This window comes from Gracilinanus agilis, chromosome 4 (assembly GCF_016433145.1).
Source record: "Gracilinanus agilis isolate LMUSP501 chromosome 4, AgileGrace, whole genome shotgun sequence".
NCBI classification, from domain to species: Eukaryota; Metazoa; Chordata; class Mammalia; order Didelphimorphia; family Didelphidae; genus Gracilinanus; species Gracilinanus agilis.
Genome location: NC_058133.1, coordinates 205,886,777 through 206,014,906, shown reverse-complemented (window position 1 = coordinate 206,014,906; position 128,130 = coordinate 205,886,777). Strand labels below are relative to the sequence as shown.

Genomic DNA, 128,130 nt, shown 5'->3' with positions numbered 1-128,130 from the left:
CCGCTTTCCGTGCAGGGACATGGCGGCGGCAGCGGGGCCGCCCTCCGGGCCGGGAAAGCCGGAGCGGAGGACAGAGGCCGGGCCGGACCCAGCCGAGGGACTCGAGGGGGAGGTCTGGGGTGGGGGGCGGGGCGGGAATGGGGGTCGGGAGGTGGGACGGGAGGGAGGAGGGTGGGGTCAGCAGGGACCGGTGGCGGGGGGAGGGGGAGAGCCCCGCAGCGACAGACAACGGCTCTGGTGCCCGACCCCCAGTTTCAAACCTGAGGCACTGACAACAACCACCTTCCGTTTGGGACGCTCCCCCGCCCTCAAGGAGCGGAAACCACGCGACCCTGTAACAGCACTAGCCGTTGGCGGCCTCACACGTCGTTTAGAACGGCCCTTTCCTTCCATTGGCTGTTATTCCTATCGTTTCCGAAGTCCTTCTTCCCATTGGCTATGCTCTTTGTCATTCCACGGACTCTCCCTCCGCCTCCTTGGAGGAGGGGAAACAGAACTTTCATAACCCTGAAAATCCGTTGGCTGGTCGGGATGTCAATCAAAGAAATCCTTGAGTGTTCTAGGCTGGACTGGAGGTGGGGAGGGAGTCGGAGGTTAAGGGACAAGCTTTCCCGAGACCTGCTGGTGCTAGTGCCGTTTAGATCTCGAGGCTCTAGGGTTCTTAGGGAACTCTTCTCAGAGACTGGTTCTAATTGACTTTGCATTAATCTTCCTCCCTCCCCACAGCCTTTCTCTCTACCAGTAGACTTAAGGTTCTGCTAGTCACCTACAGTTATACCACGTGGAACCCACACCGCTACTACTTTTGTCTCAGTCATCCCACCTCCACCTATTTTAAGGCACGTCACCTCCCACCCCCAGGCACATCCCCTCCCTCTTTGCATTGCAGTCCTCAGCCCTCGGAGACATCCTATTTACATGAGCATGACAGGCCAGTTCAGTCTGATCTAGAAATGGTTGGAGAAGCTTTTAGTTTAACCACATGCATCATCTGAAAAATAAGGGTTTGATTAAATAAATAGTATTGGAACTCCGCCCATCAAATAGTCTTTACACGCTGTCAAAATAATTTAAAAGTCTCAGGGAACTTAGGACCAGAGAGGTTAATTAAAGTAGACTCCAGGCCTCAGCTTCTTCAATTGTAAAGCAGGGAAGGTGAGAAAGGAAGGGAAATAAGCATTTATATAACATCCCCTATGTGTGTCGGGCACTGTGCTAAGCTAAATATGTCATTTCATCGATACAACAACCCTTTGAGGTAGGTGTTATACCCATTTTACAGTTGAGGAAACTGAGGCAAACCAAAGTAAGTTACTTGCCTAGTTTCATACAGGAATTATCTGAAAACAAATTCGAACTCAGGTCTTCCTAACTTCCAGCCCAATCCACTTTACCACCTAGCTGCTCCAGGAAGGGAAGGAGCCAGGGAGAAGGGGGAGAGGTTGGACTAAATCAAGGTTTCTTAACCTGGGGTCTGTGAACTTTTTTTTTTGATGGAAGTATTTAAATATCATTGGTTTACTTTATAATCTTTCTCTTTATTTTATGCATGTAAGAGCATTTTCTGTGAGAAGAAATCCATAAGCTTAAATTAAGGTTGCCAAAAGTGAAAAACAAAAAAACATTAATAACTCCAGGAGTTTGTCTCCAAAGGCCTTTCTAGCTCTAACTTTTGTGACCTTATGACTTTTGGTTTTACCAAATGATTCATGGTTGAATTCCCTTGAAAAAGAACACCCTTTGTCCTGAATCTTTTTATTTGACTAAGACTTGGGGTGGGTTAAGATGAAAATTAACTGAGTGTGAGAAGCCATTGGCAATAGAAAACCAGTTAAAAGAAAAGATTAGGTACCTTTGAAAGGATGTGCTTAATAGCACTTAAATGTGAGATGTTGGCAAATGATTTACCCCTCCTTAAACCTGAGGTAATTTTTCTGAGACTATAAATTATAGAGAGCTTGTAACTGCCATTAATGGGAGGAGTTCCCATTACAATGAATTCACAGGTTTTCATCTAGTAATCCTTTCTGTATAAAGAGAAGACCTGTGCAACAACAGATTAGAATTGTATGTGCTTTCTTAATTTTAGTTGAAATAGAATGATACAGAAATATCTTTTCTCTTTTATTTTAAAACGGAATTTTCATTATGAACTTGTTAGCCATCAAACATGAACATTTTGATTTACACATGACAAAAAAAGGATCGCATATTTCATCAAATCTACCATGTAAAGCTTGCCATTTTTAAAGTATATATCAGCTTTTGTATGGTAGTATCAAAGTTGCCCTTCTTGTTGGGGTCCTCCTTTGACTTTCCTTCTGTGTACTTTTTATGTATTGTTTTCCTTTCATTCATCCTTTTTTTCTTGGCTCAACATACCCCAAATCCCTCTCCCACCACAAAAAAGCTACATTTTAAAAATAAATTAGTACAGCCAATCAAAATGAATGAGTTGTATTGATCTTGTCTGAAAATATCTCATTTTGTACATATAGTCCAATATCTGTCTACCAGGAAGCAGGATACATTTCATTACCAGTTTTCTGGGGCCATGATTGGTCATTGCATCATCAGAGTTCTTAAATCTTTTAAAACTGTTGTCCTTTACACTATTATAATTTTTCAGTTATTAGGCTTATAAGAGCATAATTGCTGATCTAGGGTTTTACTTTAAACTCGAGTTTGTTTCTTCACTTAATCTCAGCAAATGCACAGCAAGATAATAGGCAACTATATAAAGTGTGACTGACCTTTTCCATCCTACCTATGCCTCTTTTCCCATAAGAAGTTACTCATCTCTTCATATATCAAAAACCTTAGTCTCTTAAGTTTACATCAAAGTTACTAAGTACACAAATTATTAACAGAATGACAAATAACATGGACATACATATAGCAGCTGGTCAGCTCTAACAACTCTTTTGGCCAAAGATCTTGCTTCATATCTTGTGAATAAACTTGGGGCCATTCTTCCTATTTTTCTGCTTTACCCCTTGACACCATATTCGCTTTATCTCTTCCCTTATGCCAGTCTCTGATGAGGCAGACCTTCCCTTCACTGATGCCAACCTTGACTTTATTCCTTCTGGTCTTCTCTAGCAGTTGATCCCATTTTCATCCCTTCCTCTTTAACCTTTCATTTCTCCCAGTGATAATTTGTTACTTCCTTGCTATTTATATTACTCTAGCATCTTCATTCTTGAACAAGCTTCACTAGATACTACCAGTCATTCCCTTAAACTACCGTCATCTACTATCTCTCCTTCCTTCTTCATCCAAACTCTGAAAAAGTTGTGTATGTACTTTGTCTCCATTTTCTCTCCTCTCATACATACACTGTTTAGCCCTTGGCAGAATAATTTCCCATTTAATCACTCAACTGAAATTATTCATTCCAAAGTTACAAGTGACCTTGATTGCCAAATGCAATAGCTGCTTCTCCATCCTTATTCTTTGGACTCTTTCTTCAGCATTTGACGCTGTAGGACCACCCTTTCCTCCTAGACATTCCCTCCTCTCTGGTTTCTGTGGTACCAGTTTTATTTGGTTCTCTTATCTGCCTGTTCTGAAAGGGTCCTTTTCAACAGCCTCTGCTAGAATATGATTTGTGTCATGTTCCCTAACTTTGGTGGTAACTCCTATACCTATCCTTTACCCTCTTTCCTTTTTTTACTACACTCTCTTACTTGGTGATCTCATCTACTCCAATGGATTTAATGTGTTAAAATTGCCTTTTACTGATATCTTTAACATAATCTACATTTCCTATTATATCCCTTCACTCCCTACATCCTCAACAGCTGGTCTGTGAGAGCCATTTCCTCTAATAAAGAAGAAAAAAATTCACCAAAAAAAAGTTTGACATTATAAAATGTTATACACTTTGTCATAGGTCAACTCTAGTCTAGTTTCTCTCCTGAACGACAGTTCTGCATCACTAACTGCCTGGTGACCATTTTAAAATGACTGTCCTCAGATCATCTTAAATTCAACATGTCCATAACTGAACTCATTTTCTTTTCTCTCTAAACCCACCTGTTTTTGAGCTTCCCCATTTCTGTTAAGGGCACAACCATATCTACAGTCTGTTAATTTATCAACCATGGTGTCATTAAAAAAAAAAACAAAACATACCTTCCACCTTAGAATCAATACTGTGTATTGGTTCCAAGACAGAAGAATGGTAAGGGCTAGGCCATGGAGGTTAAGTGACTTGCCCAGGGTCACACAGCTAGGAAGTGTCTTGGGCCAGATTTGAACTCAGGACCTCCCATCTCTAGGCCTGGCTCTCAATCCACTGAGCTACCCAGCTTACCCCCTTGGTGTCATTCTTGACTGTTCTCACTCATTCCATTTATTAAGTTGCCAAATTTTGTCATCTCTACCTCTACAATATGTCTTGCATCACCACGTACTCTAAAACCTCATCAAACTGTCTTTCTTATGGCTACATGGATATCATTTCCTTTTTCCATGTCTTTTCACTTGCTATTCCCAATGCCTAGAATGTACTACCTCCCTATCTCAGCATGTTGAAATTCCTAGATTTCCTTTAAGTCTTCTCATATTTAGGGCAGTTGGGTGGCTAAGTGGATTGAGAGCCAGGCCTAGAGACGGGAGGTCCTGACTTCAAATCTGGCCCAAGACAATTCCTAGCTGTGTGACCCTGGGCAAGTCACTTAACCCCCATTGCCTAGCCCTTACCACTCTTCTGCCTTGGAACCAATACCTAGTATTGATTCTAAGATGGAAGGTAAGGGTTTAAAAAAAAAAAAGACTTCTCATATTGCATCTTCTGTGTGAAGCTCTTCTTAGACATCTTAATTCCTAGTTCCTTCACCCATAAGGCTACTTCTTACTAGATCTGCATAGCTTATAAATTTGTGGGTTATCCCCCTACCATTAGAATATAAGCCTCTTTAATAAAAGGGACTATTATTCCGTTGTTTTTGCATCTCCAGCATCTACTACAATGCCTGGCACATAATAGGCAATTAATAAATCTTTATTCATTGATTGATTGTCTGCTTCTCTCTATATATTGAAGGAAACTTGATGTGTGATAATTATCTGTGATAATTAGATTAAATCTACACTGCCCATCTTTAGATTTAATCACCAAAGGTGAGAACACCTCTAATTATGGGAGGTCCTAACCCATGTGTGCTAGAGTGTGTGACGAATCAGAATCGACTGACCCGCCCCCTAGGCTGTTCTATGAGAATCATCTATTGTGATTGGACATGCAGGCTAGGGGAAGTGATGCATAAGTGACCCCTTTAAAAAGAAGGAGTTGAGTGAGTGAGATTCTTCTGGTTTTGTGAAGGGGACCTGAGGGAGCTTTGCTGGTTCATGACCGAGACTGTTCCACGTGGTGAGTTTAAAGACTGAATCTTCCTGAACTTCTATTAAGAAACTTCTTTTTATAGACTCTGTGAATGAAGTTTGCTCCATTCACCTCTGGGCCTCAGGCCCAAACCTCGGCTGAGGGTTAAGACCTACCTGGATTAATTAGTGGAATAGATTCTTATTTCCTTATTCTCTCTCTCTTTTCTCAATTGTAAATAAACTTCCATAAAAGTCAATTTTGACTTGAGATTATTCTTAATTGATCATTGATAATAGTTCAATCCTTTGGCGACCATATTTTAATATATTGAACCCATAAAACCCCTTTTTCACCCTTACACATGGAGGGTGAAGTGGGGAAATCCTGCAAGAATCCTCATTCCTATACAAAATTCAGATTCTCCTAATCCACTTGCCTGTGGATTATGAGTTAAATTTTTTTGTATCTTAATTTTATTACCTTAGGAATAAAGCTCTAGCTGCTCCCACCCTAATTACAGCTCTGTCATTTATACACTTCCATTCCCAGGACCCTATGATGTGACTGCCCAGAATATGAATCTACTACTTACCTATCTAAGCTTATCCTTCCCTCCACATTCCATACACACAGATTTTTAAAGGTGATCACAACTGATGTGATCGTGAGGCTGAGTAGGTATATCATACATACAATCCAATCTGAGTTTTGATGGATTTATTAGCTGGGTGAATGCTACAATTTCTCCAAAGGAGCCCAAGTAGCAGTGCAGATCTATTGGAAAAGTTACTTAGGACAAACATCAGAGCAGAGGTTGTGTCGTTGTAAATGGGCTAGAAGCTATGCTTTTCCCAGGAAAGTATTAATCACAGTGACTTTTCTAGCCAGAGTCAGATTTTTTCATAGTGGAAGTTACTCAGAACAGGTCTAGTTGTGGGAGAGAATGGTGACCTTGTCCTTCTCTCTAGATTTAGGATTTCTGTCAATAGGGACCAGAGATTTTTCTCTTCATCCCACTTATCCTCAAAAGCCTAGCCTTGAACAACTAGATGGTTTTATCTTGTGCCATATGGTAACATTCTTTCTTCTCCCATATTTCAGGAACATTCCTTTTCCATTACAGCAGGTTTATGAAGATGGCCCTAAAGAATCTGGGAAAGGTGTTGAATGTCTGTCTTACTGTTATGAGACAAAGTTTTTTTCAAGGTGATATGTGTCTTCTATCATAACATGAGCAATATGGAAATATGTATTATATGAATATACTGGCATAATCTATATCAGACTATTTACTGCCTCAGGGAGGAGCAGGGAGGAAGGAGAGGAGAAAAGCTGGATCCTAAAATGCCAGGAAATAATTGTCAAAAACTGTTTTTAGATGTCACTGAAAAAAAATTTTTTTAGATTTGTTTTGGGGTCATCTTAGATTATACTTGGAAACTGTTATTCTAGGGAAAATGTTTTTAGAGACCATGCTTTGGAGGGGTTGAGGGATCCTCTCCCAAGTCTAGGTGGTATCTTCCTACTCTTATTACATATATACACAAATACCCAGTCCTATTAGCAAGGTTTCAATTGTTATGGGAATCGGTGACTCAAATTCCTTGATGGCCCAGTCATGTTGCTGAGCTAAATCTGAGGGATGAGTCTGAAAATTCAGCTGTGTGGAGGAAGGTTAAAGGTATTAAAGGAGTGAAGGAAGGTGGGAACAACACCTGAATTCCTATACCCAATGCAATCTTAGAGGGGGTGCCTGAGAGGACAGAAATTGTTCAGGCTGCATCTGCTCATAAGAGAGGATCAGGGTATCGTTTCATGCCACCAGAAGATACATGTCACTGGGTGAAGAATCTCTTTATTTCTGAATATATTTTTCCAGGTCACTGTAGCTTGGAGTCTGGAAAGGGAGAGAAAGAAAGTGTGAATGATAGGTATCCTTGGTCTCCTCACTTTTAAAAGGACCTCTTGTTAGTCCTTGAAGATGTCTCTCAAAGATCTACCTCTCTCTCCACTGCCAACCTAAATTACTGGTTCGAAGTGTTGGCAGAGATGTCAAGAGATGCTCTAGTTAAAACCCTTTGTCTTTATTTTTAAAATTAATCTTTTTCAATAAAAAATAGCTTTTTATTTCCACTCCCCTCTATTGATTAAAAAAAAAGAAAGAAAAGCAAAACCTTTAACAATTATGCATAGTCAAGTGAAACAAATTTAGCTTTGACCATATCTAAAAAATGTCTCACTGTACCCTGAGGTTATCACAGCTCTTTCAAGAGATGGGTAGCACGTTTCTTCACTGGGGAAATCCTCTATCATTAGGCTAGGGCAGTGATGGCAAACCTTTGGCATGGGTGCCAAAAATGGCACACAGATTGTTCTCTGTGGGCACACAGCCATTCCCCTCCACCCAGAGTTCATTACTAGAAAGGCAGAGGGGCTCAAGAAAAGCTGCCCCCCTCCCCCTCTCCACTGTGCTTGATGACATTTTTTCCCATCCCCTGTCCCTTTGCCCAGAAGCCAATGGGAACACACTGGGGGTAAGGTGGGCAGCTCACAGGTGGCAGAGCTGGAGGGGAGCAGAGCATCAGGGCCACTCCCCTCCCCCTCTCTACACTCACCGAGGACATTCCTCTCCCCTCCCCACCCCCCTCTGCCCAGCAGCCCAATGGGAGTGCTTTCTCCCTCCCCTGTGTGGGGTAAAGGGGGAAGCAGGGCACATCTGGCGCTCGTGGCGGGGGAGAGGGGGGGGAAGGAGCACAGCACCAGGTCTGGGGAGGGCAGGGCAGCACTCCAACTGGGAAGTGGGGTGGGGGTGGGACCCAGCACTCGAAGCTCTAAATGGTTCGCTGTTACTGGACTAGGGAATGTTAAATTAAGAATTTTTAACCCCAATTTTGTAACATTTCAGGATTTTTCTAATTATCTCAAGGAGCATCATAAAATTCCTCCTTCCCCCATGGGTAATGTGAACTTTCATTTAAAAATAAACATGCACAACACTCTGCTTATCTTATTGATCTTTAAATCTTTTGCTGCATTAGGAAGTTAGAAGGAATATATAAATGTATAAATCAAGGACTCAGTCTTTGTTGACCTCAAAACCCCAACTCATCCCAGAGCATGTCCAGACCCTCAGTCACTGGGCTCACAAGACATTCGGAGTGTCCTCTGCTTTCTCCCCAACCCGAATCCTACATTTAAAGGACAAGAGAAATACACTAATAGATATAAAAAGGAAGATACCTAGGACCTTTTCCTATGAGATCTTTTTTATTCCCTCTATCTCCCAGAATTAAAGGCTCAGTTAATTCGGTATTAGAAAGGCTAATTTCCAAATAACAGAAGCAGTTGTGGAGGTCCTACCTCTTTCCTAGTAACATAGACTGGCTCTAGGCAGCTTCTGCATGAGTAGGAGGCTGGGTATCCCTCAGCAGTTCCCTTCTACCCACCCTCCAGCTGCTCTGTTCTTGCTTTTCTAACAATAGGACTTTGACAGGAGAAAGAATATGCTATAAAAGCAAATCCACAAGCTGGAATAGAGGTGCAGAACAAAACATTTTCAGCCATGATCAATGTGTTAATGTGGTTTGCTTAACTATATTTAATTATTATGTTTTGCCTGATTATAAATGTACAACCTAGATTGAGTTGCTTGTAGACTCCGGGAGGGAGGACGAAAGAAGGGAGGGAGATGACATGAATCATATAACTTTGAAAACATGTGGAAATTTATTATTAAAATAAAGATAAAACATTTTTTAAAAACTATTTAATTGTTATGAGGACTTCTATGTGGGGAGCAAATTTGTGGGCAATGGAAAAAATGAAATAAAGTAGTATCAATAAAATATTTAAAGTAATCTCAAGAAAAACAAAATAATGAGACAAGCAAAATAAGTTCGGTGCCACCTTGTTAAAAAAAAAAACAAAAATTGTAACAATCATTATAAGTTAATGGTTTCATATACAATTAAAAAAATACAAGACTGCTCTTCTTGAGAGCAGGGACTATCTTTTGCTTTTCTTTGTCATCCCAGAATTTAGCACAGTGCTGGGCACATTAGTAGGAGTAGTATAGATGTTAATTGACTATTGAAATATTTTTTGTTGATGACTGTTCAGTTCATAATTGAAAAAGGCAAGAGAGAGAAAGGAATCCAACTAAAGCTAGGGAAACATTGATCTATTCTAAACTATAACTATCCCTTCTGGATTGCTACTTTCCCCATTGCAATTTCATTATATCATGGGTGGGCATAAGAAATTGAATAGATTTTTTTCGGAGTTTTGCAGAAGTCACAGATAACACATGAAGGCCAGCAGATGGCATATAAAAAGTTTAGAAACCCAGAAATGCATAAAATATATGTATAATGTTGTACATTATCAACATATTATCTTTAATACCATAAATATGCACAATTTATTTTTTAAAAAATAAGTTAGTTTCCAAAAAACACGAAAGCCAGCAGACATCACACAAAGGCTAGAAATGTAGAGATATCTTAACACATAGCCTATGACCAAATATTTAACCCAAAATTCACAATAAGGTATTGTAGTCCCATAAAAGAAAAAGAAAACATTCAGACTTCTTCTGTGGTACAAAGAAAGAGCCAAAAATTTTTACTCAGATTTTCCAAGTTACTGGGGCACCCTGCCCATAACCTCTACAATGTGGAAGGGATTCCTGTATTTGCTTCCTGAAAATATTCAGGTTTGGAGCTCTCTCACTAAAGTACATCCTAGAAGTATTCAAAATTTCTGGAATCTTTGTCTCCTGTTAGATATTTTGCTAACACCCCAAACTACCTCTCTTCTGGCCTCTTTTTAACACTCTCCATCTTGAAGAGATGCTGATATGCTGATAGGTCACTTACTCTATGGGGGAAGGCAAAAAAAGAAGCAAAGGGGAGGTTAACCTTAGAGTAGGAGGGAGAAGGAATCTAATAAACTTCATTGCCTTTGGAGATAAGGACTGATCAGTAGTTTTCCCAACAATCTGTATTAGGGACTGATGTTTTGAAAGGCAGAATTTGAGGCAAGCAAAATGCTAAAAGGCTGCTGAACTTGATAATTCCTACAATTTGATCTGCTCTAACATAATCTGTAACTTCCCACCTGGATCAGAATTTTGCCTTGAGCTGCCCTCAACTATGTGAAAAGTCTCACTCACCTATGATAGGCACCTCTCTTTCAAAGGCATTGGCTCATGTTGGGAGTATTTCTAAACCCAGGGTCTCAGGGGTTTCCCCCTTGTCTTCTGACTTTAGCTTAAAAACTCTTGTTTCTTGGATAGTCTATCTGAAATTTATACTTATTCCTTCTCTTTTACCCCGTCTCCACCATGGAATACAACTGGTTTCTCATTGGCAAGTCCTACACCAGGTCTCAGTTGGGGTTTCCATATTTGTTAATGGGAAGGAGTAAGAAGTTCTGAGTCCCTCTGCTCTACCTCTAGCTATCAGAATCCAAGCTCTGGGACCCTGAACTAGTTAAGAGCTGTTCTTTGCAATCTCTTCTGAGTGATGCTTGAGCTCCCCTGTTCCTGCCCTAGTTATATTAGTAGAATCTAGGACAACAAAAAGCAAGAATGGATGTTTGAGTCCTAGTTGCTCTGGGTTGCATCCACTTTAATGCCATTGGAAATGGATCCTGACAGTGAGAGAACAGGGACCACTCAGCAGAGGTTACTGAGGAAAGGAAATGATCTCCTCTGCTCACCTGTCCAGGGGCTGTAGGGTCTTCTCTAGACAAAGAACTCTGCAGTTTCATGGGCCCAGGATCCTGAGCACCAGCAGCAGTGGCAGCAGCAAGAGGAGGAGGAGGAAACAAGCTCCCAGACTCTGAGGCTGGAGAGACAGGGTCATAGGCAGAAGGTCCTTGGGACAAATGTTGGTGCAGGAGTTTCAGAATAATGCTGAGATCCGAAGACATCTGAGACTCCAGCCTGCCAGAAAGATCCTGGAAGTCAGGGTTGGATGGAGAGACCAGGGAGCAAGGTAGATTGGGATAGGTAATTTCTCCTCTCAGCTTTGAAGGCTATTCATAACAGAATTTTCCCTCTTAGTCCTCATACCAGCCACTATTGGGCTATAGTTCTTATTACTCTACTCTGATTTTAGCAGAACCCTGACACCAACAAGCTGTTCCTGCTTCTACCCCATCAAGTACCGTGCGGCTGGCCATTTCCCTGGCCTCCTTTGGGGCCCCAATGAGTGAAATCAATTAGCTAATTATGTTTTAAGATGTTTGGGATAGGAGATTTATAGGTAAAGGAAAAGTGTATGCATTCACACCATTATCTCTTCTTCCCGCCCGAGAATGGGACTCTGGAGCCACACTGGGCTTTGCTGGGCTGAGATATTTCTAGTCAAACCCTTCCATGTCCCCCACAACTGCTCTCCACCTTCCCTATTCCTCTGATTATCCTGTCATCCCCAGCCACTGCTAAGGGCAGAACTGTCTTGCTAATTTTTATATCCCTAGCACACAGCAGCCCTTGATAAACCCTGCTGCTACCTCCCTGCTTCAGTACACAGGTATGCATGTATGTATGTATCTATTGACATTTCTATCTAATCCAAGGGTTTTTCACCACAGATCCCTTGGATTTCAGGAGATTGGGGAACTTGAATGGGAGAAAATATCACATCTTTATTTTTAATAACTTTCAGTTTTCTGTGCAAACCTATGTATTTTATTTTTATTTTAAGATACTAATTTAATTTTACTTTATTTATTTATTTAAGAGCATTCTGGATAGGGTCCCTGGGCTTTACCAGATTGACAAAGAGATCCATGACACACAAAAAAGATAAATCTCATGATTTAATCTATCTCTGTGCCAATGTTACATTTAGAAAATGTAATCGGAATAGCATATAAAAGATTCCTGCCCTGGGAGGGCCTGGATACCTTATAAAGTCCATTTTCAAATTTAAGATTCTATACTTTTATCAGTAAAAAGTGATAATTTATAATCCATGTGAGCCTCACCATGTGCCTGGTTGATCAGCAGGAGGCGCTCATGCAGCACCAATTCCAAGGCCTGCTTGGTTTCCTCGGCTCCCCAATCAAAATGTCCTGGAGGTCAGCAACTCACCTGTTCAGCTGGGACTTGAGACACTCCAACCTGGAGCCCAGATCCCTTGGCCAGCCATCTTGGCCTCCATCCTGGGGGCTGTGCACCAGGGGTATGTGCTGGGAGGGCATCTGATGGGATGCTGCAGGATGTTCAGCCCAGAATTCAAGCACGTTCGAGGTGCCTGGCAGTCTGGCTCTGGCTGCAAGTGAGAAGGGGAAGTCAGGGGAGGGAAGGAGGCAGGGTCTGGCTTGATCTGACTGCTCAACATCAGTTCCTGACTACCTAAACATCTTCCAGTTCCCTTCCACTTTCTCTGCCATGCTAGAGCTGGTCTGGGAAAGGGGGGATGATCTACTCACCTGAGTACCTCCTGGCATTGCTGCCTTCCTGAGCTAGGAAATCAGCTTTGGGACTGATGAGGTTGAGGCTGGTAAGGGAGAACTCTTCCTGGGTGTGAGGGTGGCCCCTGGGTCTGGAGGAGGTGGAAGGGCTGGGAGGTCTGGTCTCAGTCTCACTGCTCAGGGAACTGGTCAAGGAGCTGCTACAGAACTCATCCCAGGGGATCTTGCCAGGGGACGCCTGCAGACGGGTCCGTGGTGACTTTCTAGATGCTTTTACACCATCCAGTCCTGGAGAGATACCTGGAGAGGCAGGAATTAGGAGAGAGGACCATGGAGGTCCAAAGGAACTGGAGGGTTTGGAAATTTAAAAAAAAAAAACAAAAAACAAAAAACAGAGGGAAAAGGTTTCCACACTTTACCCCAGGAGTTGTTATTAATGAAAAATAAGAATCAGGGATTGTGGGCCCAGGCTTTTAGAGGGCAACTCTTACCTTCAGTATCGGGAGCCTCACTTACTAACCTGGGGAGACTGATCCCCAGTGAGTGTAACCCTCCCCCAAAAGAGAACATGTGGTTGAAAAACTTCTGGGAGGGGGAAAGGACTGGGGAACAATACTGAGAGAGGTTGGGGTTGGGGGTGGAGGGAGGAACTGGCTCTGCTTACCAAGCTTGCAACATTTTAGAACAGATTGGGGAGGCTTGGCCCAGTGGTAGGGGACCTCCTGGTCATGGCTGGGTGGTGATCGAGAAATCCTGTCTACCTTGGGGGGACAAGAATTTTATGTGAAGTTTTGTTACTCTTCCCTACCCCTAACTTCCAATACAATGTACTCAAAAGACAGAGATTATCTATTTTTTGTCTTTATACTCCCAACTGATTATAATGCCATCTATGTAGTAGGTATTCAATAAATGTTTTGATTATGCACATTCCCCTCCTGAACCCTTCAAGATTCTCATGGAAAACTGACTCTAAGCAGAAGGTATGGCCAGAGTTTATAAAGCAAGAGTAATTATCTCCAAAGTGGAGGATCAGAACATGAACTCAGAAGCCTACATGATAAACCAACTAGAAAGTGGGAAAATAGATTTTTTTTCTTCCCCTCCCCTCAATAGCCAATTAAAGTTCTTTCTAACACAGGCACAGATGATTCTGTCCCCTCTATACATCAGGGTGAACTTTAAGTGTCATAATTAGGAGTGTCCTGGTAAATATTTAACAACCAGGTCTCCTTAAAAAGTGTATGGCATGACATACTTAAATTTAAAAAAACAACTAAAATCTTTATATTACATCTTGGAATCAATACTGTGTATTGTCTCCAAGGCAAGAAAGTGATAAGGACTATACACAATGGGAGTTAAGTGACTAGTCTGGGAGTCACAAAGCTAGGAAGTGTCTGAGGTCACATTTGAACCCAGGTCTCCCTGAACTCTAGGTCTGGCTCTCAATCCACTAAGCCACCCAGCTGCCCCCCTGGCATGATACAGTTTTAAAATTTAATCTGCATTATTGAGGGAAGGGAAAGAGAATAAGCACCCACTATATACCAGGCACATTAAATAAAATAAAACCCTTACCTTCCACCTTAGAATCAATACTATGTATTAATATTATGTATTAATCTGGCCCCAGAGACTTCCTAGCTTTTTGACTCTGGACAAGTCACTTAACCCTGATTGCCTAGCCCTTACTGCTCTTCTGCCTTAGAAAAATGGACATTTAGACAGAAGATAAGGTTTTTTTTTTTTTTAATTCTTTAATGATAAAGGTGTAGAATCAAAAAAAGTTTGGAGACTACTTGCCTAGAAGATTAAAGGCAAGGACTGCCCAGGGGAGTTGGCTTTTTTTCTCCAAACCCTTTCCTGCCATAGTAGTTATATTTAACTAGAACTTCCCCAGGGTCAAATCCCATAGTCTCCCCACTTTCAGTATTCCCAAGGAAACCTCATCTGTTAAATGAGGAGGTTAGACTAGTTGACCTTTAAAGGTCTCTTTTAGTTCTAATATTCAAGGAGCTAATCTAAGATAACATCTCTGACCTCCCTAGCTGCAGGAATTGTCTCAGCCTTAGCTGAGGGGCAGCTAGGTGGCACCATGTATAAAGCACTAGATGAGTTCAAATCTGGCTTCAGATTCTTCCTAGCTGTGTGACCCTGGGCAAGTCACTTAACACCATTTGCCTCAGTTCCTCATCTGTCAAATGAACTGGAGAAGGAAATGGCAAACCACTCTAGTAGCTTTGCTAAGAAAACCCCAAATGGGATCAAAAGAATTGGACATGACTGAAAAAGGACTGAACAGTTGATGGATCTGACAAGAGTCCAGATATTTAGCCAAACCTAAAGATCACACGCCTAGTCTGTTCTTATGTAGCCTAGGACTGTGGTGGTGAACCTATGGCGTGCATCCAGAGGGGGTACTCAGAGCCCTCTCTGTGGGCACACACACTGTCACCCTAGCACAGAGTCTGCCAGAGTTCGATGTTAGAAAGCCAGAGGGACATAGGGCTGAACTGCTCCCCTCCTCCTCTCCACAGGTGCCTAAGGACATTTCTCACATCGCCCACCCCTCTAAAAGGTTCTCCATCACTGGCCTAGGAAAAGGTTCAGAGCCAAGCATGTATGAATGGGAGTCAGAAGAGGGATTGAGAAGCATTCTTCTTCTTGGCCAAATCTCTTTTGGAGATCTCTGTGATATATTTCATGGGATCCTGGGTCTCTCATCTCTATCCAGTGATTTATTGAGAAATACAGATCCTTTTCCAGACAGGCAACTCTGTTGGACTCAGGGCTTTTAAGGGCCTTAGAGAGGAACTCTGGTCCCAGCTGCCACCCCTTCTCTGATCCTCTCAGACCTAGTAGCATGAGACCTTGGGGATGGTGGCTGGTGGGACACTGGTTCCCATAGTAAGGGATAGGGAAGCCAAATTCCTATAGCAAGGACAATGTCAGTCAGGTCTGGTCATGTTTGGTCAAGTGAGAGGGCTGAAGAGGCCCTAGAATCAAAATCCCACCCTAGCATGTCTGGGTGCCCATTATCCCAGGGCAGACCACTCTCCCTGACAGCTTGGTCCAGAGGTGTGATTCTTACCAAGTGTCTCTGGATACCCATATGTGTGTGTGTGTGTGTGTACATATATATCTCCTATCTTTATATATATGTAGATATGTGTATCTACATAAATATATATCTATATGTGTATATATAAAAATCTACCTTTATATATATATTTCCTCTCTTTAGATATATAAAAATCTCTCTATATCTATATCTATAAATATGTATATATACAATCTTTCTATATCTCCTACCTTTCTCTCTATATAAATATATGAAATATATATATAATCTATATATTTATATATATGCACATATAAAATCTACCTTTATATATCTCCTATCTTTATATATAAATATTTCTATATCTATATAAATATATCTCTCTATATGTATATATATAAAATCTACACCCATTTCCTATATATATATATAAATATATATCTCTATAAAATATGTATATATAAAATCTGCCTTTATATACATATCTCCTATCTTCATATATATAAATCTTTCTCTATATAAGTATATATCTCAGTATATAGGCATATATAAAAATATATATCTATGTAAATATATCTGTATATAAATACATATATATAAAATCTATTTTTATATATCTCCTATCTTTATATATAAATCTATATATCTAGATATCTTTATATAAATATATATAACATATACCTTTATATACATAAATCTTTCTATAACTAGATAAATATACATATAAAAATATGTATATATAAAATCTATCTTTATATATCTCCTATATATATATACATCTCTCTATATATAAATATGTATATATAAAATCTACCTATATATCTCCTATCTTTATATATGTGTGTGTGTGTGTATATATATATATGTGTGTGTGCATGCGTGCGTGCACATCTTTGTCTTTTAATGTGGTGATGGATCTGGATCTTTTGTCACCAGATATGGAGAAAGGAAGCCAAGAACTTCGACACAGGGGTGAGGAATGGCAGCAAAGTGGAGAATGATCCACCCTCGGAAGAGGTGGACTCAGAAAGAAGGCCTTGTCTCCTTTGCAGTGACAAGGGGCCAGTCCAGGGGTACTTGAGCCAAATTCAACCATCTCTTTGTTTCTGAAAGCTTTGGAAGTGTGTGTTTGAGGAAGGGCAACAGAGAGAACAGGAGGGAACTGAATCTCTTAGAAGCAGTGTTACTATCCCTCAATCACACAAGCCAGAACTGAACTCAGGGGTCCCAGTTCCATCTCTACATTGCTAATCTGCCAAATAGCCAGCTCATTAGTTTCACCATAGGTGAAGGGATCATGGGCTTACGGGAATTTAGAGTAAAGACTTTAGATAGCTGGTAGAAACCTTGGAGATTGTCTAATCCAGGGGGTTCAACCTTTTTGTGACTCAAATCTCTTTGATAACTCTTTCAGAATAAGTTTTTAAATGTATGAAATAAGATACATTTGGTTAAAGGGAAACAGACTCTATTGAAATAGTTATCAAAGTAGCTAAAAAAAAAAACAAGGTCTGGACTCCATGTTTAGAAAGCTCCCTCATTTCACAGAAAAGGTCCAGGATGGGAGTCAGCACAGTAAAATGCTCTGAATTTGGTCTTAGAGACCTGACAGTGGTTCAAAATCTCTGCATATACAGAAGGCCTTGCATTTTGGGATCCTTTTTATACTATTTTAAATTTGCCCTCATTTGCACAATAAAACTCATGTGAATTTCTTCTTGGCCAATTCATAACATATGAACATTCCAACCCATTGTTAACTCTGTGGCAAATCTCTAAATCTTTGGGCTTGTTTCCTCTTCTCTAAAATGAAGGGGCTGTACTAATAAGACCTCTAAGGACCCTATCAGCTCAAGATGTATGACTATAAGAAGTGATGATAGTCTCAGGTCACCTAAGAACTAAGGAACAAAACCAAGATTTGAATCCTGGCCAAATTCAATGTTGTTGTTGTTGTTGTTGTTTTCCATTCTACTTCATGACTTTCAGACTGGGCTGAATTTTCTTTTCCTCAAGGACCCAAGGGTCACTAACTTTTCTGAAACCCCAAACTGGGAGCTGTTGGTATACAGTAACATCATTAGTGGGCAGTAAAGTGCTGTGTGGATAGAGTGCTATGCCCGAAGTCAGGAAGACTCATTTTTATTTTTTAGTTCAAATCTAGCCTCAGATACTTACTAGTTGTGTGACCCTGGGCAAGTCATTTAATTCTGTTTGCCTCAGTTCCTCAACTATAAAAAGAGTTGGAGAAGGAAATGGCACACCAATCTAGTATCTTTGCCAAGAAAACCCCAAAGGGGGTCATGAAGAGTCAGAAATTACTGAAACGACTCAACAAAATAAAAAATTTGTGTCCATGTGAACCATACCAGCACAAATACTAGAAGGCTGGAAGACCCAAACAAAACCAGTTGGAGAAATTCAGTCTTCCTGATATTATTATCTGTCTCTTTAAAACCCCAGTTTGGCAGGGTAGATTGTCATCAACAAAGATCTTCTGAGATGAGTGCTCTAGGCCCCTTTCAAAGGTGATAGAGGGCCAATGCGGGGGGTGGTAAATGGGTACAGCCTCATGCAGCACCCATAATCAGGGTGAGGATATCAGAGTTTTGGCACAGCATTAATTTAGGGACTACTGACAGCATTTGTACTCCTTAAACAGGCAGAAACAACTGAGTTTACTTAGCACCTAGGTAGCAAGAATTATAAGTTAACAGAGAAGGCTACCAGGGGGGGGGGGTACCTCAGTCCTACTTCCTCCCTTAGTAGAGGTTTCCCTTGAAATGACTTCACCTTGTCCCAGGGTCTCTGTGTCTCTTGCCCCTGGAACTCCCTCAGTGGAAGAATATTGCAAGAATCTCTATTTGCCTTGGATTGTTGGGTCTTTGAGATCTTTCCCCTTCCCATGCTCAACTGGATTTGTCTTAAAAAGTTGACTCGAATATGATTTCATATTTCTTATCCCTGGATATTTTTTGTAGTGTTTGCCCTCAGGGTCCAAATTATTAGTTATGGCACTGACCTGAAGGGCTGCCACATTGACCCACTCTCCCAGTGCCTCTGAACTCACATCATGAAGGTTGAAGGTGATCTCAAGTTTGCTCCAAAAACTCTCAGAGAAGGCAGGGTACATGTCCAGGACCTCCAGCAGGTCTTCCCGTTGGATCTTGTGCAAGTCACAGTAGGTCAGTGCCCTCACATCTGCATTGGACTTGCCTGGCTGGGTGTGGAGGCTGATGGGCTCCCCAAAGATGTCATTCTTCCCTGCTGGCCCAAGGTAAAAACAAGTGGTTATAGGGAGGGACCTGACATAGTTCCTTTTGCTCCCAAGATGCTGCCCCACTTAATTGAACTGATATCTGTCCTAAGGGACCTCAGAGGTAGATGTTCTACCAGGTTACAAGCACTTCTTCCAAGATTTCCCTCCCAGATTCTCACTTCTAACCGACTTTCCTCTAGGATTGCTCTTAGACAGGGGATTTGGCATTGCTCCTTTGGAGGGAATTCTGAGTAAGAAGCTGGCTGATAATTGAGAAGATACCCCCAGGCCCTCACAAATCACAGAATCCTGAACACTTAGGGACAGAGTCAGCATCCCTTCTATTTTCTCACCATTTTTATACATACAAACCCAGTGCCAAGTGTCATCATGTTGTCCCCTGGCTGCCCACAGTCCCTCAGTGAGGTTGCCTGGACAACGCCCGATATGTAATTCAAATTCCATCCCTTAAACCTCATCAGAACCTACTCTTCTGTGTTCTTAGGGGTTTACTCTCTGGGAAAATGGGTTGCAATAAGCATTTTTTAAACCTTTACTTTTGATTTAGAATCAATACTAAGTATCAGTTTTAAGGAAGAAGAGTGGTAAAGACTAGGCAATTGAGGTTAACTTGCCCAGGGCTATATAGCTAGGAAGTGTCTGAGGCCAGATTTGAAGCCAGGACCTCCTTTCTCCAGATCTGTCTCTCTCTCTCTCTATTCACTGAGCCACCTTGCTACCCCTGTTATAGACTCTTTACCCTAAAGGACTAGGTGATCAACAGTGAAAATTCTAGGTCCTGGGTAGGGCCAATGGAGGAGGTATTTGGGGGTGAGGGGACAGGGAGGCCTTAAGAATATCTTGACTATTCTCTGCTTGCATAGGTCTGATAATTAGAAACACCTCTTATATCATATCAAAGTTGCTTTTGGTTTCAAAATAGAATTCTAGAATGATAGATGTAGAGCCAGTAGGAATCCAGGAGGTCATCCAGTTCAACCTAGATGAGAAAGTGGAAATCCCAAAGGGAGAGAAGCAACTTGATAAAAATCCACTGTGAATTATTGTCTCTCAACTGAGAATGTGTGAACATTTAAATACTGCCTTACCCCTCAGCCCCTGCCTCTTTCCCATCCCAAGCCCCAGCTTGCCATATCCTTCAAGTTCTTTTTTCTCTGACTCTAGTGTTTGGAACAACCAACTGGTTCCAGCTCAGAACTGGTGGTGGTAGGTGAGTGGAAAATATCAGTGGTGGTAAGGGACCTGCTTTTTCATTTTAAAAAAGTCTGTGCATTTTTTGTTGTTGTTCAGTTGTTTTTCTTGGCAAAGATAATGGAGTAGTTTGACATTTCTTTCTCTGGCTCATTTTACACTTGAGGAAACTGAGGCAAGCAGTGTTAAGTGACTTTCCCAGATCACACACTAGAAAGTATGCATTTACTCCTCTTGAAAGAAGGTAGGGGTTCTAGGTTCATTGGTGAGATGACTCCATTGAGGGTAAGATTCTGGCCTCATTAATGCCCCTTCCTTTCTGTATCTATAGGGAATTTTGACAGGATCCCTGCACTGAGCTGTCTTAGGTCCTTTCTAACTTGGAAGAGCCTAAATAATTTATTTTAAGGTATTATTTTAGGGCATTAAAATAAATGCTTTAGTTCAAATTGCATCATATTTCATTTTTGGACACATCATAGTTAGCATGTACATAAAACACTTAAAGGTTTGCTGCACTTTACATATATTATCTCATTTGATCCTCACAACAACCCTTGGATGTAGGTGCTACTATTATGCTTGTTTTACAGATGGGAAAATTGAGGCTGAAAGTGATTTGCCCAGGGTCACACAGCTAGTAAATGTCTGAGGCTAGATTTGAACTCTGGCCTTCCTGACTCCAGGCCCAGTGCCTTATCTACATATGTGAGTAGTGACTATTTCCATATATAACACATGCATATATAAAACAGGTGTGCATGCCTGACTCTTTTATGTAGATACACGTGTGCATGCACACATATAATATAGAAAATTGACACTAATTCTATACAACACAGTACACACAGGCACATATAAAACATGTGTGTATGCCCAACTGTATTACCTGTGTATATATGTGCACACACATATAATATAAAAATTGACACTAATTCTATATAACACAGTACACACATGCATACATAGTCATGCACAAGTCACATATATATGTACCTACAAGACACATGTGCGATCGTGTACATACACATTCATGCATGTTAATTACAATCACACAAACATACACACAGTCATCCATACACAATATAGTCATGCACAGATACACAGTTATGCATACAATCATGGCCATCATGTACATGATCATGCATGCACAATATAGTCATGAAAGTACAATTCAGCCACACATACACACACAATCATGCATATATGCATATGCATAACAACATGGTGCAGGTGAAAAGGTATTGATTGGGTTCAAATCCTGCCTTTGCTGCTTACTTGTGTGACCCTGGGGAAGTCACTTGATTTCCCTCAGCCTCAGTTTCTCCATTTGCAAAATGAAAGCATTAGATTCTATGGTTTCCTGAGTCCCTTCCAGCTCCAGGTCTATGGTTTTATGACCGTACATCTTCTTTACTCCCACCCAACCCCATTCTCCTCCCCTCCTGTCTCCAGTCTAGTGGAAAGAACATTGGACAAGGAAGGGGTCAGGAAATTTGGTTCTAATCTTGGCTCTCAAACAAGACTAATTGTGTGATTCCTTAAGGCACTTAACCTCTCAAGCCTCAGCTTCCTCAGCTATTAAAAAAACAAACAAACCCCAAACCCTTGAAACCTTCAGGGATCTGTGATTGCATCAGTATGTGCCCTTCCTCCATCAATATGGATGAATACTACCCTTCTATGCCTCAGCAGATGGTCTTTGTGACCAAAAATTCCCCTATCACAGGGCAACTAAGCTTCTGGGGATGATCTCTCCAACTGGAAAAAAAAATGAAATGATAATATAATACCTTAAAGCACTATATAAATAGGACGTGTGATTACATGAGCAGCCTGGTAGAGCAGGTTTTTTTTTGTTTTGTTTTGTTTTGTTTTGTTTTGAGGTAAATAAGACCTGGGTTCAAATCCTGTCTTAGACATAAATTGCCTGGGGGACAAGCTTCTTATGTGACCTTGGATAAATGCCTTATCTTTCTGAGTGTGAGATAACTATTCATGTCTTATCTGTTAAGTCATAAATGTTACCATTTGGTAAATCAGTATATCAGTATAGGGAACTCTCCTAGGATTTATATGTTGTCATATATGCCACCAATTGGTAAATAATATTTATTCTTAGGGTAATTCCCCATATTGATGAAGTCACTAGTTATTTGTGTATTGTTTTTATGCACAAATAATATATAGAGAGGCAGTGGGGTGTAGTAGAGAGTTAGGAGGACCTAAATTCAAGCCCTGTGCCTGACACATCCTGGCTGTATGCCCTTGGACAAGTCATTCTCAGTACTCTGTGCGACTCTCTGAGCTAAGCTGAAGAGAAGGTGGTGACCTGTATTAATGAAAGGAGTTTCCTCATTTGGGAGTACTCTCTATCAGTGAAATCACAGATCCAGTCCTTGTCCCTTATAATAACAATAGCTAGAATTTAGAAAGTGTTTTGCAAATATTATCTCATTTGATCCTCATACAATCCTGATAGATGTTATTATTTATCCTCATTTTACAGATGAGGAAACCAAGGCAGGTTAAGTTCCTTGTTTAGGATCACATAGCTAGTTAGTATCTGAGTTCAGATTTGGACTTGGAGTCTTAAGTCTGGTACTCTATCCATTTGGCCACCTTGCCTCCTCCATTTTTGTTATACCTGCTCTATGTGTCAAAGGTTTTACATCTAGATAATATATGTGTGTGTGCTTTGGAAACTGTAAAGCATTATATGCCATTATACATATAGCATTATACACAAAGCCCTGGGCATAGAATGGCTACTCAATGCACATTGCTGGACAAGAGTGTGGCAATAATCCAGGAATCCCTGAATCTCAGGATCATGGAATTTCCAAGATAGAAAAGAGACCTCAGAGGTCATTAAGCACAAGCTGTCTCTGTATAGGAACCCCTTCTTCAATATCGCCAATAAATGGACATCCACTCTTTATGTGAGGATACCACCTTTTTCACCCCCAGTGAAGGAGAAGCCACGACCTTCCAACGCAGTCCATTCCATTTTAGAATTGGCTCTAATTTTGGAGAAATTTTCCTTTAAGTCAACTCTAAACCTATTTCTCTGCATTCTTACCCATTACTTCTAGCTTTGCCCCCTGGAGCCAAGCTAAACAAATCGAATTCTTTTCCCACATGATTGCTCTTCAAATGCATGAAGATTACTATCATATTCACAGCCCATCCCTCCCTGCACTTCTTTCTTGTTCAGATTTAATAATCTCGGTTCCTTCTATTAATCCATACATGACATAATTTCAAGGAGGAATTGTACCACAATGGGGGAAACCCCAACATCCCTGTCATATGTGTTGCTGCCCAAAAGGTCAGAGAGATCTGGTCAGACACAGGCATGGGGAAGATGCCAGGCCATGTTCTCTAGGAGAGCATGAGCACCTGGGGGGTGGAATATAATAAGGATCCCTCTTTCTCTTGGCCCACTGAGTTCCCCTTCTTAGACTGCCTGGCCCACTCCACCTAGAATGGCCACAACAATGTCCTCACGCAGAATCTCAATGGAGCCTCTGGAAATGAAGTAGAGTGTGGTCAGTACATCCCCGTAATGCACCAGCGTGTCGCCTGGAGGTGCATGTGTGGTCTTGAACTTCATGGCCAAGGCACGAAGGCAGCCCTTGCTGGCACCCTGGAAAGCTTGGCAATGTTGCAACAGAGTGCGGTTCAGATGCAAGCAGATGTCGGCCTGCAAGCATTCAGGAAAACCCTTCAGCACCTGTGGAATAGGGTGGGATGTAATGGGGCAGGGGAAATAGAAACAGGGGTGACAGGAAAAATGACATCAGAAAGGAAGTGAATGGTCTTTAGGGAAAGGTTCCCAGAAATGGAGTTGGGCAGCCTAGAATGATTTGGTGTCATGCCAATCAGAGGAACCAGTCAGTCCTGAGGGAACCTTTGGAACGCTATATCAGGTACCAGAATGGTTCCTAAATAAGGGCTAGTTGGCTCAGTTCTGGAGTTTGGAGTATTCTGGGAAAGGTACTAAACCAGACCTCTCTGGCAAGAGAGGGAAAGGGATTTGAAAAAAGAGGGAAGGGAAAGGTGGTAGATCTCTATATGGATTCCTTGGTCAAACACTTCATTTTTAATCACTTCCTTCCTTCTATCTCTACTCTCTAAAAAGAGGGCACAAATATAAAAAATGGACACCAAATAGGACTTTTTAGTTAGAAAGAACCTTGCTGTTGTTATTATTTGACTGACTCTTTGTGACCCCACTGGGGGTTTTCCTGGTAGAGATACTAGAGTGGTTTGCCATTTTCTTTTCCAGCTCATTTTACAGATGAGGAAACTGAGGCAAACAGGGTTAAATGACTTGCCCAGAGTAACATACCTAGTAAGTGTCTAAGGCCATATCCGAACTTTGGAAGAGGAGTCTTCCTGACTCTAGGCCCAGCTCTCTATCCACTTTACCACCTAGCTGCCCCAAAATCCCTTCCTACCCCCACCATCATTTTATAGACAAGAAAAGTGAGGCTCAGGAATGTTAACTAATTTACCCAGGGTCACACAGATGGTGAAACATGATTTAAATCCAGATTTTCCAGTGCTAACTATTATACTGTGCTGTCTTATTTTAAAATGCAGTAGAACAAAATGCTCCAAGTGCTTTATAAACTAAAAAATTCTTTGTAAAAATAAGTTGTGATGACTGCAGTGATGATAGAGTTGAGTCTCTACATTGGATTCCTGGTTGGTCAACAAGTTAGGCATAGGGAAAATCTGATCACTAGCACCACCAGAGGACAGCTAGAATTTGATCTGAATGGGAGTGAAGGTCCCAAACTGTGGAGCATCTTGTCATAAAGAGGAGCAAAGAAGAAATAGGAATAGTTCTCTCCCTCACACTTTAGTTTCCTATTTCTCACCTGCTTTCTCCTCTCTCATGCTCATTTTTTTCATTCATTCATTAATTCAACAAACATCTATTATGCATCTATTGTGTGTGTACAGAGACTGTGCAAGGCACTGGGGATAGGGAAGAGATAAAAGTTCAGATCTTAGCCACACCACTCACCTACTTTCTCCTCACTCTCATTCATTTAGTCATTCAGGGAACAAATGAATCTGCCTTAAAGAGAGATGTGGCTGCCTTTCTGGCCCTTAATTAAATGGAATCAAAACATTTCAGCCCAATTGGCAAGTCTCTAGCATGGTATTTCAAGATGTGTGACTCTGGGAAAAAAATACCCCCTCCTCTCATACCTTCCATCTTAGAATCAATACTGTACTTTGGTTTCTAAGGCAGAAGAGGGGAAAGGGCAAGGCAGTAGGATCACACAGCTAGGAAGTGTCTGAACCCAAGTTTGAACCCAAGTTTGAACCCAAGACCTCTTGTTTCTAGGCCTGGCTCTTAATCTACTAAGCAAGAAAGCAAGTGAGAGAGAGAGAAAGGAAGAGAAAGGGAGAAAGGAAGAAAGAAAGGAAGAGAAGAAAGAAAAAGAAGAAAGAAAGAGAGAGGGAAAGAAAGGAAGAAAGAAAGAGAAGAGAAAAAAGAAAAAAAAGAAAAAGAAAGAGAAGGAAAGAAGAAAGAGAAGGGAAAAAGGAAGAAAGAGAAGAAAAAAGGAAAGAAAGAAAAGAAAAGAAAGAAGGAAAGAAAGGAAGAAGGAAAAAAGAAAGAAAGAAAAAGAAAGAAAGACTGTTGTTTACTTTCCAAACCCAGGCAGGTGTCCTACAAGGTGCAGCAGATCTATCAGGGTTATCATTATCAGAGTTCTTCTTCTGCCTTAAATACTTATTTATGGCTATAAAGGAAATCATATCATTAATTAGATGAAATGTGAAGGATTGTGGTATAGTGGAATTAGTAAATCCATGCATTGTACTTATGTTTTGCCTTTTCTTCCTAAGGCTAAGTGTGTGTGTGTGTGTGTGTGTGTGTGTGTGTGTGTGTGTGTGTGTGTGTGTCTGTGTGTGTGAATACATTTGTATTTTCACACCAAGGATACTAGTTCAGAAAATGTCTTAGTGGTAGCAGTACAGTTGAGGAGCACTTATTGAAACAAACAAAAAACCTAGCCATTTGAACCTATGGCTCAAGAAAAAACCACTCAATATGTGCTTACTAATTGTTCTTTCCTCATTTAGTTTAGACAATATCTGAAGCTTGGTTTTTAGCTATCACCATTAGAGTTATATAGTCAGTGTATCTTGCCTTGTCTCCCCTGCTGAATAGTTCCTTCACTTACCCACCTTCCTACTGTACCTCACTAGGTCAAGCTTCCAACTTACTGCATTCATATCGATACCATTTGTGTAGGACCAAGCATGCTGAAAATACTCCTCGAGGCGCTGCCGTAGTGGATTGGGGATCTGGTGGAATCGGATAAACTCTTTGACCCGAAGCATCTGCGTGTGATAGCGAGCAGTACCCGAGTATAACCTCTGGATGATAGCTGACACATTGCCAAAGATACTGGCATACATGAGGGCTGAGGGGAGAAGCAGAAAGTAAGTTCCTATTATTCAGCAGCCTCAATGTCTTGGGTTGAGAGCTACTGCAACACCGTTCCTCCAGACCCTCTGCAACTTCAAACATGATTTTTCCCTAGCAGCATCATGATGAGCTAATTTTGTACCCAAGGCAAAGAATATAATTTTGTCAACATTTTGCCCTCCCTAACCTAAAGGTATGTTCTGTTGGGAAAATTGAGACTATATTGGGAAACCTTTCCCAAATCCTCTTTTATTTATTTATTTGTTTGTTTATTTTCTCCAACTCCCCCCTTTTAAAAAACAAAAAACAAAATCTTTACTTTTTGTTTTAGAATTAATACTGTGTATTGGTTCCAAGAAAGAAGAGTGGTTAAGGATTAGGAAATGGAAGTAAAGTGTCTTGTCCAGCTAGGAAGTTTGAAGCTAGAATTGAATCCCAGACTTCTTGTCTCTAAGCCTAGCTCTCAAACCATTGAGCCACCTAGCTGCCCCTGACCTTTTTATTATAGCTTGTTTCGTTTTTGTTTGCATGTTCTCTCCACACTAGATTGTAAGCTACTTAAAGGCAGGAACTATTGCTTATCTTTTTTGTATATCCAGCTCATAGCACAGTGCCTGGTATTTAGTAAGCATTTAATAAATGTTCTATTGATTGATTCTGCCCCCCCCCCTCTTGATTTTGTATGTCCCTTATCTTTGAGCATCCAAGAAAAGTGCCTAAAGCTCTTGTATTGGCCCGGTTTCCCAGGCTTGCTTGCTTTCTTCCTTTCTTTCTTTCTTCCTTCCTTCCTTTCTTCCTTTCTTCCTTCCTTCCTTTCTTTCTTTCTTTCTTTCTTTCTTTCTTTCTTTCTGAGTTTCCTTGGAGCCAAGGACCCTCAGGGCACCATTCTTCCTAGGTCCCCATGAAAATTGAGGAACAAAAAGCTAGGGACCATCAACCACTTTGGTGAAGAAAAAAAACAAAACCCTATGGATTCCCTAACCTACCCATTTCCACTTGCCACTTCTTAGCCCTCCAAAGAAAATCTTCACTAAAACACAGTAACTTTCCAATTTACTTGGAAAGTTTTTGGCAACAAAATCATTATGAGTAATGAGTATTTCCTATTCCTTCTCCTGTCCTCTCTCCTGTTTGAAACTCCCCTGGTCTAGACAGACTTAGATTCAAGGAAAACAAAAGGAGGAAAAAATATTTTCTTTCAATTGTGTACATTTTGTTCTTACACTATTCAAAATCTCTTGGGGTTTGTTTTTTTCCTGAAATTTTATCTTCAACTCTGTCTGCTATTGTAAGTAAACCAAATTATACATAGTGCTACATTTACAGTCCTGGGGGAATTGGGAGCAATGTTTGAAAAGGAACAAACAAAATGATATTTGATATTTTAAAGGGCACAAATAAAGAATATTGAGAGATAACATGCTATAGGGGACAGAGGGTTTGTCCTAGGGTCAGGAAGACCTAGGTTGAAGTGTTGCCTCTGATACCTATTATTTATTTGATTATGGACAAGTTTCAATTTCTTGGTGCTTTAGTCAGTTCTCTAAGATGTTGAGTTGCTGGGACTGTGGCATGGTGAACAGAGGTCCAGGCCTGGAGTTGGGATGGCTTAGGTTCAAATCTGATCTCAGATACTTCCTAGCTGTGTGACCTTGGGAAAGTCATTTAACCCCTATTGCCTAGCCCTGTGATGGGCAACCTTTTGAGCTTGGGGTGTCAAAATTCAACAAAAAAAACAAGCATAACTCGGGTGGTGTGTCACTTTGAGAAAAAGAAAACCCATAATTTCATGATATTTATAGTTTAAATAACAAAAATGTATAATTGTAATATATAACTGTATTTAATAAACCAAAACAGGTTTATTAATAGGTTAATTAATATAGGCAGAATTATCATCTATAGTGCACAGAGCGTCTACACTATAGTACAGCAAATGTTTCATCCTTGGCATGTGGCCCCTTACTTCTCTGTATGTGGCTGCATGTCATCAAAAATGGCTATACGTGTCATAGGTTTGCCATCACCAGCCTAGCCCATACCACTCTTTTGCCTTAGAACCAATATGTAGTTTTGTTGTTGTTGTTGAAAATAGAGTTTATTTTGTCACTGATATTTGAAATTTTACTGAACAATACATAGTATTGGTTCTAAGGCAGAAGGTAAAGGTTTTAAAAAAATAATAATAATTTCCACATGTACCATATCATAGGTCTAGACCAATATATTTATAAACAAATATATAATATATTATAAATCAATATAATAAAATGTATATGTATATAATATATGACATATATTATATACATTTTGTTCTTACACTATTCAAAATCTCTTGAGGTTTGTTTATATATGTGATATAATATGTAATATAATATATAAAATATAATATTGAATTATATATACATATATATACTTCAATTCTCCCCAAACTTTATGTTTCTATCCCAGACAATAGCACACCATAAATCGTATTTAGTAATATTCCATAGCCCATTTGGAGGCCTCCTATCCCTACTTTTTTCTTTTTATATAATTCTTACCTTCTGTCTTAGTAACAACTCTAAGACGGAAGGGGAAGTGCTAGGCAATTGGAGTTCGGTGACTTGCCCAGGATCCCACAATTAGGAAGTGTCTGAGACCAGATTTGAACCCAGGTCCTGCCTACTCTGTCCACTGTGCCATTTAGCTTCCCCCTCCTGTCCATTCTTAACCCCTACCATGCCACTACTCTATGCTGGGGAAACTTTTTTCTATTTTCAATTCACCTTGGTTGGAGAAAAGATCCCCCAGAATAGCCAGGACTGTCAATTAAAAAAAAAATAACCATAAGCATAGAACTTGCCATAATGCATGATAAGAATGGAATTGCTTTTCATGAGATGCCAGTGAGAATACCATCTCAGAAACAAACATATTATAGACATAGTCATTACAAGTGGCCATTCCCAAGGTCATGAGTGGGTAGAGGATGAGCAGAGGAGAGGGTGGAACAGGAAGGAAGAAGTCTTTGCCCCACCGGGAACCCTCACTCACAGCCAATGAGCATGACACAGATGGAAAAGATCTTCTCAGGATTGGTGTTGGGGGACACGTTGCCAAAACCCACACTAGTGAGGCTGCTGAAGGTGAAATAGAGAGCGGTGACATATTTATCTTTGATGGAGGGGCCCGAAGCCACGTCACTCTCATTGTAGCGCTTGCCAATCTGGTCACCCAGGTTGTCTAGCCATCCAATCTTGTGTTCCAGGTAGGGGCGCTCTACATTGCCGATAGCGTACCAGATGCAGGCCAGCCAGTGGGCGATGAGGGCAAAGGTACACATGAGGAGGAAGAGTACAGCGGCGCCATATTCCGAGTAGCGGTCTAGCTTCCGGGCCACTCGAACCAATCGTAGCAGCCTTGCTGTCTTTAGAAGCCCAATCAGCGTGGTGGTCTGGGATAAAGGAAAGGGTAAACGGATAAAGGGATGCTAAAGGCATTGGGCAAGCAGCCCAGATCTTAGGGCAACAATACAGTAATTTATCCATCCACTCCCTCCCTCCACTTGTTCGTTTAATTTCAACAGTACATTGTTCCAACACCTGCCATTTGCAAAGCACCACTGGGGATACAAAGATGAAAACTGACACAGTCCTTATGCTCAAGTGACTTACAGTCTAATAGAGATCATAACACATCCACACCAATTACGTAGGATAATGGGGAGAACATGATAGGGGACAAGGAAAGTGAGGCAAAGGGCCAAGAGAAATTTGAGGAGGCAGAGAGAAGAGATTACCTTCACCTGGGCTGGGGACAGTAGAAGGGCTGGTGAAGGAGGTGACAGATGGATGAGTCAGGAAGAGAGATGGAGTTCAGTAGATGGAACAGGGCAAGAGTTTATTCTAAACATGTTGCTCTTGTTTAGTCATTTAAGTCATGAATGATTCCTTGTGACCCCATTTGGGTTTTTTTGGGGGGAGATACTGGTGTGGTCTGCCATTTTCTTCCCCAGATGATGAGGAAACTGAGGCAAACGGGGTTAAAGGGGAGAGGGAAAAGAAAGAGAACCAAGGGACAGACACTGTGCTTAGTGCTTTACAGATATTATCTCATTTGACTCCCATGACAATCTTGGGAGATAGATGCTATCATTATTCCCATTTTATGGTCAAGGAAACTGAGGAAGGCAGAGATGAAGTGACTTGCCCAGAACCACATAGTAAGATAGTGTCTGAAGCTTGATTGACCTCAGATCTTCTTAATTCCAAGATAGCTGCTTTATCTTGTTGATGTTCAGTTGTGTCAGGCTTTTTGTGACCCCATTTGGTATTTTCTTAGCAAGAATCCTGGAATGGTTTGCCATTTCCTTCTCTGGTGGATTAAGGCAAACAGATGTTAAATGATTTGCCTAGGACTGGACAGCTCTTGAGGGTCTAAGTTCAGATTTGAACTCAGGTCTTCCTGACTCTAAGCCCAGAGCTCTATCCTCTGAGCCACCTAAACTACTTCTATTGCTATATCTACCACTGAGGAAATTTTATTTTAGTTGATAGAGGTGAAACATAAATGTGTAAGATTAAAAATTAATATCCAAATACTCCAAGTATTATATTTAATAAATTTATTAATAATAACTTAAAGCAAGAGGAAAGTAAAAAGGGAGCTAACTCAGCCGTGCACACAGAAAAAGAGAGAAGGCAGGCTTACCACAAACTTAAAAACAACACATGAAGACGCAACATGGACAAAAATAAAAGTTATTTTTTGCTTCAAGTTAATATATATATTGCTTCAAGTTAATATTAATAAATTTTTAAATATAATACTTGGAGTATTTGGATATTAATTTTTAATCTTACAAATGATATAAACTTTAAGAACAATTATAGGGCAATAGGTGAGACTGTAGATAATAATGTAAGTGCATATGTTAGTGCTGGGGTGTAGCAAGATATAGAGAACAGAGTGCTGGACTTGAAGTCCCCAGATTCAGATCCTACCTTGAATACTTACAGGTGTGAGACCACATAGACAAGTCACTTTACTTTTCCAAGACCTAGGAAACCATCTAAGACTCATTGGCTAAGTGACAACTAGACTGGGAATTGAACAGCCTACATACAACTATGTCAGTGCTTAAGGGGCATACCCTAATGCTGTGTTGGCGAAGATGTGGCACTTTCTCCCTCAGCTCTCTCTGGTAATGCTGGGGCTCTCAGACAGCTTGAATTTGCCCTCTGGGCACTCGAACTCTCAAGGTTCACCAGCACTGCCTGGCTTAATCTGAGTGAGGTGTTTGGGAAAACTTTTTGGAGGAGGTGAGTTTGAAACATGTGGTTTTCCTTCCTAGGTCCTAGATGGAATGTGATTCAAAAGTTTGAGAGTTAGGATTATGGAATATTAAGGGTCTTGCATCTTTTATATCTTGGAAATAAGAGTCTGGGGAAAAGGGAGGGGAAGAGAATGATAGAATCCTGGTCCCGAGAATCTGCTTACAGGCTGCTGTTGACCCTACCCTTGGGAGGAGGAGTCCAGCCTTTTAAGAATTGTGCTAGTAGGGATTAGCTAGGTGGCACAATGGATAGAGCTCCATGACTGGAGTTGGGAGAACTTGGGTTTAAATCTAGTCTCAGACACCGCCTAGCTGTCCCACCCTGGGCAAGTCACTTAACCTCAATTGCCTAGCCCTTAGTGCTCTTTGTTTTAGAATTCATACTAAGACAAGAAGGTAAAGGTTAAAAAAAAAAAAAAAAAGAATTATGCTAGTAGTACTGAAGCTACTTGCAGTAACTCCTAAGGAAACCAAAAATGGCGGTTGTTTAAACTCTGAATGTTATGGCTGGTGGGCATTAAGTTTTGCATGACTTCATATGTATAATGGGTATTGTATTTCTTGCCTTCTCAATGGGTGCCAGAGGGGATTAATGGGAGGGACAGAACTTGGAACTGAAGATAAAAATTAAAAACAAAATTTTATGATCAATATGGAAATGTTTTGCATGATAATACATGTATAACCCAAATCAAATTGCTTGCCAGCTCCAAGAGGAGGGAAGAAAGAGAGGGAGGGAGACAATTCAGATCATATAATTTTGGAAAACTGCTGTGGAAATTTGTAAATACATGTAATTGGTAAAATAAAATATCTTTATAATAAGAAAAAATATACTATGTATGTTAGGGACACGTGGAGGATCTCCTGATAGAATTGCTGATAGATGAGATGATGATAATAATATATAACAGTGAGACTGATCAGTTAGCTTCCATTTTGCTTCTGCATTGTCTTCTAAGGACAATGACCTTAGAACTGGGAATGGATAGAACAAAAATGGTTAGTGGGAGTGGAGGTCTAAAATAAACGAGGAGTAGAAATCCAGAAGAAAACATATGATTTATCATTTGTTTACATGGGTATAGAATTTGGGATTTTAGTTTTAAAAGGTTACTTTATCATAAAAATGAATAATAAAGAAATAGATTTTGAGTGATTTCATATATATATATATATATATATACATATATATATATCCCAGTGAAATTGCTTGACAGCTCTGGGTTGGGGAGAGAAGAAGGGAGGGAGACAACAAGAATCGTGTAACCATGGACAAAAATGTAAAAACTAAATTAAGTAATAAACAAACAAACAAATAAATAAATGAAGAGCTGATTGGGAAGCACCAATTTGGGGTGCAGATTCAAAGTTTTTGTTATTGGTAGATCTGCATAGTCAAAAAAGTTTGGAGACCACTGTTCTGGCGGATGGAGAAAACTCGGATATGATTGGTGAACTCTGTAACAGCTTGCGGGTAGTGGTGGTAGGAGAACCTCTATAAAACTGAAGAAAGGCAAATTTTCCAATTTTTGAAAAAAGAAAAAGGGTGTGTGATGCAAACTATAGATCAAGGATGCTGACTTCTCTTCCTGGCAGACTTAACTTGGGGTTAAGAAGAATTCTTAACTCGGGGTCTGTGAACTTGTTTTATAGATATTTTGGTAATAGAACTGGTGTTCTTTGTGATCATTTATGTTTTATTTTATGCATTTAAAAACATTATTCTTAGAAGGGGTCTGTAGGCTTCACTGGACTGCTGAAGGGGTCCAGGTCACAAAAACGATTAAGCATTCCTGTTTTAGAACATATTATTAAAGGGGTGAGTAGGAGACTACCTAGAAAGGGAAGCAGTGTTCTCTAAAAGTCAGCTGGTTTCATCAAGAACTGATCATATAGGTCTAAATTAATTTCCTTTTTTGAAAGGGAAATTAGATGAGTCAATCATGGGAAAGTAACATGCTTAGCTCATTGGATCATAGATTTAGAGTGAGAAGAGGCCCTGGTGATGAGTCTAAATCTCTCATTTTACAGAGAAAACTGAGGTCTGGAAGGTTAAGTAATTTGCCCAAGGACAATATAGTTAGTATGCATTAGAAGTAGGATTTGAACTTAAATCATTTGGTATCAGAGCTAACAGTCTTTTAGCTAGACTGTGCTGATTTCTTTTGTTTTGTTCTTTTCCTTTTTTTACCCTTAGTTTCCATCTTAGGATCAATTCTAGGTATTGGTTCCAAGGCAGAAGAGAGGTAAGGGTTAAGCAATTGGGGTTAAGTGACTTGTCCAGGGTCACCCAGCTAGGAAGTGTCTGAGGCCAGATTTGAATACAAGACCTCCTGTCTCTAGACCTGGTTCTTAATCCACTGAGCCACCTAACTGCCCCCTGCCTTAGTTTTTCATCTGTAAAATGGGCAAACATTGGAGAAGGAAATGGCAAACCACTCCAGTATCTTTGTCAAAAAAACTCCATGGACAAAAAGTTCATAGGAGCATGTAGTGTCACATAGGGTAACAACTGAATGACCAAAGAGTAACAACAACAAGCTAATAATATCAAATTCAAGTAGAAATGGGGCCACTAAATTGTACATAAGGATCCCTCAGTAGCTAGGTGGCCCAGTGCATACAGCACTGGGCCTAGAGAGAGGAAGATCTGAGTTCAGATCTGGCTTTAGACATTTCCTAGCCGTGTGACCCTGGGCAAGTCACTTAATTCTACTTGCCTCAGTTTCCTCATTTGTAAAATAAGCTGGAGAAGGAAATGATAACTGATTCCAGTAGAGAAAACCTCAAATGGGGTCATGAAGAATTGGACAATAATTAATAAGCATTTGAAAAATTTCTCAGACCATGTTTGTGGAAAAGATGGAAAGATATGATAGTTAGGTGGCTTCTTTTAGAAGCTGGTTGTATGATTGGACCCAAAGAATAGTCAACAATGACCATATATAAACCTAGAGGGAGGTGTCTAGTAGAGTGTCTCAGGGATTTGTCCTGGATATGTGCTTTTCAGTGTTTTTATCAATGATTTGGATGAATGTATATATGCTTGTTGTCTTTGTGGATGTCCCAAAGTTTAGAGGAAAAGCTAACATATTATCTGGATGACAGTGCCTGGCACATAGTAGGTGCTTAATAAATGCTCATTGATTGTTTGACAGAATCTAGGTCCAAAATAATTTTTGACAAGCTAGATTCATGTGCCAAAAAAAGTTGGGAGACAGTATAGTGAAAAGTGTGCTTTACTGAAAGTCTGGATATTTGTTCAAATCCCATCTTTGCCACTTACTAGCTAAGTGACACTGTATGTGTATGAAATTCATTTCACAACCTTTGACCTCAGTTTTCTCTTCTGGTAAATTAAGGGATTGGACTAGGTAGCCTTTGAGGGCTCTTTTTGCCCTCCATCTATAATTCTATGAATAAGATGATATTTAATGGGAATAAATGCAAAGTTCTGACCTAATAAGCCCCTAAGCACTTTGTCCAGGGGTCTAGAATTCTAACGCTATGGCTGATTAGCTTTGGAGAAGGTACCGAATCCTGCCAAATGTGGATACTAAGGAGCATGTGGATGACAAAAGAGAGAGAGAGAGAGAGCTAATAGATGTTTAAGATGTATAAAAGAAAGCACCATATTGTAGTGGAGGAAATATTAATTAAGAAATCAGGAGTCTAGAGCACAGACTATGCCATTTACTTGCTTTATGACTTCATTTCTCTGGACTTCAGATTCCCTGTTAATAAAATGGGAATATTTGAAGATCTCTAAGATCTCTTACAAATTTAACCATTTTATGAGCCAATGATGGAGGAAACCCTGGGGACATAATAGATGGGTCTCATGACAGCCAAGAGAGGTTAGTAACTCAGTACCTTTCCTGGTATCTCTCACCTCATCAGAACCAGTGTGGAAGATGAGAAGATCAAAGGGAATTGCGGCCACCATGTCGATGAGAAACCAACCCTTGAAGTAATGTACAGCGATCTTGCCTGGATGGCTCACCACTTCATCGTTGGAGTTGACGTAAGTGGTTCGGAAGTTGATGACAATGTCCACGATGAACATGATATCCACAATGAGCTCTACCACAGTGAGTGGGTTACAGGTGTAGCCACAGTTCCAGTGCCTGGACTCTTCTTGGTCATTGAGTAGAAAGGCAGCTGAGTAGGGAGTGAAGACAGCTGTGTAGATGACCAGAAGCAGGATCAGCCAGTCCCACACAGCCTTGAAGGGACTGTAATGCAGGATGGTCCATCCATGAATTCGGGGAGCCTGCAACTTGTATTCAGGAAGCACATCTGCTCCCAGGGACAAGACCTGTGTGGGAAGAACAAAGGAATAGGGTTTGGATTGGAGTAGGTACAGTGAGAGGGAGCCTAAGAAGAAGAGTGAGCATGAGGAGAAGGGGTATGTGAAAGGAAGGCATCTGGGATGGGTAATTGTGAGGGGATGAAATCTATGAGAGGATGGAGTCTAAGAGGAATGAATATTAGTAAGGAATGAATGAGAAGGATAGGGTTTATGGGGAGGGAACAATGATAATAATGCCATTTATATGGTGCTTTAAATTTTGCAAAGTGCTTCACAAACATTTCTTTTTCTCTTTGCAACAACCCTGGATGATAGGTGCTCTTATTATCCCCATTTTATAGATGAGGAACCTGAGGCAAGCAGCATTGAAGTGAGTTGCCCAGGGTCACCTAGCTAGTGTCTGAGCCCAGATTTCAACTCTGGTCTTTCTAACTGCAGGTCCAGTGCACTATTCACTTTATGGGGCCTATAAGAAATGAATGAAGGAATGCCATCAGTGGATGGATACTAAAAAGGAGGGAATATCAGTGAGGAGTGAATGCAAAGAGATGGTGTCTGTGAGGTATGAGGTCTATGAGGGGATAAGTCAGAGAGGGGCAAGTATGTGGGAATGGGGTCAGTGAAGCATTAGTCTGAGGGTGGCCCTCTCACTACACTCAATCTTCTATCCAGATGAGCAAAAACAGAATTTAGTTGAGTTCTTCTTTAAGAAAAGCTGGCCTTTTAAATTCCAAACTTCACCAAATAAATGTTGATGAACACTCACACTTATAAACTCACACTTGGCTTTACAAGATTCACCAGAGGATTCTTTTGAATAGAGCATTTTAAAGAGTGTGTGATTGATAGAAATTCAATTTTCACCCAGTTTTTCATAAACACTTCTGTTTTGTAAAGCAAGTCACACCTCACTTATTCCATGTAAACCAGCCCGGTAAAGTCAGCATCCCCACATATGCATGGACTTATGTACTTTATATGATCGTAGGAGCACACATCAAATCTGAGTCTCATTTCTCTGCTCCCACTCTCTTATTCTTCCTCCCACCCCAGGTCACAGCCCACGTTAGAAGAGACAAAATTAACCAATAAGAACTTGATGGAGAGGAGTGGAATAGACATTCAGGATCAGGGGATTGCCCTGGCTCTCAAATCAAGAAAGCTAGACAATGAGCTGCATGAAGGCAACTAAGGCTGCAATTAGGGATAAACAATAGTTGGAGAGGGAGAGTGATACATAAAATAATGCATCTATAGATACGACATGCTAGGAGAGGGGCAGCCTGTATTCCAGAGAGTCTGACCCTAAATTCCATGGAAGATTGGGAGGGAAAGTAGATCCCAGGAGAGGGGTACCATGTTTATAGGCCATTGGGGATAGCAGATTAATACATGATAGTGAGAGTTGGCAGAGCCTGAAAGCTGAGATATAACTTTACAGGGATGAAAGTCACCATATTAAGGAAGGATAGGGAGGAAGTATGCCCCTTTGGATGGTGGTACCCTGTGATAAAGTCCCATTTATGCTTTTATAGTTTTGGCTTTGAGGAAGGAACCAAATTTATTTATTTTTGTATCTCCCCACTTTACCCAGTATTCTGAATGGAGTAGGTATTCAAAAAGTGACTGATTAATGAATGAATGAATAAATGAACAAAGCAGTAGCATCCCTAAAGATGAGAGAACATGGTGTGCTAAGTGAAAGAAATGCCGAGAAAGAATATGAGACTTACCTTCCTTCCTGGGGAAAGAATAGGATAATAAGGTACTAGGCCATTGCATGAAGTACTATCCCTTTGGGACTTCAATAACTGAACCTCATCAAATTTACCCAAGACAGATCTTCTTTGTGCTAAATCCTGCTTTATTGAAAGTGACACCTTTTGCATGCCCTGTACCATGAGGAACTGGTGTAATGAATAAGAACACTGATAATTGTAACCCTGGCATTTCAGAGAATCACAGTGTGTGTCAGAGTTTGAGGGACCTTAGAACTCATCTAGTTCTACCCTTTCATATTACAGAAGAAGAAACTGAAGCACAGAGACCTTTTTTCCAATTCCTTCCTTTTATAGAAAAGAAAACTGAAGGGAAATGACTCCAGAATGCTCACAGAATCATGTAACCTGAACAGGTACATTCAAGGTCAAAATGCCCTGAGAGGATTACCTGACGCGTGTTGGTAATTGGTGTCCAGGAAGGGAGGATAAAGATAGGCAATTTTGACATGGAATAGACCTGAAAATTGGGTGCTTTGCCTCTCAAATCACTCTGCCCCAAAGGATAGATCTGTACAGGTCACACACCATATGTGCTCCATCCCCTCAATAAAGTAATTGTTCACTGTTGTCTCCAAGATTAAATATAAAATCCTCTATTTGGTTTTGAAAGCTCTTCATACCTGGCCCTTTCTTACCTTTCCAGTCTTCTACACCTTTCTTTCCTCCATGGATGCAGTGAAACTAGCCTTCTTGCTGTTTTTCATTCAAGACACTCTACCTTTCACCTCCATGCCTTTTCAATGGTTGTCACCTATGCCTGGACCACTCTCCCTCCTTATCTTTGTCTCCTGCCTACTCTGGTTACCATCAGCTAAAATCTTGCCTTCTGTAAGAGCAGTGGTTCCCAAACTTTTTGGCCTACTGCCCCCTATCCAGAAAAAAATATTACTTAGCGCCCCTGGAAATTAATTTTTTTTAAATTTTAATAGCAAGTAATAGGAAATATAAATGCATCGCTGTCCTCCTGGATAGCTACAGCACCCACCAGGGGGGCAGTGGCACCCATTTTGGGAATCACTGTGTAAGAGGTATTCTTCCATTCCTTCCCCATCCTTCTTAATGCCAGTGCCTTCTCTCGGCTATCTCCAGTTTATCCTAGCTATATCTTGTTTGTCCAAAGTTATTTGCATGCTGTCCTCCCATTACATTGTAAGCTCTGTTAGAGCAGGAATTCTTGTCTTGTGCTTTTCTTTTATCTCTAACTTTTATCACAGGGTCTGACACATAGTAGGTACCTAATTAAGTGCTTATCAACTTGACTTGTTTCACATTCTCATGCCCTGAAATCATCAGCATGCTCATGTCCGCCTTCTGCCCCCCAGCTCTTCCCATTTTGTCTTTAGACTGACACCTGGAATTTTGCTTGAAAGAGAAATAGTTCCCTTCCCCCACTTCCCACCCCAAGCCTTTCCCTAACCCACTGGGATAGGCAGATACTCCACTCACCCTATCTGGGCTTCCTTCTAGCATGTGTTCTTTAAGCATCACCCCTGAGTGCTCTTCCCCTGACCCCACCTTGGCATGGGATGGAGGCAATGGAGAGTGAAAGAAAGGGATTTGGTGGGTGCGAGGAGAGTGGGTCTGAAGAGCTGCAGGACTAGAAGAGAGCATCCTGTTGTGTGCACCAAACCAGGCTCTGGATGGATGGATACAGGGAAGGAATTGATTTTTCCACTGCCTGACTCAGGAGCCTCCAGGGCTAGATGGGAGGAGTCCCAGGAGGGAGAGGGAACAGAATGCTCTTGGTGCCCAGAGCAAGAGCTCATCAACATTTATCTAGTCACCTCTGTCATCTCCCTCACCCGCTAATGACCCTTCATCCACAGAGAGGAACAGCTGCCAACTCTGTTGCCTAGCAACTGAGGATGGTCAAGCCTGGGAAATGGGAAAGGTAGCTGGCTGGTTGGAGGATATTCAGCCTGGTTTGGGAGGTACCTTGGTTTCTCCTCTCTGAGAGTTAGGGGAGAAGTAGAGTGTACCCATGACTGTGCCACACAGCCCCATAACTATTTAGTCATGGGGAGATTTGAGTCCAATCTTTCCCCTTCACTGTCCTATGTATGAGCATTTAGAAGAGGCTTTGGGGTAGGGATAGTAGATGAAGCAGTGTTCCAATGCCAACAGTCCTAGGAAAGTGACCTGATATCTAGTCTTGGCAGGGCCTCTTTGATGATATGGAAAGAACACTTGATTCAGAGTCAGAGGTAGACGCTACTTCTCACCTTTGGGATTTTCCCTCTCTGTGCCTCAGTTTCCTCATATCTAAAATGAGGAGACTGGATTGGATTCCAAATCTTAACTTGGTGACTGTGAACTTGAAAAATTTCAATTACTGTAGTTCGACATAATTATAATCCTGTATTTAGAAATATTATTCTGAGAAGGAATCCATAGGTTTTACCCCTTCTCAAAGGGAACATGGCACATAATAAAGCTTAAGAATCCTTGGATTAGACGATCTTTGAGGTCCCTTCCAGCTTTATCATTAAATAAAAGAAGTGAAATGTTTATACCCAATTACCCTGAAGTCCTGTCATTCTTCCACCCCAGCTATCCCATAGGAATGAGGGCTGCATGTAGAGGACCCAGGTATGTTACTGCTCTTCTTTTATCTCAACGTGTCACAAATATGGAACTTTTATTCATTAGGGCTATTTCCCTATTGATCCAGGCATTGGGGATCCAATTCAACCCTAGAGGCTTCTTCCTTGGGTTTTTAAAAAATCTTTACCTTCTGTCTTAGAATAAATACTGTGTATTGGTTCCAAGGGAGAAGAGTGGTAAGGACTAGGCAGTGGGGGTGGGGGGTTGGGGTAAGTGACTTGCCCAGGGTCACACAGATATGAAGTGTCTGAGGACAGATCTGAACCCAGGGCCTCCCATCTCTAGGCCTGGCTCTCAATCTACTGAGCCATCTAGCTTCTTCTTTGTTTTATGGTGAATGTTATTTTACTAGAAGCACACAACATTAGAATTAGAAGTACTACCCAAATTTTGTTGCTTCTTGACTGATCTACAAAATCTGGACAATCACACTTGCATGACCTACCCCACGGGGTTGTTGTGAGGAAAGTGCTTTGGCAGTATGGAGAAGTAGAAAGCTAGAGAACCTGAGTTCACATCTGGTTCTGCCATACTGACTGTGTGAACTTGGCAAAATCCCTTCTCATCTCTTAGCCTCAGCTTCCTCATCTACAAAGTGCAAGGGTTGGATTCAGTGACCTTCCAAATCTAAATCTATAATCACCTTAAAGAACTGTCTAAATAAGTTGTTAAATTATTAGAAGTGGGTAAAGTACAGGGCGTGGAATCAGGAAGGTCTGAGTTCAAATCCAGTCTCAGGCTAGCTGAGTGAACCTGGACTAGTTATTTAAACTTTTGTTTGTTTCAGTTTCCTCATCTGTAAAATGGGGATAATATTAGTACCTACCTCCTAGGATTGTTCTGAGGATCAAATGAGATAATTTAAAAATGTTTAGCACAGTACCTGGCATATAGTAATTACTATATATATTATATGTTGTTACATATTATTATTCATTATTATCTTCTCAGCACTCATTTGGAATTGGATTTGGTGGCCTCTAAGGTATCTTCTAGTTCTAAATCTATAATATTATTTCCCAAAGGCAAGTAGAATGGATCCAAGTTTGAAGCCTGGGGGGAAAAGGGAGGCAGTTAAGGAGGGAACTCTTCTATTCATTCTTGAGTCGATTACTCATTTTTCCTTTTCTCCTTACTTTCCCTGTTCTATCTCCTCATTTCATCCTCATTCATCTCCCCTAGAGGTGACAGGACAATATCCTCTGGTCCTCTGTCTGGTTCATCTTTTTTCTCTCTTCCTTAAAATAGCTCCTTCGTGGTAGTGGCTGTGGCTGGAAGGTTTGCTTCCATTTGATAACCCACCATCCTTGCCCTTCTCCCTGTCCTTCCCACTACCTCAAAAACCCAGAGAGCAGGGCACTGGTAGTATGGACAATGTTGTTCCTTTGGAGCTAGAGTTGGATATCTACCAGAGAGTCAGCATAGGGATATTGGTTTAACTGTCAAGATTGGTCCCTTGGGTTACTAGAACAGCTTTATATCCTTTGAGATACTTGAGAACTGTCTCATACAATTACTGAATAGCCTACAGAATCATGGCTCCCAGATTACCCTTGATATAGACCACAGGATGTTGTGGACTATAAGTCATCTGACAAATTGTTCTATGGAAGGGTTCTTTCTATTAATGTGGTGGTCAGGGATGGGATTGGGAAATGACAGCAATATGGAAAAAAGCATTAGCAAAAGAGCTAAAAGGGTGAGGAAAAGAAGACATGGCTCCCAGGTAACCCTTAGTATGCCAGTTCCTTCCCTTGCCAGAGCCTGAGTTACTCCACAAACACATATATCTGGAATCCAGTGTGAATTGAATTTTTTTCATCTCTACCCCCTTCCCAACCATCTTTTCTGGCCAGTCCTAAACACTGTCTGTCCAAGCTGGTTTCATTACCTGGGTGACCTTCTCGGTGACGTTCTGGGTGCGTTCCACCACCTTGTGTGGTGCGATGATCTCAATCTCAGTAGTAGAGCTCGATGGATGCTTCTCCAGGTTGAACTCCACAAAGTTGAGTGTAAACTGGGGAATTTGGCTGATGGTGCGATACTTGACCTGGTCCGTATCAGATGCAGAGCTTTGCCCACCTAGCTTGCCTGGGGAGCACTCTGAAAATATTATCTTCATTAGAGAAGGCAATTTCATGGCTTGAAGGGCAGGACAAGAAGGCCGAGCTTTTCTATTCCTCCCCACCTCCCTACAAAAGAAGTTTGCTAGTGGGCTGTCTAAGGTCAAGGGCCTGGATAGAAGAGGGAAGTGGGAATACCATGTGCAGCATGGGTAGAACAAGACAGGGTGAAGATCCTCCTTCCCTAGTGGGTAGTAGGGCCTCTGCCTTGGACATTCACCTTCCCCTCACCTCCTCCCCTTGACTATCTCACCGGAGCTTAGGAAGCCCTGGGACAATAGATGTCGGGTCAAGCTTCGGCTACTGCTCTTGGCCAGGAGTTGTGCCAGGTCCTCGAAGTTGAGAATGTACATGATGACGTCTCCGTCTTCATTCTTTATGGGTACCACATCCACCAGGCAGCGGAAACATGAAGCTGTGGATAGCCAAGGAGTACATAGCAGCTGGGAATGCTAGTCCAGTTAGGCTTCTGAACCCTTAAAGCCAGGATAGGAGCCCCAATAGAGGGGTTATCCTGGCCTCTGTTCTGCAGTGTGACTAAGAAGAAAGCCAGTTCAGCTTCAGAGATAACATGGCCAATAGCAGGAGCTCTGGAAGCTGGTTCAGTAAGGAACTCTGGCCTCTCTAAGAGTCTGGTCCTAATGAGGTCAAGGATGGAGATTGGGAAAAAGCAAGGGAAGGGAGGCTAAACTTCCCCTTATCCATTTACAAAAGAAGTTGCTTCTGGGAGTTTGGTAGGGGGCTATGTATTAGACAAGTTAAAGAGAGTGAGTAAAGCAGAAAAAAGAGTTGTCTGGTATAACATACATCTTGCGGTCAGTACTGTGCAGTCCAGGGCAGAATACAGGAACTGGCAGGATTGGAAGGTGTATGTTGGGGGTGCAAAGGATGGGGGGAGGAGTCTGGGCCCCAGCTCCCTGGATAGTGGCAGAGAGAGCAGTTAAGCTGGTCATTAGGGAGATGAAGTGATACCAGGGCTTGGGAGGACCGTGCTCAGCTCCAGTGGCTCAGCTTAATCTTCAAGGTTTGTTTCTGTTTTAATTAAAATTGAGCAGATGGAGATTAGATTAATGGAATTGGGGGGCTGGGAGAAGAGAAGATTTAGAGGCTCCCTGGAACCACTGGCTGTCCTTTGCTCTCCTCTGTCTCTCTCCTTACCTTCATTTTCCACCCAAGTAGTTCTCTAGCTATTAACCTGGGGCATATGCTCTGGAGGAACATCAAGTCACATTACTCAAAAAATTTCAGAGGCTCTCTCCTTTGCCTTTGCCTCCTTTCTTCAGGTTGCCGATTCTGGCATTCAGACCCCTCTACAATCTGGTTCTAGCCTACTTTTCCAACTACTCCCCTACTACCCTCTCTTGTATACTGAACAATTCATATTTCATAGCTCTACAAAATTCATATATCATGGGCCTACACATAGCTTTATTGAGAGCTAAAAGAAACCTTAGAAATTACCTAATTAAAGATGAGGAAACAGATCCAGAGAGGTAAAATTAAATCTGAAGATCATATAGATTGTAAGTAGCAGAACTCAGACTCAAACCCTGGTCCTCTGACACCCAACACTTAATCTCTATATCTTAGTATTTCAATGGATTATCAGCCTCATCTATATGGGTATTACCTTCAACCATGTAGATTGCAACCCCTTTTGTGCAACTATGTCCTCTCATAAATCCTATACCAGGATCCAACCAAAGTGCTGGTAGCCTCCAGGCCCTATCTCAGTGATGTTGAACCTATGGCACGGGTGCCAAAGATGGCATGCAGAGTGCTCTCTGTGAGCACTCAGACCCTCCCAGTTCGTTACTAGAAAGGCAGAGGGACTTGGGCGGAGCTGCTCCCTCCCCCTCTCCACCTCCCCTGAGGATATTTTTTCACATCCCAGCTACTCTGCCCAGCAGCCAATAGGAGCACACAGAGGGGAAGGTGGAGGGCTCACTGGAGGCAGAGCTGGAGAGGAGCAGACACTCGGGCCACTCCCCTCCCCCTCTCTACACTCACTGAGGATATTCCTCACTTTACCCACCCCTCTGCCTAACACCTAATGAGAGCACTTCCTCCCCTGTGAGGAGTAAGGAGGGGCAGGGTATTCCCAACATGGGGGGGAAGGGCATGGCACAAAGTCTCTGGGGGAGGCGGGCACATCATGAGGTGTGTGGTGGGGGTGAGGCCCAACATTCCATCTCTAAAAGGTTTGCCATCACTGCCTTACCTTCTCCTCAACTTATCATCTTGTATTTCCCCTCCCATTCACAACCAAATTCCCAGAAAATACTCTCTCCATGCATTGTTTCCACTTCTTCTCTTCTCATTTACTTCCTTATCTTCTGGGTTTACTAAGTGCAAGACAGCTAAGTGGCACAGTGGACAGAGCACCAAATCTTGAGTCAGAAGCCTCAGATACTTACTAGCTGTGTGTCTCTGGGCAAGTCACTGAACTCTGTTTGCCTCAGTTTTCTTATCTGTAAAATGAGCTGGAGAAGGAAATGGTCAACCACTCCAGCATCTTTGATAAGAAAACCCTAAATGGGGTCATGATACTACTGAGCAATAAGAAAGGTACTAAGGAGTGCTGGTGATTCGTTCAGTCAGATTATTGTTGTTCCTCACAAAAAAACAGTACTCCTTCTGCCACCATGCCTTTCCACCAGATGTCTCCTGTGTCTGGAATATACTCCTCTCCTTTCTGCCCTTAGAATCTCTTGTTTCCTTCAAAATTCTGTTCAAGTACTCCCCTTTTTTACCCCCCATGTGAATTCTTTTTTTCATTCACTCAGGTACCTTCCTTTCCCTAGGAATTTGCCTTATATTTATTGCATATACTTATGTATGTTCATGGTTCATACTAGAATGATAGAACCACTTTGATGGAATGTAAGCTCCTCGAAGATATTTTTGTCATTTTCTCTCTAACATACCTCCCCATATATACATAGTACCTGGCATACAGTAGGTACTTCTTAAAGCTTAGAGTTGCGTCTGAAGTCAGGAAGCCCTGAGTCCACATTTGGTCTTGAATACTTACTATCTGTGTGACCCTGGGCAAGTCAATTACTCTATTTGCCCCAATTTTTTTCCAGTCTAAAATGAGGGCAATAACAGCACCTACTTCATGGGATTGTTGTAAGGATCAAAGAAGATAATACTTGTAAAATACTTAGCCTTTATACTTGACTTACTACTAATACTTGACACATAGTAGGCATTTAATAAGTGCTTTTTTCCTTTTTGTGTTCACAGGAATTATATTGCCTCCATAAGACTCAGCATCATTCCAGTCCTAGTTTTCTCCCATGGCCTCCAGAAACATTGGGCCATTTGGTTATACATAGTGAGTGTCTTGAAGCAGGATCCAAATTAAGGTTTACTTGACTTCAAGTCCATAGTGCGAACTTGCTTCAACTCAGCTTCCTGATTCTAGACAGTATAATGTCGACCCATAACCCAGTGCCTGATTATTAGTCTTCAAGTAAGGCAGACACTTCTCTTAGCTAGCCACTTCCTCCCCCTCATCACTGTACCTCCTTTTCTGCCCTGAGTTACATGGCCTTTCTCCCCTTCTTTCTCTCCAATCTAGATTCTAAAAGATGGTCATCTCAAACCATGTGCAAAGACAGGCACTTTCCCTTGTGCTTGCCCATCTTCTGTTTTCTCTTTTCCACTTGTCTTTCTGAGTTCCCTTTTTTCTCTCCTTCTCCCACTTCTGTTGCTCATACCTTCTCTCCTTCCTTGTTCTGCTTTTTCCCCCACTCAACTCACACTGTCTCTCACCCTCTCTGCTCCCTTAGCCACCTCCTTAATTCTGTTCAAAAGGCTCAGGGGTGGAGAAGGCAATAGAAAAATCCCCACCTAGAAAACTGATTCTTTTCACCTTCCAGGACCTCCTCTGTCACCTGTGGTAGTGGGGGGTATCAGGGATTGGACCAGGTATTCTCTAGTATAAGGAAGGGGTCCCTGACATTGAGAGGAAAATGATATTTTGGGATATTTGGGAAAGGATCTAAGCTAGTCCTGGCCAGGCTGCTCACACTTTCCTTTTTTCTTTCAGGACTATCTGGGATCCTAGATTCAGTCTACTCCTCTTAAAATCACTTGGGTTTCCCAAACCTCTTTTTCTTCCAAATGGAGCTATGACTAATGAGCCCAAAGAGTTATTTTCCATTTGAGTTCTCCTTATCCCTCTCCATTCCAGAAACAATGCCCTGTCTCTAGTACAGAAGACCTACCCTAGAAGCTGACGATACCCCAAATGTTCTTTTTAAAAATCCCTTACCTTTCTTTTTGGAATCAATACTAAGTATAGGTTCCAAGAGGGAAGAACAGTTAGGCTAGGCAATTGGGGCTAAGTGACTTGTCCAGGGCCACACAGCTAGTAAGTATGTAAGGCCAGATTTGAACCCAGGATCTTCTGGCCTGGCTCTCAATCCACTGAGCCACTTAGCTGCTCCTTCAAAATGCTTTTAAGTGAATAATTTGCTTATAGAATCTTAGGTCTGGAAGAGACTATAGAAGTCATCTTGTCTGATCTCATTTTACAAATTAGGGCTCTGAAGCCTAGGAAGAAGTGAATTCTCCAAGGTTATAAAGGAAGTTCTGCAGAACCATTGTTAGAACCCTGACTGTAAGTTTGGTGCTCTTCCTATGCAACTCAGGGACATCTGAGCCCAAATTTTTATCAATGTCTTTAAAATCCCTAGGACAAATCTCTACCTAACTCTTTCCATTTAATCTATGGCAGTGGTCATACTAGTCACATATTTTCTATGACTGTATCCCTCAGACAGGTTCCATTTTGAACTTGTATCATTTGATGCAATGGACCTTCTGGCAGAGGGGCAGCTTTTGAAGTCACCGACTTCCCTGTATCGAGGCATCTCTCAGATAAGAGAGTTTGTTATCCTGGATGAAAAAGATCATATGATGAGTCTGATTTCTTCTAGCTTTTCCTTCTTTTCCCCTTTTTGTTTCCCATGGAGGGGCCTCCTAACCTTAGGCCCGTGTCAATCTTTTTTCAAACTTCTATCCCCTACTGCTTTTTTATGTTCCATGGATAAATCTCTGGTTTGAGTCAAGAAAATGGAGTGAGGCCAAGGAAGGTGAGGATGGAATGCTATGACCTTACCTAAGCACTGACGAGGAAAGGGACCTTAGGATTCCCAGGAGAAAGGGCTGGCTGAACCCTTTCCAACAAAACCTCTTTGCATCTATTCCCTTTTTCATCTCCATCCCTTTCCGTATCCTCCAACACTCCATCAGATTCCTTACTAGTCCTAGAAAGTTCAATGAGATGGCTAAATGCAAGAAGAGTTGAAGGCTAGGTTTCAAAGGAAAAGGCTAGAGATTAAAGTTCCGGATCCAATTTTTGGTTTTAGTTTACTGTGTGACCTTTCACTTATTTGTCTTCTTCTGGGTCACATTTTTTCCAACTAAACAATGGGAAAGACAATAAGGCTCTCTGGGAATTGTTAAGGGAGTATCCATTTATCTGAAGCCTCAGAGGGATAGGGCAGAGCAGAACAAGGGGGTTTGCCAATGACCAATTAGTATTCTATTTTGGATCATTTTCCCCAATCTTAGAGATCTTAAAATCAAGGAATGAGAGAATATATGGAAGCAGGGTATGAAGGAAGAACACTTTGAACCAATCACTATGGCAAGTGCAATAAATTAAAGGTAAAAGAAGATATATTGAATATTAACATGGTAAAAAAAGAACCACATGATCAGAGCACACCATAAGATGAATATTAGCAAATAGAGTCTTAAATTTTCCTCCTGAATAATACTCTAGATTCCACATCATAAGCATTTAACTCAGAGTTGGTATCAAGATGCCTCAAAGACTAAGAAACAAAATAAATTGTCAAGAGAACTGGGGGCAGGAAGAGGTTTTGAAAGTATCCAGTTGTGAGAGTAGTCGAATCTTTCCACCACTGGAAGGCCTCCAAAACACCTGGAACAGATTTGGTACACATCTTCTTTGAGGCCAGAATGATAAAGATGATGTTGGAAGCCTTTCTCCCTTCCCTTATCCAATATTTTTTCAGATTCTTCCAGTTCAGGCTGAGTAATCCCAGCAGAGAGACACTCTAATCTATGAGAACATTCTCATTTTATCGAGACATTTTTCACTGCCATGGGATCTTTCTTATTTCTCTGACACTCCTTTCATTCTTTCAAGTCTCTTCATACCCTGAGACTCTTCTTTTTCCTCTGGCCATTGATTATTTCTACAACCAGTAGCACTGAAAAGGTATAGCTGCAGTTTTTTCTGAGCTTGAAAGTTCTTGGGGGCGGGGCTTATTCCACTGAGAAAAAGTCCATTTTCCTAGTTAAAAGCAGTTTCCTTTTGTCTCTCTTCTTTCTTCCTTCTTTCATATCAATCAGCTTCCCCTCACCTAATACACACACACAGACACACACACACTTCTCTCTTTCCCCTTCTAATGCTTGCTAGCTATTCATTAAGGCAGCAACAGGAGCAATTCTGCCTACCTGAGTCCTTTATTTGGATAAATGTCTCCTTAAACTTGGAGCATAAGTTTATACCATGTCTACAGTTCATATTACATAGATGGACCACAGGCATTCACACCCATTTTCCAATCCAAAACAGGCTGAAATTTTCTATTCACATAAGTGGGAAGTTCGGGATCCCTTCCCATAACCTGTTTCTCAGGCCTAAGATATTTCTCCTATGTGCTCTACAGAAGAAATATTGTAATGTAGTAGAAAAAGCACAGGATTTAGGAATCAAAAACCCTCAAGTCTAGTCCTGATTCACTATGTTTTCTTGGACAAGCCGTTTCCTTTCTCTAGGTCTGAATTTCCTCACCTATAAAATGGGGGAGGCAGACTGGGATTTTATGATTTCTAACATTCCTTACAGCTCTGATATTTTATTATTCTAACTCCAATGAGGTGACTGGGTCCAGGTAAATGACTAGTGGGATGTATTATGAAGTCTGAATCCCATTTCCTACTCTACCCCTCTGTCCAAGCTTCTTCTGTCCCGTCTTGTAATGCTGACCCTTTAGAAGCAGTAATTAAAAAAAGAAATATTTAAATAAACATTGCTACTCTTATAACACACAAAAAGCAGTAATTCACTTTAAGGGGCTCTCTGAATCTTGGAGTAAGCAAAAGTCAGTCCCCATTACCCTGCTGTGGAAGAGGAGGGGCAAGGTATTTACTGAAGAGACTACTTTATACTTTATACTCCCTACTTTATAAAACACCTTCTCAGCAATTCTAGGAGGCTGGGGTTGTGATGGAACTTCCACTCCAGAATCCTAGATTTAAAGATGGAACAGACCTTACAGACCCTCTAGTCCAATGGAGGTGAACCTATAGTATGTGTGCCAGAGGGGTCACTCAGAGCCCTCTCTGTGGGCATGTGCACCATCGTCCCAGCACAGTTTGCCAGAGTTTGTTACTAGAAAGCCAGAGGGACTCGGGCTGGACTCCTCTCCTCCCCCTCTTCACCCATACCTGAGGACATTTCTCACCTCTAAAAGATTGGTCATCACTGCTCTAGTCCAACTCCTCTATATTACAGAGGAAGAATGGAAGCTGAGAGACCTTTAAGTACTTTTTTGCCCAATGTTACACAGGTGGTAAGTAACAGAGGTGGGATTTGAACCAGATCCTCTGACTAAATCCAGCACACTTCCCATTGTATCAAGCCCAACTCCTCCTTTCCTCTCCCTGACTTTTCTTCCTTTTCCTCCAGAATTCAGTGATTCCCAAACTTTTTTGGCCTACCGCCCCCTTTCCAGAAAAAATATTACTTAGCCCCCTGGAAATTAATCTTTTAAAAAATTTAATAGCAATTAATTGGAAAGATAAATGCACCTGTGGCCATCACTGCCTTCTTGGATCGCTGTAGCACCCACCAGGGGGCGGTAGTGCCCACTTTAGGAATCACTGCTCCAGATCCTGAGGCTCTGGAATCAGTGCAGGCTCTGAAGGAGTGGATGAGTGACTAAATTCCCTAATCCCTGCCCACACAGAGAGAGATCAGGCAAAGTTAATTTCTATCCCAGCTGTCTGACAGCTGGGGCTGATAGTGACTGAGCATAGCAGGCTTCCTAGGTTTGTTAGCCAGGAGGTTAAGGATAGAGGGGATGGGAAGGAAAGGTTAGCACTAGAAAGGTCCTCAGGACACAGACCTTGACCACTAGGTAGTCAAACTCTGACCAGAGTAAAAGCCTGAATGAAGTCTGGCTCCACCTCTGGCCATGAGGTCTCAGCTCCACAGGGATTGGAAACATATCCATAAATGGTTTAAAGAGTTTTTTTTAAAAAAAAAAAAAACCCTTACCTTCCATCTTAGAATCAATACTATGTTTTGATTCTGAGGTAGAAGAGTGGTAAGGGCTAGGCAATGAATTATTAAGAGAATTGCCCAGGATCACACAGCTAGGAAGTGTGTGAAGCCAGATTAGAACCCAGGGCTTCCCATCTTCAGGTCTGACTCTTTATCCATTAAGCCATCTAGCTACACCCTGGGATTTTTTTTAAGAGCTAGAAGAGGCCTTAAAGATCAACTAGTTCAGAAGAGGAAGAAACTGAGGCCCAAGGGAAGTAACTTGCTCAATGTCAATTGTCCAGAAAGTAACAAAGTTGGACCAGAATCCAGCTTTTCTACTTCAATGTCCATAGTTCTTTCCATTGTATCCCTATATCCCAGATCAAGGAGTAATGATAGAATTCATCATCTGGCTGATACTAGATCCCTGCTCCTGGTCTCCCAACTCTGATACTAGTTATTTGGCCCCATTTCCTTAGACTCAGAGAAATATAGGACTAGAGAGAGTCTTAGAGATGATCTAGTTCAATGGCCTCATTTTTATAGAGGATCTGAGGTTCAGGTTGACCCTACCTTCTCCTCTCTCTTACATTCTAACACAGCCTGACCTTACCATCCTTTCGGTAATAGAGGATCTCCAGCTTGCATTCCTTAGCACCCAGCAGAGCCTGTGCCAGTCGGGACACAGCACTTGGTGGGGTGTCAGGGCCAGTGAGGAAGTCACAGGTACAGGGTCGCTGCATCACCTCCATTCGGGAGTAGCCGAAGAGCTGGCAAAACCCATCATTACAATAAATGATGGCGCAGTTCTCTATCTGGGCATTGGCGATCAGGAACTTTCGACCTAAGAAGCAGGAGGAAGTCAATGCTTGAGAGTGAAGTGGTGTGGGGTTAATAAATGGGACAGGGAAAGGGGTAAGGGAGAGGAAGAAACAATCTGAGGGGGTGGAGTGGATTGAGAGTATCAGCCAGGACAAAAATCAATAGGTAGTGACTAGGAATAAATGCCAGGGACTAATGGGAAGATGGAGAGTGTGAATGGAGAGTTTGTAAGGGGAGAGAGAGGAATAGAGCTATAGGCTCCCCCAGAGTGGCCGATTCACACCAGAGCCTGGGAAAAGAGGTCCAGGAGAGGACAAAGGTACTGTTCTCTGCACAACAAAGTACCTTGTGCATAATCCCTGGTGAATAATAAGTTTTTGTTGAATTGAACTGAAACAGATTAAATTTTGTTCAACTGGGGAAAAAAAAATTGAGCAGAGACAAGAGTCCCGTTTATCTTCTCTCTTCACCTGGGGAAAAAACTTAGGGATGATTGTGCATAGAGAAACAGGATAGGTTGCTGATGGATTGATGTTGGGGTTTCAGAAGCTTGAAACAGGCAGCATCCCGCCTGCCCCCACTCCCACTCATTTGGAAGAGTTGTAGAGGGAACCCCAGGGCATAGAACAATCCTCTCCTGTTCTCCACTTTCTCCATTCTTCACCTTTTGAAACTTTTCCAGATCCCTTATCCTTCTTGATTCCTCCCAACCCTCAACCCATCCAGAAGACGCACCTACCCTCTCACATATTCATACGCTCTCATACACTTACTCTGGCCCTCGAATTTTCGAATGATTGTGTCCAAATAAGTGTTCTGGGGCGCCACATGCCCCCTGCGAATCGGCATCCTTTGGCTGCATGGGCCCAGGAGCCCGGAATCCAGGTCTTCCCAGAACCTCCAGCTGTCCACTTCTCAGTCAGCAAGTGCAGATTGCCGGAGGTGGGTGGATGCCGCCTCCGGGGGGAAGACTCACCCTATCCCTGCCAAGGTGCAGGGTTACCGCGGGGCTTAACCTCCACCAACAGTAGCTTCCCTGAGGTCCTGCCCGGGTAGCCCCACTTTGCTTCTGAAGAGACTGAAGGCAGAGGTTGCCACGACCCCGGGAGCTGTCCCTATCATGGTGCTGAAAGGAGGAGCTTGAGCACGAGAAGGGGCAGGCTCATGGGCGGGGCCTGAAAAAATTAAGGGGCTTTTTGGTGGGGGGATATTGGACGCTGGATAAGTATTTCCTTCCCAGCCCTACTCAAATAGGCATAATGCTTATGGTTCTGCGGGACCAGCTTTGACCAGTCTGATACTTTACCCCTCAGGACAGGTTTTTGAGCAGAATGGACAATGATAAGTTGGAGAATGTCAAATAGTTCACAGAATTTTGGACATCAGTATTGAAAGGACCCTAGAGATAATCTAATCTTCTTCCTTCATTTCTAAGGAAACAGGCCCAGAAAGAGCCTTGCCCAAGGTCAAACAGCAGTCAGTAGTAGAGCTGGAACTATATTAATAGTTCATCTAGTACTTTTCTTCACAATACTCTGTATTGTGTAAGTTGGTTTCTGTATCTATAAAATGATGGACTAAATGATCTCTAAGGTTTTTAAAAGCTTGAAATGGAGTGGACAGTTGAAGATGCTGGGAAGCCAACTAGAGAAAGAGGATGAATGCCTTCCTCCCTGATCTAGCAGTAGTTCCATGTCTAAGCTATGATCCTCTCCCTGGAATTATTTTTAAATTTTAAATTTAATTTAATTAAATAAATTAGTTATGATAATATAATAATAATATTATTATATATGATATTATATATAATTAAATTAAATTAATTAAATAAAAATTAATTTTTGCTGAATATCTTGGAGTTATTCAGCTGAGACTATATGGTGGAGTTAGTTAAGAAGCAAACAAAGCACTGTCCTGGGTTCTTTGAGTGCTGGCAAAGAGAAAAAAAAAAGATATAGATTACAGATTGTGCTAGAAGAGACTCTGATCCAAACTCATCATTTTACAGATATGGAAACCAAATTACAGAGAGATTGAATGACTTGGTTAAGGTCCAACAGACAGTAAGTAGCAGACATAAGAACTGGTCAATCCACTGACTTCAAATTCAGCACTCTCACCACTTCTCCCAGAGGAACCTGCATTCTTTTTTTTTTTTCAACCCTTGCTGTCCACCTTAGAATTAATACTATGTATTGGTTCCAAGGCAGAAGAGTGGAAAGGGCTAGGCAATGGAAGTTGTTACTTACCCAGGGTCACCCAGCTAGGAAGTGTCTGAGGTGAGATTTGAACCCCAAACCTCCTGTCTCTAGGCCTGGCTCTCAATCCACTGAGCTACCCAGTTGCCCCTTACATTCTTATTACATCAAAATAAGAACAATAACAAACTACTCTATCAAAAGGGCAAAGTGATTTTTAGAAAAATCAATAGCTTTGGGGCAACTGGGTAGCTCAGTGGATTGAGTCAGGCCTAGAGACAGGAGGTCCTAGGTTCAAATCTGGCCTCAGACACTTCCCAGCTGTGTGACCCTGGGCAAGTCACTTGACCCCCATTGCCTACCCTTACCACTCTTCTGTCTAGGAGCCAATACACAGAAGTTAAGGGTTTAAAATTAAAAAGAAAAGAAAAGAAAAAAAAGAAAATTCAATAGCTTAAAAACATAAGTGTTGAAATATAAGGAAGTTATTAGAGGAAAGTAAAAATCCAAAAAATATTTTTGGAAGTAATCAATTTTGAGCCAGGTCTTGGAGGGGAAATATGTGAATGGTTTGGGTGGGCAGGCAAAGGGAAATTCCTAGTGAGGGGAAATGTCTTAAGCAAAGGCATTAGATATGAATATATTCAGAGAACAGCAAGAAAATTATTTTTAAAAAGACTGGAGTGCTGGTCTGGAGAATCAGAGATGACAATGAAGAGATAAAGGGTCAATCAGTGGAGGATTCTGAATATCAATGTGATAGCTATGGAATATATATGCTACACTGTGAAACACTTTTGGGAATTGTTAGAGGAGCACTGTACTATGAATGGGTCCAAATTGGTTAGTGGCTGCCTTCCTTAATCCTATAGAGAGATCCTGTGTGTTCTGCTAATTAGTCATTAAAGGAATAGAGTACGTAAAATGTTCACCAGGTAGTTCTCTCCTTGAGCTTACCAGCTCAGTTGTCTTTCAGTTCATTTTTTGTTCAATGCATGGTTGTATCTCAAGAGACTGAAGTATATCCATTGGTCACTCAAAAGTCCTAAGCCTGCAGCCGCTTATACTTAACTCATTCCCTGCCTCACTACCATTTCCACGCCATCAAATAGATTGCTGGCCGACTAAGGCACATAAACTAGGGGATTATATGAAATTCTGCTTTCAATAATTAAAATAGAAGGTTGATGGTTACAGCCTGATCCTACACTTGGAATCTTTTGCCAAATGACTCCCTATACTTACATATACTGTGGTCACAATGTTTATTGAACATAATACAAATAAAAGGGAAGATACTAAATACTTCTACATGGAGTCTTACCCAAACCATTCATATATCTCCCCTCCAAGACCTGGCTCTAAAATGATTGCTGCCAAAAATCTTTTTCAGATTAACTATAATTTCTTCTGATAACTTCCTTATACTTCAACATGTTTTCAACCTATTGCATTTTCAAAAAACAATTTTGCCCTTTTGATCTTTTGAAACTCTTCCTACATAATCTTCTGGATCTTTGGGATTCTCAGGGATCAGACTGAAGCCTTCAAGTCACAGAAAGGATTAAGAAAGCGGTTATATATCTGGGCTTAGGTACTATACCAAAAGGAAGCAAAGGAAGCACAGCAGGAAGAAGTTGTCTTCCCCTCTACCTTTATGGTGAATGAGATTTCTAATAGGGGCCAGTTCTTGTGTCTTCAAATTCAATCAAAAAGCATTTATTGGGGCAGCTGGGTAGCTCAGTGGATTGAGAGTCAGGCCTAGAGACAGGAGGTCCTAGGTTCAAATGTGGCTTCAGACACTTCCCAGCTGTGTGACCCTGGGCAAGTCACTTGACCCCCATTGCCTACCCTTACCACTCTTCCACCAAGGAGCCAATGCACAGAAGTTAAGGGTTTAAAAAACAAACAAAAAGCATTTATTAAGCAACTAATATATACCAGGCACTGTGTTAAGTGCTGATTATCTCAGACCTATATGTCTTGGCACAGATTTTTGTTCTATGGAGACTTGGCAGAAGTAAAGAGGCAATAAAAACAAAAACAAGCTTCAAATTCAAGTCCTATTACTCTGAATTCAGTATTTTTCCCATTTCACTAATAACTAGATGGTAGAGAAAATGTCTGCTAATGTACATAACTACAACATCCCCCCATTCCAGCTGCTCTCAGCAATTTGGTCCAAGAATCTTTGGGTTCCTAACACCTTTTCAGGAGTTCTACAAAATAAAAACTATTTTCATAATACTAAGACATATTGATATGAACATATGATATGAATACATGAACAAAAAGCTCTTTGTGGAGTCCTCAAGAATTTTAAATAATGTAAGTGTGTTGGGGAAGCTAGGTGACTCAAAGGATAGAGAGCCAGACTTGGAGATGGGAGGTTCTGGGTTTAAATCTGACCACAGATATTTCCTAGCTGTATGACCCTGGGCAAGTTACTTAACCCCAGTTGCCTAGGCCTTACTGCTCTTCTGCCTCATTCAATCCCTTGGGGAACCATTAGGACCTAGCAACAGACCATCCAGTCCCTTCTGCTCCTACAATAAGGAATAGTGGGGGGCAGGGAAAGAAGCCATGTGAGAGGAGAATGTGGGGCTGGAGGTGAACAGTTCTGTCACTTACCTTTTTATATTTCTGTTAGAGAAGTGCAAAGTGGAGCGATCCTCATCTCCCACTCCATGCTTGCATCAGTCATTGGAGTTGAGTGTCAGAGGTGAGTGTGTCTAACACTTATGTGCCATAAATGACTGTCTGAGGTCACTCTTGCCACTACCACTACCCCTACTGTCTTTTTTTTTTTAATCCTCACGTTCTGACTTAGTATCAGATCTAAGAAAGAAGAATGGCAAGGGCTAGGCAATCAAGGTTAAGTGACTTGCCTAGTATCACACAGCTAGGAAGTATTTGAGAACAGATTTGAACCCAGGTCCTTCCAACTCCAGGCCTGGCTCTCTATCCACTGTATTTACTTGGCTAAGCTCTTCCTGTCCTCTTAAACAAGTAATGAAGGAGCAACTAGGAGGCTTGGTGGATTGAGACCCAGGTCTAGAGACAGGAAGTCCTGGGTTCAAATCTGACCTCAGATGCTTCTTAGCTATGTGACCCTGGGCAAATCATTTAACCACCGTTGCCTAGGTCTTACCACTCTTCTGCCTTGGAACCAATAGTTATTGATCCTAAGAAAGTGTTATAAGCAAAAAAAGCCCCAACAAAAAACAGATAACAGTGTCATAAACTCCTCAGGAACCGTATGGATCCCAGAATAATTTTCTACTAATAGCTATGTGACCCTGGATAAGTGTCAATTAGCTTCTCCCAGCCTCAGTTTCTCATCTGTAAAACAGAGGCAATTCTAGCATCTACTCTCAGAGGCATAAGGATCAAATGAGAATATCTGTAAAGCATTTGCTAACCTTAAAGTACTGTCAACATCATTTTTTTTTTATCCAGAGACTAGAGAAACTCAGAGCAGCTCCTCCTGAAAACCAATGGGCAAGTCTGTGGGTAGAGTAAACAATTGTTTCATTTTTCTGCTTTGCAAAGAGTGTCTGTATTTGGGGGAATAAGGGCAGAGGACCAGAGTAAAGGGCCTGGGACAGAAAGAGGAAGCCGATCTAAGGGTTTCCAAATTCTTGGAGGTCAATTTCCTTTTTGATTTTCTTATCATGTTATAGGAAAGCAGTAAGGAAAAGGTTGGTCTGCTCCTAAGGATATCTCCAGAGAACTTACCCTTCAAGACTCTTAAATCCCTTCATCAACTTCACCTCTTCTTTCCCTCCAAACTTGACCTTAATCTCCCTCTCCTCAGGGAATTTTTATGAGAAGTCAGGAAAGGTATTTGCTTATCTCTCATTTTTCAGGGTAACCGGGAATGTGCGTGAAGGCCAGTGGGATAGGGAAAGTATGCCGATCAGAACTAACTCTTGACCTAAATGGCTACAGATGGACACTATTTAAATATTAAATAAGTTAATTATTATTTGGGTGCTGGGCCCGATTTCTTAGCCTCCCCACCTATAGCTTGGCCTGGCTCTTTAGTACTCAGATCCTGGGGGTTTGGAAGTTGACACTTCTGGCACCACACATGTCTAGATGAGACCTAACAGAATTCTTCTATGTTGCAGGGAAGGAGTCATGGTGAATATCTTTGGTCAACATATTGTGACACTTAAAATACATGCAAATATTCCAATAAAGTAACATTTATTTTTTAAATAGGTATCAGCAGGTCCCTTCCCAACCCAGGACTACCCTCCTTCCCTCACTTTCAGCCAATTGCTGGGGGGGGTGGGTTCAAGAGAATGCAGAACATGACTGACTTGAAGACCCAAGTCCTAAGGATTGGTGGAAGATGGATAGAGCAATCAGATGACTAGAGCAAAGGTTCTCTAGCTCCCAAAGGGAGCTGGGGGATAAAGCTCAGAGGCCTCAGGTGTATTTGAACACACAAAGTATCACAGTCATACACATGCATATAGCATACTCACCCAGCCACCCTATCAGTCACTTACACCTATAATTGCATGTCCAGGCACACATAATTGTGGCCATCCATAATCATCACCATACCCAGAGCTACCTTAGTCACAAACATAGATCCAGCTAAACAACCTCCATTCTTGGTATCTCTGACCCCCCCCCCTCTCCCTTCTGCACCCAATTTACCCCTTTACCTCCCCATACAAATACAGTCTACATCACTGGGGCCGCCTTTTGTTCCTAAGCCGAAGACCCCTACTTTTCATTTTGTTCCCTACTGGAAGGGAAATTCCAGTGTTTCTTGGAGTTGAGGAAGAAGACACAGACAGAGAGCAGCACCATAGAGAGCAGCAGAAACAGACTCAGGATGAAAAGCAGGTACTGGCTCCTGACAGCATGCTGGATTTTCACGGGGACCCCAGGAAATGTGCCTTCCTTGTCGGGGTCAGGCATCCTGTATTGCTCGGCTACGGCCTTATAGAGTAGACTTGCTATGAGCAACATGAGTAGTAGACACATGGCCAGCAGCAGCCACTGCCCAGCAACCATGTCAGTGGAGTTCAAACTCGGAGGCAGGATTCTCACTTTTTTTTCCACTAGGGAAAACATAGCAGAGCCAGAGTAAGTGCTAGGGGAAATCAACCTTCCCTGAGCCCCTGATCCCTCCCACTAGAATTAGCTTTAAAAAAAGCCCTATATTAGAGTATATACATCTGTACTAGACTATACTATAGTGTATATAAATCTATATAATACCATATATGATATACTATAGCATATAAATCTATACTATACTATATATGATATATTGTACTATAGCCTATAAATTTATACTATATACCAGTGATGGGTAACCTTTTGAGCTTGGTATGTCAAAATTTGCTAAAAAACTGAGCATGACTTGGGTGGTGTGTCACATCGAGAAAAAACACCATAATTTCACAATATTTATAGTTTAAATGATAAAAATGTGTAATCGTAACATGTAACTGTATTTAATAAACCAAAATAGGTAAATTAATATAGGTAGAATTGTCATCTATAGTGCACAGAGTGTCTACACTACACTACAGCAAATGTTTCATCCTTGGCATGCGGCCCCATCCTTCTCTGTATGTGGCCGTGTGTTGTTGAAAATGACTACATGTGTCAGTGCTGACATGTGTGTCATGGGTTTGCCATCACTGCTATATACTATATACTATAGCGTATAAATCTATACTATATACAATACCATATATGATATACTATACTATAGCATACAAATCTATACTATATACTATACTATAGTGAATAAATCTATACTATATACAGTACCATATGTGATACTATAGCATATAAATCTATACTATACTATATATTACACCATAGCATAAAAATCTATACCATATACTATACTATAGCATATAAACCTATACGATATACTATGCAATAGCATATAAATTGATACTATACCATATATGCTATATTATGCTATAGCATATAAATCTATACTGTATACTATGTGATAGCATATAAATTGATACTATACCATATATGATATACTATATACTATACAACAGTGTATAAATCTATACTATACCATATGTGATATACTATACTATAGCATATACATCTATACTATATACTATACTATAGCGTATTGATACTATACCATATATGATATACTATAGAATATACATCTATACTATATACTATACTATATACATCTACACTATACCATATATTATATATTATACTATAGCATATACATTGTTAAAGGTGAGTGTGTCTAACACTTATGTGCCATAAATGACTGTCTGCTGTCACTCTTGCCACTACCCCTGTCTTTTTAAAAATATCCTTACCTTCTGACTTAGTATCAATTCTAAGACAGAAGAATGGCAAGGGCTAGGCAATCAAGGTTAAGTGACTTGCCTAGGATCACACAGCTAGGAAGTATTTGAGAACAGATTTGAACCCAGGTCTTTCCAAACTCTAGGCCTGGCTTTCTATCCACTGTATTACTTGGCTAAGCTCTTCCTGTCTTCTTAAACAAGTAATGAAGGAACAGCTAGGAGGGCTTGGTGGATTGAGACCCAGGTCTAGAGACAGGAAGTCCTGGGTTCAAATCTGGCCTCAAATGCTTCCTAGCTGTGTGACCCTGGGCAAATCATTTAATCACTGTTGTCTAGCTCTTACCACTCTTCTGCGTTGGAACCAATACACAGTACCGATCCTAAGATCAGTATTATATCAGTAAGTGTTATAAGCAAAAAACATCCCCAAAAACATAAACTCCAACAAAAAACAGATAATAATGTCATAATTACTCAGGAAACTTATGGGTCCCAGAATAATTTTTTACTTACAAGCTATGTGACCCTGAATAATTGTCCTCACCTTTGTCAAACTCCTACCAAAAATTTAACCCTTAACAACATTTATACTACATACTATACTATGATATATAAATCTGTACTATGCTATTGTACCTCAATGGCAAACTTATGGCACAGGTGCCAGAGAATGCATAGAGAGCCCTCTCTGTGGGCACACCTGCAGTTACCTGCAGATTACTAGAGTTCATTACTAGAAAGTCAGAGGGCCTCAGGGTGGAGCTGTTCCCCTTCCCCTCTCCAGCAGCCAATGGGAGCACTTCCTCCCTCCCATTTGGGGTAAGGGGTGGTGCAGGGGGCAGGGAGAGCAGAACTTGGTCTGGGGGATGGGGTGGGGGTGGGGCCTAGCACTCCATCTTTAAAAGATTCACCATCACTGTACTATAGTGGAGGGGCCAGTGAAGTGAGGAATGTCTTCAGCCAGTGTAGAGAAGGGGAGGGGAGTGGCCTGAGCACTCTGCTCCCCTCCAGCTCTGCCACCTGTGAGCTGTCTACCTTATCCCCCATGTGCTCCCATTGGCTGCTGGGCAGAGGGGCGGGGGATGGGGGAAAATAGCACCAGGGACAGTGGAGAGGCAGAGGGGAGCAGCTTTGCCCGAGTCCCTCTGCCTTTCCAGTAACAAACTGGTGGGGTGAAGAGGGTGGTCATGTGCCCACAGAGAGTGCTTTGTGTGCCATCTTTGGCATGTGTACCATAGGTTGACCATTACGGCCATAGTGCATAAATCTGTACCATACTATATATGATATAGTATACCATATAAATCTATACTAAGTATTGATTCTAAGGTAGAAGAGAGGTAAGGGTTAGTCAGTTGGGGTTATGCAACTTGACCAAGTTCATACAGCTAGAAGTGTCTGAGGACAGATTTGAACCCAGATCCTCCAGACTCCAGGCCTGGTGTTCTACATTCTCTCCCCATGCTACCCTGTGTGCATGTACACATACATGTAGAATATATGTACGAATATGTGTATATACACATACATATATTATGGGGTTGAAATTTAGGTCATAATTGAGGCCCAAAATTGGAGGCAAGGTTTTGGTTGGTGCAAATCTAAGCTGGACTAGGGTTAGTAAGATAGTGGAGTGGATAGTCCACTGGGCCTGGAGACAGGAAGACTCATTTTCCTAAGTTCAAATCCAGCCTCAGACACTAGCTATGTAACCCTGGGTAAGTAATTTAACTCCTGCCTCAGTTTCTTCATCTGTAAAAATGGAAACAATAGTACCTATCTCCCCAGGTTGTTATGAGAATAATTTTTTTGTATAATATCAGTTTTGTATAATATTAAAATTTTGATATTTGCAAAGTGCTTAGCACATTGCTTGGCAGATAGTAGGTTCTATATGAAATGTTAGGTAGTAGTAGTAGAAGTAGTAGTAGTAGTAGTAGTAGTAGTAGTAGTAGTAGTAGTCATAGCAATAGTAGGAGTAGCAGTAGCAGTAATAATAGCAAGAGGAGGAGGAGTAGCAGTAGCAACAGTAGTAATAGTAATTAAATAGTAGTAGCAGCAATAGTAGTGGTAGTAGCAGTAATAGTAATAATAGTAGTAGTAGTAATAGTAGTGGTATTAATTGTAGTAGTGATAGTAATAGTAGTAATAATAGTACCATCATCAGAGACGAAGCAACCAAATTCAGGCCAGCCCAGGACTTCTTCATTACGAACATTCTCTGCAATGAGCCAGTCAAGCAGGGGCTTAAAGTACTCCATGAGAGGTTTTGCTGACATGTTATATTGTCCAGTAATCATCTTCATTGCTTCTGGCCATGGCTTACTGAATCCAAGTTTCATGACATCCCTGAAGTGGAACAGCCTCGTCATCAGTAATGTCAGGGAAAATAGCATGATCTCTGATGTGCCCCAAATCCACCTCACATTCTGACCTAGGTAGTCCTTGCCCCCAGCTTGCCAAAATCTCCTTTCCTCAGCTCCTTGACTGTAACTCTTCCTCTTGGTCTCTCCTTGAAGGAAGCAAACTATCCAGGGAGGATGGGAGGAAGAATGGGGAGGAGGAAGCATATAAGAACTATCATCCTCATGACCAACATATTGATGGGTTCAATGAGTTGCAAAGAGTCCCTTTACCTTAATAAATGTTAGGTTACTTTCCATCAGATCCAGAAGAACCCTAGAGGTCCCTTAGTAAATGTCCCTCAGAGGTTAGGCAGGGCTTAGGGCTTAAATGGCTCTCATGAATACTTGGGTCAGAATTTTTGAAGGTCACACTCAAAAGAAAGAGCCAATGCCTAACTAAAGCCATGGGGCTCTTTGAAGCTACTCACTGAATATGAGCTCATTGCAAAGATTCATTTCATTGTTAGTTCTTGTATCCCCAGACCTAATGCAATACTTGGCACACAGTAGGTGCTTAATACTTGTTGGTTGATCGCTATTCAGATAATCTATAAGATAGTTCTTCAATTTTCGGTAATCTATTCCTTGTTAATTGGTGAATGTGTTAGCTTTGCCATCTTTTCTATTGTGTGCTAAGTGAAAACTCATTGGCTGTTCTCAGCCCTACCCCTTTACAAAATCTCAGAGTAGGAAAGGTTATCAGAGATCATCTAGACTAGTCTGTACTTTATCAAGAATCTCTTTTATGAGTTTCCTAACAAGTAGTCACCTAGTTTTGCTTGAAGACTTATAATGCAGGGTAACCCACTACCTCTTGGGGCAGCATATTCTATTTTTAGACATCTTTAGTTGATAGAAAGTTTGTCCTGACATTGACCTGAAATGCTATTTCTGCCACTTCTATCCATTGCTCTTGGTTCTGTCCTCAATGTCAATCAAAACAAATTAAATAAAATTTAAAAGTATAAAAGAAATTAATAAAAGAAATACACACATATATATTTCTATATATTCAGCAAATACTTGAAGAACATGAGCCATCTCTTTCCTCATATATATGCTTGGCTATGCTTCCCTTCAAATCATAGAGTTATAAAAGAGACCTCCAAAGGGTCCAATCCTCTCATTTCATAGATGAGAAAACTGAAGCCCAGTGACCTTAAAGTAGCTTGCCTAAAATCACACAGCAATTAAGTTTCAGAGGCAGAATTCAAACCCAGGTTCTCTGGTTTCAGAGCTAGTGTCCTTTCCATTGCGTTATATTGTCCCCTATACTTGTACAGCTGATTTTTTAAAATTTTCATATTTTTAAACATTCTTTTTAAAATTTTGAGCTCCAAATTCTTTCCCTTCCTTGTGCTCCTCCTCCACCCCCTGAGAAAGCAAGCAATATGATATCCATTATGCAAGTGAAGTCATGCAAAATATATAGCTGATTTTTAAAATTCTAATAATAGAATTTTATATTTATCCCTACTAAATTTCACCATATTAAGTCTATTGTTCTAGAATCTAGACTGTTGAGAGAATTTTGCATCCTAATTCATTCATGCAAGCTATCTTTCCCTCCCAGATTTGTATCATCTGTAAACCTAATAAGCAAGATATTTATTGAAGTTGAGGATCACCCAAAGGGTGATGGAAAGACTCACATCGGATATGAGATACCCAACATATTACAAACAAGGAGTTATGGATGATATTTAAAGGATGACACCAAAAAAAGGTATGTTTAGAAGAGATGGTGGGCCAGTCATGTGGCAAGAGTGACATATGGCTAATGCCCCATCCAGGGGCTCCACTGGTATTCTCATGATATCAAGAGAACTTGAAGAGAGTCCTTTGGGGTCTTCATGATTAACACACAGGAAGACACAGATGAGACATAAGATGAAAATAGGTTACCATCTACATTGTAGGAGAGAATACCAACTATAGAAATTTACAGATCTGATGAAATATTAGAGCATATTGGATTATGATATTTATTCCTTCATCTGAGTTACTAATAAAAAATGTTAAACAACACATAGGGTAAGTGACAGATCAGTGGAGAATTTTACTAGATTGATATTTTTCCGATAATGGCTACTCTTTGAGTCCTGCCCTTCAATTAGTTTTGAAACTACTTAACTATTATCTATCATCTATTCAATACACACACTCCTTAGTCTGGATTTCCATCATCTCTTGTTTGTATTATTGCAATGGTCTTTTAATTCAAGTTTCTCCCCATTTCCTTCCATTCTCCACACTGTTGCCAGAGATGCTTCTAGAGTGCAAATCTAACAATGCTGTTCCCTTCTTGATAAAATCTCAGTCCCTTTAGAATAAAATATAAATTCCTCTTTTTAGCTATATTTACAGTTTCATTGTGTTGTAGTGGAAAAATCCCTCTTTAAAAAGATGTGCCCAGGGTCACACAGGTGGGAAGTGTCTAAGGCCAGATTTGAGCCCAGACCTCCCATTTCCAGGCCCGATTCTCTGTCTACTGAGCCACCTAACTTTCCCTCTTTCATTCATACTTCTTGATAAACCATATGAAGCAACCTAGACTTTGCCATCAAATTTGCACATGATATAATTAGGCATAGTTGCTATCACTACAGGATGAGAATGAAATTCAAAGCTACTTTAATAAGTTAGGGAAAAATTTCTACCCAAACAAGAGAAAGTTTAATAGTAATAAGATCAGGGTAGCTAAATGGATCAGTAGAGTCACACCTGGAGACAGGAGGTCCTTGGCTCAAATCTGGCCTCAGATACTTCCTAGCTCTGAGACCCTGGGCAAGTCACCTAACCCCTATTGCCTAGCCCTTGTCACTCTACTGTCTTGGAATTGATACTTAGCATCAATTTCTAAGACAAAAGGTAAGGTTTAAAAAAATAGTAATAAATCAGGTCCACTTGAGAATAACAATAACATGAAAAAAATCAACTTTGAAATACCAGGTTGGGAAAGCTTGGGTTAGGGACAAAAGACAACAGAAGAGAATCTAAAGATTGCCATTGATTGGAAGCTTATTATAATCAATTGCTTTTTTTTTCACCTTTGCAGTTCCTTTCTTAAGAGAAGAAGATTATTTGGTCTCAGGATATATTAAAAGGTAAGGAGATAATTATGGCAAAGGAGCAAGAACCATGCTCTGGCATCCAGTAGTTCTGCGTTTGTGACCTAGCTGCCCAAGTTGATCTTGAGTTTACAGATGATGACTAATGAGTGAAGAAGATAATGTGATTTTTCCTCCCTGTTGACTCAGTTTCCAGGGCTGTGAGGTGAAAAGTTGGACAAATGCCCTTAAGACAAATGTTCTTTCAGGTCACATTCTATGGTTCACATGATTTTTATGAGATTATAAAATGAATAAACTCTTTCTATTTGCCAAAGTTTGGGCTAACTCTTCCAGAAAATATCTTGGAGTTTCTTCTTCTTTTTCCTTTTTTTTTTTTTTTTTAAAGAATCACAATTCTTTCTTTCTTTTTTGCAGACCAATTTTTTAAATTAAAATTTATTTGTTTTTACATTAAAATAGTTAGATCACCCCCTCTGTCCTTCCCCTCCCCAATTAAGGCATTTGACTATATATATATATAAAACGATGTCTCCTTTATTTCTACTTATCAGTTCTTTCTATGGAGGTGGGCATATATAAATAATCTTCAAATAATATTTCTGTTGCTGCACATAATGATCTTTGGTTCTGCTTGTTTCAAATTTTAAAAAAATTAATTCATTCATCATTTCTTATGGCACAGTAGTGTTCTATCATGTCACAATTCGTTTAGCCATTCTCTAATTAATGGGCATACTCTCAGTTTCCAGTTCTTTGCTGCCACAAAGAGAGCTGCTATAAATACTTGAGAACATATAGGTTCTTTTCTCTTTTTCCTGATCACCTTGGGAAACTGAGGAACAAAATGGGCAGGTGGGCACACTTACCCTAGGAGTTTTCCAGCTTCTTGGGAGCTGTAGATATTACATGTGTGTAGGGGGCCTTTGTGGCCTGCAGCTTGGCACAGGGCCTCATGAAATTGGAACTGGATCACAAAGCTGATAAAATACCTACAAAGGAGATGGGGAAAAAGTAAGGAGGAGTTCGGGAGGCTAGGACCATCCTGAAGCCTACTTTTCTGCCTCTGAAGACTCCTGGGATATTGATTAGGTCTGCAAACATCCACGGTCAGCCTCCACTTGACCCAGGCCCTATTGGAAGTTTCTGGATAAGCCTCTTAGGCTTATTGCTCCCAGTTTGGGCTGCACCTCTAAAAGGCCCTTTGGTTCTAGGACCAACCTGGCCTGAGAAGTAGTGGGTAAGTATGGGGAATTTCTCCTGGCTAGTATATTCAAGAAGCTGGTTGCTTTTCTTCCCCCAAGACAAAATGATGTTGACCTTAAGATGAACAACCTCTAACAATCCTTTCTAGACTTGATAGCCAGATGTGCTATCACTGTGTGCTTCTGATTGCCTTATAAAAATGTCCTTTCTTGGTATAAACATTGCCCCTTCTCCTAATTCCTGATCACATTTCATGTCACTTCCCCTCTACCTCCTTGACTTCTCCAGAGCAGTAAGACTTGGCAAAATTCTGAGGTAGGAAAAGACATTCTTAGCTCAGCTTGGGATTTTTTTTAAAATTTAGAATATTTTTCCATGGTTACATGATTCATGTTCTTTCCTTCCCCTCTTCCCTCCCCTCTCCCAGAGCTGACAAACAATTCCACTGGATTATACATGTATCATTGTTCAAAACCTATTTCCATGTTATTCATATTTGCAGTAGAGTGCTATTTTAACATTAAAACCCCCAATTATATCCTCATCGAACATATGGTTTTTTGTGTGTGTGTTTCTATTCCCACAGTTCTTTCTCTGGATGTGGATAGCATTCTTTCTCATAAGTTCCTCAGAAATGTCCTGGATCATTGCATTGCTGCTAGTAGAGAAGTCCGTTATATTTGATTGTGCCATATTGTATCTGTCTCTGTGTACAATGTTCTCCTGGTTCTGCTCCTTTCACTCTGCATCAATTCCTGGAGGTTGTTCCAGTTCACATGGAATTCCTTCAGTTTGTTATTCCTTTCAGCACAATAGTATTCCATGACCATCAGATGCCACAATTTGTTCAGCCATTTCCCAATCGATGGACACGCCCCTCATTTTCCAATTTTTTGCCACCACAAAGAGCACAGCTATAAATATTTTTGTGCAAGTCTTTTTCCTTATTATCTCTTTTGGGTACAAACCCAGCTGTATGACTGGGTCAAAGGGTAGGCATTCTTTTAAAGCACTTTGTGTATAGTTCCAAATTGCCCTCCAGAATTCTTGGACCAATTCACAACTCCACCGGCAATGTATTAGTGTCCCAATTCTGCCACATCCCCTCCAACATTTGTCACTTTCCTTTGTTGCCATATTGGTCAATCTGCTAGGTGTGAGGTGGTACCTCAGTGTTGTTTTCATTTGCATTTCTCTAATCAAGATGGATTTAGAATACTTTTTCATATGCTTATTGATAGTTTTGATTTCTTCATGTGAAAACTGCCTATTTGTATCCCTTGACCATTTGTTGATTAAGGAATGTCAGCTCAGGATTTCTTCATGAGCTCCTCTCCCCTGAAGAGGCCCATCTAATGTCCTGAGCTCTCTGCTGGTCCAAGAGGAAGTTGAATCGCAGGGCAGGATTTGGTTTTCAGGGGGCAGATGAGGCTCCATGGAGGCCCTCTCCTGCATTTGCATCCAATGGAAGAAGTGGGAAGTAGCAATCTTGGTATCCTTAAACTACAGAGGGAGTCTGCCTAAAATCAGCAGATTGGATTTATACACTCTGTGAGCAGTGCCCAAAACTTTACCTGATATAAGGCACATTGCCAGCAATATGGAACTTAGAACCTGGGTCAAAGTCTTCCTCTGACCTTGGCACTGGTGGGCACAGTCCCTGATATTTCAACCTGACAAGGGAAAATATGACAAATGATTATGATGTCAGCAGCAGCTTTGGGCTTTGCAAAGTAATTTCTTACTTATTGTCTCTCTCTATTTTTTTTTTGTTCAATATCGTGTTTCCATTGGTATAGGGAATTTATGGTTAGGAAAATCTGACTCTTAATAAATATCAACTATAGCCCTTCAATTTATAGTTAAAGAATTAGAGAGTTGTCTAGAGCTCCAAGATTAATAATAATAAGAGCTAGCATTTGCATAGTGCTTTGAGATTTACAGACCACTTTACATACATTTTCTCATTTGGTCATTATAATAGTAACCTCGTGAGATAGATGCATTATAATTTTACAGATAAGGAAACTGAGACTAAAAATAATGACTTACCTAAGATCATAAAGTCAGTGTATGTCAGAAATGGAATGTGAATTTTTTCCTGACTGTGAGGCTATATCTCCACCTACTGTACTTCCCTGATTCTTTTGTTTCATTTGATTTCCAAATAGCAGCTTTTATTCTCCCTAACTTAATGAATAGAAAAACTGAGTTGTGAAGCACTTGCCCAAGGTCAGTGGCAGAACCAGAACCAGACTCCCAATTGTGATTTTCCAGCTAAGGGTTTTTCAGCTGAGGTAGCCTAGAGGTAAATTCATAGGATCATACATCTAAAGTGGAAAGGGATCTTTGGGGACATGTACTCCAATCTCTGGAGGTGGCATAGTGCCAAACCTGAAGTCAGAAAGGATCATCTTCCTGAAATCAAATCTGGCCTCAGACACTTACTAACTGGTAACCTGGGCAAGTCCCTTAGCCTTGTTTGCCTTAGTTTCCTCATCTGTAAAATTACTTGGAGAAAGAAATGGCAACTCACTTGAGTATCTTTGCCATGAAAAACCCAAAGGGGGTTATGAAGAGTCAGGCATGACTGAAAAATGACTGAACAATAACAGTAATTCCAGTCTTCTCCCTATCCAGTCAAGGAATCCAAGGTCTGGGGATGAGAAGTAATTTGTTTAATCATATATAGCAAGTGTCAGAACAGAATTTGAACCTAGTACTTTTGACTCCAAATCTAATATTCTTTCCAGTAAATTAGGAATTGTGTGGTGGGTGGAGAAAGAAATGACAGAGAAAACCAAGTTTTGAAATGAATGAATAATATTTCCAGCCTTATTGTTGATGTTAATGTTTTCTACTCAATCATAAACTGTGAGCTAATAATAATAACTCATATTTATATAAATAAGAACTCATATTTATATAAAACTTTAAAGTTTCCAAGTAGAAGATTTGTACTTAGTATATCAGTTCTCAAAGTGTGGTCCAGGGACCCTTGGGGTCCCCAAAACCCTTTGAGGGGGCCTGTAAGGTCAAAACTATTTTTATAATAATACCAAGACATTTTAATTTCTAATATGGAAAAGATAAATAAACATTAACAAAAATTCTTTGCAGGGAGGACCCCAATAATTTTTTAAAGTGTAAAGGTTTGAGAACTATCTGCTTAGTAGACAGAATGCTAGACTTGGAGTTAGGAAAACCATTCCCATCTCATGTCTGATAATCACTAGCTAAGTGATAAGTTATTTAATTTCTGTGCCTCAAGACTTAGCCATTAAATCATAAAATGGTTACAGTTTGTGGACAGATCTCCCATACCAGAAATTCCTTGAGCTGAAGAAATCATAGATTTTTTTTTACTATGTGTCATGTTTATAAAATGCTTCCCTCCCTGCCAAATAAACCCTATGTAGTTGGTAGCACAAGTTTATAGATGAGAAAACAGGTTCAGAGAGGTTTAAGAGTTTATCTCCAATATTATCTGCCAAAAAAGTTCATTCAATATGAGCACCTTGAACTTTTTAACATCTATATCCTTGCTTAGATCCCATTTGAAGTGCCCTCAACACAGCTAATGTAAGAACCAGATTTCTTGATTCAGACCAAATGCAGTGTTTTTCCCATTCCACTTAACAATTCTATTAATATTGTAGTTTGAAGGCTTATGGACATAAGGGACATATTAAGGACATATTCATTCCCTTTGGCTCACTATTTGTTCCTGGTGGGAAACATGGCCCTAGAGCTTGTCATTTAGGCCAGGTCTTACTGGCAGAATGGCGTGGGAAAATTTTCTGTTGCCAATCAAATGAGGGCTGATGGTCAAGAAGTTGCAGAACAGACTTAATGAGCTACGAGTCTTTGGTTGCCACAAGCCAACCATTCCTTATATTACCACATAGCCAAAGTGACATGTAAGGGTCCCAGTGGAGACTGGCTTCTTAGAAAGGGGTTCACAAAGCAAGAGTTGGATAATGAATAGAGAGAAATCCTAGGAACTGGAAGGAGCTTCAGAAGCTTATTGAGTCCAACCTCCTCCATTTTATAGGTGAGGAAAATGAAGAACAGTGAAGGGAAATGCTTTGTCCAATGTTATACTACTAGTGCAGTGGATAAGAGTGCTGGACCTGGATTCAGGAAGATCTGAATTCCAATTCTACCTTAGACACTTACCAGTTGTGTGACCCTGGACAAGTCACAACCTCTGTCTACCCCAGTTTCTTCAATTGCAAAAAAGGAATCATCATAATGGCACCTTCTTTGCCACACTCATATTAGGATGACTTTGGACTAAGATTCAGGGGGCACACCAGCCAGTAGAATTAGGTGATTGACCATACCCCTGAGAAAATTTTGAGAAGATTCCCTATTACCACCCCTACCTCAGAGAGGCCCTGAGACACAAAAGGCAGAATAGTCCCAGACCTTAGGTTCCACCATTCCTTATTGTAAAATTGCTGGCTGATGCGACCATCAAAGACCTTCCATCGAAACTGGTCCACCAGATAGCTGAAGGGGATGAAGGCAATCTTTTCCAATGCTATGCTCATGAGGAAGTTGATTTCGCTTTCTGTAGATAGAGAACAGAACTCAGGAAGTTTAACAGCCTTAGAACCTTTCCTCCCTCAGTCTTAGGGCCATAGATTATTAGTGTTGAAAGAGACAACCCAATGGCATCTTTATCTTTTAACTTCTCTTTTCATCATTTTGACCTTTCAGGGAGACACTGAGAGTTCAAAAGGCTCTAATATAGGGATCCCCAGACCACGTATCTGAGCCACCATACCCTATGTAAAACCCTACCTTCTATAGGAAACCTTCCCTAACCCCTTTTAATTCCAGCATTTTCCCCTCTTTTATCTATTCATCCTTGCTTTGAATATATTTGTTTACATGTTGTCTCCCCCATTAGACTGTAAGCTCCTTGAAAGTAGGGACTATTTTTGTGTCTTTTTGTATCCTAAGTGATTAGCACATAGTAAGGGCTTAATAAATGCCTACCAATTGAATAATTTATCTTCCTTCCCCATCTAGTCTTCCTTGAGTAAACCTTTGAGTCCACCTTGACTTCCCACCCAAGACCTGCTGCCTCCATTGCCCACAAGTCTCCCTTCCCAGACCTTCTCCTGAAGAGCCATCCCACCCCCAAACTCTAGTTACCATAGTCCTCTACTTCAGTGATCAGCAGGTCTGAGTTGTGAAGGTACTTGGGAGTGGAGACAGAGAGGGCCGCCACATCCCCTATGGCCTCATGGAAGCCTGGGTTGGCCCCATCTCGGAGTGGCAAGGGCAGATTCTTATACTGCATGAAGTATTGGATATGGCCCATCTCATGGAAGACGGATATCAGATCTTCCATATTCACCCCAGTACACTGCTTTATCCTGGGGCAAAAATGGAAGAGAGAGAGAGAGAGGAAAGTGGGCTTTAAATTAGAGATGAGGGAGTCCAAAGAAATCTTTCTTATGATAAAAAGTTAAAGTGATTAGGATTAAGTAGAAGAGAGAAGAGAACATGTGAATAGCGGTAGAGCACTCTATTTGTAATCAGAAGACCTAGTTTGAAATCCTGACTTTGACTTTTACCACCTGTGTGACTTGAATGAATTGATTCAAAGTGAGGGATTGAACTAAATGGTTTTAGATAAGTAGCACAGTGGATAGAGCTCCATCCAGTCCTGGAGTTAGGAGAACCTGAGTTCAAATATGGTCTCAGACACTTCCTAACTGCGTGACCCTGGACCAGCCACTTAACCCCAATTGCCTAGCCCTTGCCACTCTTCTATCTTAGAATTCATTTTAAGACAGAAGGCGAGGTCTTAAAATTATTTTTCTCCCAGCTATAAATCTTATGACTCTTTTTTATTTTAATTTTGAATATTTTCCCATAGTTACATGTTTCATGTTCTTTCCCTCTCCCTCAAACTCCCCTAACCCCTCTTAGCCAATGCACAATTCCAGGTTTTACATACATCATTGTAAATCCTATTATTCTAAATGTAAAGTGAATAACTTAATTGTTTTAAGACTTTATTGTTGTTGTTCAGTCATATCCATCTTTTAGTGACCCCATTTGGGATTTTCTTGGCAAAGTTACTGAAATAGTTTGCCATTTCCTTCTCCAACTCAGTTTACAGATGAGGAATCTACAGCAAAGAGAGTTAAGTGGCTTGCCCAGGTTCACATAGCTTGTAAGTATCTGAGGCCAGATTTGAACTCCTGAAGATGAATCTTTATGACTTCAGGCACTCTATCCACTACACCACCTAGGGGCTTGAGCTTGACCTATCGTTTAGGACCCAGCTCAAGTCTCTTCTTCTCCATGTTCCCTCCCAGGGATCTATCCTTTTTCTAATCTCTTGGCAATTATTGTGCCTTTAAACTCATGCCTCTAAACTTATGATCTGTATAACTCATTTGACAATTCACCATGTACAGTCTGGCAATGCCATCTTACAGTAACTGTGGTAGCATAGTCTTTCATGTCCTTATTTGTTACCCCCCCAAACAGCTGCAAACTCAGTGATCATATCCTTATACTTCTTTGTGTTCTCCACTGGGCCTTGTAGAGCTAATGCTCAAAGAGTGTTTGTCAAATTCATTTAATCTTTGGAGTTTTTATGAGGGGAATAACAATAAGTTCCACCTAGAACCTCAGTGGGTCTTAACAAAAATGTACGATGCTTTATTAAAGCAGGAGAGATTTCTAGTTCTTCAGAGAGAGAAGATTCTCAGCTGTCAAGATACTAAAATGTTAGTTTGGGTGACTAAACAAGGATGTGGAGGCTTTACCCTTGATATCACATAGTCATAGACTGTTAGGGTTGGAATAGATGGAAGAACTTACATAGTCTATTTTTAATGTTTTAGATGGGAAACTGAGGTTTCCAAAAGGGGACATGACTTGCTTAAGGTCACAGGGTAAATCAGTGGCAGAGCAGGGACTAAAACCCAAATCTCCTGACTCTAAGTTTGGTGTTTTTGCCACTGCACTGACCTACCTAGATGAAAGAGAGAAAGAGACCGAAAGAAACAGAGACACAGAGAGAGACAGAGAAAGAGAGAAAGAAGAGACAGAGAGAGCGTGAGAGAGATGGAGAGAGATAAAGACAGAGGCACAGAGAGAGATACAGAAACAGACAGGGTGAGATAGAGATAGAGAAAGACAGAGTCAGAGAGAGACAGAGACAGAGACAGACAGACAGAGACAGACAGACAGAAACAGAGAGATATTGAGACAGAGACAGAGACAGAGATATCGAGAGAGGCAGAGAGGAGAGGTTGAGAGGCAGAGAGTGAAAAAGAGAGAAAGCAAAAGAGAGAGGAAAAGCGAGAGAAAGCAAAAGAGAGAAAAACAAGTGAGAGAGTGAAAAAGAAAGTGAAAGAGAGAGAAAACAAAAGAGAGAGATTAAGACAGAGACAGAGATAGCTAGAGAGATGGTCAGAGAGACAAACGGAGAGAGGAGAGGTTGAGAGAGAGAGAGAGAAAGCAAAAAAGAGGGAAAGCAAAAGCAAAACTGAGAGAGTGAGAGAGAGAGAGAGAGAGAGAGAGAGAGAGAGTTAGTTCTAATACTTCTAACTGGCACACATAACTGTTCTTTGGCTTCAAAAGTACCACCCTCCTTCATGAGCACCTGAAGTCCTTTCCATTGTAGAAGTCCCAGGCAGAAGCTTGACACGACACAGCTCTTCCATCCCCTGGCTTCTCCAACATTGATTTGGCCCAGAATTCAGGGAGAACAGGGAACAGCCCCAGAGACTGGAAGAATTTGTCAGCCTCCTCAAACATCTTATAGGGTGTCCAGTGCTATAAGACCAAGAAGGGAATATGGGTTACTGCCTTCTCCAGTTTCTCAGGATAACAAGGGACCCCTTCTCCATTTTCTGGGGCAGGCTAGAAAAGGAGTAGTATAAGAGGTTGCAAAATAGGGTTAGAGGTCAAGCAGTGGGGGACAAGGTCAAATTAGATACTTACTTGGCTCTTCATGAGCATGGTGACGTTCATTCTGGTGGATAGAGGAAAGGGTATGACTAGGTCAATGATGTTGATCCAGGACTGACCCCACATATTCCCTAGGAAGAGGAGTAGCAGGGCAAAAGATAACATAGGGAAAGGAAGGAAATAAGAAGGGATGGAGAGAGAAATGTTATTCTACTTAACCTCAGGGGAAAAAAAGGAACATAGGATTTCTTTTTCTCCCCCACTGCTACCCGATCTTTCTGTTCACTCTTACCTGGTATTCGTTCCTTCCTTCCTTCCTTCCTTCCTTCCTTCCTTCCTTCCTTCCTTCTCTTTCTTTCTTTCTTTCTTAATATTTTATTCTAATTATATGTGAAAATATTTTTAACATCTGTTTTTTTAAAATTGAGTTTCAAATTCTCTCCTTCCCTACTCATTGAAAGGGCAAGCTTTTTGATATAGGGTGTACATGTGTAGTTATGTAAAACATATTTCTATATTGGTCATGTAAAACAAAATGGACCAAAAAACCCCAAATAAGAAAAGTAGTTTTTAAAAAAATATGCTTCGATATGAATTCGGACTCCAGAAGTTCTTTCTCTGGAGGTTTTTTCATTATAAGTCCTTTGGTCTTTGATCACTGTGTTGCTGAGGATAGCTAAATCATTCATAGTAGATCAATGTACAATATTGCTGTTGCCATATGCACTGATCTCATGGTTCTGCTCACTTCACTTTGCATCAGTTCATATAAGTCTTTCCTCCTGCTTCTCATTTCTTATAGAACAATAGAATTCCATTATAATCATATACCACAACTTGTTCAGTCATTCCCCAATTGATGGGCATCCTCTCCTTTTGCATTACCTGGTCTTCCTCCCCTCCTCTTATCACCATTTCTGATCCTCAATACTTGGATCAGAGAATATCAGAGCTTAGCTTCCCTAATCCTATGTATTTTATTTTATGTGTTTAAAAACATTATTCCGAGATGGGGCCCATAAGCTTTACCAGACTCCCAGAAGGGCCCATAAGTCAAAAGAGGGTTTCTGTCAGAACTACTTCTTCTTCTTCTTTGCAATGGGGGTCAAGTGACTTGCCCAGGGTCACACTGCTGGGAAGTGTCTGAGGCCATATTTGAACCTAGGACCTCCCATCTCTAGGCCTGGTTCTCAATCCACTGAGCTACCCAGCTGCCCCCTCTGTCAGAACTTCTGATTAAGTCCAACTCCCTCCTTTTGAAGATAAGGAATCAAGGTTCAGATAAAAGACTAGCTCAAGGTCACAAATATATTAAGTAAGGGACAACTGGGTGGCTCAGTGGATAGAGAGCCAGGCCCAGAGACAGAAGGTCTTGGGTTCAAATCTAGCCTCAGATACTTCTTAGCTATATGATTTTGGGCATGTCCTTTAACCTTTCTCACCTAGCTCTTACTACTCTTTTGCCTTGGGACTAATACATAATATTGATTCAAAGATGGAAAGTATGGATTTAAAAAAAATTTTTTTTAAACCCTTACCTTCTGTCTTGGAGTCAATACTGTGTATTGGCTCCAAGGCAGGAGAGTGGTAAGGGTAGGCAATGGGGGTCAAGTGACTTGCCCAGGGTCACACAGCTAGGAAGTGGCTGAGACCAGATTTGAACCTAGGACCTCCCGTCTCTAGGCCTGATTCTCAATCCACTGAGCTACCCAGCTGCCCTTGAAAGTATGGATTTTTAAAAATGAACTAAGTAAAGGAGTCAGTTTCGAAGCCCATATTTACCAATCCTAAATCCATTCTTTCTCCTATATTCCATTCTCTATTCTCTCTGATCACCCTCATTTATTCACCAGGTTCCCATGACTCTCCAGCTCCAGTATCCTGGCAACAGTCCCAGTCTTTTAAAATTCCTCTGGCTCTTCCTTTAGGTTCCTTTGCCCTTACTCCTATCTCCAACTTACCCAGTAGGTGGGCAGGAATGGATCCCTTTAGGTTAATGTATTGAGACCCATAGTAATGGTAAAGAGCTCGGCGCACATAAGCATGCAGGTTTAGATAGAGTGGTTCTAGTTGCTGAAAGAGCTGCTCAAGGTCTTGTTCCAAGGTGGGTGACTCATATATCTGTCTCCAGGAGGCCCCTGTATCTGTGTGACCTGGGATGGAAAAGATGGGAAGAAAGGCAGGACACTGAGATAAAAGATTCTTGACATTTCATCTGGGCTACTACCATCCTTAGTTCCTACATTCTCCGGTGGGAAGAGCACATTATTAAGAGTCAGTAGGGTTAGGTTGCAATTCTATCATTGTTAATTAGCTGTATAACCTTGGGCAAGTTATTTAATCTCTCCTAGACTAGTTTATTCATCCTAAAAATGGGCACAACTACCCTGATGACCTGGTGACAGGATTAAATTAGGTAATGCATGGGAATGAGCTTTGAAAAATACCAAGTAGCATAAATGCAGATTATTGTTGTTTCGTCATGCCCAACTCTTCGTGACCCCATCTGAGATTTTCTTGGCAAAGATATTGGAGTGGTTTGCCATTTTCTTCTCCAGTTTATCTGACAGATGAGAAAACTGAGGCAAACGGGATTAAGTGATTTACCCAAGGTCACACAACTGTAAGTATTTGAGGCCGAATTTGCCATTTCCTTCTCCAGCTCATTTGATAGATGAGGAAACTGAGGCAAACAGGGTTAAGTAATCTGCCTAAGACCACAGAGCTACTAATATATCTAAGGCTAGATTTGCCATTTCCTTCTCTAGCTCACTTGATAGATGAGGAAACTGAGGCAAACAGGGTTAAGTGACTGACCTGCAGTCACACAGCTGATAACTATCTGAGGCCAGATTTGAACTCAGGAAGATGGGTTTTCCTGATTTTAGCCCCAGATTTCTACCCATTGCTCCATCTAGCTGCCCAAATTTTATCTCTTGCCTTAGCCCTAGTGTTGGAAAGAGATCAGAGAATTTGGAATTTTCTCCATAGGGTTCCTTCCCACTAAAATCAGGCCCACTCCCTTTTAGGACATAGTTATAAGCTTTCTCTTATTTCCCTTTTTTATGAGGTCAATGTCTTTGGGTAGTAGGGAGACACTGAGGAGCTATGTTCTCAATTAGTTGGGAATTTCTAAGGAGACTTAGGGATGTGAATCCAAGTGGTCATTGGAGAACAGTGGGGGATTGAGGGTCTCATTTACTTTACCATTGAGCCTGGCAGCCTTGTTGCTGAGTTCCACAAACCGAGTGTAGATGGGGCGGAGCTGCTGGCCCACAGTGTCCCTCCAACCTTGCCAAGCCTGGAGTAGTTCATTATAGTTCCTGGAGGAGGCCATCACCTTTAGAAGGTCTGAGTCCAGGGAGGAAGAGTTTGTAAAGAGATCCAAGTTCTGCAGTCCAATGACTCTTACCCACCATTTCCTAGGCTCTTCTCCTTTCCTACCCCTCACCTCCTCCATACCACTAGCCTTCTCTGGCAAAGCCTTTTTGGAAGAAATGGCCTCCTTACCCTCATCCTCATTTCTTGCCTTTCTAATTTGCCCTCTAGTCTCCATAGAATTTCCAAAGTTCCTCACAGTTTCTGTCTAGACTCACATATGATAAGGGCAAAGACTAGAAGTCCCATATAAGGAGTATCAAGCAAATGTGCACTTGGGAGCAGGAGATCTTAACTTGGGGTCTACAGAAACCCCCAAAATTTGTCAATAGATTTCAGGGGGCCCATGAACTTGGGTAGGAAAAATTATTTTTACTACCTTTGACAATTCTATGAGTTTTATGCTTTTAAAAATATTATCCTAAGGAATCCAAATGCTTCCACTTATCTACCAAAAGGGTCCATGACATAGAAAAGGTTAAGAAGTAGAGGGCAAGGATGAGAGCCTCCAGAATTTTTACCTTCTCTCACCCTAACCATACCATGAATACTTGGACTCTCTATCAATAATGCCCTCTTCCCACTCCTTTCTTTCCTGATTTAGACTCTAAGTGTTGATGGTGAGACCAGTGACACCTCTCAGGCAGTACCTAGACATTCTCCATCCACCCCATTAGGAAGTAGAAGAGTAAGAAGGTGGTAGAGTGTGTATTGATGGAGGGCAAGAGTAGGACTGGGATCCAATGGAGAACAAGAGGGTTACTTTTCTCTCTGCCCTTGTCTCGAGGCTCACCAGGCTCCAGGAACATGCAAGGTCCCTCTTCTGAGCACACATCACCCATGCTGTAGATTGTCTCCATATTTGTTAGAAGTTGATTGTACTGGAGGTGGGAGGAATAGTTGTTAGTCCCGAGCATGTTTATGTTCTTCATCTCCATCTCACATTCCCCATACTCAAATGCATCTCCTCAAACTCCCAGTCTTCCCCTAGATCCCATGAAGGAGGAGGTATTCATGATTGCCTGAATTTCATGCCATCTTCTTCTTTATGACCCATACTCAAGTCCCAAAAGTTCAGAAGAAGGGGACAGTTTTCCTACAAATGCCAAATTTTTGCTTCCTTTACCCCCAATGACAATTGAAGGTAGTGAGGGAGGGTACTAGCCATAGATGTTAACTGCACATCTATTTCTTTTCCTTATCTCATATCCATGGGACCAGCATGGGTAATATCAGAAATGAAATCACTCTTCATAGGTTTGCAATTGCCTGTTCTTTTCCTAGACCCCCCTCACTCTGGCTCCCTTAACCCATCTATTTCCCAAGAGCCAGTCACCAACAGATATATCCCTGAGCCCTGTTTATTCTTTTATTGGGCAGGGAGGGGCCATCAGTAGATCCTGAATCCATGAGTGCTTTATACAATAGCCTGGCATTGAGAGGATGGGCCCAGGAAGAATTTGGGGACAGTGGCTCTTGTCTTGGGCCTATTACCTCCATAAGGTCATCCTGGGGAAGGATGGCCCTCTCCATTTCCTTCAGCTTCCAAAGGATGCGCTTCAGTAGTGGGTCAGTGAAGTTGGTGGTATTAAATTGGTGAGCCTTTGTGCCATAATATAATGTATGTTGAGCCATCAGGAAGTTCTTTTCCAGCTGGGGAGGGTCCAGAAAGGAGGAGGTCAGAGGATGTTTCATGAGAGAAGGGGAGCTCCTTGGGGGCTTTGTAGGGAGGAAACGGTCTCAGAGAAGAAAGCACAACACCCACATTTAGCTCTAGAGATATTTCATCCTTTTTCTTCCTCTTTGCCCCAATCTTTACTTCTACTAACTTTCTCCCCATTCTTGCCCTTCCAGTGCCAAGATTCTCAGCTTTGGGAAGATACAAGTCTAGAAATATTATGGGATGGATAAAAAGGGGACCTGGGATCTCAGATACATTATGCACAGGAAGGTGGAAGAAATGTTACAGGTTCTTATCTCAGAGAGTCTGGAAAGGCACTGAGAAGCCTGGTTTCTGCCTTCATTTGAGCACTTAATCCTGATGTAACAGGCAACCTCACCCTGGATGCCCTGTCCCCTCCTACAAAGCCTGTGAAGACAATAAAAGGGCGCTTAGAACATAGATTTAGAGTTGAAAGGGACCAGAGAGGCCATGAGTCTACACCTCTCCTTTTATAGTTAAGGAAATTGATTGCAGCCTACAGTTTTTAAGTGAGTAGGGCCACACAGCCATTAAGAATCTGATGATGATTGGATTTGAGTATACATCTTCCTGATTCCAAGTCCAGCCTACTACATTAGATTGGCTATCAAAAAATCTGGGAGCTTGGGAGAATAGGGAGGCCTGCATCTGCGTACCATTGACTTTAGAGTTCTCTTTTCATCCATGCCAACCCCATGAGAAGACTTAAAGAATTGGGGGCATTTAAGTCTGGATAAGAAAAAACTTAGTGGGAATCCAATCCTAGGTGATTTGGGGCTAGATATTTCCTTTCCCTTATACCCTGGGACAAGTGGTATATGGGCCCCAAAGACTTGCTAGGGCTTTAGTATTCAGGGTAAAATAGAGGAAAGACTCCTGGGAGTGGTTGCAATTAAGAGGAGAGAAGAGAAGAGCCTGGGGTGGGGGGAAGGCAGGGTTAAAGAAGCCCACCATTTGCTGACGGTTATACAGAGTGATGTTGGTATTGTAATTCCAGGCAGCCTCCACATACTCATGCCACACAATTAAAGCCGTCTTTTCATACTCTTTCAGGAATGTATTTATGTCTTCCTCACTTTCTGATTTTCTTTTGGGAGAGTTGGGGAGACTGTGGTCATCCTCTCCTAGGGAAGAATGATAACATCATAAGTCAGAACAAGTGGAGTCCTTTGAGATCATTTAGTCCAACCTCCTATTTTACAGAGGTAGAAACTGAGACCCAGGAAATGGATGTGGCTTGCCTCAAGTTAGTGGTATAGACAAGAGAACCTAGAACTTCTGACCAGTGCTCTTATCATTACACTCCATTCCCCTTTACATCTGTGACTGTTATGAATAAAAATTAATCTCAGAGACTTTACACTAAATTTATAAGTACTTATTAGTAAGGAGAAAAAAATAGAGAAAGAAGAAACTTTTACCAGCCTAACTAATTCAAAGTTCTCAGCCACGTTGGGTCCTAGATTCCCCATTGGCCAGCTAAGCACATGGACAGGTCAGACAAATAAGGCCAGCCAAGGAACAGGCTTGAGTTCAGAAAGGGACTGTAGCCCAAGAGACTGAGTTCCTGAATTCCTAACCGGATGTGGTCTTTAAGTCACCTGTGGGCTTTTTAAGCTCAGTCTAAACCCCCTAAGACTTTCTAATTGGTCAGGGTTTTACTTCAGTCCTTACGTGTCACATCTCCTGACTACTCTGGATCAGCAATCTCTCTTGCCATGATGGCAAATTAAGACACATGACTTTGTGACCCTTATTCCGTGAGACTTCTGGTTGGGAGTTTCAGGTCCCCCGAAACATTCAATTCACTCATAACCCAGCCCTCTTGGTCCTTAGCCCTACCTGAAGTCTCAGCTTTCCCCACTCTGAGCAGTGAGAGGAACTGCCCACAATAGCAAAGCAGAAATATGGAAGACCCAAGGGAAAAAATCCAGTATCTGTCCATAGCTAAAGGACATTCAACCTGGGAGACTGTGTATCTCCCAACCAACCAGAACCTAACAGTGTGACCTCATGGGTACAATCAGATAAGAACCTAGAACTCACAGGGAAGGAATTTATGAGATATAAGATTCCTTAGCCATGCTAGAGTCAGCACAGAAAAGGAAAGGAATGGGGCAGCTAGGTGGCTCGGTGGATTGAGAGTCAGGCCTGGAGACAAGAAGTCCTGGGTTCAAATGCAATTTCATACACTCTCAGCTGTGTAACCCTAGGCAAATCACTTAACCCTAAATGCCTTAGCTCTTCTGCCTTAGAAATGATACTTAATATTGCTTCTAAGATGGAAGGTGAGAGGGTTTTTTGTTTGTTTTTGTTTTTTGTTTTTTTTTTTTAAAGAGAGAGAAAGAGAAGAATTTAATTTAGGGACTAACAAGAGATGGACAGAGTAGGTTATGTGTCTGATCCCTGTTCAGATTATCAGGGAATAAGAGAGGACCTGGAGCCAGGAATGGGTCAGGTGCTTGGAAGGTAGTGAGTTTCTGTGACCTATTGTTCTTAGATTCCTCTCTTCATCTATCCCAGCCCCATGGGAAGTCTTAAAGAATTGGACGTGTTTATCCTGAATAAAAGAAATTTTAGGAGGAGGAAAGGTCTTCTTGACTTCAAATCCATCTCTCTGAAGACAACTGTTATGTCCCTTCTTCCCCCTAAGTATTTGAATTGTCCTTTTGGAAGAGGAATTGAACCTAATCTATTTGGCCTCAGAGAGAATGAGTAGATGATGCAGAAAAGTAGATTTAACACAAGAAAAAACTTTCAGACAAGTGCTACCAAAAGTGGAATGGATTGCCTCATCAGTTTTCTGTCTTTGGAGGTCTTAAATAAAAGCTAGATAACTAATTGGCAGGGAGAATGGGAGGGGATTTTTGCTCCATTACAGATTGGATTTATTGACCTCAGAAGTCCCTTTTGAGATACTAAAGAACTCTGATGTGGGCAGCTAGGTGGCACAGTGATTAGTGCCAGATCTGGAGTCAGAAAGACCCTCTTCCTGAGTTTAAATCTGGTCTCAGACACTTCCTAGCTGTGTGACCCTGGGAAAGCCACAACTCTATTTGTCTCAGTTTCCTCATCTGTTAAATGAACTGGAGAAGGAACCAGTCCAGTATCTTTACAAAGAAAATCCCAATGGGGTCATAAAGGATTGGACACGACTGAAATGACTGTACAACAACAACAAATAATGATTTAATTCAATTCAGCCAACATTTATTAAACATCTAGTAGATATTGTGCACCGTGCTAAGTAGAGGAAATACAGACATGGGGAGAGAAAGGGGAATGGAGTTGTCACTGACCTCGTGTAAGATAGGTCAACATAAGTTGAGATTCGACAGAACAATTCCCACGCCATGACTTGGATTAACTGATGATCAAAAGAGCACCGTTGTCTTTGTAGCCCTGTGTGATGAGATGGGATATGTTGTGACTGTCCCAGTCTTCAAAAGTATCTTCAACTGGTACATGTAGGAAGGTATAATGAGAAACTCCATATTGAGTGGCATGATGAGGAAGGAGGTCACCTGCTTGTATCTCTATATAGTCTGCATTTAGTTGTTGTCTATGAGGATGAGTCAATATCCTTAATGGGAAAGTGGGTTTTTTTGCTACTGCTCATTGAAAATAGGAGCTTTGAGAGAGAAGACAAGATCTATAACATCAAAAGATGTTTAAGAAGATGGCATCTGATAATATATGTATAACCTAGATCAAATTGATTGTCAGCTTTGGTATGGAAGAGGAAATAAGGGAGGGAGACAGTATGGATCATATAACTTTGGAAAACTTATTTGGAAATGTTATTAAAATTAAAAATTGACATAAAAAAGATGGTATTCAAGAAGAGAATTTGGACCATGATTTAACAGGGATATAATGCCTTGAATGAAGGCTGGTAGTAAATAAATAATTGCCAGGAGTTTCACAAATCTAATCTAGATAGATTTAAACAGAAAAAGAGAGTAGAAGGAAAATGCCACCTCTATAAATCTACCAATCATACTGTCCCTGTATCATGCAGAATGACAGCTATGACATAGGAAGAAGGGCAATAGAAATGCCTAGAAATTCATAGCTGACCAAATTAAAGGAAGTAGCCAGCAAGAAAACCTCTGATCTTGAGTACCTATATATAAAGGTATGAAATATGGGGTAGGAGTAAGATGAACTTATTGTATGATAATTAACTGTGAAGGAGTTAGCTTTTCTCAAAAATGCAAAATGATCCAAGATGATTCCAAAGGATTTAGGATGAAAAATACTGTCCACCTCCAGAGAAAGAACTGATGGTGATGGAGGGGGACAATGATAGAAGCAGGCGAAGTCTTGTATTTTTTTTTACCAGTTAGCACTAGTTAAGCATAGATTGTAAAACCTGTATTATTAACACTAGCTAGGCATAAATTGCAAAATCTGTATCACTAAGCATTTAACTGTTGTATATTATTAATCAGTTATAATAGTCTTAAACTGTTCCGTTCTGTATTCATCAGACTTGTGCTGTTGCCTATTATTAATCACTTGTACTGTTCTGTTCTATATTTATATGTTATAGTGATCTTACACTGTACTGCACCCTCTCTACATTTCATATTGACATTTCAGGGAGATAGTGAGGCTTCTTTCTCTTCCACTGGGATTTTCTGCCTGGAAGCCCCAAAAACCTCAGCGGTGGACTATTCAACAAATATGCAAACCCTGATGCACCCCTTGGGCTACTCCATGAGCCCTGAGGCTATTTCATTGCCCTAAATCTCTTTGTCTTCAAGTAAAGAGTTCCATACCCTTGGAGAAGAATTTTAAAAAATATTTTCATTTTATTCCAGTAACAAATTTACACATAAGTTTTCCAAAGTTACATGATTCATGTTGTCTCCCTCCCCTCTTCTCTTCCTGCTCCCAGAGTTGACAAGTAAACTAGATTATACATGTATTATCACTCAAAACCTATTTCCATATTATTCATTTTTGTAAGAGGATAATCATATAAAACCAAAATCTCAAATCATATACAAAATAAACAACAAATCATATGCTTTTATCTGCATTTCTGCTCCCCCAGTCCTTTCTCTTGAGGTGGTTAGCATTTTTTTCCTAAGTCCCTGAGAATTTTTCTGGATCAGTGATAGTGAACTTTTTTAGAAACTGTGTGCTGTGCTCTGCACCCCCTCCATCGAGTTCTGGGCACTCCTTACCCCACCTCTTACCCCACACAGGAGAGGGAGGAAGTGCTCCAACTGGGCTGCTGGGCAGAGGGGAAGGTGAAGTGAGGAATGTCCTCAGAGAGTATAGAGAGGGGGAGGGGAGTGGCCCAAGTGCTCTGCTCTCCTCCAGCTCTGCTGCAGCCTGTGAGTCCTTCCCCTTATCCCCTCTGTGCTCCCATTGGCTGCTGGGCAGAGGGGTGGAGGATGGGGAAAATGTCCTCAGGGGAGGTGGAGAGTGGGAGGGGAGCCACTCTGCCTTTCAGGTAATGAACTCTGGGGTGGGAGTGGGATGGCCACGTGCCCACAGATAGTGCTCTTTTTGCTATCCTTGGCACCCATGCCATAGGTTCACCATCACTGTTCTGGATCATTGTATTGTTGTTAGTAGTAAAGTCTATCATAGTTAATCATCCCACAATATTTCAGTTATTATGTATAATGTTCTCCTGGTTCTGTTTATTTCACTGCATCAGTTCATTTGGTCTTTCCAGCTCTTTCTGAAATCATCCTGCTCATCATTCCTTATAGCACAATAGTATTCCATCACCATCATATACCATAATTTGTTCAGCCATTCCCCAATTGAGGGACATCCCATTAATTTCTATTCTTTGCCACCACAAAAAGCACAGCTATAAATATTTCTGTACAAACAGGTACATTCCCATTTTTAAAAAAATCTCTTTGGGATACAGATCTAGTAGTGGTATTGTTGGATCAAAGGGCTGGAAGTCTTTTAAAACCCTTTGGGCATAATTCCAAATTGCCTCCCAGAATGGTTGGATCAACTCACAATTCCACTAGTAATGCATTAGTGTCCAAATTTTTGCCACATCCCCTTCAACATTGATTGTTTTCCTTTACTGCAAGAATGGGGTTTTGAGCTTTTCATTCTTAGGGTGAGACCTTGCTACAAACTTTGGTGTGTTTTTCCCATAGCAATGGGGTCTGAATACAGATTTTAAAATTTCTTCACTTTTTTCCTTCTTTATTTTTTTATCTGTATTATTTTTTAAAAACGCTTACCTTCTCTCTTAGTATTAGTACTAAGTATGTTCCAAGGCAGAGAAAATGGTAAGGGCTAGCCGATTGGGGTTAAATGACTTATCTAGGATCACACAGCTAAGAAATATCTGAAGTCATATATGAACCCAGGACTTCCCATCTCCAGGCCTGGTTTTCTGTCCACTGAACCACCTAGCTGCCCCTTTCTGTGTTATCTTTTGCAATCTGGCTAATATTGAAATATGTTTTAGAGAACAATGTATACAGTATATGAAGATTAACTGTGAAGGCCGAAACCATTATCAGCAAAGCAGGTTTCCAAGATAATCACAAGGGCCTCATGATGAAAATGCTCTCCACAGCCAAAGAAGGAACTGTTGGAGTCTGAGTGCAGATCAAAGCTTGCCATCTTCTCCTATATTTCCTTCATGAAGTTTTTGTTGTTGTTGTATGTGTGATATGTCTCTTATCACAACATGAACAATATGGAAAAATGTAATGCAAGAAAACCCTGGTATAATCTATAGCAGACTATTTACCACCAGGGGGAAGGGAAGTAGGGAGAAAATTTGAATCCTAAAATGTCAGAAAACAATTGTCACAAATTGTTTCAACATGTAACTGAAAAAAAAATTTTAAGAAAGAAGTATGCTTTCTATGACGGCACACTTTGATTGGTTGTCATCCTTCACCCTTGAAGAGGACCAAGATGATATCACTGGTAGTATATTTTGAATTGAGCATAAATTGGACTAAAGTGAGTCAGAGTTGCACATAGTCATCAGTCTCACTCTCTCTTCCAGATTCACCAAAGTTCAGTGGCAAGGCTAAAGTCAAGGCCACTGGTAATGGCTCAAGATATAAGCTCTAAGTCCTCCATAGCACCTGCTTCAATTTCTTCATGACCATTAAACAAGCTGGTCTTATGTGTTCATTCCTTTGAAGTCTTCACATGCTTGGAGTAGGTAGCTTAACTCACTGAGGATTTGGGACCTGTTGATTACTCTCCACCTGGTTTAGCCTACCAAGATGGTTTTGCCAGGATGTGCCCACTGTGCATGCTATAACTTCTTGGAGCCACAGATGAAAGGTAGGTGGCAGGTAGCCACCAAACGAGAAAAGCAGCCCTGAAAAAATGGCCTTGATAAGCCCTCATACCAGAAGTACCAGTCTTCCCTAAATATCCCATAACCCCCCTGCACATGTATATTAAAGTGCTTGTCTTCTCAAATAGGGAAGAGAAGAGTAAGGAAGGGAGGGAATCTGGAATTCAAAAACTATCTAAAAATGTTAAAATGTGTTTTTCATATAATTAAGAACAAACAAAATTAAAACATTCTTAAAAACTAAACATAAGGGGCGGCTGGGTAGCTCAGTGGATTGAGAGCCAGGCCTAGAGACGGGAGGTCCTAGGTTCAAATCTGGCCTCAGACACTTCCCAGCTGTGTGACCCTGGGCAAGTCACTTAACCCCCATTGCCTACCCTTACCACTCTTCCACCTATAAGTCAATACACAGAAGTTAAGGGTTCAAAAAAACAAAACAAACAAAAAAAAAAAAAAACTAAACATAAAAACAACAAAAACAAAAACAAGTAAGGTGAACTAGAGAACCTAATTCAGGGAAACAAATTTAGCCTCATTGAGGTCTGTTGTGAGGATTATTTAGGTATTAGTTTATATATAGTTAATGTGGACCTAGCAGGAAGGGCTGGAGAATTCCAAGATGGAATGGGGAAGCAGGAAGTTGCTTGCACTCTCTGAGAGGGACTCCATGGTGGGAGTACAGAGAGTAACTGATTCCCTGGGAAACCTCAGAGCTTGTGGAGTTGCACCCTGATTCCCTGGGATCCTGGAGTGTGGTGAAGGTTGGAAGCAGAGGACATCTATCCTGCACAACAGCACTGAGTAGGGAGTGATCTGCGATCTGGTGGACAGCTTGCAGACTTCCTCTCCCTACTGGGCTGCTTTGGACCATCAGTTCTGGAGGAGTTGGTTCCTGGCATCCTGAAAACATCTCTGGACTCTACTGTGAGGATTCCCACTCCAATCCTGTTATTCTCTGGGCCCTGCCTGGCGTAGGTCTTAGTTTAGGGTAGTCAAATCCTTCCCCTGCCCTTGTGGTTTGCCCTTAGCTTTTAAGTGTAGTAAACCCCATTCCCATCCTTAATCTTAGTTTGTCCTTGATTAAATGTGTTGCCTTAACTTATAAACTCCTGCCTTTATTTTGCTGATTACCACAGGCCCGGTCTTGGTGCTTCAGAGTGGCAGTTGGACCTAACAGCCAATTCAGTAACAGATACCCCTTTGCTGTTAAACTTTAATCTCCCTACTTGTGGGCCCCTTCCTGTCATTCCTGTCTCTCACACCCACCTGGACTCATATTTACTGTTTAAGGCACCTTTCCCTGGTTTCTCCCTTAACAGGTCACTTAAATTTAGCTGGATAAATCCATACTTAGAATATGGTTATAGAAAATCATACATTAAAAAGAAAGAAAAGAAAAAGGAATAGATAAATGAAGAGAAGAAAGCTTTTTTAAATTGCTTTCTTATGTGCCAGGCATCCTATTAAGTGATCTATAAATATCCTCACAACAACTGTGGGAAGTAGGTGTTAATGTTATATCCACTTTACATTTGAGGAAACTGAGGCAGACAGACCTTAGGTGACTTGCCCAGAGTCACTCAGCTAGTTAATATCTGAGGCAGGATTTGAACTCAAATCTTCCTGACTCTTGGGTCAATATACTAGCCACATCACTGCCTCTGGGGAAGAGTGGAATCATATATATTAAGAAGACATATTCATAGGAGGAAATCCATGTGAAATAAGGGATTTGCTTTTTACATTGGCAGAAAGGTGAAGGAAGACTGGATCGTTTCAGCATGCAATCTCTGGGGGAGGCACTAGATGGTGATCAAACTGCTCCAGCTCCCTTTCTCTAGGCAGCTGGATGGGCACTGGCTCCTCTCCTCATTGTGTTGTGCTGGCTCTGTTTTAAGGGCATGGATGCTAACAATAATTCATAACTTATTTTGGTTCATGTTGACTCCCATCCCATTGAGATTCTAATCTTCCCAAATAATTAATAATAATAATAATGATGATAATTATGATTAACCACAATAATAACAATAGCTAACATTTATATGGCACTTGGGGCAGCGAGGTGGTACAATAGGTAGAATGCCAAGACTAGAGACAGGAAGACCCATTTCCCCAAGTTCAATTCTGGCCTCAGAATTAACCCTGTTTGTTTTAGTTTCCTCATCTGTAAAATCAGCTGGAGAGGAAATGGCAAACCACTCCAATATCTTTACCAAGAAAATCCCAAATGGGGTTACGAAGAGGCACACATGACTGAAACAACTGAACAACGAAAAAATATAACACTTACTATGGGCCAGGCACTATGCTAAGCAGTTTATGATTATTGTCTCGTTTGATCTTCACAACAACCCTGGGAGGTAGGTGCCATAATTATGTCCTTTTTACAGATGAAGGAACTGAAGCAAACAGAAATTAAATTATTTGCCTAGGGTCACACAGCTAATAAATGTCTGAGGCCAGGTTTGAATTTGGGTTTTCTTGACTCTAGACTGGGCACTCTATCCCCTATGCCTCCTAGCTTCCCCCAAAGAAGTATTCATTCACCTATGGATTGAAATATACAGGCATTAGAGTGGCTGATCTCAGCTGGACAGAGGAGGTCTGTATCTTGATGCCTTTCCTCAGGCCATCTTCTAAGGTCTAGTTCTCACATTTACATTTGAATAATTTTAAGAGGAAAATTCTCTGAGTATCCTCTGGAGGGGAGAAATCATCTGATCTTTATACAGATCCTGACAGGCAAGACAAACAAAAACTTCCTTCTTCTGATTCTTGGAGTAATTGCTCTCAACTATTAGCTTCTAATTCAATGAATTTGTCCCTGGGTACCTCAGCCAGCTGCTATGTAGAATGCATTTGTGTGCTGTCTTGAGTCTAATTTTTTTATATATACTCTACGACTTTATTGGATTTTGTAGGTTTAACCATCACATCTATTTTACTTAGAATATTTTTTCCAAGGTTACATGATTTATGTTCTTTCCCTCCCCTCTTCCCTCCTCCCTCCTGGAGCCAACAAACAATTCCACTGGGTTATATATGTATCATTGTTCAAAACCTATTTATATGTTATACATATTTGCAATAGAGTGATCATTTAAAGCCAAAATCCTCAGTCACATATCCATTGAACCACACGATTGATCATTTTTCTTCTGCATTTCTACTCCCAGAGTTCTTTCTCTGGATGTGGATAGCGTTTTTTCTCATAAGTCCCTTTAGATTGCCTTGGGTCATTGCATTGCTGCTAGTAGAGAAGTCTGTTACATTTGATTGTGCCACAGTGTATTTGTCTCTGTGTACAACATTCTCCTGGTTCTTCTCCTTTCACTCTGCATCAATTCCTGGAGGTCTTTCCAGTTCACATGGAATTCCTCCAGTTCATCATTCCTTATAGCACAATAGTATTCCATCACCAGCAGATACCACAATTTGTTCAGCCATTCCCCAATCGAGGGACACTCCCCCATTTTCCAAAATTTTGCCACTATAAAAAGTGCAGCTCTGAATATTTTTGTACAAGTATTTAATCATCATGTCTATTGATAACTCTTAAGTCTATATATCCAGCCCCACTCTCTTCTGGGATTTAGCCACCCATACTATGAACTGGATTTTGGACTGGGTATCCCATGGGCATCTCAAACACAACATACCCTAAACTCAACTCACTATCTTGACCCGACCCCCAAAAGCTCTATAATACTTCTAATCACCCAGGTTTGCAATCCTGTTATCTTCCTCAACTCTTCCCTCTCAGTCACTCTACATATCCAATCAATTGCCAAATCTTATTTCTACCTCCCAGACTACCTGTCACCTTTCTACTTATATTGCCATGGCCTTCATCATCTTTTGCCCAGACTATTGCAATAGTCTTCTAACTGGACTCTCTGCCCTTTCCAACCTATTCTCTATACATTTGCCAAATCTTTCTAAAGTTCAGGTTTCATTTTGTTATTGCCAATATTCCATAAAGCCCCTTGCCTCTCTATTATCTTGAGGTTCAAATACTTGGCATTTAAGATTCTTCACAACTTGACCCTATTATACTCTTTTTAAAACCCTTACCTTCTGTCTTAGAATCAATACTAAGTACAAGTAAGTATTGATTCTAAAATAGAAGAGTGGAAAGGGCTAGGCAATTGGGATTAAGTGATTCACTCAGGGTCACATATCTAGGAACGTGTCTGAAGCCAAATTAGAATACTGCCCTAACCCTATAATACCTTTCCAAACTTATTAAAAATAACTCTCCTTAATGAATTAGACTGACTTTTCCATTTCTTATACATGGTAAGCCATGTAGTACAGAGAGAGGGGGACATAGCAGTTTTGCAGGCTTTGGCTGAGTTCTGAAGTCAGTTAGGCGTTTAGAATCTTGGAAGAAAATTTCAGTTGGACCTGGGACCTTGTGGAGAGAACTAGGGCCAGCTGAGCTGCTTCTTCTCCTTCTTGAGATTGAAAACTTAACCTAGTTTTGGAGTGTTTTGAGATTTATTAATTTAGATAAACCCTTTGAATCTCCATACTCTACCTCATTTCCCTACCTTCCTTTCCCTTACCTAAATGTCTGTGAGGAGTGAATAAGGAGAGTAAATCAGAGAGTAGTTTCAAATCTGTGAGAGTTTAGCTATACTCTTGCAGTATTTTATCTAGAGAGGTTTGGTAGCCATCATCATAATCCCTTTTGATTTCAAAATCACCTTGAGAGCTGAGTTAAGGCTGGACCTTGCTTATACTCAATTCCTGTTTCCCTTCCCCACCTGAGGTTTCTTTAAGCAACCATTAGGGCTTCCTTTAATTCCTTTTACCTGACAATTTAACCTGAGAAGACAATAAACCCCTTTTGTGTTTAAAACAGACCTGTTAGTTACTTTGTCAGTTAATCAGCAAGAAAGGGAAGAAGAGGAATAGAATCAACATACTCTGGGATTGAAGGGAAGCCGGGGTATCCATCTTGAAGGAAGGTGTAACTGCAAAACAAGACCCTGCCTGTGAAATTAACTAGAGCCTATAGTTAATTTCAATCAGTCTATTTCCCTTCAGTTTGTCTTTAGTCTAAATCCTAGTCTATAAGCCCTGCTGCTCTCTGCCTGTTTAGATTAATTCATCCTCTCCCTGGAAATTTTTGTTACCTCAGTGTTATACTCCCTGACTTCAGCCTCATATTATATCCTGCATCTCACCCGCATTACATCCTACCCGCAACCCATATTACCTACCTAGCAAGTCCCTGACAACATCCCTTCCAAATCCCCTTTAACCTAACACCTTTCCCAAATTCACCTATAACAGCCATCTCTCATCTTTGTGTATTTATACAAATGTGGTGGTTAGGTGGCACCACAGTGCACCTGTGCCATAGCTCGAAGTCATTGCCAGGTTAGAGAAGGTCAGTTACCTTCATCCTGGTTTTAGCCTGCCTGCTGAGATGGTTTTACTGGGATATGGCCTCTGGGCATGCTACAATTCCTTGGAGCCATAGGTGAGAAGTGGGTTATGGACACCAAAAGTGGATAAGCAGCCCAGAAAAGGGCTTAGCAACATCTCACACCAGAGTGGGAAGTGGGGTGAAATCTCAGAATTCCTTTCATTTGCATTATCTTAATTATCAATTCACAGTGGAGTTGTGACTTAGGCTAGCTATTCTGGAAAGCAATTTGGAGCTATTCTCAGAAGGCTAACAAATTGTGTATTCTCTTTGATCCAATTATACTGCTACTAGGTCTATGCCCCTAAAGAAATCTTAGAAGGAGGAAAAGTATCTATATGTGCAAAAATATTTATAGCAGCTCTTTTCTTCTCATGGTAGCTATCAATAGGAAACTAAGGAAGTGTGTCTCATAAACAAATTGTGGTATATGACTCTAATGGAATATTATTGTGCCATTAAGAAATGATGAAATGGACAGTTTCACAGGAAATTGGCAAGACCTTTCTGAATTGAAGCACAATGAATTGAGCAGAACAATTTATATAACAATAACATTAAAGAGAAAAGCAGCTTTGAGACACTTTAGAAAACTGATTAATACAATGATAAATGAGTTCAAAAGAATGAAGAAGAAACATGGACACTTACCTCCTGACAGTGAGGTGATCAACTTAAAACTTTTGGATTTTTTTCCACAATCTTTTCTAATTTATTAAAGAAGGAACCAACATCATTATGCTATCAAGAAGGAAAGGAATTCCACAGCAAGAAGGACTGATACTTAATAATCAGGAAGCCGAAGAAAAGAAGGAAGTGAAGGGCAGCAGCAATGCCAGCCCGAAGCTATGGAGGGTGGTCACAGTTTGTAGAAAGGGGCCAACTGGCTGGCCCCAACTGCATAATTCAATATTAAGTATAACATTTGTACAGGTGATAAATAACATCTTTTTGCCAACTAGGGCCATCAATTAAAACGGATAATCTGTCTCTCTGACTTAAATTTCCAGTGAAGTTGTATTTAGTGCTGTCAGATTAAACTGACACCCCATATTCTACTTTAAGTGAGCACTCTCTGGGTCCTTCCTCTAAAATACTGTTTACTTGACCTGCTGACTGGCAGGATCCAGGGGAGATTAGTGGTGGCCACCTCTGGCATGAACCACAAACTATAGGTTCCAGGTTCTAGTCTTCTAAAGCTGTTTGTTGCTGGTGGGGAGACAATGTTTAGAAGAGTTCTGCTTGGGGAAAGGCCACTTAAGAGGAAATGTGGAATGGTCTCATCAGACTCTGCAGCCACGAATGAAGCAATCAGTCTAGTGGAGAGAGGCTTGAGACTTGGCACATGGCAACAGGGCAGTTTTTGTTCTCCTTGTAGGATCCTCGATGAGCCCTTCCTCTCTTTACCCCCACACCTCGTGGTGGACTGGAAGTTCCCTGGTCTAAACCCAGTGGGATAGTTTTTTTACCATCACTTCTTCACAACAGTGCTGACTCATAGCTGCCCCGGAAGCCGATCCATGTCCACATCTGATCCCTCTGGTGTAGGAAACTGGCAAGCCCCTCATATGTAGGGTCCTTTTTATCTTCCCCCATGACTAGTGGGGGAATTAGTTGTGTCAGATTACACAACTATTCATTGAGGGATTTGTTTTTCAGGCTTAAAAAAATCCATTTGCTCAAATGGGAGAGGAGGGGGTAGTAAGAAGGACAGATTAATTTAAAATATTTGTTATGGGGTAGCAAGGTGGCTTAGTGGATAGAGAGTCAGAATGTGGCCTCAGACATTCCTAGTTGTGTGATCATGGGCAAGTCACTTTTCTAGGCCTTTTCTGCTCTTCTGCCTTGGAACCAATGCTTAATATTGATTCTAAGTCAGAAGGTAAGGATATAAAAAAATGCTTGTTACTTGAAAAATAAAACTAATAAACTATTTTAAAAATGCCAAAGATCTTAGAGAACGTGAACAGATGAAGAGTAAAGTGAGCAGAACCAGTAGAACTTTTATACAATCATAACATTAAAAAGAAAAGCAACTTTGAAAGATGTAAGAATTCTATTCAGGGTACAACTGGGTAGCTCAGTGGATTGAGAGCCAGGCCTAGAGATGGGAGGTGCTAGTTTCAAATCTGGCCTCAGACACTTCCTAGCTGGGTGACTCTGGACAAGTCACTTAACCCCCATTGCCTAGCCCTTACCACTCTTCTGCCTTAGAACCAATACATAGCATTGATTCTAAGGTGGAAGGTAAGGGTTAAAAAACCCCCCAAAACTCTATTCAGTGTAATGACCAACCATGATTCCAAAGGACTTATTTTATACACTGAACCCATCTCCTGAAAGAGGGATGATCAACTCAGAAGACAGAAAAAGAATTGATTTTCAGAAATATACAATATGTTTTATTTTACCAGACTGTGAATATTTGTTACAAAGGTTTGCTTGTTTTTTTTCAATAGGTAATGAATGAATCTTTTAAGAAATTCGCAGAAGATAACACTAGGAAAACCAGAAAGAATCACAGACAAGTAGAAAAGCTTTGAAAGTTACATATCAAATTTATGTTTCTATATAAAAAAAAAACAAACTGTTCATAATAGAGATTCACAATTTCATGTATTATCTTTTTTCTATTCTCCAAGGTTTATTGAAACGGTCATCTTCTTTGGTGCTTATTAAATTAAGAATAAAAATATTTAAATAGAAATGGAGACTTAAGAGGAGTCTCAGCAGGATTGGAAGAGAACAAATATCTCAACTTTCTTTAAAAATAATTTTTTAAAAATTTACTTTCTCTCTTAGAATCAATACTGGGTATTGGTTCCAAGGAATAGAATGATAAGGGCTAGGCAATGGAGGTTAAGTGGCTTGCCCAGGATCATACAGCTAGGAAGTGGCTGAATCCACACTTGAACTCAGGTCCTCCTGACTCCAGGCCTGGCTTTTGATCTACTGTGCTACTTAGCTGCCCCTTTAATTTTCAAAATAGGAAAGAAAGTGGAATCTGAAAACCATGGACCAATGCCCTTGTTTCCCATTCCCAGGAAAATTCTAGAGCATAAAAAAGAATGGTTTGTGGACTTAGAAAAGGAAAGAATGATCACAAACAGCTAAATGGATTTCTTCAAAAACAGGTCATGAGAGATGATTCTCATTTCCCTTTTTTGACAAAGTTAAGAGACTGGCAAATCAAGGGAATGATATAAGTAGAGTTTATTTAGATTTTAGCAAATCACTTAACAAAGACTATTGTTGTGGAAAAGATGGAAGGATGTCAACAGATGATAATGCAATTAAATAGATTTTGAGCTAGTTAGATAGCTGCTCCCAAGAGTACTCATTAATGATTGGATGTCAATTTGGAATGAGGTCTCCAGTAGAATATCCCAGGGATCTGTGCATGGTCCCAGGGTATCACACAAAGGCTCAAGTAGCAAGTTTATTAAATTTGTAGTTGATGAAACCTAGAAAGGATGGTTAATACTTTGGATAACAGATTCAAGCTCCAAAGAGATTCGAATAGAGTAAAGATTTCATCTAAGAAGATGAAATTTAATATGGATAAATAGTTATATTTAGGGGTTAGATTTGAGGACGTTTAGGGTCCAAATCTCTTCTATGCATTTCTTATATTCTGCTTTATATATTCAAATATGTGTCTTGAGAGGAGAGTGATATAGCAGGATTAAGAGACAAGAGACCTAGGTTTGAGTTCTAGCTGTGGCTTGTTAATGCCAGTGAGAAAAACTAGAGGTTATATTTTGAGGCAGTGAAAATTTTGATAGAGAGGTGGAGTACTATGGGATCAGGATGTCACACCTGTTTTCAGACTCTTATCCTTTTATCATTTGATTGTCCTTAAGTGTTTTTCTTTCTTATCATCAAAGATTCCATGGAGTGAGGGGGAGTCTCTCCCAATATGAAGAAATTTGTGGTTTAGTCATTTTTTTCAGTCATGTCTGATGCTTGGTGAACCCGTTTGTGGTTTTCTTGGCAAAGATGCTGAAGTAGTTTGTTATTTCCTTTTCCAGCTCATTTTACAGATGAGGAAACTAAGGCAAACAGAGTTAAGCAACTTGCCCAAGGTCACACAGCTAATAAATCTGAGATCAAATTTGAACTCAGGAAGATAAGTCTTCCTGACTTCAAGCCTGGGGTTCTATCCTTTGTGCCACTTAGCTGTCCCCGTGAGGAAATTACTTGAGTTTTAAAAACCAATAAAATTGGGAATTCTGGGAAGATGGCAGCTTAGATGGAGCAAATCTTAAGACCTCCACACCCTTTTCACACCGAGATAGAAAACAATGTACTTCAAGAAGAAAGAGGACCAAACCTAACAATGGGACAGAGCAGGGAGATCCTACTGCTAGACAGCTCAAGAGGTACTCCAAGAAAAAGGCTTGAATTCTTGAACTGTTGGGTCTGAGGGTATAGAAGGGAAATCCCAAGACTCCTCCCCCATGCACTGTGCAGAGTCTCCAGTGGCCCCTGAAATCTCCAGGTGGGTGGGTGCACTGGCCTGGAGAGAGGGCCTTGCTGGTGCTGGACTCGAGGAGTCGAACACAGGCAACAGGGAAGTGTATGGAGGAGAAAGCCAGAGAAACACAGAAAAAATCATTCGGAAGATGGCAGCTTAGATGGAGCCAAACCTCAGACCACCTGACCGTACCACACCAAGATAGAGAACAAAGGGCTTCAAGAGGAAAGAAAACCAGGTCAAATAGCAGGACAGAGCAGGGGGACTCTACTGCTGGATAGTTCAGTGAAAACACTCTATCTTGTCCCCCCACTTCTTTTTTTTTCCTCTCGAGGCTTTAGCCTCAGGGCACATTAAGCAATACAGATTAATCCCATCAATTGGACAGACAAGAAATCTTCAGAGGGCAGGGAAACTCCAACACCCCTCCTCCATAGACTGGAGAAAAAGTAACTACAAACCTCTATTGCCAGCTGGGAGAAGATCTTTCATCAAAGCTCATTAAATCCATCTGCTTACAGAGAAGGAAAAATTATGAGTAAACAACAGAAAAAGAGAAAAGAAATGACAATTGACAGCTTCTTTCCAGGAAATGAAAAGAGAGCAAATGAAATAGAAGAAGAGGAAGAAGTCCCAGCAAATTGGACACAGGCCTTGGAAGATCTCAAAATTCAATTAACTCAAGAACTTCAGGAACTCAAAAAGCAATCAAGAGAGGCTGAAGACAATTTGGAAAAGGAAATACATGAACTAAAATAAGAAAATAAGGTATTAAAAACTAGAATTGACCAGCTTTAAAATGAAGCAAGGAAGGCAAAAGATGATCTACAAAGAAAATCAGACTAGGAGGAGAAGGATGTCCAAAAAGCCAGGGATGAAATTCAGTCTTTAAAAAATAGAACTCAACAACTAGAAGCAAATGACTTCATAAGGCAGTAAGAATATATAAAACAAAATTTAAAAAAATGAAAAATTTGAGAATATGAAACACCTCATTGATTCAAACAAAGATCTGGAAAACAGAGCTAGATGAGACAATTTAAGAATTATTGGTTTACTGGAACATGACAAAAGAAAAAGTTTAAACATCATCCTACAGGAAATTATCCAAGAAAACTGCCCTGACATTCTGGAACAAGAGGGAAAAGTGGAAATTGAAAGAATCCACAGATCACCTCCTATATTTAATTCACAATTGACAACTTCCAGGAATATTATAGCCAAATTAAAAAACTACCAGACCAAGGAAAAAATATTACAAGCTGCTAAAAAGAAGTCATTCAGATACCAGGGAACCACAGTTAAGATAATACAGGATCTGGCTGCATCTACATTGAAGGGCTGGAAGGCATGGACCATACTATTCTAGAAAGCAAGATAACTGAGTCTACAACCAAGAATCAACTATCTAGCAAAACTGACTATATTTTTGCAGGAGAAAGTATGGTCATTCAATAAAATAGAGGACTTCCAAGCATTCAAAAAGAAAAAACCAGACTTAAACAGAGAGTTTGCTGCCCAAACATAGAATTCAAGAAAATCACCATAAGGTAATTAAGAGAGCGGGGGTGGGTGGGGGGGTGGCCGAGGGAGGGGAATCTTTTCTTTAAGGGACCAAATAAGTTAAATCTATTTGTATCCCTAGAAGAAAAGAAGATATTGGGGGCAGCTGGGTAGCTCAGTGGAGTGAGAGTCAGGCCTAGAGACAGGAAGTCCTAGGTTCAAACCCGGCCTCAGCCACTTCCCAGCTGTGTGACCCTGGGCAAGTCACTTGACCCCCATTGCCCACCCTTACCAATCTTCCACCTATGAGACAATACACCGAAGTACAAGGGTTAAAAAAAAAAGAAAAGAAAAGAAGATATTGGCAAATATTAAAAATTGTTATTATTAACAGGGTAACTAGAAGAAATTTACTTAGATGAACAGTGACAAACTGTATAGGATGAAATGTCAAGATATATATATATGTGCGTGTGTGTGTGTGTTTGTATATATACAAATATATACAAAACTAGAGGGGAAAAAGGAGATAATATTAAGAAAAATGGGAAAACAAAATGCAATAAATTTATATTCCATAAAGGAGTGTGTTCGGGCAAACAGGGGAGAATAACAATACATTGGAAGGGTAAAGAGGTTGGAGAGAGGAGATATTTAATACTTAAGTGCATTGAAATAAACTTAAAGAGGCAAGAACAATCAGGTCCATTGGGGCAGAGAATTGATTTGCACCCTATAGAGAAGTAGAAGGGTAACAAAAGGAGTGATGGAGAGGGAAGCAACACTAGGAAGGGAGAGGGCGAGGGGGGCGGGGAGGAGCTTAAAAAGATCCTAAAGAAGAATAAGAGAAGAATAAGAAGGGAGAGGGGAGAAATGGAAGTACAGTAAGGGAGTAGATTAGGGGAACTGATTAAAAACAAAACACTGGTATAGAAGGAAATAGTGAAAGAAGAAAGGGCAGGACAAGGAGAGGGAATCAAAATGTCTGGGAAAACATTTTGTTGATAATTATAATTCTGAATGTGAATAGGATGATCTTGCACATAAAACAGAAGCAAATAGCAAAGCAGATTAGAAACAAAAATCCTACCATATGTTGTCTACAAGAAACACACATGAGATAGGCAGGCATACATAGAGTAAAAATGAAAGGATGGAGCAAAATCTATCAGACTTCAACTGAGAAAAAGAAGGCATGAGTTACAATCATGAATTCTGACAGAGCCAAAGTAAAAATACATCTGGTTAAAAGAGATAGGGAAGGTAATTACATCCTAATAAAAGGCAGTATAAACAATGAAGAAATATTAGTACTCAACATGTATGCAACAAAAGGTATAGCATCCAAATTTCTAAAGGAGAAGCTAGTGGACCTAAAGGGTGAAATAGATAGCAAAACTATACTAATGGGTGACCTCAACCTTCCCCTATCAGATCTAGATAAATCAAACCAAAAAAATACATAAGAAAGAGATAAGAGAGGTTAATGAAATCCTAGAAAAATTAGAGTTAATAGATATATGGAGAAAAATAAATAGGGACAAAAAGGAATACACCTTTTCAGCAGCACATGGAACAATCACAAAGATTGACTATGTACTAGGGCATAGAAACATGGCAAACAAATGCAAAAAAGTAGAGATAATAAATGCAACCTTATCAGATCATAATGCATTAAAAATAGTTATTAGTAAGAATACATGGAGAGGCAAACCAAAAACTAATTGGAAATTAAATAATATGATTCTCCAAAATAAGTTAGTGAAAGAACAAATCATAGAAACAATTAATAATTTCATTGAAGACAATAACAATGATGAGACTTCTTACCCAAACCTATAGGATGCAGCCAAAGCAGTTCTAAAGGGAAAATTTATATCACTGAGTGCATATATTAACAAATTAGGGAAGAGAGAGGTTAATGAATTGGGCATGCAACTTGAAAAACTAGAAAATGAACAAATTAAAAATCCTCAGATGAAAACTAAATTGGGAATACTAAAAATCAAAGGAGAAATTAATAAAATTTTAAGTAAAAGAACTATTGAATTAATAAATAATACTAGAAGCTGGTGTTTTGAAAAAACAGATAAAATAGACAAGGTACTGGTCAATCTAATTAAAAAAAGGAAAGAAGAAAACCAAATTATCAGTATTGATGAAAAGATGAAAAGAGAGATCTCATCTCTAGTGAAGAGGAAATTAAGGCAATCATTAAAAACTATTTTGCCCAATTATATGGCAATAAATATAGCAATCTAGGGTGATATGGATGAATATTTACAAAAATATAAATTGCCTAGATTAACAGCAGAAGAAATAGAATACTTAAATAATCCCATCTCAGAAAAAGAAATTGAACAAGCCATCAAAGAACTCCCTAAGAAAAAATCCCCAGGACCAGATGGATTCAAAAGTGAATTCTATCAAACATTTAAAGAACAATTAATCCCAATACTATACAAATTATTTGACATAACAAGCACAGAAGGAGTCCTACCAAATTCCTTGTATGACATAAATATGGTTCTGATTCCGAATCCAGGCAGACCAAAAACAGAGAAAGAAAACTACAGACCAATCTCCCTAATGAACATAGATGCAAAAATCTTAAATAGAATACTAGCAAAAAGACTCCAGCAAGTGATCATGAGGGTTATCCATCACAATCAGGGGGGATTTATGCTAGGAAAGCAAGAATGGTTCAACATTAGGAAAACCATCCACATAATTGACTATATCAACAAGCTAACAAAAATCACATGATTATTTCAATAGATGCTGAGAAAGCCTTTGACAAAATACAATACTCATTCCTATTGAAAACACTAGAAAGTATAGGAATAGAAGGACCTTTCCTAAAAATAATAAACAATATATTTCTAAAACCATCAAAAAGCATCATATGCAATGGGGATAAATTAGAAGCCTTCCCAATAAGATCAGGAGTGAAACAAAGATGACCATTATCACCACTATTATTTAACATTGTACTAGAAATACTAGCAGTAGCAATTAGAGAAGAAAAAGTTATTGAGGGTATTAAAATAGGCAATGAGGAAACCAAGCTATCACTCTTTGCAGATGATATGATGGTCTACTTAAAAAATCCTAGAGAATCAACTAAGAAGCTTGTAGAAATAATCAACAACCTTAGCAATGTTGCAGGATACAAAATAAATGCACATAAATCATCAGCATTTCTATATATTTCCAACACATCACAACAACAAGAGTTAGAAAGAGAAGCACCATTTAAAATCACCCTAGACAATATAAAATACTTGGGAGTCTATCTACCAAAACAAACACAGGAATTATATGAACACAACTAGTAAACACTTTCCGCACAATTAAAACTAGATCTAAACAATTGGAAAAACAGTGATTGCTCATGGGTAGGATGAGCTAACATAATAAAAATGACCATTCTACCCAAATTAATTTACTTATTTAGTGCCATACCTATCAAACTACCAAGAAACTTTTTTGGAGAATTAGAAAAAAACTATAACAAAGTTCATTTGGAAGAACAAAAGACCAAGAATATCAAGGGAAATAATGAAAAAAAAAACATGAAGGAAGGTGGCCCAGCAGTACCAGATATTAAACTATACTATAAAGCAGTGTTCATGAAAACAATATGGTACTGGCTAAGAGACAGAAGGGAGGATCAGTGGAATAGACTTGGGGTAAGTGATGTCAGCAAGACAGTGTATGATAAACCCAAAGAGCCCAACTTTTGAGACAAAAATCCACTATTTGACAAAAACTTCTGGGAAAATTGGAAACAATATGGGAGAGATTAGGTTTAGATCAACATCTCACATCCTATACCAATATAATTTCAGAGTGGGTGAATGACTTGAATATATAAGAAAATTAGGTAAACACAAAATAGTATACTTGTCAGATCTCTGGGAAAGTAAAGATTTTAAAACCAAGCAAGAGTTAGAAAAAATTACAAAATGTAAAATAAATAATTTTGATTACATTAAATTAAAACGTTTTTGTACGAACAAAAACAATGCAACTAAAATCAGAAGGGAAACAACAAACTGGGAAAAAAATCTTTATAGCAAAAAACTCTGACAAAGGTCTGAGTACTCAAATATACAAGGAGCTAAATCAATTGTACAAAAAACCAAACCATCCCCCAATTGATAAATGAGCAAGGGACATGAATAGGCAATTTTCAGATAAAGAAATCAAAACTATCAATAAGCACATGAGAAAGTGTTTTAAATCTCTAATAATTAGAGAAATGCAAATCAAAACAACTCTGAGGTATCACCTCACACCCAGCAGACTGGCTAAAATGACAGCAGGGGAGAGTAATGAATGCTGGAGGGGATGTGGCCAAATTGGGACATTGATGCACTGCTGGTGGAGTTGTGAAATAATCCAACCATTCTGGATGGCAATTTGGAACTATGCCCAAAGAGCACTGAAAGAATGCCTGCCCTTTGATCCAGCTATACCATTGCTGAGTTTGTACCCCAAAGAGATCATAGGGAAAAAGACATGTACAAAAATATTTATAGCTGCGCTCTTTGTGGTGGCAAAAACCTGGAAAATGAGGGTATGCCCATCAATTGGGGAATGACTGGACAAATTGTGATATATGCTGGTGATGTGCTCAAGGGAATAATAAACTGGAGGAATTCCACGTAAACTGGAACAACCTCCAGGAATTGATGCAAAGTGAAAGGAGCAGAACCAGGAGAACATTGTACACAGAGACTGATATACTGTGGTAAAATCGAATGTAATGGAATTCTGTACTAGCAGCAATGCTATGGACAACTCTGAGGGATTTATGGAAAAGAAAGCTACCCACATTCAGAGGAAGAACTATAGGAGTAGAAACACAGAAGAAAAACAACTGCTTGAACACATGGGTTGATGTAGACATGATTTGGGATATAGACTCTTAATGACCACCCTAGAACAATTATCAATATTATGGAAATAGGTCTTGATCGATGACACATGAAGAAACCAGTGGAAATGCACGTTGGCTATGGGGTGGAGGTGTGGGAGGTATAGGGGGAGAGAGAGCAAGAACATGAATCATGTAGCCATTGAAAAAAATTTTCTAAACAAATAAATAAATAATTGATTAAAAAACAATAAAACTAATAAAAAATGTTGGATTTGAATCTTTTATCTGACACTTAGTACCTACATGCTCTGGGCAAGTTACTGTACCTCTCTGAGTTTCTCCAGCAATAAAATAGTACTTTCAACTTCACAGGATTCTCTAAGGAAAGGGTTGCCATGCAGGTAGGTTGATATATAGATGTTGACAAGTTGCTATAGGGATGTAGGCAGAAGCTCTGCAACTGGCCAGACAGTACAGGCACAGTGGATGAGGGACTTTCCCTCCTTTGGCGTCTACATAGAATCAGGCAAAAGTAACCTAAAGTTACCCCAGGGTGTTTAGCATCTCATTAGCATCTCATTTGCAATGTGATTTTACACACACACACACACACACACACACACACACACCCAGTGGGGAAATAAGGTGAACCATGGGTAAGGCCACACAGACCAAGATGAACTCTGGGTAAAATGATATCAGTTTCTTGAAAATGGCAAGGCAACAATTACCCAGACAAATGACCCTTACTTAGAAAATAATTAAGATAAAAAACATTCCTGAAAACCCATTAGGGCTTTTTCCACCAACATGTCTTTCCACTGCCACAATTTTCCATCACCACATCTTTCCATAGTCAAGCCTTTCTTTCTCCATGGCCACTCCACCACCAGGGCCATTCCATGCATTCCTCCCTCTTTCAATAAGGCTCCTTCCCTCACCATGGAGATTGCCTGAGTCATTAATTCTTTGGAGGAGACCCTAAATCCCCTTCTCTTTCCAAATTATTTTGGCACCCAATGTGGGGCCCATTGTCTTTAGCTTTGGCTCTCTATATCCCAAGATAAGCGGTACCCCCTTACTCTGCCCTCTTACTTACTCCTTCCTTTTTAGGTTTTTTTCCTTCTATCTCCCAGCACCCAGATTTAGTCAGGGGACTGAATTGGGCCTACTTGGCCAGTTGGAAGTGGGGGGGAGTAGCCCTATTGGAACCTTACCATAGGGCCTTAGTGAGAGTCATTCTGCTGCTGTACCCACAGTCAGAGCAGACTGCCACTGTGCTCACTTTGAGGCCTGGCAGAACTCTCTCTGCCACTGTGCCTGGATTTTTCTTCTCTCTCTCTTCCTTATTTCTTATTCTTGGGGCCTTGGCAGGCTGCCACTATGCCAGTCACCCTGTCCTCCCTTATGTGACTTAAAAAGGAAGCAGTGATACCATGCTTCAACTGGATTCTGGCAATTAGAAACAACTAAAAGAAAAGCCACAAGTAATCTGGCTTCAGTTAAAAGAATGCTTTTGGAAGTAGAAAGCTACAAGGTAGAAGACCAGCTCCACTCCTTACAGTCAGACTTAATTCTGGGCTATAATAAACTCAGCTGATAATTTAATTTAGCTAGAGTTGGTTCCTTTTATTATTACAAATTGAAAAAGTTAAAGGGAGTAAGTATGTTTTGGTTATTTTTGCCGTATTATTATGGTGGAAAAATCTTTTTTTTGTGTGTCCTGTTTAGTGTTATTTGTGAATTTTGTTACCCTGGAAGACTTCTAAAAGGGAAAATGCAGCCAGCCAGAAAAACTGCTAAAAAGCTGCAAAGAGGAGCTAATATGCTGGAAAAGATTAATGCGGTTTCATACTTAAGAAGGAATTGTCTCAGAGAATAGAGAGAACTAACTCTCACCTTAAGTTTCCAGTGGGAGAGATTGATTGCCCCATTGTTTTAGTGCAATGAAGGAGAACTGGTATGGAAGTAATCCCAGAATGAGAAAAAAAAATCTTGGTAGCCATAATAAAGAAAAAAATGACAAGCAGTTTACAGTTTAAATTTACCTGCTATTTAACTCTTCCTTTGACCATGAAAAAAGAAAGTATTTTAAAGATTTTAAAACTTGAATATATTAATAAAAGTGAACTATTACTGTATTTGCTGTGATACCAAGATGTGGTTAATTTAATTTATAAGCCTGAAATTGAAGTCCTCTTTACTCTCCCTGTCCTATCATAGGTCACTCAACTATGCATTCCTATTCCACCTTTTTCTGGTATTAAAAGGGGGGAATGTACTAGAAGCTTTGGCATTCCAAGCGTGGGGACGATTTCCACCTGATAATATAATATATCTATGATCTGGATGTGGTTGTGAGAAGGCTTTCAGGCCACACTCCTTACACTGCGGAGATCTTCCTTAACTAATATCAAACACAGAATTTTTGAGTTAGTATGCTAACTAGGCTTATGTTTTATGATTAGTGAAATTTTGCTTTTTGAGGTAAAAGCTCTTGGGACTACAACTATTATTTTGAGTTTTGAATTCATGTCTGATGTCTGATGGAATATTAAACCAGTAATCTGCCATAAGAGAAAAAGCCACAAGTGATTCAGAAATGTGATCCTGAATTGTAACAGGTGAAGGTCATTATCTCGAAAAAGTGGAGAGAACAATCTCAGCACAGCTGAGATAGCATCCTTCTGATTTATGTGAATAGGATGTTCCCACCTGATTATTCCTGAGTCTGATTGAGGTGGAATCATTACTGCATGATTGATTGTCAACCATAACGCTTTCCTGAACTCAGAGTTAAGGATGTTAGTGTATATGTGATATACTCAGTGCCATTTAGGTTTATGCCTAAAGGGACTAGTGTTGATGCTGTTATAATCTTATCTCTGCTTTTTTCCTTTTATAGCAAATTTCTATACTGAAAGCCATAAGATTAAGTCCATTTCAATTTGTTTAACAAGTTCTTACTATGGGCATGTTTTACTATAGGCAACCCATTTGGTATACTCTATTCTCAGTATACAAATGGGAGTTATTTACCTAAGTGTATCTATACTTATCTATGTGTATCTGTACCCCACTCAAAGGTTTTGTTTTAGTTGGAGTACAGTCTTTTGTAAGCTAATACATTTTGTAATCATTGAGCCTAGGAGTGGAGAAATTTATTTGCAAAAAAAGTATTTTTACTCATCTATAGGACTAGATACCTAATAACATCTGATCATCCTAAAGGAACTGGAATAAAGGAATTTTTCCCCTCTTGCAATATATGACATTTTTTTTTTAATTTTAAACCCTTAACTTCTGTGTATTGACTTATAGGTGGAAGATTGGTAAGGGTAGGCAATGGGGGTCAAGTGACTTGCCCAGGGTCACACAGCTGGGAAGTGTCTGAAGCTGGACCTGAACCCAGGACCTCTTGTCTCTAGGCCTGGCTCTCAATCCACTGAACTACCCAGCTGCCCAATATATGACATTTTTATAAGTATGTTCCTCCTTTTTCTTCCCTAGCAGATGATGGCATCAAGAGAGATAAGTGGTTGGAACTTTATATGTACAATATTAAACTTGTTAATTAACAAATTGATACTGGAATATTTCTGAATTACTATAATAGCATGCAGGTATGAAAAAAACTTGGAATTCTGGATAGTGTTCTTTCTCATAAGTCCCTCAGAATTGTCTTGGATCATTGCGTTGCTGCTAGTAGAGAAATCCATTACATTTGATCATTCCACAATGTTTCAGTTTCTGTGTACAATGTTCTCCTGGTTCTGCTCTATTCACTCTGCATCAATTCCTGGAGGTCATTCCAGTTCACATGGAATTCCTCCAGTTGATTATTCCTTTGAGCACAATAGTATTCCATCAGATACCACAATTTGTTCAGCCATTCCCCAATCAAAGGGCATCCTGTCATTTTCCAATTTTTTGCCACCACGAAGAGCAAGGCTATAAATATTGTTGTACAAGTATTTTTCCTTATTATCTCTGGGGTATAACCCAGCAGTGGTATGGCTGGATCAAAGTGCAGGCAGTCTTTTATTTTATTTTATTTTTTTAAATATTTAATAATATTTATTTTTTAGAAAAGTTAACATGGTTACATGATTCATGCTCTTACTTTCCCCTTCACCCCCCCCCCACTTACCCACCATAGCTGATGCGCATTTCCACTGGTTTTAACATGTGTCATTGATCAAGACCTATTTCCAAATTGTTGATAGTTGCATTGGTGTGGTAGTTTCAAGTCTACATCCCCAATCATGTCCGCCTCAACCCACGTGTTCAAGCAGTTGCTTTTCTTCTGTGTTTGCACTCCTATAGTTCTTCTTCTGAATGTGGGTAGCATTCTTTTCCATAAATCCCTCAGAATTGTCCTGGGTTATTGCATTGCTGCTAGTACAGAAGTCTATTACATTCTATTTTACAACAGTGTATCAGTTTCTGTGTACAATGTTCTTCTGGCTCTGCTCCTTTCACTCTGCATCAATTCCTGAAGGTCTTTCCAGTTCTCATGGAATTCCTCCAGTTTATTATTCCTTTGAGCACAATAGTATTCCATCACCAGCATATACCACAATTTGTTCAGCCATTCCCCAATTGAAGGGCAAACCCTCATTTTCCAGTTTTTTGCCACCACAAAAAGCGTAGCTATAAATATTTTCATACAAGTCTGTTTATCTATTATCTCTTTGGGGTACAAACCCAGCAATGGTATGGCTGGATAAAAGGGCAGGTCTTCTTTTATAGCCCTTTGAGCATAGTTCCAAATTGCCTTCCAGAATGGTTGGATCAATTCACAACTCCACCAGTAATGCATTAATGTCCCAATTTTGCCACAACCCCTTCAACATTTATTACTTTCCTTTGCTATCATATTAGCCAATCTGCTAGGTATGAGGTGGTACCTCAGAGTTGTTTTGATTTCCATTTCCCTAATTATAAGAGATTTAGAACACTTTTTCATGTGTATATTGATAGTTTTAATTTCTTTATCTGAAAATTGCCTATTTGTGACCCTTGCCCAATTATCAGTTGGGGAATGTTTTGATTTTTTTTGTTCAATTGATTTAGCTCCTTATAAATTTGAGCAATTAGACCTTTGTCAGAGATTTTTGTTATAAAGACTTTTCACCAATTCTTTGCTTCCCTTCTAATTTTGGTTGAGGTTTTGTTTGTACAAAACCTTTTTAATTTGATGTGATCAAAATTATTCATTTTACATTTTGTAATATTCTCTATCTCTTGCTTGGTCTTAAAATCTTTCCTTTCCCATTGAACTGATAGGTTAACTATTCTATGTTCACCTAATTTACTTATAGTTTCCTTCTTTATATTTAAGCCATTCACCCATTCTGAATTTGTCTTGATGTAGGGGTGTGAGATGTTGATCTAAACCCAATCTCTCCCATACTGTTTTCCAATTTTCCCAGCAGTTTTTGTCAAATAGTGAGGTTTTAACCCCAAATCTGGGATCTTTGGGTTTATCATACACTGTCTTACTGAAGCCATTTACCCCAAGTCTATTCCACTGATCCTCCCTTCTGTCTCTTAGCCAGTACCATATGGTTTTTTTTTAAAAAAAAAAAAACAAAAAACCCTTGTACTTCGGTGTATTGTCTCATAGGTGGAAGATTGGTAAGGGTGGACAATGCGGGTCAAGTGACTTGCCCAGGGTCACACAGTACCATATGGTTTTGATGATTATTGCTTTATATTACAGTTTAAGATCTGGTATTGCTAGGCTCCCATCCTTCATATTTTTTTCATTATTTCCCTTGATATTATTGCTCTTTTGTTCTTCCATATGAACTTTGTTATAATTTTTTCTATTCAGCAAAAAAGTTTCTTGGTAGTTTGATAGATATGGCACTGAATAAGTAAATTAATTTGAGTAGAATTGTCATTTTATTATTAGCTCATCCTGCCCATGAGCAATTAATTTTTTTTCAATTGTTTAGATCTAGTTTTAATTGTGTGAAAAGTGTTTTCTAGTTGTGTTCATATAATTCCTGTGTTTGTCTTGGCAAATAGATTCCTAAATGTTGTATATTATCTAGGGTGATTTTAAATGGAATTTCTCTTTCTAACTCTTGATGTTGAGATGTGTTGGAAATATATAGAAATGTTGATGATTTATGTGCATTTATTTTGTATCCTACAATTTTGCTAAAGTTGTTGATTATTTCCACTAACTTTTTAGTTGATTCTCTAGGATCGTTTAAGTAGACCATCATATCATCTGCAAAGAGTGATAGTTTAGTCTTCTCATTGCCTATTTTAATACCTTGAAATTCTTTTTCTTCTCTGATTGTTACTACTAGTGTTTCTAGTATACTGTTAAATAATAGAGGTGATAATGGGTGTCCTTGTTTCACTCCTGATCTGATTGGGAAGGCTTCTAATTTATCCCCATTGCAGATGATGTTTGCAAATATATACTATTTATTATTTTTAGGAAAGGTCCTTCTATTCCTATACTTTCTTGTGTTTTCAATAGGAATGAGTGTTGTATTTTGTCAAAGTCTTTTTTCTGCATCTATTGAGATAATCATGTGATTTCTGTTGGTTTGGTTATTGATATAGTCAATTATGTGGATGGTTTTCCTAATTCCTAATATTAAACCATCCTTGTATTCCTGGCATACATTCCACCTGATCATAATGAATAACCCTTGTGATCACTTGCTGGAGTCTTTTTGCTGGCATTCTATTTAAGATTTTTGCATCTATGTTCATTAAGGAGATTGTTTTGTAGTTTTCTTTCTCTGTTTTTGATCTGCCTGGATTTGGAATCAGTACCACATTTGTGTCAAAAAAAGGAATTTGGCAGAACTCTTTTGCTTATTTTGTCAAATAGTTTGTATAATATTGGGATTAGTTGTTCTTTAAATCTTTACTAGAATTCACTTGTGAATCCATCTGACCCTGGGGATTTTTCCTTAGGGAGTTCTTTGATGGCTTGTTCAATTTCTTTTTCTGATATAGGATTATTTAAGTATTCTATTTCTTCTGTTAATCTAGGGCAATTTATATTTTTGTAAATATTCATCCATATCACCTAGATTGCTATATTTATTGCCATATAATTGGGCAAAATAATTTTTAATGATTGCCTTGATTTCCTCTTCATTAGAGGTAAGGTCTCCCTTTTCATCTTTGATACTGATAATTTGGTTTTCTTCTTTCCTTTTTTTAATTAGATTGATCAGTACTTTGTCAATTTTATATATTTTTTCAAAGTACCAGCTTCTAGTCTTATTTATTAATTTGATAGTTCTTTCACTTTTAATTTTATTAATTTCTCCTTTAATTTTTAGGATTTCTAATTTAGTTTTTATCTGGGGATTTTTTTAAAAACCCTTACCTTCCATCTTGGAGTCAATACTGTGTATTGGCTCCAAGGCAGAAGAGTGGTAAGGGTAGGCAATGGGGGTCAAGTGACTTGCCCAGAATCACACAGCTTGGAAGTGTCTGAGGCCAGATTTGAACCTAGGACCTCCTGTCTCTAGGCCTGGCTCTCAATCCACTGAGCTACCCAGCTGGCCCCCTTATCTGGGATTTTAAATTTGTTCTCTTTCTAGTTTTTTAATTTGCATGTCCAATTCATTAACCTCTCTGATTTGTTAATATATGTACTCAGGGTTATAAATTCTCCACTGAATATTGCTTTGGCTGCATCCCATAGATTTTGATATGATGTCTCCTCATTGTCATTCCCTTCAATGAAATTATTCATTGTTTCAATGATTTGTTCTTTAACCTACCAATTTTGGAGAATCATATTATTTAATATTTAATTAATTTTTGATTTGCTTCTCCATGTGCCCTTACTAATCATAATTTTTACTGCATTATGATCTGAAAAGGATGCATTTATTGTTTCTGCCTTTTTGCATTTGTTTGCAATATTTTTATGCCCTAGTACAGGGTCAATCTTTGTGAATGTACCATGTGCTGCTGAAAAGAAGGTATATTCCTTGGTTGTAGAACCAATTCTCTTGCCTTTCTGAATATTATATTCCAAGATTGGAGGCTTCCAGATCCTGTGTAATCCTGATTGGTGCTCCTTGATATCAGAATTGTCTTTTTTCTGGCGTCTTGCAATATTTTCTCCTTAGCTTAGACTCTCTTGAATTTAGCAATTACATTCCTGGGGGTTGTCTTTTGAGGATTTAACATAGAGGGTGATCTATAGACTCTTTCAATGTCTATTTTGTCCTCTTGTTCAAGAATATCAGGGCAATTTTCTTGGATAATTTCTTGTAGTATGATGTCAAGATTTCTGTTTATTTCTAGGTTTTCAGGTAGACCTACAATTCTCAAATTGTCTCTCCTGGATCTGTTTTCCAAGTCAGTCGTCTTTTCCATGAGCTATTTTATGTTTCCTTCTATTTTGTCATTCTTTTGACTTTGCTTTATTAATTCTTGCTGTCTTGTGAGATCATTAGCTTTTACTTGTCCAATTCTAGTCTTTAAAGACTGATTTTTCAACTATGTTCTTTTGATTTTCCTTTTCAGTTTGGTCTATCCTGCTTTTCATGACTTCCAGCAAGTCAATTCTGGTATCCAATTTTCTTATCATTTCATTTGATTTCTGGGCTTCTTTTTCCAAGTTGGAGATTCTATCTTTTAGACCAGTGGTTTCCAAACTTTTTTGGCCTACCACCCCCTTTTCAGAAAAAATATTACTTAGAGCCTCCTGTCACATACTATCAATGCCCCCTTACAGTTATTCACCACCCCAAATGCAACTGTGGTTATCGCCAACCCCCTGGATTGCTGCAGTGATCCAGTGATGTGGTAGCACCCACTTTGGGAATCACTGTTTTAGACTGTTATTTTCTTTTTTGAACTATGTCTCACTTTTCTTGCCAAGTTTCTTTTATCTTCCTTACTTGGCTCTTGAACTCCAATTTGAGTTGCTGGAGAGCTTTTGACCAATTTCCATTTTGGGGGGGAAGTTTGGATGTGTTTGCTTATTTGTCACTCTCTGCTGTCTCCTCTGTAGTCTGCTGTTTTTCTCCATAGAAGTTATCCAGGGTCAGAGTTTTTTAAATTATTTTTTGGTAGTTGTAGACTGCAGTTCTTGGGTGCTAGTGGCCATTGCTGTGTTAGTTTTTTTTTTCCCTTCCCAGCCTGAAGTCTGAGTGAGGAGGGTAGACCAGTCTCTGTGTATTGAGCTATAGAGTGGTTTTTGCCCTGAGGCTATTTTTCAGTCTCTGCCTCTTCTGTTGTAGGCAGTCCCTCTCTGCCCTATCTCTGTGCCCAAGCTCCACATTCCTCAGCCTTCCATGGTCCCAAGTGTTGCTGCTCTCAAGGGTAAGTCTGTGGTGTCCTCAGCCAACCCCCTGAGAACCTAGAGATTGCCCCATGCTCGCTCTGACTCTGGCGCCATTGGTGGAGTGGGGGAGGGGTGATCAGCTCAAGCTTTGGTAGGAGTAATTTTACCCCTTTATAGTGTAAAAATTCCCCCACCCTGCCTACCTTTAAGGCTATGCCCTATGGTAGAGCCCCTTTGCTCATCTGATTTTGATTTTTGTCCTTTTGAGGTGCTTTATATTGGTTGGTGGTGAGGAGAAGGAGACCCTTGCTTCTACTCTGTGGCCATCTTAGCCCAGAAAAACCTTAGAATTTTTTTTTAAGATTTTTTTTAAACCCTTGTACTTTGGTGTATTGTCTCATAGGTGGAAGATTGGTAAGGGTGGGCAATGAGGGTCAAGTGACTTGCCCAGGGTCACACAGCTGGGAAGTGGCTGAGGCCGGATTTGAACCTAGGACCTCCTGTCTCTAGGCCTGACTCTCACTCCACTGAGCTACCCAGCTGCCCCTTAGAATTTTAATCTGTGATGAATCTATAATATAATGATGATATTTTTCTCCAAATGTATCTAGTATGGATAATCCTTTTTTTTATTTTAAACCCTTACCTCCTGTCTTGGAATCAATACTATGTATTGGTTCTAAGGCAGAAGAGCAGTAAGGGCTAGACAATAAGGGTCAAGTCACTTGCCTAGTCAAACAGCTAGGAAGTGTCTAAAGCCAGATTTGAACCTAAGACCTCCCATCTCCAAGTCTAACTCTTATTCCACTGAGCCACCCAGCTGCTCCCTAAAGAAAGTGAAATTATTTTCTCATTTTTAAATACTTGTACAGAAGATTTTCATGCCAGATTGATAGCAAATGGTACATAAAACTAAAATTCTCTGAAATTTCAGGATTAGAGAAACACATTTAAGAGATTGTGCTAAATTGTATTGTCTTGTTACTGAGAGATTTTGGCAGATTTTAATCTAGGAAACTGTATAAGTCAGTGATGGGCAAACTATGGCCCACAGGCCAGATGCAGCCCCCTGAAATGTTCTTTCCTCCTGTAGAACATTATTCCTAATCTGACCCCAATGAATGGGGTACAATACAGTGAAATGCTGAGATACCTCACACCTACTTGATCGGCCAATATGGCAGTAAAGGAAAGTGGTAAATGTTGGATGGGATGTGGAAAAATTGAGATATTAATGCATTGTTGGTAGAGTTGTGAGCTGATCCAATCATTCCGGAGGGCAATTTTGAACTAAACTCAAAAAGCTATAAAACTCTGTATACCCTTTGATTTGGTAATACCACTACTGGGTCGGTATCCCAGAGAGATAATAAAAAAGGGGAAAAGACCTTTTTGTATAAAAATATTTATAGCAGCTCTCTTTGTGGGGCAAAGAATTGGAAATTGAGGGGATGTCCATCAATTGGGGAATAGCTGAACAAATTGTGATACATGCTGGTAATGGAATACTATTGTACTATAGGAAATGATAAGCAAGATGATTTCAGAAAAAGCTGGAAAGATCTGGAACTGATGCAGAGCAATATAAGCAGAACTGGGAGAACATTGCATATAATAACAGCAATGTTAGACAATGAATATCTGTGGAAATTTGGCTATTTTCAGCAGTGCACTGATCTGGGATAATCCTGAAAGACCTATGACAGGGAATGTTCTCCATCTCCAGAGAAAGAACTGTTGTCATCTTTCACATCAGTGTATCTTTGGTTTTATTTTAGGGTTTTGGTTATGTGTGAGTTTGTTCTTACAACAATGACCAATACGGAAGTGTGTTTTGCATGACAATAAAAAGGGGAAAAAATAAATGTTTTCTTATTTGCTTTCGCTCTTATTTGCATCACCTATTCCTCTTTTGTTGTTCAGCCATTTTTTTCACATCTGACTCTTTGTAATTTTTTTTTGGGGGGGGGAGTTTCTTGGCAGAGATAAGATACTGGAGTGGTTTGCTATTTCCTTCCCTGGCTCATAATACAAATGAGGACCTGGACAATCAAGGTTAAGTCACTTGCCCAGGGTCACACAATAAGTGTTTGAGGCCAGATTGAAACTCAGGAAGATGAATCTTCCTGACTCCAGGCCCAGTGCTTTATTCACTGAGCCTCCTAGCTATCCTTATCATTCTCTAATGAGCTATATTTTATATGTTAGGATAGTCTTTCCGTGCAAATATATTTTAAACATGCTGCAACTTAAGTCAATGGTCTTTAAAAATTGCTGTAGCTTAAAAAATTCATCCCTCCATGACCAATTTGGTTGAGAGATTCTTCTAAACTTAGGTGGACTGGTCTGTAGATAACAGAGTAAATGTCTGTATTTGAAGCCTTCCTGTTTTGTAAGATTTACCAGAGCTTAATCCCTGTTGGTCTAGCCTTCAAGCTCCTTAAAGATATATTTTTTTCATATCCGCAGAGGTATCAAGTGATAACACACATATAACCCAATGCAATAGCTTGTCAACTCCAGGGGGGAGTAGGGAAGAGGGGTAGGAGACAATATGAATCATGTAACTATGGAAAAATATTTAAAAATTTAAAAATCAAATCAAATTTCATATCCTTCAGTACCTACAGCAATACCAAGTATATGGTAGATGCTTAATAAATGTTGGCTGAATGAATGAATAAACAAAGGCAACTAATCATTCAATAATTATTTGTTAGGTGTCTACTGTATAAATTATGAGCCTGGGTGACTGGGAGGATGATAATACTCTTGAAATGAAGAAAGGAAGAAAGTGTTTCAGCATACTATCTTTCATGTCAGTGTACTTATGGTTTTGTTTTGGGGTTTTGGTTTGTATATCTTACAACAATGATCAACACGGAAGTGTGTTTTGCATAATAATAAAAATAAAATTAAAAAAAAAAAGAAAGCAGTTTCTTTTCTTTCTGGGAGGAAAGAAAATGGACATCTAATTTGATATGTCCTTGGAGATGCTAGGCTAAATGTCAGCAGAGAGAATAGGGCTGAATAGGTAGATTTGAGAATCATAAACACAGAGATAACAATTGAATTAATGAGAACTAATAAGATCACCAAGTGAAAATATGGAGACCAAAGAAGGGCCTTTGGGAAATGCATGGTTATTAGGCATTACGTGGATAAAGGTTCAGCAAAGGAGACTAAGAAGGAATTATCTGATAGGTAAGAAACCCACAAGAGTGTGGTGTTCTAAAAACCTTGAGAAGAAGGTGATAGTGTCAAAAGCTGAAGAAGTGGTCAAGATGGATGACTGAGAAAGGGTTATTACATTTGGCAATTAAGAGGTCACTGATAATGTTGGAGAGATAAGTTTTGATTGAATGGTGAAGTCAGAAGTCATATTATGGAGAGCTTAGAAGAGAGCGAGTGGGAAGAAAGCAAAAGCTGGATCAAATGAGTTTTTTGAGGATGAGAGAGAGAAATGAGGATGGGATAGAAAGGGATCACTTGTGAAAATAGAGAGCCTCACAGATATTCTCTGCCAGTCTCCACCTTGATCCTTAAAGTGGCCTCTTCATTATGTTAGACAGAGATCAAAGTGGAAATAATGGCAGAGAGAATCTGTGAGGTGAATAGTGGAGGAGGGTAAAAGAAAGAGAAGTTAGAATTCTGGATGAATTCTCTCAAACTTTTCAGTGAACTATGAGGCAGGCCTGGTACCACAACCTATGGGAACTTCAAAGAGGGATGCAAAGTTGGAAAAGCCACTCTAGCGAATAGGAAAGTGAGTCAATTGCCTTGCTGCAGTAAGAGCCCAATAAAGATTATGTAACATAATTTGGGGTGGATTTCTAGCATAGTTTTTTTTCTCCAACTTTGTTCAGTTGCATGTGAGTAGGAGCTAAGCCAATGGATGATGAGAGTAATCCAGTACTAAGACTTGGCAGGGCAAGATTGGCAATAAAGGAAGAAAATGCAGGGATAATGATCTAACAAAACAACTAAGCAGATGAGAGATTATTAGAGGTCATGGGGAGGATGAAAAACAAGGTTTGGGGTTGGAAGTCAGAGGGCAATATGGAATGACAACAGATTACAAACAGATAACGGAATTTCAATATGAACATGGAGTTGGTACATTTTAAGAATAATGGGAAGATGTAAGCATAGAAGTATTAGCTATTTCATTTTCTACATATATTTAAAAACCCTTATCTTTAGTATCAGTTCTAAGACAGAAGAGTGGTAAGGGCTAGGCAATGGGGGTTAAGTGACTTGCTCAGGGTCACATAGCTAGGAAGTGTCTATGGCCAGATTTGAACCCAGGTCATTCTTACTCCAAAGCTGGCACTGTGTTGTGTTGTCTGGCTGCTCCTTGGCTTTGTTTTATAGAAAAAAAATCAATTGAGTTGATAACATACAATAGCATAGTTTCTCATCATTGTCAGCTATCTACATGTGGGAGGTAGAGCCTGAAGAGCAGTAGGAGATACTGAGCTCATATCCTGGAGGTGGGTGCGAAAGTTGTAGCAACTTTAGCTGTAGCTGAGCTCACTGGTCCAGAAATGGGAACTTGTGCAGAGTGGAGGTGGCCTAGAGCTCTGGACTCCAGAAAACTCATTGGGCAGTCCTTAATCAAATGGCCCTGAGCTAGAAGAAAACAAGGCATTGGCTTGGGAGTTTTAAATATGTTTATTGCACAATTTATCTAGATCCTCAATGGGTCCAGAATCTGATACAAAGATTTTCACCCTCAAAGAACTTCCCAGCCCAAACTGGGAAAGTCTTGGAAACCTGGTCAAATCATTCACTGGGTCTTAAATATAAATGGTTAATCTCCAGAATGCACAACCTGTATGGGGTGTGGGCAATGAAAGGCAAAGGTCCATAGGTCCATTTTCATGGTTTTTTTAAAAAAAAAGCAAAAACAACCTTTAACTTCTGTCTTAGAATACATACTGATTCCAAGGCAAAAGAGCAGTAAGAACTAGGCAATTGGACTTTAATGACTTCTCCAGGATTATAGGAAGTGTGATTCGAGATTTGAACCCAGTTCCTCCCAACTATAGATCTGATGCTCTATCCACTGCGTTACTCGACTGCCCTCATCCATTTTACTTCTTAACCATCTCACCAACAGATGGCTTCCCAGGATGCATGTTATCTGAAGGAACACCACAAAAACTCTTGTCTGGGGCCCCACTGTCCTCACTGACTGCTTAAGCTGACCACATCTAGCCTAGTTCCAGCCATGTTTCATTTCATTTCCCAGACCATCTTTTTGCCCCAAACTGACAATCACACCTGCTGTCCAGTTCTTGAGCCCTAATCCTATCATTGCTCCTAGAAAGGACATGTCCATTTTTTCTAACCACTTCTTATTCTTATAACTTCCTAAGCCAAAATGACCCCACTCGGGTCACTGCTCATATTAGAATATAATCTGAGGGTAGGGACTAATTTTGCTTTTGTATTTGTGTACCCAGTGCAAAGCATGGTGCTTGGCAAATAGAGCTTAAATAATTTATTCTTTTATTCATTTATTTACAACATGAGGAGCAAAGGACAGTAAATGAACATCTATCCTTCTGCATAAACGTGGGCATCACTCACAGCTAGACCTGAGGAAAGAACTCTGTATTACTTCGGGGCATCATTTTATGGAGTTAGACATACTTTTTTTTTTTTAAGCCCTTGTACTTCGGTGTATTATCTCATAGGTGGAAGAGTGGTAAGGGTGGGCAATGGGGGTCAAGTGACTTGCCCAGGGTCACACAGCTGGGAAGTGGCTGAGGCCGGGTTTGAACCTAGGACTTCCTGTCTCTAGGCCTGACTCTCACTCCACTGAGCTACCCAGCTGCCCCCCAGTTAGACATACTTTTATGGTTGAGTAGTGTAAGTGGGAAGTAAGCCATAGTCAGGGCTCTCAGCAATACCCCTGGCACTTGTTTATAAAGGCTTTGAATAAATCTCGGGCTTTCTGGAGTGGAACTGGCCACCACACAGTCTGGGGTAGCCTCTAAATTCCATCTGAACTTTATGTCTCCTGGGGCCCCCACATCTTGGCTGGTGCTCTGCTCATTAAATGGCTTTTGTTGTTATTGAATTACAATCTGTTGGGCATAAAACCATAAGGGACTGAAAAAATAACCAATGCCAGTAAGTCAGATCAATCTCACGCTTCTCAGTCTTATTCATGTGTTGGGTTGTCTTCCTCTTCTGGCAGGGTCTTCTTCTTCTAAGAGGCCAGGAGATGATGACCCTCTCCTCAGTAGAACCTGGATTCCCCCTGCTCCATTCCCACTCCTCCCTGTCCATAGAACTGGGCTAGATTGAGCATGAGGACAGGTTAAGCCCCAGGGGAGTGATGGCCAAGGACTTGAGGCCACTGGAAGACATTCTATGAAGGGTATACAAGGCATGTAAATTCACAGCTAGTCACAATCTGGACACTTTTCAAAATAGGACAGTGACTGTGACAAGGCATTTTTCATTTCAGTAGAAAGCAGAGACTCAGCTGTTTTTGTGCCCTGGACAAGTAGCACAAGACTTTCCTTCAATTCAGTTACAAGGATAGTCACAAAAATACCAGGCCATCACAAAGCTGGGGAAGAGATTGTCCTGGATGGTGGCAGGGCTAGGACAATGAAAAGATCATTTGCAGGGTAGATTCCCAAGCAGAGGAAACTTGCTTTCAGTTTGTATCTTCCTGTTTTCATGATTTTTTCTGGCCATCTAGCTGTTTCTGTTACTAAATGACACAAAGTGCAGTCAGTGCTCCCCCTATATTTTGAGCACCTCTTAACTTCTAGACAAAGCCCCAGCCACCCACACCTCCACATAGCTTTCCAGAATGCCTCTATCTAAGAGCTTCCCTACTCAGTTTGATCTAAATATCTCCCCCAAATTCTCCTCCTGGAGATCAAACTGTATTTCTTCTGGATGTGCAGAAGAATCTTCTAGTGTACAGCTAGGGCTTTTGGTCTCACCCCTTACTTTGGGGTAAGAGAGTCCTCCATTTTCCCTTAGCCTTTATAACACAGAGAAAAGCAGGTCTGGAGGAAAGGCTGGCTAAAGGGAAAATAGCCATTTCAATTAAGCATACTAAGTGGTGACTATTTCTATTCTTTAAAGCACTCCTGCGGTCTCTGGGTAGGAGGACAATTCAGAATTGAGGTGAAATATTTGGGGAAATGGAATATGAAAGGGAAAAGGCTGGACCCCAGGGCTTGTTGCCTTCCGGTGTACCAAGGGATGAGGGAATGGGATGCAGTGTGGGAAGATGAATGAGAATCTTTAATTTCATTCATATAAGATCATAGTGGTGGGATTTTTTGAAGGGGTGGTGGGAAGTCTAGTTGGCTCCTACTGAGCACACCTGATCTAATAAGCCGCAGGAAAATAAACAAGCTCTCTCCCAACTCCAACTCGGGTCCCCATCAGACATGCACCATGGGAGAAGCATTTGGAGGTACCTCTCCTGTTCCCTGTTAAAATGGAGTGGTGCTATAGCATCTTGCATCGTTAGGAAAGTTTGACAATCAGAAAAGCTAGAGGGGAACAGGAAATCAAGGAGGTGAAAGCAACAGGAAGAGAAAAATTTGAGAAGAAAGAAAGAAGATGAAAGTGGTAAAGAATAAGATAAAGGTGGGGTAGAGTAGAAAAAGACTTAAAAAAAGGAAAAGAAATTTTTAAAAATAAAATAAAATAAAAAAGAGAATGAAGTCCTGAGGCCAGTGGATTGAGTTTCCTCAGTGCCTAATGACCAAAGCTCTGTCCTCAGCATGCATTTTATTTCCTCCCTCCACCACTTCCCTTTCTTCTCTCCATGGGGTTATCCAATTCCTTTCAGACCCAGGCTCAGTCTCAGGAGTGTCTCAGCTCCACCTCAGAGCCAAAATAAGGCTCCCCTCTACGTTTGAGGCTACACGTCTTATAGGCCAAGCCCATTGTAGCCACAAGCAACAGCAAGCCCAGGCAAAGCAGTACCCACTGCCCTGCCGTAGCCTGCCCACGCTCCAACTCCATTCCCAAGAAGCTGACTTTGCCACTGTTCGGTACATTGGGAGTACTGGAGGCACCTAGGGGGTAGGGAAGAAAAGCACATAAGAGGAGGATGGGAAAAGGGGAGAATGGGTTCTACACATATGTGGGTATCAGGGAAAGGAGAAAAGGGGACTCTTAGCCATCTGCCCTCTCAGATCTAGATTCAGGCCCTTGGGATAAAAATTGCCATATCTGGGTACCAGCTCATTCCAGTGACCAGGCTCATACCAACTCTGGTCTAATATTCACAGAATAGTTCTGCAGAAGGAACTTTGGAGATCATTTAATGCAACTCCCTTATTTTATTGTTAATATTATATCTCTTTTTGGGAAGGGGGTAGAAATCAGAGAAGCTTTCATGGGAGGAAGTGGCCCCTGCACTGAGTCTTAAAGGAATATAAGGGTTTTGAGAGATGGAAAGGAGACAAATTTTAGGAAATCTAGCAGGGGTGGCTGGAATGGATGGGGGAAATGGCATATATTGGAACAGCATAGGGGAATGAAAAGAGGACTGGATGTAACAGACAGTTAAAATTCCATTTTTGCTACTTAGTATCCATATACCTCCCTGAATCTGGGCCTCAGTTTTCCATTCTGTAAAATTCAACTTCTTCATTTTATAGACTCAGACATGGAAAGGAACTTTGCCCAAGGTCCCACAGTGAGTAAGCGAGCAGCAAACCTTGAATCTTCTTGGATTTTAATTTTGTTTGCTTTCCACTATAGCCCTTTTAAGTTCTGGATGAAGGGCCCTGCCTAAAGAAGGTGGCAGACCTGGGGCGCCACCTCTACTCCCAAATGGAATACATCTCTACTACTCTGACAGCAGAAGGGGGTTGGGGGTGGGTTTATAACAGTTAGAGAACTCCTTGCTCTGTATTTGCTTGGACTTGACCCTGCCTCTATGGGGAGAGGACTATATTAGTAGCTTTGGGTGAGATTGGGGGGTGGGGGGTGGGTTGAGGCTAGAGGAGGGGGGAAGGATGGGGCCAGTACCAGAATATGGAGTCCAGTCATACTGAGGCCAGCCTAGTGTCTCTCCTTGCTCCTTGTTCTTGGTGATAAGCCAATCCAGCAGGGGCTGGAAGTAGTTCATAATAGCTGTAGCTGACATGTTGGGCTGTCCTGTAATTATCTTCATGGCTTCTGGCCAGGGTTGACTGAGTCCCAGCTTCATTGCATCCCTGGGTAGAGTTTGGAGATTGTGCAGGATGAAGAGAAGAAGGAAACAGACATTAGGCTCACTGCCCTGAAGCTGCAATTCCCCTACTGAGGATCCCTCCTTCTAGCTAATGATAAGATAGAATAGAATGATATGATAATGATTAAAAATTTAATTTAATTTAAATTAAAAAATGTTTAAATTTAAATTAAAATTTTAAAATTATAATTAAAAATTAAATTAAAAACATTCAAAGAAATTAAGCTAATTCTCTAAAAGAAACCCCACAATTTAAAAATGCTTTAAGGAACAATCTTTTTTTTCACCTTCTGTCTTAAGCATATGTATTTGGTTCTAAGGCAGACAAGTGATAAGGGCTAGGCATTGGGGGGGTGAGGGTGAGGGGGTGTTAAGCAATTTGCCCAGTGGCGCACAGATCTGAGGCCACATTTGAACCCAGGACCTCCAGTCTCTGAGCCTCAATCCATTAAGCTACTTAGCTGCCCCCAAGGAACAATCTTTTAAGGAAAGAAAGCACACTCCAGGATCCTTTATTTCCCATTCCTTATCTTACTTAAAGATACATAGCAGACTTGGTTTAGGTGTGGCAGTGGGTAGACAAGGTGAGAAGCTAATTTTCCAGGTCCACATCCATAATTTCAGCAATGCCCAATGGGCTCCCCCCCCAGGGCCTGGAGGGGAACTTTAGGCACAGGACAAATTCTGAGAACTCACGCCAAGAGCTTCCCTGCCTCCTTTGACTGATAGATGTCACACTTGTAAAGTGGGCCTGTGTGGCCAGCGGCTCGGCACAGGGCCTCATGGAACTGGAATTGAATCACAAAGCTGACAAAGTATCTGGGAAGAGAAGACAGAACAAAGGTGAGAGCAAGCCAAAGGACTGTCCCAATGTCCCAAAGTCCCTCTACCCAGTGCAACCCATGCAGCCCTCTGGTCCATCATGGCAACTCTTCCCCTATCTATCTCTGGCCAGCTAGGCAGTGCCATAGTGTGTGGAGTGCCAGGCCTGAGTTCAAATCTGACCTCAGACAGATAAAGAGATATGATTACAATTATAACCGATAAAAGTAGCTAGGCAGCATAGCACTTAGAGCACTGAACCTGGAGTCAGGAATACATGGATTCAAATTTTATTAAAAAACCATTTTTCCCCATGGTTACATGATTCATGTTGCCTTCCTCTCCTGGCAATTCCATTGGGTTATACATGTGTCATTACTGAGTTCAAATTCTGCCTCAGATACATGCTACCTGTGTGATTCTGAGTAAGTTACTTAACCTCTCTTAGTTTTCTCATCTGTAAAAAAAAAAAAAAAAAAAAAAAAAAAAAATGAGGATCATAATAGTGCCTACTTCCCAGGGATGGGAGGCTCAAATGAGAACCTTATTATTTATAAAATGCTTTGCAAACTTTAAGGTGTCATATAAATGCTAGTTTATTACTATTAAAAAAAAACAAAACGGGAAATGCGCATCGGCTATGGGTGAGGGAGTGAAGGGGGGGTAAAGGGGAAAGTAAAAACATGAATCATGTAACCATGGAAAATTTTTCTAAAAAATAAAAAAAGGAAAAAAAAAAACAAAACCCCAAACCTTACCTTCCGTCTTAGAATCTACTATGTATTGGTTCCAAGTGATAAGGGCTGGGCAATGTGACTTGCCCAGGGTCACACAGCTAGAAAGTGTCTGAGGCCAGATTTGAACCCAGGATTCCTGTCTCTGGGCTTGGCTCTCAATCCACTGAGCCATCCAGCTGCCCCCTAATTTATTACTATTAAAAATGTTATGCTGGCTATTGACATATTCAAACTCTGGGAGTTGTGAGTCTCACCTTGATTGACAGGTAAAGACAGTTGGAGACATTGGAATGTTCCCAGAGGCCTTGAGGATAAGATGAAAGGCAGTTGGCCAGAGGATATAAATACCCTGGCAACCATCTGACAAGGGCTCTTGGCTTTGACCCTTGTCCTGGAACCCTTGGCCTTGGACATTGATCTCTGATCTTGGAGCATTGACCTGTGGATCTCTGACCATGAGTTGTCTGATCTCTCTGAATTCCCCCTAGATATTTAGACATCTGAACTATCATTAGATATTTAGGTATCCGGGCCCCAGGTGGGAACCAGGAAGAGGGAAGGAGAAGAAGCAAAGGGAGGTAAGGGAGGTATTTCCTGACAGCTGTAGGACTGACATAACAACTGGCAATAAGACGCTGAGAGGGATCATCGATATCTGTATCAACCAAGCAGGTTGCTTTCTCTGGTTTGGCCATGGACAAGCTGAGCCAGAGGAGGTGAAGAACAAGAGCTCCAGCATTACTGAAACAGCCTACAGTCCTGAGGGATTAGTGATCATAGCCATTAGTGACAGGGTCTCCTATCCCCAAGTCATTCCTGATTATTCCTTTCCCTTATTAACATCTATAGATAAAGTTTATTAAGTACCTTCCTGAGTAGTTATTACATCACAACTCTTGGGGAGGGAGTAACACAGTCAGATGAAAACGTTATCCAAGGCTAATAGAACCCAATATTAGTAATCAATCCAACCCCAAGTGGGAACTGAAAGGGTTACCCATCTACCTGACCTTTAGGGATCCTGCCTGGGTGCTGTTATCGAGAAGGAGCAGTTATTATAACATCCAGCTGAGTGACAGGACTCAGGTGTCCCTGCACCAGCTATCAAAGGAATACAAGGCACAGCTTTCCTGATTAATATACCTTATAATAACTATAATAGTAGACAAAGATACCTTCTTTATAACACTATTTATGAGTGTCTTTTGAGTAATAAGTGTTTAGAGGGAGGGAGTTAAACTAGCTAAGAGAAGCATTTCAGGAGGACCTAGAAGATAGATTTTATTCTAATCCCCTAAAAGCAAAATATAACCCCTAAAATCTAAACTCCTAAACTGATATGTGGTAGATATAATTCTAACCTCACACCTTTCTTGAAACTGGAGACTTGAAGAGGGAGTGCTAGGCCTCTCCCTTAGAGAAAGAGAATGACCAGACCTAGAATTATCTATCTTAATATACCTGCAATTCAGAACACATTGGGTCCCTTTCTGCTCCCTTAAGTCATTCTACACAAAAGCAGCAACCTGCCTCTCCAAAGAGTTTTATTTTGTCTCCAAGTGCTTTGTTTTTTTTTAAATATAAAGTGCTTTGTAAGCATTATACTAGGTGTCCCAAAAGTCTTTGAGCTTTTTTAAAATTAAATTAAATTAAATTAAATTAAATTTTATTTTTAAAAAACCTTTACCTTCCATCTCACAATCAACACTATGTATTGGTTCTAAGGCAGAAGAGCAGTAAAAGGCTAGGCAATGAGAGTTAAATGACTTGCCCAGGGTTACATAGAAGAAGTTTCTGAAATCAAATTTGAACCCAGGGCCTCCCATCTCTAGGTCTGGCTCTCTGTCCACTGAACCACTTAGCTGCCCATGAAAAAAAGAACTTTTTAGAATCAGAACAACAACTATGGGGACACACTGAGAACTCGATTTTTATAAAAGGTAGGACAATTGCTTCCCATATGGGCAAATGTGTGTTCATTCTGCTTAGTTCAAGTCAGAATTATCTGCAATGTTTTTTTCCCCCCATGGTTACAAGATTCTTATTGTCTCCCTCCCCTTTTCTCTCCCCTTTTCCCTCCCCCTCCTGGAATTTTCTGCAGTGATTTTAATTGGCTCTTGGTGGCTTTCTGATTTGGGGCCCAGCCTACTTGGTCATCTATAGATAAGAGTACTCTGAATTCAAACAATCAAATTTCTATTTTTCAGGTAACAATTACTTAATAAATGTTTGCTGAATAAATGAATGAATGCACATTCAACAATCATACAATTTGTAGGCCATTGCTGATATTCAGTCAAGTAGTGTGGAGGTGATGAAGTTTAGCCCAAGTTTTCTAAGACCCAGGAAAATTCAGGAGGAATTCCCAGAGTCGGAGACTTTGGAGGATCCAAAGATAGAGTCTTAGAGGGCTAATGTGTAGAAGGGCTTATTCAAGAACTTTCACTGTGTGAGTGACAATATATGTATAACCCAGGGAAATTGCCTGTCAGCTCCAGGAGTGGGGAGAGAATCATGTAACCATGGGAAAAAAAATTTAAAAATAAAATAAAATCTATTAAAAAAAAACTTTCACTGGCTGTGTCCTGGAATTTTCTCTAAGCCTAGAATGCCATTCTTCCTTATTGCAGCCTCCTAGCCTTCCTGGCTTCTTGTTATTATTCTTTAGTTGTTTTCAGTCATGTCTGACTTTTTTTTTTAAACCTTTACCTTCTGTCTTAGAATCCATACTAAGTATCAGTTCTAAGGCAGAAGAAAGGTGAGGACTATGTAATGGGGGTTAAGTGACTTGCCCAGGGTCACATAGTTGGGAAGTATCTGAGGTCAAATTTGAACCCAGGACCCTCCTATCTCCAAGCCTCAGATACTTCCTAGCTATGTGACTCTAGGTCAGTCACTTAAACCCAATTGCTTTGTTCTTACTGCTTTTCTGCCTTGGAACCAATACTTGGTATTGATTCTAAAATGGAAGGGAAGGGTTTAAAAACAAACAAACAACAAAACAACTCCTGGTTCTGAAAGGCTTGTAAGACCTTTCTTTCTTCAGAGAATCATCATACAACTTCTCTCTCTTGGAGCATTACTTGGGTCTGCTCATCTCCAAGGCAGGCTCTTTTCTTTGCTGCCAGAAGTCTCAGTCCTTCATTGAAGCTCCTTCTTCCCTTAAGTAACTCCCTTTCTGTGTCCAAGTCTGTCTGAAATGCATGTCTCCTTCCTAATGTGTCTTAAATTCTCTCAAACCAACTTCTGGATCAATCAAGTATCTCTTGTTCTGTTGCTAGATACCATGGCCAATGGGATGGAGGGAGAAGGGAGAAATTGCCCCTTACCTCCAACTCTCTCCACATTTCTTTCAGAAGTCTTCTCCACCAAGCACTCCTGAGTCTTTATTTCTATCAACTCCCCAGGACTTTGCTATTTAAAGTCCCCAGTGACTAATCTGTTTGCTCAGGCAATGAGGTTGTTCCCTTTCATCCACTCAAAGGACCTTTTCACAGCTCATAAAAGAACTTACTAGCAGTTAGCACCTTGTTAGCACATAATATTCCATGAATTCTGTTATTATGTCTACTGAGCTGGGGGTGGGGGGAATCACCTTTCCTTACACGTTTAATATTAGAAAACATGAGCTTATAGCCAATAGCTTCCAGTTATATATCTAAAAAGCACTCCATAAAAATCAATGATGAAAGGGGGCAGCTGGGTAGCTCAGTGAATTGAGAGCCAGGCCTAGAGACGGGGAGGTCCTAGGTTCAAATCCGGCCTCAGACACTTCCCAGCTGTGTGACCCTGGTTAAGTCACTTGACCCCCATTGCCTACCCTTACCACTCTTCCACCTATAAGTCAATACACAGAAGTTAAGGGTTTAAAAAAAAATCAATGATGAAAGAAAAAAAGAAAAAATAGAAAGAAGCCACTTTCTCTAGTCCAGAACTGCACAAAAAGAAGATAGCCAAAAGTCAGCAGAGGAATCCCACTAGGGATGTCAGCCTGAATTCTAGTAAAGGACTAGAAATTGGCAGAGGTGGGAAAGGAGCCATGCCAAGAAACCAGTGTCAGCTCTAGAAAACAGACCTAAAAACCTGCCAATTCTCTAATCAGGATATTTCAAGCCATCACAAACTCCAGTAATCAGGAACTTGAAGCCAGATCTAGCCCTGGCTCAATGGAA

The 128,130-nt window shown here is 40.4% G+C and overlaps 3 protein-coding genes across 3 annotated transcripts in view; all 3 read right to left on the bottom strand.

Moving 5' to 3' along the window:
• Positions 1–7,168: 7,168 nt before the first annotated feature.
• Positions 7,169–52,880, bottom strand: KCNH6 (potassium voltage-gated channel subfamily H member 6). Its single transcript, XM_044673882.1, has 14 exons — positions 52,805–52,880; positions 51,823–52,053; positions 43,143–43,304; positions 42,658–42,869; positions 35,962–36,387; positions 29,786–30,185; positions 26,545–26,744; positions 23,803–24,028; positions 18,892–19,085; positions 13,422–13,518; positions 12,776–13,057; positions 12,435–12,615; positions 11,054–11,279; positions 7,169–7,229 (listed from the first exon to the last, which is right to left on the bottom strand). Exons 1-14 carry the CDS (start codon positions 52,878–52,880, stop codon positions 7,188–7,190), a joined length of 2,955 nt encoding a protein of 984 aa, XP_044529817.1. The 3' UTR covers positions 7,169–7,187.
• A 162-nt stretch (positions 52,881–53,042) lies between these two features.
• On the bottom strand, positions 53,043–82,209 carry LOC123246196 (angiotensin-converting enzyme-like). Its single transcript, XM_044675134.1, has 15 exons — positions 82,107–82,209; positions 81,216–81,388; positions 80,057–80,215; positions 79,356–79,443; positions 78,392–78,535; positions 77,146–77,337; positions 75,218–75,315; positions 74,877–75,049; positions 72,404–72,627; positions 71,669–71,813; positions 68,812–68,910; positions 66,901–67,023; positions 62,714–62,904; positions 59,080–59,313; positions 53,043–53,206 (listed from the first exon to the last, which is right to left on the bottom strand). Exons 1-15 carry the CDS (start codon positions 82,207–82,209, stop codon positions 53,043–53,045), a joined length of 2,310 nt encoding a protein of 769 aa, XP_044531069.1.
• Positions 82,210–120,893: 38,684 nt separating this feature from the next.
• LOC123247930 (angiotensin-converting enzyme-like) overlaps positions 120,894–128,130 on the bottom strand; it is a 32,742-nt gene continuing 25,505 nt past the window's right edge. Inside the window, exons 18-20 of the mRNA XM_044677017.1 lie at positions 123,096–123,218; positions 122,195–122,382; positions 120,894–121,233 (exon numbers count right to left, since the gene is read on the bottom strand). Of these exons, the coding sequence (XP_044532952.1) occupies positions 121,019–121,233; positions 122,195–122,382; positions 123,096–123,218 (526 nt within the window). The 3' untranslated portion in view covers positions 120,894–121,018. The remainder of the gene's footprint in view (positions 121,234–122,194; positions 122,383–123,095; positions 123,219–128,130) is intronic.

Bases quoted from the DNA above. Each gene is read 5' to 3' on its own strand.
- KCNH6 (XM_044673882.1), bottom strand. From the start codon at position 52,880: ATGCCGATTCGCAGGGGGCATGTGGCGCCCCAGAACACTTATTTGGAC. The intron at 24,029-26,544 runs GTAAGTTGGAAG...CCTATTCCACAG, and splicing joins ATGGTATCGATATGAATGCA to GTGCTGAAGGGTTTTCCTGA. The intron at 11,280-12,434 runs GTGAGTTGCTGA...TCTTTCTGGCAG, and splicing joins CTCAAGTCCCAGCTGAACAG to GCTGGAGTCTCAGATGTCTT.
- LOC123246196 (XM_044675134.1), bottom strand. From the start codon at position 82,209: ATGGACAGATACTGGATTTTTTCCCTTGGGTCTTCCATATTTCTGCTT. The intron at 79,444-80,056 runs GTAATAGGCCCA...TCCCACCTCCAG, and splicing joins CCCAGGATGACCTTATGGAG to TACAATCAACTTCTAACAAA. The intron at 78,536-79,355 runs GTGAGCCTCGAG...CCCTGGACTCAG, and splicing joins TTGCATGTTCCTGGAGCCTG to ACCTTCTAAAGGTGATGGCC.